Source organism: Nuphar pumila, chromosome 10, assembly GCF_984573655.1.
Source record: "Nuphar pumila chromosome 10, dmNupPumi1.hap1.1, whole genome shotgun sequence".
NCBI classification, from domain to species: Eukaryota; Viridiplantae; Streptophyta; class Magnoliopsida; order Nymphaeales; family Nymphaeaceae; genus Nuphar; species Nuphar pumila.
Window position 1 is genome coordinate 45464813 of NC_143258.1, and position 144179 is coordinate 45608991.

Here is a 144179-nt window from a genome sequence, read left to right on the forward strand (position 1 = left end):
AACATTCGAGTATCAATATGCTTCTGCCTCTGCGAGAACTGACTGATGAATCGCTCTGGCTAGTAGTGGATGGAGAAGAACGGTCCAAGTAACTTGAGTCGCTTGCCATGCGCATAAGTGTATCAAGAGGGTGACTCTCGATGGTCGAAGTAATCCCACATAATTTCTTTTTCATGGAGGTTCTCGATCAAGAATTTGTACCAAGGAATAGGTAGTGGCTCCTTGCCATTATATCTAAAAGAACTTACTCAAGTTGGCACATGCCGAAAGAACCATGACTGCAATGCGTAGATGCACCCTTCTACTAAGATCAAATCTTTGAGCGTGAAGTTGGTTAATCCATGGTATAAGAAGGCAAGTGCGACTATAGTGATCAAGAGACAGTTGGTCTGCTGACTTCCCCATCTTTGCAAAAGCTACATTATTCTGTTGTCAACATAGTTCTGTCCGTCCTGGAAGAAGGCTAGTCCTACTGTGCACAAAATCATTGCAAGTTGAATCATTTATCTTGCTGCTCGGGATAAGGAGTCGACTTCTTCAAATACCCCATACTGTCGGTATAGCTTAAACAAATTGACACACTGACTCTCATATACTTCTATCAGGGGCCAAGATCCGCATCCAGTCATCCATGCTAAAGCATCTCGAGGGTCGAGTCTCTTGACGTTGATAAAAAATTGCTACTCTAATGGATCTTTTGGCTGACTAGCTGGCTCAGGTAGACCCATGATCTCTGAAAATTCATCCAGTAGTAGAGTCATCTCTCCCTACGGGAATGAGAAGGTACAAGTGTGCATATTACAACGCTCTGCCAGTGTTTGAATCAAATTGTCATTAATGATCTCCTTGCTGACTGTCGCTATCAGCTCTAAACCGCAGTCACTCAGATGATCTGAAAACATACGAGAAAAGTTTTTGAGCTAGCAATAATACCACCAAGGAAGAAAATGTCCGGTGTTGAGAATTCAATGATCAAGGAGACTTTGCTGCACCTCGTAAGAGATATGACTCTCAGAAAAGACGAAATCAAGTTGACTGAATGCCATCAAGACAGGCTGAAAAATACAAAAAGAATAAGAGCAAAACTTGGAAAAACACATGATTTTTTAAAGTTGCAGGCAAAATAAAAATAAGGTTGAAATTTGAGATCCAGATAAAAGAAAGGAAAAGAAAAATCGCCTGGAGTTTTTGAAGAAAAATAGGGGATTTGTAAAATCGTCTAGGATTTTCAGAAAAATTATTAGAAAAAATATAAGAAAATAAAGGAGAATAACTAAGATACATTCAATGATATTCTACACAAACAAGTACGCACATACAACATTCCCTAAAAGGCTGACTCTAAATGCATAAGTTTTGAAATAGTTGTAGGACCCTAACCTTAACTCTAAGACTCAGATCATCGGTGTCCAATCATGCTATGCCAATATACTTGAGTCGAAGCCCGATGTATATGGCATAAAAAGAATTTCTTTCGATTCTAGGCTCATATTTTTCAGCATCCTTGAGCGCCTGCCGATATACTTTGGACTATGACCCTCGGTACGTGATAGGGGGGTTAACCCAAATAGGCGGCCCAGTTGTGAGGCTTTGTCTCGAACTATGGTTCTAGAAGAAAGCCCAACAACATGGTGGCCAGGTAAAAGTATGTGGGGTTATTTTTGAAATATGATCAACATGCAAGAAAACAAAAGGCTCTAATGACCTAAAGAAATAGAGTTTTGAAAAATTATAAGAAGCAAACATTATTTTCAATCAAATCCTAGATTAAGGAGAATTGTATGGGGCCTGAGTCTATATGAGCATGAATAATACCTCCTTAATTGGTCCTACCAAACCATGCCTAAGTCTATATGCTTTCATGTCAATTAGGTTTGATTCTAGGCTCCTAAGTTCATAAGATATAAAGTTGATATTGTAGAACACGATTTTGACAAGTTGAATAGAGCAGAGTACAAGTTTGATTAGGCGAAGATAGGTCTCATCATAGTCGCCAAACCTGTTATCATTGCAAAATTCTACTTTTGCAAGTCAAACTGACATTTTAAAAAAGTTTTAAAAATAACTCGCCTCCATTTTAAAATACAAAAAAAAAAATCGAGGAATCATACTTAACTTTCGGTACGAGATTCAACCGTTCCTGGTGCCATAACTAGGGGTAATCGAACCAAGGATCGATCATGTGCTTTGCTTTGCTCAACTATCTAAATCGTTATTTTATTCCTAAATGCACGAAGAATGAGACATGTGCTACAAACTTTGGAAATTTTTATTGAAAACATGATGTATGCTTTGAATATTTGGAAATTCTTGAAAAATGTGACACTTTGAAAATCATGAACCACATTTGGGAAATATTTTTGAAGAAAGGAAAATCAATTTTTGAAGAAAGGAAAATCAATTTTTGAAGAAATCCTGATATTTTGAGAAAATTGATTTTGGATAAAAACTTTGGTAACTTTGAGAAAATTGATTTCTCTGAATTTAAACTCCAAAATTGGAAAATATTGAAGCTTGGAAAATCGTGAATTAGACTTAGAAAAATATTTGGAAATTTCTTGAAAACTTTAGAGAAAATTGATTTTGAGGAAAAAGACTTAGAGTGACTTCGAGAAAACTGATTTTTCTTAGATCGATTTATGAAAAAAATTCAACAGGGATGGGCGTATGGCCCTATAAAGCCATTTCATGATGCGATCTAAGCCTATATGATGTATGGATGCAATTTGTGAAAATATTTTTTTAAAAAAATTTGAGAGAAAAATTATTTGAAAAAGGGATTTTTGTGCCTTATAGAAATTAAATAAGATAGATCTACCACATATCCCTGACTATGGCCACGAATATGTATTGAATGAATCTCATTTAATTCTAAAAGGGAAAAAAACTTAGAAAACTTTTGAAAATATGTAATATTTTCTGAAGATAGCCTAAGAGTGTAGGTTGTTTGTAACTTAAAAGAAGATGATGAATTTGGGTATCATTCGTATTCTGATTATGGCAACAAATACGAACTCTACCGAGTTTATCAACTCCTTAGAAGCAAGTGCACATATCATTTGTGTTAACCATGGTGTATTTGAAATATGCGTGAATCACCATCCATCACACAATTAATATTAAAGGTAAACTATATGCAAATGCAACCATAATCTAAGCATTAAAAGAAATTCTTATTCCGATATAACAATTTAATTTATATCAATAATTAAAATAAAAAAAATAAAGACAAGAAAAAAGAAAAAAAATCTAGTCTTGAGTGTTCCTGCAAAATTAGCAAAATTGTTAGTGGACAAATGTCAGTTTTTGGGTATTTATCCAACAATATCTGGAATTGAGGGATTTATCTGGATATAAGCCTATTTCCATGTTTTTCTGAAATAAAACTCATTAAATAACATAATGGATGATGCATAACTGAATAAATAATAAAGACAAACAACTTTGAAATTCAGAATTTAGGGGGAAATGACTAAAATACCCTCAAAATTGAAATTTATTGCAAACAGGGTTAAAAACAGGGGTTTTTAGAAAATATTTTTATAATACACTTAATCTGGGGATCAAACGGATTCAAAACAATGCTAAATCGGATGAAGAGAACCCTAATATGATTATGAAGATGATCAAACTCAAAAATCATGAAAATAATGGATGAAAATAATGAAATATGCAAAAAGAATAAAATTTACATGTGTTTCTGTTGAATCAGAACTCTGCGAACATCCTATTTTTATGAAATAAGTAAATAACATATCAAATGAATTCAAAAAATCATAAAAATTGACATGGACACTTCTAATAACTCTAAAAATAAGAAAAATAAAAAAATATATTTTTGTGATTATTTTGGATATAAATATTAAATAAAGAGATGAAAATATGTTATTTTACCTGCAGTTCCATACCTATCACAGTGTCAGACCATAATAAGATATCAAACAATAATGGAAATTTATGAAATTTAACAAAGAGAAACTAGACAGATCAGTAAAGACAAATTTTTTTTACAAATTGGAAAAAACATCTTCGATTAGGGAGATACAATTCTGGCAACATGTGTTTGATTCAGGCCTATGCATAACTATGCAAGAAAGATAGACCCCAATTTTGGTTTAAATAAAGGTAGCAAAACAGAACAAAAAATTATAAAATTTTTATAGAAGACAACAAACATGTTGATGAAGACATGACTTTTTATGGATTAGGAAAAAGATCTTCGGTTAAGGAGATATGACCCGCGCAAGTTAATTTTGCCTATGAACTGCGACTAAGGGTTCAAGAAACACAAACTCTGGTTTCGAGCTTCAAGAAAATAAAAAACAATGGTGAAAATTTATAAAAATCACACCATGGAAAATAGACACACAAACAAAAATAATCCTTTTTACGGATCAAATAGAACATCTCTGGTTAGGGAGAACTTGCCCCGGCAAGAGGGACCAAGATTCGAATCGGCCTCACGATTCAAGAAACATAGGTTTTGATTTTGGGCTAAAAAAAATAGAAATCGACTGTAGAAATTTATAAAAATTTTACCAGATAAACTAGACACTCCGACAAATACAACACTTTTCACTGATTTGAAAAACAATATTCGATGAGGGAGATATGACGTCGACAAGATGCTCCTCGATTTATACAATGTTTAAACAATGCAGAAAACAAGTTTCGAATTTGATTTTTGAAAATGGGGTTACAAACCTCAAAAAAATCTGCTTTTTAATTAAAAATCATAGACATATGCATGATTTCAGCATAAAATTTTCAGATTTAATTAATGAATATAAACTGATAAAATAATTATATTAACAGACGGCTAGAAATTAAAATATGAAATCTAAAATCCTAGAACAAAATAAAACTAATTAAGCATGCTAAAATCACTAAAAATGTGTAACTAATGGTATGGATCATGATTTAATGCATGAACAACTGAAAATAAACATGAGTATGATGAAATAAAAATAAAAAAATCAGGGAAGCATGGTCATGAATTTGATTTAGCCATTAAAAGAGGGATTAAATCCCTATAAGGGTCAAATCTCATTCTTTTTTCAGGCTTTTAACGAAATAAACATCAATTCAAGCATATTTAGCGGATCAAAAACATGAAAATAACATTAGATGATATTTTTGAAGCTCTCCCATGGTTTCTCAAACGAAAAAGAAAGGAAAACACATATAGAAAGGGGGCGACAATGGTGGAAATAATAATAATAATAAAAAAAACTAAAGAGGGAGAAAAGGGGGAAGCTTACCTTGGGCTGAAATGGGGGCTGATGGAGGAGCTTGAGGGAGAGAAAAACAATGAGAGAAGGCTGAGAGAGGTTGAGAGGTCGAGCCCTAGAGTCTCCTATTTATAAATTTTTTCAAGAGCCTTTAGGTTAGAGAGTTTCGATTTTATTGAAACTCTCCTAATTGCTTTAGAGATAAGCCAATGGGGGATGCTTTTTTGAGGGAGTTCTAACCTAATAAAACTCTAATTAATTAACCTACTTGACTTATAATTAACTCTGAAAAATCTCAAATGTGGCACCACCTAATGTGGGCCCACATTTGGTTTTTAAAACCCTAACTAGAAGTTAAAAACCAAGGTTAAAATGCCAAAATAAAAGTGAAGTTTTAAAATCAATTAAACTTTAACTTTTCAAACTTCAAACTTAATTAAAATACTACTTAGACCTAAACTAACCTAAACACCTTTCAATGTGGCACCACCTATTGTGGGCCCCATTTGAATTTTCAAAAATGATTTTAAAAAGGAGAAAATAAAGGGGTTAAAAATAAGATTTTCAAAAAGCTTTAAAAAGGCACCTATATTTATGAAAATTTTATATATTTGAAATAGCTAAAACATGAAAATTAAATGACATTCAATAAAAATGGAAAAATTAGGGTCTGCACCCCTGTAGGGTGGGCCCCACTTGAAAAAGTTGTAAAAATTGAAAATTAAATTGAAAATCAGGTTTAAAACGAATCAAGATCATTTTTCTACATAAATGCTTCTGAAATAAAGGAATATAAAGCCTTGTGGTTGGCCAAATGAAAAATGTCGATTTAAAACTCAGGTTTTTGAAATTGATTTTAAAATAATGGTTTCAGAATCCAGTCTGAATTTGGTATTTTGAAAACAAGAGTGCTGAATCTCGAAAATGAAATGCAATGACATGAAATGTAATGAAATGATGTGAAATACGATAAAATGAAATGATTACAAAATATGAATCTTGGATGAGGGATTTAAAGTCCCAGACCCCTGGCAAAGACAAGAAATTGACAATTCGTGTTCGAGGATGAAAATTGAGTATTGAATATCAGATTCGATCTAAATATAAATTGGGTCTCGAATATAGCTAAAATTTTAGAAAAGAGATTGATCAGAGCCCACGTTGGCAACTGTACCAACTTGAAAAATGATAAAAATGATGCTTTTAATAAAAATGATTTGAGAAATGATTTTGCCCCTACAGGGCATGGAGTGACACTGGGGAATGAGATTTGAACGAGTTTTAACTGGTTTAAACTGAATCTTAGGGTTTCTAAACTCAGAGAAATTAAAAGAACACTGACTCAACTAAACTTTTAGACTGAATGATTGAGAAATGACATCATTGTAAGAGAAATGAACACTTGAGTGAAGTGAATAATGAGACAATACTGTGTTTGAGCTAAAATGAAGGTTAGAAATACCAAGATGAACTAAATCTGAAGCTCAAACACTAGCACAACTAACTGGATTTAGCTCAATTTCAGCTGAAATGGGCTAAAATAAACTCCGACACTATGAAAAATGGATTTGAGCTGAAACTGGATCACTTGAACTCTCAATGAGCTCAAGTTAGACTTAAGAGAACAAGATTAACCAGAATTGACAATCTCAAGAGCAATTGACTGAGATTCGAGCTAGAATTAAGCTCATTTCTTAAAAAAACAAACCAATTTTAGCTGAAATGATTAGAAATGAACAAGATTCACTCATCCTGAGCTCAGAAAATCTAGAAATGACAGACATTCTAATTGTTCTGAACCTAAAATGAACTTGATTGACTCTGAGTGACTGAGATATAAGGTATCCTAGGAGTAAAATGAGAATTTACTAACAAAAAGGGTGAAATAACACCCAAATGAGGACAAACTTAGGGTTAAACTCCTAAAGGGATTAACATCTGATGAAAGAGATGTCCGAGAATGAATGAGTAAAATTTAGAGTGTTTACATCTTTATATTTAGATTCTCCAATTCAGCAAGCTAATTGTACATTGATTGTGAGAGCACCACAAAACAAGATTGTAATCAACAAATACAATATACATTACAAGATGATCATCAAGACAGTCAGCCCAATCTGCATCTGAATAAGTGAACTATAAGAAAGAAGATCTGTCCATGATGAATCTGTACGGCTGCATTATCAGCCAAGCGCAAAGCTAATAGTCTGTATCCTCGAGAACGGATCTGGGTACGAACTATTTGTCCGATTTCACCTGGCCCCAGCCCCAGCATAGAACTCGGATCGGAGCTGCTTGTATTGGACCTCAGACCCAACCATAACGCCTATAAATACGGCACAGTCCAACAGACAGACAAGTCCCCTGGCGATCGCGCCAAACACAGCCGGTGAGAAAGTTGAACGAGCGACGAGCCGATAACTGAAGGTAAAAGAGGAGGGAGGGAGGGAGGGGGAAAGGGGAGTTCCCTTTCCCGGCAATGGCGGACGCAAAGGACATCCTAGGCATCCCTAAGATGGGATTCCCTGCGGTCCAGGAGAAGCGCCCCAGGCCTCCCAAGGATTCCCAGAGGAAGCCCGACGGCGTCTCCCGCGAGGTATCACTGTCATCTTCCACTGTTCTTCTTCTATCCCTCTCTCTTTAGGGTTCGATTGTTCTTCATAGTCGTCTTCGTTTTTATGTTTGTTGATCTGTGTTTTTTTGGGGAATTAGGTTTACGCTCTCACGGGAGGGTTGCCGCCTTTGATACCGACGCTCGACGTTTCTCATCTCAGACGACGAACTCCCTTGGATAATGAGAAGGTCAGTCTTTTGTTTGATTTTCTTGTTTTATGCCTTTTAGCCTGCAATTTTTGGCTGAATTGATTCTTTGTTGGTGTCTGATTGAAGAAATTTCGGGGGTTTGGTAGAATTGGCAATGAGAGCTTGTAGTTGCTCTTTCTTTCTTTCAGTTTTTTCTTCCACCTGTGGAATGCCACTGAATTAGGGTTTTCGGGATCACGGAGTTGGGTGGAATTCAAAACTGATGTAATTTCGGGAGTCTGGCATTGGAAGGAGCGTGAGGGGATTTGGTGGTTTTGTTATTTCTCTTTGAGTGTAGGAAATGGCCGGTGCGATGGCGACATTGTTAAATTTTACGAACGTAATGTGATTCGTAGTTTGTCATGGTTTGTAGAGAACCTATGCAGTTTAGTCTGTTACTGAATTCTATAAAAGAATTTTGAAATACATTCATAGCTTGAGATGCTGCTAGTTGAACCTACTCGGTTTAGTCTGTTAGAGAATGTCGCTGGACATTTTTTTTCATGTGAAGTTTCAAAGTTACTTATGGAAAGAAGTGGGTATTAAGAACAGTCTGATTATCTGCTTTAAACTTGAGTTTTTCTTTCTGTTTGTGGATACAGAACTTGGATGTATGGTACTCCTCCAACTTAGGGTGGACATCGGCCCGGACCGGACCGATAAAGACTTGACTGGCCCAAGCCCAGCCGGACACAATTATATTCGGGCTCGAGTTTGGTTTTGGATAGGGTTGGGCCGGGCCCTTTAGGCCTGACCCAGTTGCCGGGCCGGGCCTGTCGGGCCCTGTGCATTTTGCACATGGGCTCGACCTGATTATCTAACCGTGCCGGGCCTGGCTCGATATGGGCCAGGTGTTCGACAGCCCGTCATGCACCCGGCCGTCCACTGGTACTCCTACTCATGCTCAGGTTCCATTTTTGAAGTTTCCATTGCTGGTTGGAAGTTGGAGATGAAGAGGAGTCTTCTCCAAGATTAAGGGCATAGACTTTAGATTTGGCAAAATATGCATTTGGTTCTGAGTGAGTCTTGACAACTTTCAGGGACTGTACCCTAGAGCTTATTGGAGCGTAGGATGAATCTTCATGTCTGTAGAGACTGCATTAACACTATAGGGGTCATTGGAATGGTGGGTGTGTCCCGCCACCTACTGCATGCCCCATGTCCCTCATCCTGCCAAAGCAAGTCACACCCAAGTGTGAGACCAAGGTTACCAGAAGCTTCATAGATAGGTGGGAAGCACGCTTCCCAGAAACTTGCTTCGTAACTGCGATACCCCTCGCTTCCGAAACTTGATGAGAAGGTCGCTTTTCTCACGCTTCTCCTATGTTTCTTACATGTTTCTTCCTTGCTTTCCTACTTGTTTGCTATGCACTTTTCTCACACTTCTTTCATGTTTTATATGTGCTTCCTTTCACGCGTCTCACTCACTACCCATGTACTTTCTTTAAATTGGTAACCATCTTTTTCAGATTTTGAATTAATTCTTACACTACAAAATCATGAAATTTAAAAATAGTCATTTTATTTTAGTTTTTATTCCCTTCCTCTTTGATTAGTATTCACTTCCCATTTGATCCCATATCACTTAATTTTTTATTCTCATTTCACTTTTAAATTGATTCCTCGTTTCCCGCTTATGAATTTTAAAATACTTCACTTCTCGCTTCCGCTTCTCATTTCATTTCCCACTTTCGCTTCCTAATCTGGTAACCTTGGGTGAGACTCTGGTGTCCAGAACGCTGCCAGCCAGGATAACAACATCTGTCCGGCAACATCCTGTCATGAAATGCTGCCATAAATTACTTCTCGCTTATGTAGATAAGATTTGTTGTTTGAGATTGTAAGTCAATACTTTTACTATACACACACACACACTCATGGGAATATATTTGCTACAAATGTTTGTGTATACAATCTAGTTGGGATCTCATTCTGCAAGTTGTTTTTGAAAAAGGTGTATAGGCATTGGATCTGACCCGATCCATGTACCCGATATGTAACATGTAACTATTTTTACATTTATCGGGTCTGGATACACCAGACCCGGACCCATACTGTAATGTATCTTAAATACACAAGTTAGGTCACGATTTCTTTTTACAGAAATCGTGACAGCCGTAATTGTTTTCTCTCTCCCTCTCTCTCTCTCTCTCTTCTCTTTCTCAACGCAGGTGCAGAGGAAAACTTTCATGGTATGAGAGCGAAGATCCATCTAGGGGTTGCGGAGGATTCTAAAGGTGCGACAGATCAAAGGTTTGAGGTTTCTTTCTTCTCCCATCTTCTTTTCTTCTTCAGTTTTCTTCTCTCTACCTCCATTCTCAATCTCCATCTCTCGTTTTTCCCCTCTTCAGTCTTTTTTTTTCATTTAGTGGATTCACGCCTCACGTGAATTCTTAATCTGTTCACGAAGAGCTCACGTGAACCCTGGTTCACGGTGATCCTGTACATCAAGAAAGGGAAAAGCCTGTTTCGCGTGAATTCCTTTTCTGCGTATCCCTTTAAATTTTTTTTCTTCTCTTTCCTGCGTATCCCTTTTTATACTCGGCTTGGATATCGGGCAGGGCTGGATATCGACTCTCAGAACCCCTTTCTCGTATCATATTTCTTCTGACTGTTACGAGTGGGATCCACATTGAAAATACAATTTTTTTTCTTCCTTTCCTCATTGCTTTCACATTGAAAATCCAGTTTGATTTTCTTTCCATTGCTTAAATATCCGACCTTTCAAAAGTAGAAAAGAAAACTCAGTCTTGGAATACAACCTGAATTTCTTCTGACAGCCTCTGGTCACAGATTTTTGAATTTCTTAGCCGTAAAAAAAAAAAAAAGGGACGATCAACAAACATCTTTGGCTGCAGACTGAGCACTCTGTGGATATTCTGGTAACACAAAAAGGGTTCCTTTTCTTGTTAAAACTCTTCCTCATGGATATTCATTCCTCTTCATCCAATCTTTCTTCAAGTTTTCTCACTCAACTCGTTTATGAAAAGTTAACTACCTCAAACTTCTTGATCTGGAAGAGACAAATCATTCCTTTTATAAGGAGTCAAGGTCTCTTGGGTCACCTTGATGGAACCACTTCCGCTCCACTCGAATTTGTTACGAGAGAGGAAAAAGATGACAAAGGAGTAAGTTCAATTGTGTATGTCAAGAACGTAGAGTACCTCAACTAGGAAAGGAAAGATCAGTCGGTGGTTGCATATATCACTTCCACCCTGTCCCAAGAGGTCTTTGTTGCAATTCCCGACAATTGTACTGCTCTCCAACTTTGGGAAAAATTGGTTCAAACATATTCACAAGTTTCGCAGGCACGAATGATTTTTCTCAAGAGGGAATTTCAAATGCTGAGAAAAGATTCCATGACCATCATGGAATATCTGAACAAGATGAAGACTATCACAGACCAACTTGCAGTTATAGGGTGCGCGGTGAGTGACAGTGATATGGTACAACAGACTCTGAGTGGATTGAGATCCGACTACAATATGATCGTCACTTCAGTATTGTGTCTCCCTGCTCTTCCTACCTTTGATGAGTTGCGAGCAAAATTGATTCAGTATGAGATGACTCTGAAAGGGTTCTCTGAGGAATCTCACATTCACACAAATTCTCAGGAAGTTTTTTGCCACAGGAGTAACTTATGGTAGAGGACGAGGACGAGGAGGACAAGGGAGAAGTGGACACGGAGGGCGTGGTCTGCTTCCCACTCCAAATACGTTCGCTCATGCGCAGGGATCAAGATCCATTCCTACTTGCTTCCTTTGTAACAAAAAGGGGCATATCAAAGCGAATTGTTGGCATAATCCAAAGAATAAAGGAACGGTCCACAGACAGAAAACAAAAGGAAGTTCTCAAATAATGGAGAGATTAAAGATCTGCTGATATCTGCGTTGTAAGAGTTGAAATTGAAGCAGAGTGATGAAGGCACTTGGTTTGTCGACTCAGGGGCAGCCACTCATGTGACAGGTGATGCAGGTAAGATTTCTAATCCCATTCCTTATTTTGGAAAAAGTAAGATTGTCACTGGAGATGGATCCCACCATCCTGTTTCTCATGTTGGAAAAACTGTCATTCCCGTGTCATATTCCACTTTTACTCTTTCAGACGTTCTTCATGCCCCTGACATTAAGAAAAATATTGTCTCTGTTTCCAAACTTATTGATGATAATAATGCTTCAGTTGAATTCACTCCCTTCTCTGTGCAGGTCAAGGACCTACGCACGAGGGAAACATTCGCTGAAGGAAAGAGACGAGGCAATATGTATGTCTTTGAAGAAGCTCCTTGTCATGCTGTTCGCCCTGTCCACCTGAATTCAAAGCCCTCATTAGAGTCGTGTTCATCCTCTTCTGCTAATGTTTTTAGTATTTCTGAATGTAATAAGCCATTCTTATGGCATAGTCGGTTAGCCCATTGTGGGAGTCATTTTATTGAGAAACTTGTATCTAATAATCTCATTCCAAAAGAAAGTCTCAATAGGGATGAGAACAGTAACAAATGTTTCAGTTGTCTTTCCTGCAAGAGTCATGTATTGCCTTTTCATTCCATTAATAAGAGAGCTTCAAAACCTTTTGAGATAATCTGTTCTGATGTATGGGGACCCGCCCCAATTGCTTCTGGATCTGGAAGTAAATACTATCTAATATTTGTTGATAACTATTCTCGATACACTTGGATATATTTCATAAAAAATAAGTCGGAAGTCTTCTCTTTGTTTCAAAAATTTCTTTCCCTTGTCAAAAATCAATTTTCTGAGTCCATTCAATTTTTCCAATGTGATGGAGGTGGGGAATTCTCATCCCGTGATTTTATTTCTTTTCTTCAAAATAACGGAATAGGAAGAAGGGTGTCATGTCCTCACACCCCTCAACAAAATGGAATTGCTGAACGAAAACACAAACATATTGTTGAAAGTGCCATGAGTATGCTCCATGACAGCAATCTTTCCATCAACCTATGGACAAAAGCTTTCCATTCAGCCGTGCATGTGATAAATAGATTGCCTATGGTTGTTCTGGAAAATAAGTCTCCTTATCACTGTCTTTTTGAAACTCATCCTAGTTATTATGATCTACGTGTTTTTGGATGTGTCTGCTGTGTGCATATCGATCAGTCTCTGAGAAACAAGTTTCAAGACAAGGCTCAAAAGTGCAGATTTGTGGGATATGCAGATGATTACAAAGGATATAGGTGTTATGATCCCACCAACAAACGCATCAGAACCTCAAGAAACGTTGTCTTTGATGAACAAAATTTTGATCACGGAGCTGACACAACGAATATGCCAACTGAAATTTACTATCCTTGGCTGAGCTCAGAACTTTTTGCTGGCTCCAATGAAGCATGTGTCTCAGATTGTGTGCAACAAGGAGAGGTGTTTGAGAACATTGGGACGTCGGGGTCACAGAATGCAGAGGAAGTACTGGGCAGATACAAAGGCATTGTCTATTCTAGACAGAGACCGACAACATCAAGTCATCCAGATCATGTCTCAGTCGCCAATCCTGCGTTTTCTCATACTCTTGCAGCCAGAAAATCAAACCGCATACGACATCCTATTGATAGATGGGTTAGTTATAACAACTTCTCCTTGGATCTTCAACTATTTTTAACTGCCATCAATAAGGACAAATAGCCTATCATGTAATATCAGGCAGCCGCTTCTATGAAATGGGTAGAAACCATGAATGATGAAATGCAAGCCTTGCATGAATGTGGAACATGGGAAATTGTTCCCAGACCACCTGATAAAAATGTTGTCGGACGCAAATGGGTCTATAAAATCAAGTACAAACCAGATGAAACCATTGAACGATATAAGGCCAAGCTTGTAGCAAAAGGATTCACCCAAGAAGCAGGGCAAGACTATGATGAGACTTTTAGTCCGGTTGTAAGAATGGGAACAATTCGAATCATCATCTCCATGGCTGTTGAACATGGATGGAAGTTGAGTAAGCTTGATGTAAAAAATGCATTTTTACATGGGAATTTGAAGGAGGAAGTATACATGGAACAACCCCCTGGATATCAAGAACAAAATTGTAAAACCCATGTATGCAAGCTAAAAAGAGCCATCTACGGCCTGAAGCAAGCATCTCGCTCTTGGTTTGATAGCTTCTCGCTAGAGATTCAGAAGTATGGATTTTCACGTTCCATGCTGGACCACTCATTATTTATTTTTAAAAGTCCGCCTCTGACCACTCTACTATTAATTTATGTCGATGATATCATCATCACAGGAAACTCTGCGGACCATATCCAAGAAATAAAAGACTTATTAGGTCAAAGGTTCAAAATGAAAGATCTTGGAGTTCTATGCTATTTCCTTGGTGTAGAAGTTGATAACCAGGCTCATGGCTTGACACTCACTCAACACAAGTACACCGTAGACGTTCTCAGCAAGGCAGACATGAAAGACTGCAAACCTCTGGGAACACCGAGTGTACTTCATCAAAAACTTAGCGCTCATGATGGAGATCTGTGTGATGACCCCACCAGGTATCGTAGCATAATAGGAATGTTACAATACCTCACATTCACTAGACCTGATATTGTTTATTCAGTCAATCAAGTGTCTCAATTTATGCATGCGCCACGTATTGGACATATGAAAGCAGTCAAGAGGATCCTTCAATATCTGAAAGGGACTATTGGAGATGGATTGATATATTTACCATAGTCATATGGCCAAGACGAGCACGAAATTACTGTATATTGTGATGCAGACTGGACAGGAGATCCTGACGAATGAAGATCTACATCAGGATATTGTGCCTTCATTGGAAGAAATTTAGTCTCTTGGAGCAGTAGAAAACAAAAAGCTATCGCTAGATCAAGCACTGAGGCTGAATATAGATCCATGGCTGCTGCCACTGCCGAAGTCACATGGATCAGGCATCTTCTAACTGAAGTAGGAGAAAAGATCTCCCACACTACCTTGCTCTGTGACAATCAAAGTGCCATCAACATGTCTTTCAATCCGGTACATCACAGTCGTGCCAAGCACATTGAGATCGACCAACACTTTGTGAGACAGAAGGTTGAAGAAAAAGAGATTGAGCCTGAGTTTGTCAGCACTGAAAGACAGGTTGCAGACATATTTACCAAAGGGTTAACCAAGGACCGCTTTTGGATGCTTAAAAGCAAGTTGTTCATGGTTCAAAACCATAATCAACTTGAGGGGGGTTGAAAAAGGTGTATAGGCATTGGATCTGACCCGATCCATGTACCCGATATGTAACATGTAACTATTTTTACATTTATCGGGTCTGGATACACCAGACCCGGACCCATGTATCTTAAATACACAAGTTAGGTCACAATTTCTTTTTACAGAAATCATGACAGCCGTAATTGTTTTCTCTCTCCCTCTCTCTCTCTCTCTTCTCTTTCTCAACGCAGGTGCAGAGGAAAACTTTCAGTTTTTACTCAATCTGACATTGTGGAACTGTTCAACATGGTTGATTTGTTAAGTTTAGCTGTTGGATTGTATTTTTTTGATGGTAAAATATATTTTTATGAGTCAAGAAATTTTGAAGCGGTTATGGCCATTGATTACTTGATATTTGGATAGTCAGGAAAACCCTCACACACATCAGAATTAAACAATCTAAATGTCAATCCTCACAAAACAGACCATGTAGATCATATCTACAGGGCCAGACTTACCAAAAAAATCAGAAATTAAAGATCTAGGATTTGCTAAGACATTTGTACATACAAATGGTTGTTTAAAAATGGCAACCTACAATACAATATGGTTGTTATTTATATACATCATATCTATATAAATTGTTATGTTTCTAACCTACAATACAATATGGTTGTACACACGGCTGCCATCAAATATTGGATCTAATCACATAGATGTGTTCATCACAATTTTACTTACCATTTGAGTAGGTTTGATCTCCAATATATCATGTGATCCAATTTTCAAGGTAGTGGAAATTCATGAAGATGAGGGTTGTTTAAAAATGGCAACATCATGTTAGAGTCAACTTTAGCACGTGAAAATAGTAAATAGATCATTCTAAACATCCTCCAAAGGTTAGCTTTTGGATTTTTAGATTAGATCTATGTAAGTTGAGTGTATCATCGTAATTTATTTTGGTTCAATGACAACATAGATGCACCCCATGTATACAGATGTGTGTGTGTGTATTTTCTACATATAGGTGCCAGAAGTGCCTCTATCACTTGGGAAGCGGGTTTCTGAAGTATGAAACATGGTGCTTTCTAAAAAATGAGGGAATTGCCAAGAAACACGGTTCCATAATATGGGAAGTGTATTTCCATGAAAAGGGAAGCTCACCTCTTTAAGATGGAGAAACACAGTTCTAGAAAGAGAGGACCACATTTTCCTATGCTCGAGTCAAGTAGGGAACACATTTCTTGAATGTGGGAAGCATATTTCCCTCATATTTTCCTACCTTATTTCTCACTATATCCCTTTTACCCTACTTCCTTCTTCCCCGGTTAGATTTCATTGAAATTATATCACTCACGCCTTACCTTGAATCACCCAAGAGTTCGGCGATGCCTTTGTGTAGGTATCCTTCATTCATCAGACTCTCTCTCTCTCTCTTGGTGTTTTGTTCATGTGTTTTTTTGTATGAACTTATGGTTGAGAGGCTTCACATGTTAGTGTGTAAAAGGGATGTGTCAATGTGCCTGGTGTAGAGAGAGGAGCTTAGGAGACTGGGGTGGGGAAGCATGAGTGTGTGGCAGCTGATGGACTTAATTAGATGGGCTGCATATATGTGGGTTTTGACTCCTGATAATGCACAAAGAGCGCCCTCTCATGGGCCTTGTGGATTAGAATATGGGTCTGTTTTGGGTTAAATTTTCTTTCATTAATGTGCATGTCTCTCTTTTTTTTTTTTTTTCTCATAAGTTTTGCTTCAATAATTGGTAGGCTTAGGAAATTGTGTCTCAAGCATTCTTTTGTCACTCTTTGCCATTTATATTTATATGCTTATTTTCTTTTTTAATTTCTTTTTATTCCCCTCCACCTTTAGTTTAGCTTCTTTTGAAGTGATGTTTTATTGGTGTCTTGGTGATTGAATATATCAGCTAGTAATTTGGTTTTGGCACGTTGATTAAGAGTTCACAGCTATATCACATAGGTGTGGGTGCGATGCGGCACTTTAAAAAGTTTGGGTGCGGGGTATGGAGAGTATATATATATATAATTTTTTTAACAGTTTTAAGTTAACACTGTGTATGTGTGTGCATTTATGTATTTGTATATATAATATAGATAAAACTGGACTTGGTTAGGGTTAACTGAATCTACTTTTTGACAGAAATGGACCTCAGTGTGGTTGACTTCACCTGACAAAAAGGAAGCCATGTCCAAATGTCGCACCCGCATGGGTGCAGTGCCCTGTTAGAAGTCTGTGTTACATAGGTTCACGGTGGTTCTTGTTTTATTAGGTACTTTTTTATTTTTTTATAAATTTATTCATTTCAATGTTGCTTCCTTGCTTCCATGATTGCATTCTTGTTGCTTTCATTTTCACTTCACATAATGCTTTCATTCTCGCTTGGTAACCATTTCCTTAACCTTCTTAAACGATTCACACTAAACACTCCACACATTTTTAAACTGCTCACTTTTATGCTTCCGCTTCAGGCATGGCTTCTCACATCCATTTTATGTCATGGTAACTATGTTTCTACATGCATAAATGTATGCACTATACACATTACACATACATATTCATGCCAGTATGTATCTAGTTTAACATTTTAATGCGCCAATCTTACAGGACGCTGAGCTTTTGTTTAGAGGCTCTGCCTGTTTCACCCTTAGATCATCAAAATGAAGTCTGTGGGCTAGTGACACTGCACTCACGTAAATTTAACTTTTCATCTAGCCTAGCTGAGAGGATGCTAAGTTCATATTTAGAGGCAGCTTTAAATTTTACCCTCTGTTAAATTCATCATTGGGTTGCTGGAATAAAATCCGTTAGTTGTGGACTGGGTCTAAATTGTAATAAGTTGATTTTCATGTGCTTGCATGTGTTTTTGGTATTAAGATCTACATGAGATTTATTGTTGGTATAGGGTGTCTCTCACTTCTGCAAGAAAGATTGATATATTTCATATCTTATACTCAAAATGTCTGCCACCTTCTTTTTATGCAACAATTTTGGCATTTTCACTGTGTTTTTTTTCTTTGTTTTTGATAGGCAAGCTTGGGATTAACACCCATGGGATTCAAACCTAAGGCCCTCAGTTATGATAGATACCATCCATGCTATGTTACCGGGACCCGGCTGATCCGGCCACGTACCCGTGTCGACACGGCCCGACACGCGTACGGGTGCTGGTGTGGCACAGGTTCTTGGGCCTGTGGTTTGGGTTGGGTCCAACTAAAACCCAACCCAAAACGGACACTTGCTTTTTTTTTGTTTTTTTTTCCTGTGAAACCTCTTCCTTCCCACCCTCGTCAGGAGAGAGAGAGAGAGAGAGAGAGAGAGAGAGAGAGAGAGAGAGAGAGAGAGAGAGAGAGAGAGAGAGAGAGAGAGAGGTTATGAGGAACCTTCCCCATTCCTCATAAATAAAACCTCCCCCATCCCTCTTAAACAAAAGGTAAACGAGTGGGGCAGGGGGTTCTCAATTATACCCTTATCTTTCTCTTTTAAAAGGAAAAAAAGAGGGGTATTTTCCCCCTCATAAATGAAAACTTTTCATTTTCCCTCATCATTTTTTTTTAAAAATTACACATACAAAAACTATGGTTTTTTAAATTTTCATTCACCTCTTTTTTTTTGAAAATTACATATAGATCTTAATATGGATTCACATATGATCCAGACCTAAGCCTTATATATATAGCCGTGTCCCCGTACCCTCATTTTTTGAAATTGCCGTGTCATACCTTCCATTATCCGTACCCTCACCCGTACCCGTACCCGTACCCAGCTGACATAGCATCCATGGAATTCAGACTCAAGGCCCTCAGTTATGAGTGTGATCCAACCATCCAGCTATGTCATTTGACTCCATTTTAAACTGTAGTTGTTAACATGCCTACAAACCTACAAACTGCATATCCTAGCCTTTAGGGGTTATTCTTTTGCCCAAAGAGGGTACATGTCACTTGCATTAATTAACAACCATGTGCAATGAAGTTCATGGTTTATCGGACATTTAATAAGCATTTCAGGAAGGGAAAGAACTTCTGTTGAACTTGCTTGGAAGAAATGGCAAAGTTGCATTATAACTTGCATTTTTACATTAACTTTCAACAAACCTTTCTTTTTAAAGTTTAACAATGGATATATATATATATATATATTCATGTTTGAAAATGTAGAGTTATAGTTTTAAAAACTGAAATGAAGATGGAATTGGGTCATTGACATGAAGAGTGAATTAATTTTAATCATATTAACAATTCTGGTAACAGATATGTCATATATTTCGTCATCATTGTTTCAATTTGATTTCGGGGTTCCAGCGTCCTAGAAGTTTGCATTGCCTTGTGAGCTAGGCATTTCAGGCCAGTTGGTTTTATGGTCAATTTACTGGTGCATTGATTATTATTTTTGATGGATTTTTGAATGCCAATTACCTGTTATGTGATGTATTAAAGTTGCAAGTTTGTAATTCCTGTGTTGTGGTCATTATTGTGGCTGAAAATATATATTGTCTTTTTCGGTGCAATTAATGTTTTCTTTTTTTCTGCTGATGTTTTACACTTTTGTTTTCCTTGGTCAGTTGAACAAAAATAATCATGAAGCACTGAGAATTGTGGTCATTTACTTCTTAATTTCACAAGTTTTCTGTACACTACTTTCTTGGGCAGATATCCTGGCAGTGGCTTCCATTTACTTCTTCTGCACGGAAAGACAACTTGCAACTTTTCCATTGGGTAATTTTAACTAATTATGATGCATTCAAAATCTTGATATTTTTTTAGTTGTGCTGAAGTTGGTATTACAATTTCTTCATAATCATTGCACTTTCTTTTAATATAACTTTGTTTTTCCAGCAAATGAGTTCTGATAGATGTTCTAAGCATCTTTTCAGGTCAAAGTTGTAAATGGTGTTCCTCCAACTGGTGACTATGCTTTTGCTAAGTACAATAAGGTATATCCAAGATTTATCTTTATGTTTTTTTGTTAAAGATGGTGACATATATTGTGGCCTATTGTAGTTACTGTACAGTCACATTTTCGTGCTGTTTCTTAAGATTGTCTACTTGTGTAAACTGCAGCATGTTGACATTGTCAGATACACTGATGAAGAGTACGAGAAGTATTTGACTGACCCTGTAGGTACAAATTGGAATGATTAGTGTGTCTGTATCGTTGGTTTACTGAAAAACCACATCTAATGAAGTCATCTTGCATATCTGTTTGTTTCTTCATGAAAAAAACCTGCTTGTTTAGTATTTATGAAGTTTTTAATTTGTAATCCATTTGAGTTGTCTATTCATTGGTGCTCTTCTTAATGAAATTGTTAATTGTAAGGAAATCAAGAAGTCTTCACACACCTCACTCAAGTGGCACAAATCACACCCACAAATGGTCCAAAGCACAAAAACCATTAAAGGCTTATAAAGAACATCATCACAAAGTGCACATGCAAAAGTCCGCTATGGGACTGTAAAAAAAATTCTAAGGTTTACACAAGCACAAGAGTGCACACAATATCAAAAGAGAGACAGCACTTAAAAAATAATTGAATTTATTTGTCAATGAGCTTCAAAGAAGCTTACTGATACAAGGGGGTCTGGAGCCCTTATTTATAGACAAGAAGAGGCCAAGAGGGAGCCTCCAAAATAGACATTGGGAGGCTCCCAACCGTCATATTTATGACCGTCTATGGTGGCATATTACAATAATGCCCTTACACAAAGAGATAAAATACTAAAAATTAAAAAGAAGAAAATAAATAAAAACCTATTTTCTAACTGGTACAAAATAACCAAATGCCCCTGGTGGGCAACCTAAATTACATTATTAATTATAGTTATACATACATATCTCTTGAATATATATAACTATATATGGAATTATACATATAACTTAACACCCCCCTCAAACTTACGGTGATGTAACGGTAAGTTTGCAAATACAAAATATCCCATGTCTTTAAAAGTCTTCATTAGTCTTCATCATGTTTCTTCATTAGTTCCTTTTATTGAAGGGTGTACAGAGTATTCAATATTTCTGTCAATCATTTGCTCTAATCGGCTCTTCATTATTTGGAAACCTGTAAATAGAGTAAGCCAAATATCCCAACTATACAAAAGAACATATATATCATAAAAACAAAGAATCATTTTAAAATATTATTTGTTCAAAATATATTGATATTATAGAAGAAGACATGCTCATAAATCACTAATCACTTTAAACATTCATGAAAAACAGTCATGGAAGCATGCATAATATCCAATACTTCAAAATGAAAAGTAAAACCTACAAAGAAAACTTCAAAATCATGCACAAGATGTGAAAAACTCAAAAAGCAGCCAACAATAAAAGAGAGTTAACTTCATGTATTTGGGATAATTAACACATATTTATCAAGAAAACACACATTAATGCATAAAAGACATGCAATACGGTTTGTCGAGTAACATTAATACCATGAATAAATGACTCACAAAACTGTTTAAATCATAAAATCCCACATAGGAGTATTTTACTCATAAATAGATTTCTTTTTAAGAATTAAGTCATTTTTACACAACAAACAAGAAATGATTCGAATCATTCAATAAAGGTTAAGATAAGACAAATATGACAAACATGGATCAATCAAACATTATGTTTTAGAAGTAATATTAATTATACTACTAATGCATATATGAATGAATCATGCAATAGTTTAGAGCCAATGAAAGAGTCACCTATGGACCAATTACAATAAAAACTTTTTCAAGAGAGAACAACTTATAAGAGATTTAAAATTTCACAAATATCAAGAAATGATATTTTGCAAATAGTAATATATATGCAAAACACACAAGGCTTAATCATGAAACAAATTTAAAGTGTCCTTAATCATGCAATTTAAGCATATTCATGAAAATATTTTATAATCAGATTTCATATAAGGATAAATGAGTAGTAAAAATTCAAAAAATTTGTGGAGAGATTAAAAAATCTCATATAACACAATAAATGATGTTTGCAAATCGCAACAATAGTTCGACCATCACAAGCAATCACCTCACTAGACTTCTAAACCTCAAAATTTAAGTGAATCGACTATTAGAATAAGAGCACAATTACGAATGTCGGCAACTCATCTCTGTGACCATGCACAAGCAATACAAGGCTCCCTGACAGTACAAATTAAGTGATCAATCACAAATGTCAGCAACAATCATCTCTGTGACCATGCACATGCAATATAGGGCTACCTGACAATACAAATCATGTAACGCCCCAAAATTTCAAACTTGCGAACCTTTCAGAAAACAAGCAAGAGACTAGAAGAAAATCTCTTTTCTTTCAGAGTTTATTTATGTAATCAGCGGAAGATAATTTTTTTGTTGAATTTAGAAAGGCAAGCTGACAACTTTGGGCACATTAGCTAAATGAACCAAAACTCACTACACATGTTACTTGCAAAACACTTGGAAAAGCCATTTTCATTTAAAGAAGTTTTCAAATAGTACAAAATTCGGATATCCAAAGGAAAATCCGTGACAAAACCCAAAAACGTCCAGAACGCGAGCTAAGAGAAGGAAAATGAAATCTTGAAGCCATCTTACAATCACGCCATCGCCCGTGGTGTACCTAATCATCACCTGTACCCATAGAATGAGTTAGTTTCCTGAAAAACTAATAGGTGCACAAGAGAGACTACAAGAAACTGGATTAAGAACATTTAATTCAGCATGTTAAACAATTTAAAGCAGGTAAACAGTTCCAAACTCAATTGAACAAACCGTATGTATGATTAAACTTTTGTCTTCACAAGAGTTTATACAGAGCCATAAAAAGGGTTTAGCAGAAGACTATAAGAATGTTATCTTCTACTTGATTCAACACGGATGAAGAGACACAATAAGACATTGTTCTAGCTTGTTTTCGTTTCTTGAACGAGGTCTCTCTATTTAATCATTATCAGGTCATCGTTTGTCGCTCTCACTATTTCTAACAAACTCTTTGTCCCGAACAATCTTAATTTATTCCCATCTCTTAAGGACTTACAGGGTCAACTGTCACCTATTATGACTCACTTAAGGCGTCATACTTTCTTAGAAAAACCCACCATTCCATAGAAGGTCCAAAACATGATCTAAAATCAATAAAGATCTAATTCTCATATCTGGGTTCAACATATAATCATGCTAAAACAGAAAGCCAAATCTATAGATTCATAACTGGCTATTTCAATCAATTTCAAAAGATCATCATAGCTTACCATAACTTTTTATGGTAATCAAAATTCACAAGTTCCACGTCGGATCGCCTAGTCTAGGAAATGTACGACCTCACAAGAAATTACCGCCCTAGATGGTATACCTGGTCTTGGACAATACTGGTTTTAAGTTTAAGTCTTTTTTATATTAGAGGTTTTTTGATATTTTGTTTTCATAATGGGCTTAGATGTAATTATTCTTTTTAGCCTCTCTCTATTTAATATAGAGAGAAGCCCTAATCCAAGTTAATGAGTTTTTCTATTGTGCAACCGACTCTCTCTCTTTCTTTCTCTCTCTCTCTCTACACAGGTGGCTGTGCATTGATCTTCCTTCTACATGGTATCAGAGCCCTCGATCTCGGGAGCGTGATCACAAGAGGACTGATCTTCACCAACGAAAAAAAACCCCGACTGCTTGAAATCAGGTTTGCTGTTGCACGTTGTGGAAGATCTGGTAACAGATCTGGGATGTTACCCAGATTTGTCGTCAGATCTAAGGATGGAGCTCCCAGCGAGGATTTCCTGGAGCCGTAACCCTTGAGCTCCTCAGTTTGGAGTTTTTTTTGTTTTCGTGATCTCCTATCGTGATTTCCTGGATTTCCTGCCGTGATCTTTGGTTGCTGAGTTCTGTTCCTGCCGTGGCATGATTTTTTGTTTGTTGCCGAGTTGTGTTCCTGCTGTTTGGGAGCAACAGAAAGTTTTTGTGCTGTTGCGTGCCTACCGTGATTTCATTTCCTGTGCTATTGCGTGCCTACCGTGATTTCCTGTTGTTTGAGAGCAACTTTTATTTCCTGTGCTGATTGCGTGTGTTCAAGATTTATTTAATGGGTTGTTGCGTGTGATCGAGATATGATTGATCTGCTTAACTGTGCCCTGAAGACTTATTGGCTGTCGTGCCTTATATGTTTGGAGAACAACAGTTGTCGTGATTATTTTTTTGCGACTGCATATTATCGTTGCTCGTGGTGTGTTTGGGCGCAGCAATGGTCGTGATTCCGTGCTGTGTCGAGTTTTGTTTAGTGCTGTGAAGCATGGTAGTTTAAGTTATCCTTCTGTCGTGAAAACAGCAGGAGTGATTCCCTGCTGTTTGTGGGCTGTTTTTTTTTTTGTGGAAACAGTAGGTCTGATTCCCTGCTGTGTTGGAAAATTCTACTTGAGCACTTGCTGTTCAAGTGAGCAGTATGGCTGAAACTTCGAAATGCGATTCTAAAATGGAACATATTGGGGAGTATAAGGCTTTTGCCAACCCCTTCTCGTACGGCTCTTCCGTAAGGTTGAATGAAACCAACTATGCCAGGTGGTCCAGAACTTTTATGATGTCGGTATTTGGACATCGTCGAAAACATATTCTGTTGGAAGACGAACCCATTGAAAAATTGAGAAAATATGTTACGTGGGATGAAGATAATGACATAGTTATGTCATGGATCATGAATAGTGTCGAACCCCATATTGCAGATGGATTGATCTACTATAATACAACCAAACTGATGTGGGACAATCTTCGTGATACATACTCACAAGAAACTAATGTGAGTCGTATCCTGCAAGTCGAACAAGAAATATATAATTTGCAGCAGGGAGATCAGACCTTCGCCCAATACTATGCCTCTGTCAAAGCTGCGTTTGAAAGACTTAATGCTCACATGCCTCTTTGTTGTTCGAATCAAAAGGATCATCAACAACAAACCATGGTTGCTCGCTTTCTTACAGGTTTCTCTTCAGAATTTTCTGTTACAAAAGTTCAAATGTTGATTGGATCAAATGTTCCTACTCTTGCTGATGCATACAATCGTCTGAGTAGACTTGCGATCTCTCTTCCACAATTTCAGCCTGTGACTCAGTCATCTGCTCTTGTTGTCTCATCTAGTTATGGGCATGGAAATATTCAGAATATCAGAGGACGATGCCGTGGACGTGGTATGGGAGGCAGAGGAAAGCTTCAATGTACATTCTGTGGAAAATCTGGACATTTAGAAGATCGTTGCTGGGATAAGCATGGTCGGCCAACCTCTTCTTCATCAAAGTCATATGCTCCTAAAGCAAATGTTACTACTATCGAGGCAACAAATGTACAGGAGAATATCTCTGCAAGTGACCGTAGTATCATTCTCAGTCGTGCTGAATATGATGAGTTGATAGCTCTTCGTCCTTTGAGTTCCACTCCTCCTGTAGCTGGTTTGAGTTCCATTCCTCCTGTAGCTGGTGTTGCCTATTCAACCGGAAATCATCTTCATCCGACTGACAGTAAGTGGATTATTGACTCTGGTGCATCCAGACATTTGTGTGGAAATTAACTTGTTTTCTCAAATATAAAAGATATTAATGCTCATCGAGGAGTCTCATTAGCCGATGGGAGTTCCTCCTCGGTCGTTGGTCAGGGAAATATTTCTATATCCTCCTCATTACAGTTGCAAAATGTTCTTCATGCTCCAAACTTTCCTCAAAGTTTACTCTCTGTTAGTTGCCTTATAAGAGAACAAAACTGTAGAGTAATATTTGATCCAATGGGTTGTCATTTTCAGGATTTGCTGACGGGGAAGATGATTGGTGGAGGCTATGAAGAAAATGAAGTTTACTACCTACATCATCCAATGGGTAATGTTCATGCTGCAATGGAACACTCATTCAGTCCTGTTCAGTGTCATCGTCGTCTTGGTCATCCTTCATTGTCAAAGCTTCGTTCGGTCTTTCCTCAAATTCCTTCCACCACATCATTTCAGTGTGAAGCATGTCAGTTGGGAAAGCATCATCGAAGTTCGTTCCCTTCGAGTCAGAGTCAGTCTAGTAATAAAGTTTTTGAACTTCTTCATGCAGATGTATGAGGTCCTAGTAAGATTCCTACTAGGACTCAGTGTCGTTACTATCTTGTTATTGTTGATGATTTCTCTAAGTTGTCATGGGTGTTTTTAATAAAAGAACGATCTGAAGTTCCAAGTATTATCAAATCCTTAATTCTTGAAATAAAAACTCAGTTTGAATCTATTGTCAAGATTGTTCGCACTGATAATGCTCTAGAGTTTAAATCAAAAGGTCTGTTACAATTTTACCAAGATCATGGCATCCAACCCCAAACTTCCTGTGCCTATTCATCTCAACAAAATGGGGTGGCTGAGCGAAAACATCGGCACCTGCTTGGTGTTGCCAGGACCATTATGATTCAATCCAATGTTCCTGCGTTATACTGGGGTGATGCGATTACCACTGCTTGCTATCTGATCAACCACATGCCTTCGTCTTCTGTGGGTGATCAAATTCCATTACATATCCTAAAACCGAATGCCCCACTCTTTTCTTTCTCACAAAAAATATTTGGATGTGTTTGTTTTGTACACAAACTTGGCCTTGACAGTGATAAATTAGCTGCTCAAGCTAAAAAATGCATATTTATAGGTTATCCCAAAAATCAAAAGGGATATCGATGTTATGATCCTATTTCTCGCCGAGAGTATGTCAGTGCGGATGTATTTTTCTTGGAATCCACTCCATATTACTCCATTTTCGGTTCCCCGCTGCAGGTTGATCCAGCTGAGTCTTTTCCATTACCTATACCTCCTTTTCCTTCGAAATCTGTACCCTCATTACCGAACCAAACTTCATCCTCTTCCAGATTTAATAATCCTCCATTGGTATATGTGCGTAGAGCTCCACCTCCGCAAGATCCTTCATCTTCTTCTTCTCCTGAGGTAAGTTCTACTGACAATAGTGATCTTTATGATGATGATAACAGGTCTATTGCTCTACGAAAGGGGACACGACAATGTACCTTATATCCCATATCTCATTTTGTCTCCGATGTCAGAATTGAAAATCAGATGAAATCTTTTATTTCAGCCTTATTTGCTGAAACTATTCCTCTGAACTATCACCAGGCAGAGCTTGATAATCGCTGGAAGCTGGCTATGCAAGAAGAAATGAATGCTTTAGTATCTCAGCATACATGGGATCTAGTTGATTCCCCAGCAGATGCTGACATTGTTGGATGTAAATGGGTATATACAACAAAGTAGAAATCTGATGGTTCTATTGAAAGGTACAAGGCCAGATTAGTAGCGAAAGGGTATACTCAGACATATGGTATTGACTTCTTTGAAACCTTTTCTCATGTTGCACAGATGGGTACCATTCGTCTTGTTCTCTCAGTAGCTGTTCAGCATGGTTGGAGCTTGTGTCAATTAGATGTGAAAAATGCATTTCTATATGGGGATCTATCTGAGACCGTTTACATGCAACAACCTCCAGGATTCAAGGTTGAGGGGGATTGTCAGAAGGTGTGTAGATTGAGAAAGGCGATTTATGGCTTGAAACAAAGTCCTCGTGCATGGTTTCAAAAGTTGTTTGAAGTGATGTCACGCTTTGGCTTTAATAGGTCAGCAGCAGATAATACACTATTTATAAAGAAAACTAGCTCTGGCATAGCTGTTATGGTGATATATGTGGATGACATCATTCTTACAGGAGATGATGTGAAAGCTATTGAAGCCACAAAGACTCATCTTCAAAAACACTTTGTTACAAAAGACCTTGGTTCACTCAGGTATTTTCTGGGTATAGAAGTTGCCAGGAGCCACGAAAGGATGGTTTCGTCTCAACGGAAGTATGTTCTTGACTTATTAAAGGAAACATGCATGTTGGGAGCTAAACCAACAAATATTCCCATGGACCATAAAGTTCAGTTGTTTGAAGAAGGGTCAAAACCAGTTGATAGCAAAAGCTATCGCTCCCTAGTAGGGAAGCTATTATATGTAACTGTGACCAGGCCAAATATTGCTTTAGCAGTAAGCAAAGTTAGCCAGTTTATGGACAAACCAACTGAGGTATACTGGAATGCAGCCATAATGATTCTCAGATATCTAAAATCTTCTCCTGGAAAGGGGTTATTGTTCAGGAAAGGTGGAACTCTTGAGATAGTAGCCTATTCTGATGCTGACTATGCTGGATCTGTAGTAGATAGAAAATCTACCACAGGATTCTGTGTGTTTTTGGGAGACAACTTGATTTCGTGGAGAAGTAAGAAACAAAATGTGGTTTCCAGGTCGAGTGCAGAATCAGAATATCGGGCTATGGCCCAAACAACTGCTGAATTGATGTGGGTTCGTACGGTTCTTCATGATCTTCAGGTGAAGGTTTCCTCTCCCATGACCATGATGTGCGATAACAAAGCGACAACATATATAGCGAACAATCCTCTCTTTCATGATAGAACAAAGCAAATTGAGGTTGATTGCCACTATGTAAGAGATATGATTCAAGCTGGTCATATCACTACCAAATATCTAAAGTCGGAAGACCAAGTTGCAGATATGTTTATAAAGCCTCTTGCTAGGCCAAATTTCTCAAAATGTTGTGACAAGCTGAGCATGATTGATATCTATGCTCCGGCTTGAGGGAGAGTGTTGAGAATAGGTGGTTTTAAGTTTAAGTCTTTTTTATATTAGAAGTTTTTTGATATTTTGTTTTCATAATGGGCTTAGATGTAATTATTCTTTTTAGCCTCTCTCTATTTAATATAGAGAGAAGCCCTAATCCAAGTTAACAAATTTTTCTATTGTGCAACCGACTCTCTCGCTTTCTCTCTACACAAGTGGCTGTGCATCGATCTTCTTTATACACTCAACAAATGCTATATTCAATAAAAATTATTGTTATACACGCATCAACACAAATGAACGCTCTTAGGGTCGATAGCCACTATTATATTTAACAAAATCAACGCCGGATCACCTAGTCTGAGAAATGTACAACATCACAAGAAATTACCACCCTAGATGGTATACCTGGTCTTGGACCATACAATTCCTCACAGGAGTTTGCCGTCTTTGCGGCTACCCACTCTTGGACAGTGTATATCCTTACAGAGATCTACCACTCTAGCCGAGTCACCTGATCTTGATCATACACACCCTCGCAAATAATCCTTTGGAGATCAGGTCCTCAATAGATACCATACTCAGTGATATATGTATTAATACAATCGACTACTCTGAACAATTGACCGCTCTTAAGGTCAGTAGCCACTAATATGAGCACAAACATATATACCAGTAATATGCATCGTATCACTTCACATGGTAAATCAAAACACAAGATCACACATTCCTTCAATAAGGTTCCATGAACCATGAACATTTATCGCATGCTTTCAACATTTCTTATCTCACGTGGCATTTCAATCACATCATACAGAAGCATATTACACCATGCATCGCATCATTGCCACAAGGAACATTGCATTCCTCAAATAAGACCTCAAAGCATGCAAAATCAAAGCATGAGTTCTATACATATGAGAACACGCATATAATATATTATGAATCAACTAAACTTCAACATACGTAACTCCTACGTAGTTTAATAAATTCACATAGGATTCAAGTTATATGTGCAAATATTCAGATCATTGCATCATCATATGCATTCACAATTCTTATCTCAAAGCACATCACATTCGACCTTTCTAGCGTGTAACTCACGCGTATATCTTCAACGTCATCCACCTAATAAGTCAGAACTAATCATTTATTGGCGTGGCATGTCATTTACCTGCATAAGCATCATAATCATAAGAATCTCGGAGATACCAAAGTCATACATAATTTCATCGATAAGCTTTTACTTGACAAAAAATACGTACAAAACACACACGAAAGTCTTATGACCTATCAACCAGTATGAACAGACTTATGTTTCGATATTACTGGCCTGCGGGTACGCGCAGACGAATCGTAGAAACAACTGAGATTAGTTCGGGCGTCTGTTATTCTATGCATCTTCAATAACCCGAATAGCTAGTTGAGTTCTCTCCTAAGGGGACGACTTTCAACCGAGAGAGGATTCCTCAAAGGCAGTTACTTGGCAACTGATGCATCCAACTTCTGCAGAAGTCCATGGGATCTACCACCTAGGATAATGTCTGGTAGTTCTTCCCTTAACTCAAATGACTGGGGAGGCCGAATCTTTGCCCGTGGGGTGGTTGTTAACAACCTGTCCAATGGAGTTTTTGTACCGATCCATCATCTCCCTTGACAGAAACCAAATGACGAATGGGTGCGTTAGGCGTTGCTTAACTAACGACCCATTCTATATGCTCTGGTCTTTCAACCACTCGAACATCTTGTAATGAAATGGTAGGCTCCACGAATGCACTTGAATCTACTCGAAAGGAAGTATCTAAAAGATACTTTAGACAAGACCCATAAAAGGGTATAAATGGAAAAACATAAAAATAAATAACACTTTATTTATGAGAGCAAAATGCTTAAAAAGCATTTAGAGGAATGATTTACACAAGGGGATGCACCCCTATTTATACAAAAGTATTAAGGAGAGCTCATAAGGAGCTCTCCCTTTCTAGCCGTTGGAACTTCCAACAGCTAGAATTCTAGCCGTTGGACTAGTTCCAACCGCTAGAAAGTTGGTCAAGTTCCAACTGGAACTTGACTAAACTCGATGTCTAGTTCTAATAGAACTAGACACCAAAAACAAAAAGAAAAATTACAAAAAAAATTAAAAAGTATAAATACAAAAATATATAATAATAATATTATTATATATGTGTTGTTTATATTTTAACACTCCCCCTCAAACTTACGGTACAATGAGGGAAAGTTTGTCTAAGAGGAAGTGAAATCTGGGAGCTGCGAGAAGCTTGGTGAAAAGTCTGCTAATTGGTATTCTGACGTCACATATGGCAGATCAATGGTTCCATGCAAGTACTCCTCTCTCACATAGTGACAATCCATCTCAATGTATTTGGTGCGCTCATGAAAAGTCCGGTTGCTTGCGATGTAGATTGCACTCTTGTTGTCACAACACATTCGTGAGGCCTGTGTTGCTTCAGTTCCCATATCAGCGAGCAATCGCTGACCCAAACAACTTCCATTGTGGTGGTTGCCATGACTTTATATTCAGTTTCAATGGAGGAAAGAGAAACCTTCTGCTGCTTCTTGCACCTCCATGATATTAGAGATTCACCTAAAAATACACAAAAACCGGTGGTTGAGTGTCTATTATTAGGATCACCTCCCCAGTCAGCATCAGTATAAACAATTAAATCTAATGATAACGATGCAAACAAGAAGAGTGCTCGTGAGAGAGAACTCTTTAAATGTCTAATAATACGTAAAACCACTCTCATGTGAACAGAAGTGGGGGCATGTTAAAACTGGATAGCTGCATGTACAACATGTGTTATGTCTGGCCGAGTGATGGAGAGATAAGAAAGTGCTCTAACAAGTTGTCTGAACATAGCGGGATCATCAAGGTGCTCTCCATCATCAATTTTCATTTTAACATTGACCACTTCTGGAGTATCCACCTTCTTATCATCTGTAATGCCAGACCTGGAAACAATATCAAAAGCAAATTTAGATTGAGATATCAAATACCCACGAGGGGAATAAGCAACTTCTATTCCTAAAAAGTATCTCAATAATCCTAAATCAGACATTTTAAAATGAGTTTTAAGAAGAATTTTGATATTGGTAATTTCCTGTTTGTCGTCTCCAGTGATGATCATATCACCCACATAAAGAAGAAGGATGATGATACATGTATCAGATTGCTTAATAAACAAGGCAGTGTCAGTCAAACAAGAATGAAATCCAATATCAGTCATAACATGACTAAATCTGTCATACCAGACTTTTGGTGCTTGTTTGAGGCCATAAAGGGCCTTCTCAAGACGAAGTGTTTTTGTAACGACCCCAACTAATACCCTTTGAAAAATGCGGATATTTTTTTTCATGTGCGGAAAACATTCCAGAGACCTGGGGTCCTCACAATTCCAATTCTATCTAGATAGCCCAACACTATAAAGTCAAACCAGACCTCTTTATTTATGAATAAGAGTGAATTTCAAAGACAAGGTTTTACTCAAATGAAAATAAAGCAACAATTGACTAAGCAAGAATGAAGAGAACAATAAAACTAAAAGATAAAAGAAAGAGCCACTCTGTCCACAGCTGAAGCTGTTAAGAACCAAGTGTGACTCTCGTACCCTCCCAAGAGCTAGTCAAACCTCACTGATCTCCGGTTCATGTGAAAAACCAACAAAGTAGGGTGTTAGAACCGAAATTTTGAGCATGGTTACTTCTAAAGAAACCAGGTGAGATAAAGAACATAAATAAAATTTCATGTAATAATTTGAGTAAGTGCATATATAACAATTTGCAGTGTTTAAAAAATCACACATACAACAAACTTCATATATTCACTAGGAATGAACAATAAAGCAATAGCATATAGCAAAAACTAAGTAACCAAGTCTTTCAACATGCATTTAGGAAGTAAATAACATACACCCACCATCATATCATGATTTAGAGAACAATTCAAATATGCATGATCTAGTGCATAACAGAAAAATGCATGATTTCGTTTCAATGCATGAATCCTTTTATTATCTTACCTTTAAGTTTCATTTTTCCTTTCCATATGCATGCCTTATTAAATGCATACAACTTTAAGTTCCTCTTTTTAATTACCATTGCCGGCGGATACACCAAACAGGTACAATCCTCAAGGTTAAGTTAGGTTCCTAGGGTAGCTTAACACACTATTTATATTTTATTACTGAGTTCCAACTTATCCCTCGACCGAATCACCTTTAGAACATTAGACCTTCACATCTAATGTCGGGGACACAAGGGACACCCCACGCCCACATGTGCCACTTTCTTGGTACCAAAACAATCACAGCTGCGACAAACACACCACCCCCAAGTAAAGTGGCAGACTCTTCCTAAAACCGTGGCCAGGAGAAGGAACTTCAATATCGAGATTAGGAGACAAAATAAAGCACACAGAGTTTTCGTATCCTCACAGTCTCCCCAAGACCAGAACTCTAAGATCCTTATTCTCCAGATGAGAGATCCCATAACATATATTACACTGTTCTTAATTATTATCTTTTGTTAAGAGTCAATTCTTTAAGTTTTGCAACATTATATGCAAAAATAAAGATAAAAGCTCGCATCCACCCCTGCGAGGATCCTCTTGGGACTTCAACCCGCGAGGACAACTAGAACAGTGTAGTAGTATGCCATACCAACTTGTGTGGTTTAAGTGATACAAATCAAAATATACATGCAAATAAGTCAAACCTACAACTCTCGAGGCCGATGATGGTCCATTTAGGCCATCGATGCATCACATAACCAAAACCAAAGTAGTGTTTTATTCATAACGCTAGGCTAAAGTGCCAAATGCATGTGCACTCATGCAAAAATAAACCCAATCATAAGCATATCATTTCTCAATCCTATGCATCCTTACTATGTGTGTTACCTACATCACATACGTATGTTCACCAATGCATACCTCTTTTGAGTGTGTGAGTGTGCACAAAAATTACACATTCTCATCGAGCATCCATGCTCACAAAATATCAATAACCAACACATGATCACATTTATGATTGCATAACCAGGACAATGCAATACTAAGATAACATTTTACATCTCCACCTGTCAGAAGTGTAAGTTTCTGCATATGCTAGAGAAGCTGGTCGGGCTTATCAATCCCGGACCCGACATCCTCCTTGCTAAATAGTCAATTCAGTCTAGCCGACTCGATCAACTGGAGTTGGCCGTCCCGCAAATTCACCGATTATGCTGAAAATGCATAAGCTTTCATAAAAAAATTGGTTCACATATTGCTAAGGATCTATACCAAAAAGGAAAACATGTGAGAAACACATAAGAACCAACTCATGAGCAGATCTGTTTAACAAAACCAATCATATATATATATATATATATATACTACAGGAACAAAACCAAATAAATTTCACACCTAAACACATCTATCAACCTATCATGAATGAACAATGCTATGCATTAGAACATGCATATGATATCTGTTCTCATAATTGTTACATGTTGATGGGTGCATGATGTTTAATTTTTAATGCATGATAAAAGTTCTGTTTACTAAAATTGTGCATCATGGTATTGATTAATGTTATTTTATGCCTAATAGATGCACCATATTGCATGAATGCTTACCTGAATTATATAATTGTCATAATTGCATTCTTCTGAATTACTGCATGAATTCGTATCTGTGGTTGTGAGATATTTAAATGTTGTTATTAATGTTACTTACCAGTTAGCTTTTGATAAATTGTTGACTGTCGTAGCGTAAATCTTTACTTATTCTTGTATATGCTGAAAATCACACTTGACACCCACATCACATACTAGATTCATGATATATATGTATTTAAAGTTACAATGATTTCTACTTAGACAGTTGTAGTCTAATTCCTATAAATATATCATTTTTCAAGTGAAGAGTAGAGTTTGTGAGCGACTGCAGGATGAGGCATCAGATCGAGATTTTAGATTTACTGTTCTAGGGATAGTTTGAGAAACTCTGATGTTATTATTCATTGATAATGAAATGAAATAAATGTTTTGGTCTTTCTCCCCACTGTAATGTTCCAGAATACTTAACCTTATAGTATTACTTGTTTTCACTGTTTCAAAAAAAAATCCTCAAAATTTGGGTTAAGATTTCGAGGCGTTACAGTTTTATCCTTAGGAATACTAATACCCGAAAGAGCTTCCATGTAGACTTTTTCAACAAGACTCCCATTTAAGAAAGCATTTTTGACATCCATTTGAAATATATGCCATATTTTGATAGAAGCCAAAGCAATTAAAGTTCTAACAGTGGTCATACGGGCCACAGGGGCAAAGGTTTCTTCGTAGTCAATGCCATACTCTTGAGCATAACCTTTGGCTACGAGTCGTGCCTTATATCTTTCTAGGGTCCCATCACTTTTGGTTTTGACTTTATAGACCCATCTACAACCTATAGGTTTCTTTCCGAGAGGAAGGTCTTGAATGAATCAAGTTTTGGCCTTCTCTAATGCATCCAATTCTATTTTCATAGCTTCAACCCATTCTTCATGGTTTTTGGCTTCAGAATAGGAGGAAGGTTCAACATAGGATTGGATTAATGCAAGCGCTGCCCTATACGAGGGTGAAAAATATTCGTAAGTGACAAATTTTTTGGGAGGTCGAGAAATTCTAGAAGTCCTACGAGGGAGAACTTCAGAAAACCTTTCTAATGCACATGGTAGGTGTTGCTCTCCAACTCTTAGTCTTGAATATTGCAGACCAACATCCCTACTGGTTTGGTCTTCGCTATCATTTTAAAAAATAATAGGACTTTGATCATTGTCAAAGTTATATTCAAATTCCTCTTCATTGAATTTTGAAGTTAAATCGATTAAAAAAGAATATTCAGTAATATCATTGGATTTTTCACTTTCAAAAGAACTTTCTGTTTCTAGAAAGGACACATTTCTTGATACATATAATTTGTCATTTTGAAGATCATAGCACCTGTATCCTTTTTGATTTTCAACATATCCTAAAAAGACACATGGGATTGCACGAGGGGAGAATTTATCATTTTTGTTTGTAAATACAAAACATTTGCAACAAAAAACTCTTAATCTAGAGTAGCCTGGAGCTAAATCATAAAGTTTTTCAATTGAAGATATATTTTTTAATAAAGAAGATGGCATTCTATTGATGAGATAGGTGGCAGTTAGAGCGGCTTAAGCCCAAAAACCTTTTGGAACTTGACTTGCAATTAGCAAAGTCCGAGTGGTTCCCATAATGTATTGATGCTTGCGTTCCGCAAGATCATTTTGTTGAGGGGTGTGTGGGCATGATTGTTGATGAGTAATGCCATATAAGTTAAGATAATTTTTAAATTCTCCAGACATAAATTCTCCCCCTGAATCGGTGCGAAAAACTGAAAATATTACTTTGAAATTTGTTTGTGACCATTTTATGAAATATTTGAAAGTGAGCAAAAACTTCAGATTTATGTTTAAGAAAATAAATCCAAGTGTGTCTAGAAAAGTCATCAACAAAGATGACATAATACACATAACCACCTTTAGAGATAACTGGTGCGGGTCCCCAAACGTCCGAATGTATTAACTCAAGAGGTTTTGTAGAGACAAAGGTTCTACTAGAAAAAGGTAATCTTTTCATTTTACCAAGAATGCAGTCTTTACAAGCAAAATTTTCAGATTTACAAAATTTTCCCAAACTTGGGAGGTATTGGATTTTTGACATATGAGGATGGCCAAGTCTTTTGTGCCATAATTCTGTTTCTAATTTCTGAACATTTAAACAAAATATATTCTTTGGTAGTTCCAAAAAGTCCATGTAATATAGTCCTCCTTCTCTATGGCCTTCCCCAATCAGCTTCCCTGATTGGTGATCCTGTATCCAGCAACCATTAGAAGAGAAAAATATATTATATCCATAATCAGAAATTTGTGAAACAGATAAAAGGTTCAAATTTAATTTTGGGATATATCTAACTTCTCGAATACAAAAAGTTTTGGATTTTTGAAAACTTTTAAAATATCCCATTCCTTTTATTTCAAGAGATGTTCCATATGCTCTAAAGACTTTTGATATACTTGAGTTATTTTTAAGACATTCAGATAAACATTTAGCATTTGGGGTCATATGAAATGAAGCACCAGAGTCTAAGCGCCAAAAAACGTTACCTGGACCGGATACAGATGCAATTGCCGCTCCAGTTGAGGCTTCAGCCGAAAAGGATACCCATTTGAGAAGAGGTTGAAGAATCTCCATCAGTTGAGCCATGGAAACAGGTGCATCTTGATCTTTTGGCTCGGTTTCAACAGATGTTACCCTCTTTTTGTCTCTCTTTTTTACCTTCGGACATTGAGGCTTATAGTGCCCCAGTTCATGACAGTGGTGACAAATAACCTTTCTTTTGTCAAACTCACCACTTTGTCTCCCAAAATGAGGTGATCTATAAGTGCGAGTATGATTCACTGGTCTAGACACAGCTAGAACTGAATCATCATCAACTTTTGGAGTACTCTTTCTAAGACGATTTTCTTCCATAGTTAGTTCTTCAATAGTATCCACAATAGTAGGGATTTTACCACAATGAAGTAGAGCCGATTTGGTGGATTCAAATTCTGGCCTTAATCCATTCACAAATTGGTAAAAGTGTTTCATATAGAGTTGTTTTTGACAAAGCTCGATATCTTCGGCGCAATGCCATTTTGGCTCTAGAATAGCCAACTCTTCCCAAAGTTCGGACAACTCATTATAATATTCACGAATAGTTTTCTTATTGTGAGTTAATGTCCAAACTTTTTCTTGAAGATTGCACACATGGGCAATATCTTTACGGGAATACTTATTTTTGAGGTATTCCCATGCCTTATTGGCATGTTCAAATTTAGCGAGGCTAGAACATTTTTTAATGTCTATGCTATTAATAAGCCATGACATTATCTTTGCATGCCCCATCCTCCACTCTTTTCATTTCTTTTCATAAGAGGCTAGAGCCTTAGTCTTCTCTTCTTTCGTTAGAGGGACTTTCTTATCACCCTCTTTTTTGGTGAGAAATAGTTTAAGTTCCGAATAAGAACCATCCACTGTTCCCCATAAGCCTTTTCCCCATATGTGGTGCTTCATAATTGAAGCCCACATCACATAATTAGTATCATTCAACTTCATGGGTATGATGGTGACCTTATCATTGTCATCCATCATTTACAAGGGTGTGAAGAAGATAGTAAGGAGAAGAAAAAAAAGGAAAATAGAGAAAAAAGGAGAAAGGGATACAATACAATGTTGTTGCTCAAGTCCTTTTCTCCAAATGGATCCTCTTGTAGTTGATAGAAGAATGATATAACACTCTTTTGGCAAGTGATGAAACACTCCTTTGCAAGTGACGAAACACTTTTTGTAAGAACAAGGTAATAACACACCTTTACACATAAGGCATGAAAATCGAGGCAAAAGTTTTTCAAGATCTAAGAGTTTCGTAGCTCTGATACCATGTAATGAAATGGTAGGCTCTACGAATGCACTTGAATCTACTCGAAAGGAAGTATCTAAAATATACTTTAGACAAGACCCATAAAAGGGTATAAACGAAAAAGCATAAAAATAAATAACACTTTATTTATGAGAGCAAAATGCTTAAAAAGCATTTAGAGGAATGATTTACACAAGGGGATGCACCCCTATTTATACAAGAGTATTGAGAGCTCATAAGGAGCTCTTCCTTTCTAGCTGTTGGAACTTCTAACTGCTAGAATTCTAGCCGTTGGACTAGTTCCAACAGCTAGAAAGTTGGTCAAGTTCCAACTGGAACTTGGCCAAACTAGATGTATCTAGTTCTAATAGAACTAGATACCAAAAACAAAAAGAAAAATTACAAAAAAAATAAAAAGTATAAATACAAAAACATATAATATTATAATAATAATAATATTATTATTATATATGTGTTGCTTACATTTTAACACATTTTACCTGTGAAGGCGATCCCGTTTTTGTGTTTACAACATTGTGCATTCAACACTGTTCGAGGTCGCATGACCGTCTCATCCGATCATCGCAGTACTAGCGTGTAGTGCACGACTACAAGTACTTTAGGATGAAAGAGATATAGTTCCTCAATAGGAGCCTCAACAAAAGTGTTTCTCAAAGATGTAATGTTTCTCAAACTTTACTTTTGACATTATTTATCTTTTGAAATAGCCAGCAACTTGTGCCCACATTTGGCATGCAATTTTCTAGAATCTCATCCGCTATCGTGGTATCTACATGCCTCACATGACTTGATACTGGCCTCGATAAACGGGACACAGGTTTCTCAACAGAACCCCCGCTAAGAAGTTCGCTTAAGCCTCAATTCGGGGTTACCAAAGATATATCAGATAGACGAACAGAACCAGCCAATCATATCCTTCCAAATACTTCGATTTGGGCAGTCTTTGATGCTTTTGCGTAGCTCACTAAATTCTCAAGTCTACTTTGCAGGACTGCTCACTCGAAAAGCCAGGATCCTTTCTAGGTATCCCTCTCCTTAGACGAAGATGTATCGTTAAGCCCCCGACTCAACTCTAATCACAAGAGGGAGAGCGATAAATGACCCTTGCATCCTCCAAGAGGATGCCTTTATAGCACATGCAATGAGCGAAAACTTGAGCGTCATCTGCAATGGCAAGGCAGTAACGAAACATTTGCAAAAGCAGAAACCTGGGTGCAAAGCGCAACGACAAAGTAAAGACTGAACGCAAGAATGCGTAAGCGAAGCCTAGGCGCAAAGCACGACGACAAACGAAAGACATGACAGAAAGTAAAGAACAAGGATCGTGAAACCGCGTCCTTGAGTTAAATGCGTACTCGTATATATATATATATGCATATATATTTATTTAATTGTCCTTTTTAGTTAATTGAACTCAATTTAAAATTCCAAGTTCTCTGTGCAATCTTCCCCTACCTTGGGGAGTTGTGAGATTACTGGTGTCTGCGGGTGTAAGCGATTAACGGTTCAGGTCGCAGGGCGCGAGCGGGATCCGTCGTACGAGCTGCAAAAAGCGAGACGTCAACATGCTATCTCAATCAGAAAGGTAGAGAGGACAGGGGTGTTGCCGTTGTCCTGACGTGAAAGAAGCAGAGGCAGGGGCCGCGTGCCCCCGACGAACCTGCTTTACGTGCTAGAAACAGGGTCAGGGGTTGCGAGCCCCTGCTGACCCCTTGTCAATAAGAACAGGGAGGCAGGGTGTTGCACCCCTGCCTGACGAAGCAAGGAGAGAGGCAGGGGCTTCACCCTTGCCTGTTGGAAAGTACAGAGGCAGGGAGCTTCGCTCCTGCTTGTCAAAAACGGGCGAAGGCAGGGGCAATGCCCCTGCCCTAAAGAAGAGGGTGCAGGGAGGGTGCTCAATCCCTCCCCTGCCCAAACCAAGGGAGGAAGGGGTCTCAGACCCTCCCCAGTGAAACAGGGAAGCAGGGAGGGAGCCGACCCCTTCCCTGCGCAATAGACAAGCAGGGAGGGGCTCAACCCCTCCCCTAATAAAAGGGACCGAGGAGGGGGCCTCCTCCAGCGTACTACGAGGGCAGGGAGGGTCGAACCCTCCCCTACGTAGCTCGAAGGCAGGGAGGGCTCGAGCCCTTCCACACAACAAACAAAGGTAGGGAGGGTCGAACCCTCCCCTGCGCAACAAAAAGGAGACAAGGAGGGCTCGACCCTCCCTGTGGAAAAGAAGAGGTAGGGAGGAGTCTTGACCCTCCATGGTGAAAAACAAAAGGGAAGACAGGGGCCCCAAAACCCCTTGCCAGAACCCTTCTCACAGGCGGCTGCCGACTTGTCGGCAAAGTGGCAGGGGCTAAAGCCTCTACCGAACGACCATTTGCTGCTGTAAAAAACCGACATGTAGGGGCTTTTGCCCCTGTCGGTCGACGGAAGGAAGAAGAAAAGAAAAGAAAAAGGGAAGAGGAGGCGGCAGAGGGGTGCACACCTGGGCTGTCGACCTTGGGTTTCCGAAAGGGAGCTCGGGTCAGGGTCACCTGTGCCAATCCCGTCAATAGGAGAGGTGAGGGGTGGTCATCTGAGGGCTGCCAGACAGGCCGGCGTTGGCAGACGAGCGAGAGAGAGCGAGAAGCAGAGAGGGAAAGAGGCGATGGGTTGTCGGGGGAGAGAAAGTGCAGAGAGAGAGAGAGAGAGAGAGAGAGAGAGAGAGAGAGAGAGAGAGAGAGAGAGAGAGAGAGGAAGGAGGTTTCGAGAGACCTCCCCCCCCTTGCCGCTGCATGCTTTTATAAGCACGCAACCGACTAACCACCGGATTTGGGTCGGGTTCGGATTCGGCCCGAGTCCATTTTATTTTTATTTTTTTGTGGGTTTTACAAATCAACTACAATCCACAAGAGGTGCACATAACTCACCTTACGAATGATTGTAAAATTGTAAACAACATCAATTTCAACGGGTGCACATAACTCACCACACTGATAATCTAAAATCTTTCATAAACAACATCAGTTTCTAGGGCTGTACATACTTCACTATACTGCTAAATAATGTCTCGTCTACGTAAAGTGACACATAAATAAAAGGCATAAAAAAGGAAACTCACACGAGGTAAGAGAACTTGAAATGAAAACAAACTAATGTCACCAAGAAGAAGAATAAGGATATCAATTTTACTAATCTTTAAAATCACTATGGTTTAAAAAAAAGGAACGCCATCATAGATAAACATAATTATAAGCATCCAACATGATAATGATGGCCAAAACAAATGAGTGATTCAACACACTCACAAAACCAGAGATCAAACCACAGTCAATTAGACCCAAACTATAAGTTAACAATCTAAACTGCCATAACTAAGGTGCACACAACTCACCCCAACAAGCAACTCTGGTTCAACAATAACAAGCCAAATTCTGTGATGAACAAAGCTAATGCCACAAAAAGGCAATAAATACTCACAAACATTAATTTTCCAAATAAGTGAGTTCATATAGAAGAACCAATTTGAAAAACAAAGTTTCAAATCAAAACCAATAAAGATAGATGGGATATAGTTCAATCGTATGCAAACAAGATATCAATTGATAATTTTTCATAAACCTTGTAAATAAAGACAATCAATGTTACATCAATAACAATGAAGAATGCGCATGTCCAATATAAGCAAGCTATATAGAGAGATATCTCAATCTAGATTCTAAGTCTATTATGAAACAACAATGGCATATAACATTAAAGGGGCCAAAACATACCAAAATTCTCAAAGAACCATACACAAGGCCAAGAACTTACCCAAATACATTCAATCATGGATACTCACAAAGGGATTATAATTCATATATATCCAATAATCTAATAACTTTAAGGCAACTATGAGTACTTAAAATCCACTATAGTATTTAAAAATTAATAATTTATAAATGACAAGAGACGTTAATCAAGAAAGTTAATGTCCACTAAAGATCCAAGTGGACAAGCACAACAAGTGTCCATTAGGAGCATACCAACAAAGCCCACGAAAGAGCATCCATAAAAAGGCTCAAAATGAAAATTTCATTTGTTCAATAAAAAGAAGAGGCATGGAAAACATATAATCATAGTAATTGGGGTCCTTAAGAAACCACTTATAACATAATTGTAATAAAATTACGAACCACAAAGTACACCAATCTTTAACATTAGGGATGGCAGTGGACCGGGGGAAAGCGGGGCCCCGCCTCGCCCCGTTTGGACCGGGGATGAAGGATATGAAACGGGGATGGAGGCGGGGGTGGAGGATTAAATCCATCCCCGCCGCGGAGGCGGGGCGGGGGTGGACGTGCACTTTTCCCCGCCCCGCCCCGCCCCGTCCCCGCCACGATCCTCGCCTAATCCCCGCCCCAACCCCGCTCCGACCACTTTTCCCCGCAATATCCCCGCCCCGCCCCGCCTCATCCCCGTTTGGACCGGGGATGAAGAGTATGAAACGGGGATGGAGGCGGGGCGGGGGTGGAAACCTTGTCCCCCTCCCCGCCCCGCCCCACTGCCATCCCTATTTAACATGAGTAGATAACAAAAATGTTCTCTAAGGAACACACAACACCCACAAAGAGAATCACAAAAAGTGTTCTAAAAGAACACACTCACAAATCCCACAAAGGGAATACACAAAGAGGCACAATATAAAAAATATATTTTATTCAAAGGAGTGAGTGTCTAAAAGAATATAATTTTAATATATTATAGGAGTATACACAATTAATCATAAAGATACTAACATACCCAAAATATACTTTAAACTAACATGCTTACGCAAGAAACAATAACTCATTTAAAAATCCCACATGGATTTCAAAGAACATGCTTTGACATATGCATGAAATTACCAATAATTATAAAAGTGTTAATTTTTTTTAAAAACAAATATATATACTTTGAATAAACACATACACAAATTTACTAATGGATATACATGAGAGCATAGAAAATATATATTTTTGTAAAAAAGTAAAAAATGGAAGACTTATCATAAAGAGCTCAACAATAGGCTACTTATGAGTTAATATCAAAACACAAACTCTAATTCCAATTAATTTTTAAAGAAAACACATTTTACACAATTAAAAAATAATCAAAACAAATTTTTCAAAAATATATATTATGAATACCTTTTTAAAGATAGAGAACTAAAAAATAGTCATATATATAAGGATTTTAGAATATATACCGAAGCCCACATCATCTAGCTCCATTTAACTTAAAAGAATATAAGAGAGAGAAATATGTCAACAACACAATCTCTTGGGTACCACAATCACCATGATTACATGAGTATCTTCCCACTATGGCTCTGATACCATGTAAGGAGATCAATAGGTCTTCACACGCCTCACTCAAGAGAGACAGATCACACTCACAAATCGTCCAAAGCACAAAAATCACTAAGGGCTTATAAAGAACACAATCACAAAGTGCACATACAAAAGTCCACCGTGAGACAATCCAAAAAGCACTAAGGTTTACACAAGCACAATAGTGCATACAATATCAAAAGGGAGGCAACACTTAAAAAATAATGAATTTATTCATCAAGGAGCATCGAAGAAGCTTACTAATACAAGGGGCCTTGAGCCCTTGTTTATAGACAAGAAGAGGCCAAGAGGGAGCCTCCAAAATAAACGTTGGGAGGCTCCCAAATGGTCATATTTATGCTCGTTCTCAATGACCATATGAGGCATATTACAATAATGCCCTTACACAGAGTTAAAATACAAAAAATTGAAAAGAAGAATAAAGAAAAACCTATTTTTTAACATGTAAAAATGACCAAAATGCCCCCAGAGGGCAACCTAAATTACATTATTAATTATTGTTATATATACATATCTCTTGAATATATATAACTATATATTAAATTATACATATAACTTAACATTAACTTCATTTAATGTAACAAATCAATCAACTTACTCGAGCTGGCTCAAGATGTAAGTAGGGATGCACACCAAACCGAGCTGGTTCGAGCTTGGCTCTGTTAAAGCTCTGCTCGGGCTCGTTCGCTTCGTAAATGAGCCAAGCTTGAACCGGTGTATGAAGCTCAGACGAGCTATCAATCCAAGCTTGAACGGCCTGTTGAGCCTTATATCAGGCTCGATAAGGCTCGGTTCATTGCAAACCCCATATATATAATATCTTTGCAAAAAAATTTAGAACTGTATTGTTACTATAATGGGTAAGGGGTTAGTCTTTATTAAGAACGTGTTGGGTTCGAATCCCGCCTTTTGCGACTTTTTTTCGCTGAGAATTTTTAGTATATATAGAATTTTCTCAATAATAATAATTAAGACATGTTTTGGCTTAATGGTAGGTCCCTTGGTTAATGTTAAGGAGGTCAGGGGATCAAATCCCTCCTCCACAATTTTTTTTAATAAATCTTGTTTAAGCTCGATCTCGGAACCAAGCTGAGTTCGAACAACGCCTTACAAGCTCGGCTTCGAGCTTGAGCCAAGCTTAGACAAAGTGATTTTGAACCGAGCCGAGTTCGAACAGCCCAGGGCTTTGCTCATGTGCATCCCTACAAGTAAGCATGAGGACCATTAGAGACCTATTGCATTCTTATTTGTTTTTTCACTTAATTATGACAACGATTAGGTTTGCTATTTAGTATTTACTCTATGTCACACGGACTCGGCTAAAGGGTTGCCGCACCCGCGTCGACACGCACGGACTCGGGTGCGGCTTTGGACTCGGCCCGGACTCGGTCAACTCCGAGTCGGACTTGGTCAACGAGTCCGGGCCGAGTCCGACCACATTTTGGACTCGGTCAACTTTGACCGAGTCCAAAATTGTCCAGTTCGAGTTTTAAATTTTGTTTTGGATCTGGGTCGGGTCCAAACCCGACCTAGATCCAATTTTTTTTGGCAGCCGAACCCTAAAAGGGGTTTATCGACAGGGAGAGGGGCTTACCCTCTCGATTTTGCCTCTCCCCCTCAGCCCCTGCAGCTTTCTCCTGCAACCACGCCGGCGATCCGAACTCCGGCGACAGGCAGCCACCGGTTCCCCCTCCGTCAGGTATGTCGACCCTGCTCGTAGCCTCCCTCCCTGCACCCTCTGCTCGCAGAGGAGGGGCTCGGCCCCCCTCCCTGCACCCTCTACTCGCAGGGGAGGGGCTCGGCCCCTCCCTGCACCCTCTGCTCGCAGAGGAAGGGCTCGGCCCCCCTCCCTGCACCCTTTGCACGCAGAAGAGGGGCTCGGCCCCCCTCCCTGCACCCTTTGCACGCAGGGGAGGGGCTCGCCCCCCCTCCCTGCACCCTCTGCTCGCAGGGGAGGGGCTCGGCCCCTCCCTGCACCCTCTGCTCGCAGGGGAGGGGCTCGGCCCCTCCCTGCACCCTCTGCTCGCAGGGGAGGGGCTCGGCCCCCCTCCCTGCACCCTCGGTTCGCAGGGGAGGGGCTCGGCCCCCCTCCCTGCACCCTCTGCTCGCAGAGGAGGGGCTTGGCCCCCCTCCCTGCACCCTCTGCTCGCAGAGGAGGGGCTTGGCCCCCCTCCCTGCACCCTCTGCTCGCAGAGGAGGGGCTTGGCCCCCCTCTCTGCACCCTCTGCTCGCAGGGGAGGGGCTCGGCCCCTCCTGCACCATCTGCTCGCAGAGGAGGGGCTCGGCCCCCCTCCCTGCACCCTTTGCACGCAGAAGAGGGGCTCGGCCCCCCTCCCTGCACCCTCTGCTCGCAGAAGAGGGGCTCGGCCCCTCCAATATTCCCTGTTTTATTAACATTATTGTATTTACTTATTTAATTATTTTCTTTTCAGTTTTCACTTTTCAGATATAATGGCGAGTTCTAGCGGTAGTGTCAATACATTTGGTTCAAGTTCTAACCCTGAATTAGATGTTTCTCAACCACTTTGGAGGCTTGTGACAAAAGGGATAAAAGCTAGTAGTGGTGGTGGTGGGAATGTGCAGTTTCATTGTAATCTATGTAAGACTGTTTTCACAGGTTCTTATACGCGTGTGAAAGCACATCTTTTGCATATTCGTGGTCAAGGAATTAGGGCATGTTCTGGGGTTGACAAAGACATGTTAAAGCAATTAAAAAAAGAACAAGAGGAAGCTGAAAAGAAGAAAATTGCAGAGATGAAAAGCGATTCGATTAATTTGTCTTTTCCTACTGCTAGTGATACACAAGAAGAGCTTTTAAAGAAAAGAAAGATGGAAAGCAATAAAACAATACAAGCGTCATTCAAAAACATGGCAAGAGCAGAAATTGATAAAAAGATGGTCGATTCTTTTACTCAAGCTCAATTCCTTTTAATGTAGCTAGAAGTCCATACTGGAAAGATATGATTACATCTTTGGCTAATTGCAATTTGAGTGGTTATGTGCCTCCTAGTTCAGAAAAACTAAGAACAGTCATTCTTGCAGAGGAAAAAAATAGAATTGAAGACTTGCTAGAGACCCAAAAATTTGCTTGGAAACGACATGGAGTGTCGATTGTTTCTGATGGGTGGACTGATATACAAAGGCGACCACTGATAAACTTCATTGCTTACTCACTAAATGGGCCAATCTTTTTGAAGACTGTTGATGCATCTGGAGAGTATAAAGATGCTGAATATTTAAAGAGATTATTTGTTGAAGTGATAAAAGAAGTGGGTGAAGAAAGTGTGGTGCAAATCATTACTGACAATGCTCCAGTTTGCAGTCGTGCAGGAATGAATTTGGCAAGTGAAGATACATATTCACATATTTTTTGGACTCCTTGTGCAGCACACAGTTTAAATTTGGCACTTAGGAGTATATGCAATCCATCAAAAGATGATGCACATGCACATGAAATGTGCTTATGGATTGAGGAAATAGAGCATGATGTTCGAAATATTAGAAATTTTGTTGTAAACCATCATCATGCCCTTTCTATATTTAATAGGCATTCTGATCTAAAGTTACTGAAAGTTGCTGAAACTCGTTTTGCTTCTCTAATTGTTATGATAAAAAGAATTAAGCAACTCAAGAATGCATTGATGATGATGGTGGCTGATCAAGATTGGGATTTTTATCGTACTGAAGATGATGTCAAGGCTCAAGCTATCAAAAAATGCATCTGTGATGATTTTTGGTGGGATAAAATTACATATTTTGTTGAATTTACAGAGCCTATTTGGGAAATGCTGAGAGAAGTTGACAGAGATGTACCCATGCTTCATAGAATTTATGAAATGTGGGACAATATGATTGAAAAAGTTCAAAGTATCATTTTTAAACATGAGAAGAAAGATATTGCACTTGATGATTCAGAATTTTACAATCATGTACATTCAGTTTTAGTGAGAAGATGGGATAAAAGCAATACACCTTTGCATTGCATGGCACACTCTCTCAATCCAAAATACTATGCAAAAAAATGGTTGACAGCAGGTGTTGGTCGTGTTTCTCCAAATGAAGATCCTGAGATATCAAGAAATAGAATGATATATTTGGGAAGAGTTTTTAATGATCCTCACATGTTTAAGGTTGTAAATAGTGAGTTTGGCAAGTTTTCTACTGGAAGATTTGATTCTTTAGCAGCACTTGTGGCAAGGGACGAGGAAGATCCCCTTAATTGGTGGGCAACATATGGATCAGAGACACCAAATCTGCAACGTCTTGCAATGAAGTTGTTATCCCAACCTGCTACATCATCTTGTTGTGAAAGAAATTGGAGTACATATGCTCAAATTCACAACATTAAAAGAAACAAACTCACTAGTAAAAGAGCAGAGGATTTGGTATATGTTCACTCAAATCTACGATTAATTTCTCGCCGCACCAAAGAAGAGTATAGGTACTTTTTTTTCTTTGTATTCAAAGTTTGTATTTAAATATTTCATATTTGTATTCAAAGTTTTAAGTTAGATACTAATATAGTGATTTTTTGATGCAGTTGTGGACCATCCAAGAATTGGGATGTAAATCCAGAAGATTTTGACTTGGAGGGAGAACATAATTTACATACTCTCAACATGGACTACCTCGATCCTGTTCTTCCTTCTAATTCAGACGATGAGGCAGATTTATGATAAGTTTTGTTGTTTATCACACTCACAAGCTTCTTTATGTGTTATATTTTGGTAAGTTTGTGTTGTTAAGAATTGCTTTTTTTTTGCTTTAAAATTTACAATCTTTATGTGTTAATTTATTGTTATATATATAATTATAATATTTAAAATATATATATTTATAATATATATTTTTTATATATATATATATATATATATATATATATATATATATATATATATATATATATATATATATATATATATATATATATATATATATATATATATATAGCCGAGTCCCCGTGTCCAAATTTTTTGGAATTGCGCCGCACCCGTGTCGCACCCGCACCCGCACCCGCACCCATGTGACATAGTATTTACTATGAATGATATGGCGACGCGAGAGTGGTGAGGGTTGGAACTTATATATTTAACCTTTGTGTTGAACACCTTCTCTTGACATATATATGCAATAGGATTACAAGGTGGACTTATCCAATTTGATTGTTCTCTTTGTTAGCTGCACCTCATGTCCCTATTGTGGTTTTCAGTTATCTACCATGATGATCATGTGTTCTTAACCTACATCCCATTGCAACAACTTTTCTTAGTTTAATGGTGGTGCTTCAAAGTGCTTGCTGTGTTGATGTTGGTACTACAGGTCAAGGTTGTAAATAGTGAATCGTTACCCATATCGGTCGGGCCAATAGTAACACCATATCGTATCGTATCGTAAAATTTTAATCATAAATTTTTAATAAAAAAATTTCAAAAAATTCATAAAAAAATAAAAATTTAATAAAAATTATAAAAAATCATATCACATGAAATAATGATGAATTGTATAAAATTACATATAAAACATTTATGTCTCTATGAGCCTACATAAGACCTCATCAAACTATAGAATCATAGATAATATTGCATGAATATCTCACAAGAACAATGCAAAATATTAAATATCTTTCAATTAAGAATGTGCCACAAGACTCATACTATTATATTACATAAACAAAAACAAAATAATCAAGTTTATGAACAATTAAGTGTTAAATAAGCAAGTTTTTTAATAAAACATGATACATCAATATCTTCTTCTCCTTCTCCTTCGACATCCACGTTGTCTCTAAGATACGTGGGTTCTTCATCATCTACCTCTTGTGCTCCTTCCATATTAATTCACTGAATATCCTCTTCATTCAAAAGAGTATTTGCTTCTTCAACCATGTATCTAATTCATCAAAATGTTCCAAACTGCTGGGATCAAATTGCTATTTGTGTTTCCTTGCTGGTAAGTTTTCGGTTTGCCTAAAAAGATGACATGAAAAATTAACATTAGTTGGGTTTTGAATGAAAATAGCAAATAAACTTTATAATTTTATATACCTCTGCATCAGTTGTAAGTTATAGTGAACATAGACGAGGTCATTGAGCTTTTGTACTCCAATCTATTTTTTCTTATAGTATAAAATTTTTCTCAAAGACTCCAATTTCTCTTGTATCCACTTGCACTACATGTTTGGCTAAGAATGCGAATGCTAAAAGCTCTCAAATTTGGAATATCGCTTCCAAACCTGGCCCACCACATGTCTAAAAAGAACAAAAAACTGAGAAATGAATAGTACAATAACCGATAGAATCATACAAAACATTATAACTAAATAACAATATAAAATTAAAATTGAAATAAACAAAATAAATTACCTGGATGCATCATGGCACGGTTTCAAATTGCTGCAGGTCTCTCCGTATCGTACAATGCATTATCATAACTTTTCATTTCTTTATGAATTTGATCTTGAATGTTATAATCAGGTTTCAACCTTTTAATACAATTCAAAAGTCCCTTGTTGACTTCCCTATCCATTTTAAACATAAGGGAGTATCTAAATACAAGATTTAAATAATATGATGCAGCATGAAGAGGTTGATCAAGTTGCCCAGTCCACCTATGATCATTGATGTTCCATATAGGTATGAACAATTCTTTTCCTCCTTCAAATTATTTCTAATGACCTCTTTTGCCTTATCTATGGCCTCATAGAGATAATCCATAGCTGGTATGCCTTCATTATCAATCAATCGAAGCACCTTCACCAAAGGTATAATTATTCTCAACAACTTGACGCAAGAATCCCATAATTCACTTCTAAATACAATATCTACAATTTCTCTGGCTTTTTTTTTTCATGTATGGTGATATGCATTCTACTAATCTGAAGAAAACATTTTTTTAGTGCAGCTTTATTCTTTACTAGACTTTGCACTATCAAGAAATTCATAGCAGATCTAGTAACTGGACTACAAATCAACTCAGCACCACCAGTGTACTTTCTCATTAGACTCAAAACCCATGCATGATTGTAAATAAATTTAGTAATTTCTTTGCAACATTCAACAATCTGATGTACCTCATCCAGTGTTGTAAGTATCGTACGGTACAATACATATTGTTACTTTAGGGGAAAACGATACGATACACACCCGTATCTCGATACAGGTGTGTATCGTACCTGTATCGGGTGTGTACCTGTATCGGGTGTATCATACGATACACTTTCTATATTCTACCGTATTGTACGATGCAGTACGATGCATATCAATTTTTTTTTAAATTGTATTTCATAAATTTGGTTATTTTGTTTTTGTTTATATAATATGAAAGTATGAGTCTTATGGCATTGTTCTTGTGAGATATGCATGCAATATTAAATATGATTCTATATTAGTTGATGTTTGATAATGTCTTATGTAGCTCATAGAGACATAAATGTGATTTTATGGTCTTATTTTGTGCAATTAATCATTGTTTTATGTTTATGATTTTTTATTAATTTTTTTTTGATTTTTTAGAATTTAAAAAAAATTTACAATATGTTTGTGATACGATACAATGTTACTTTGGGCTCGACCGATATAGATAACGATACGATACTTACAGCCTTGACCTCATCCATGTTGTCGTGTTCTCAAGCAGCAGGTCTGTGCAATGGGCAACACACGGGGTTCAAAAGAATGATCCAAATTTTTTTGTCAATTCTTTACCTGTTGCCGTATAATTTGCTACATTATTAGTAATGAACTGTATATTGTTTTGAAGCTGAACCTCTTCCACAACCTGGTAAAAAACCCTTAGCAATACTTCTGCTGTCTTGGACATATTAGACAAATCAATTGATTTAAAAAACATGGTTCTTTTAGGCCAACCGACAAGAAAATTTATCAAGGTCTTTGACTTTCTATTTGTCTACCCATCTGTCATGATACTACATCTGAAAAGAAGACGTCATTTGTATATGTCTGACCCGATCCATTTATATAATGGATCGGGTCCAGACCCAATAAGTGTAGAATGTATATTAACTCTCTTTTAAAGGGTATTTTCGTACCCTAGTTTATACACTAATTGTATTAATAGAATGAGAGGGCAGTCACGATTGACTGCCCCCCTTTTCTCTGGATCTCTCTTTCTCTCTCTCTCTCTCTCTCTCTCTCTCTCCTCTCTCTGTCGATGATAGGTCTATGCAGGGAATAACGAGCGTTCTTTCTCACATGGTATCAAAGCAAGAATCTGGGAACGTAAGGCATCAGCGTGAATCTGGGAACGTAAGGCACAGGTTCCCTCTTTCCTGTTTCTGAAAAACTCGACTAAGGCATCAACGTGAATCAGGGAACGTAAGGCACAAGTGAGTGGATCTGTGTGGATCTAAACGAGGCTGGTTGATCTCGGTTTCACGATAACAGGTTCCCTCTTTCCTATTTCTGAAACTCGATACCCTTTTTTCCTTTGTGATTCCTTTTCTTTGTGTGATTCTACTTTTGTGAAACTCGATCCTTTTCCTTTTTCTTTGAGATTCTACCATCGTGATTCTGTTTTTCATTTCAGATCACTGTGTTTTCCTTTTCTGTTAATCTGTGATTTTCCTTTGTTAATCCCTGCTGCTTTCTGTTTTCGTTGGTTCTGAAAATAAGTGCCTGCTGCTTTCTGTTTTCGTTGGTTCTGAAAAGAAGTGCCTGCTGTTTTCTGTTTTCGTTGGCTCTGAAAAGAAGTGTCTGCTAATCACTGTTGCTCTCTCTGTTGACATCTGTCAGCCGAGTATTCTCACTGGTCGAGTGCTCAAAGCAATGTTTTGTTTTTCATACCTAAGTGTCAGTTCAAACAAATGGATTTTACTCATGGGAATTCATGCCTGTCCTCAAGTTTTCTCGGCCAACTAGTCTCTGAAAAACTGAATAACTGTAACTTCTTAACCTGGAAAAGACAGATCATCCCGTTTATAAAGAGTCAGGACCTCTCTGGTCATCTGGATGGATCGATTCCACCACCTCCAGAATTCCTTTCGCAAGAAAAAGCCAATGATAAAGGAGAACAATCTGTTGTTCTTCACAAGAATCCAGAATATGTTGCTTGGATGAAGAGGGACCAATCGCTAGTGGCATACATCACTTCCACTCTCTCACAGGAGGTCCTTATTGCTCTTCCTGATGATTGTTCGGCAAAAGAGCTATGGGATACGTTAGTTCAAACATATTCTCAAGTTTCTGAGGCAAGAATTATGTTTCTTAAGCGAGAGTTTCAAATGCTAAAGAAAGATTCCATGTCTATTATGGAATACCTGAACAAAATGAAAGGCATCACAGATCAGTTGGCCGTTGTTGGGTGTCTTGTCAGTGAAAAAGATAAAGTACAACAAACCTTGAGTGGATTGGGGCCAGACTACCATGTCATGACGACAACTTTACTATGTTTACTAGAACTTCCAAAGTTTGAAGATCTTCGTGCAAAATTATTGCAATATGAGATGACTCTGAAAGGATCTCCTGAAGACTCTCATAGAAATTCAGGAACCCAAGATGTGCTGGCTATGGGAATGAGTTATGGTCGAGGACGAGGAAGTTCTTTTCAAGGAAAAGGAGGTCAAGGAAGAAATAACTATGGAGGTCGTGGCATACTTCCAACACCCAATACGCAGGGACAAAGACCTATTCCCACCTGCTTCCTATGCAACAAGAAAGGGCACATTAAAGCAAATTGCTGGTTTAATCCTCAAAACAAAGGGAAAGCTCCACAAGCAGAGGCTAGGAAGGATGGAGAAGTAAAAGAGTTGCTGTTGGCGGCCTTGGTAGGATTGAATATGAAGCAAAATGACAAAGGAATTTGGTATGTCGACTCCGGAGCAGCTACTCATGTTACGGGTGATGTAGGTAAACTCTTGACTCTTACACCTTATGTTGGAAAGAATAGCATAGTCACAGGAGATGGATCCCATCATGCAATCTCACATACTGGAAATGCCATTATACACATGTTAAAGTCCTCTCTTAAACTTCAAAGTGTCATCCATGCACCTAATATTCAAAAGAACATTGTTTCTGTCTCAAAACTTGTTGATGATGCTAATGTTTCCGTTGAATTTACTCCCTCTTCTGTTTATGTCAAGGATCTTCGCACGAGGAAGACATTCGCTGAAGGAAAACGATGGGGCAACATGTACATCTTTCAAGAAGATCCTTCCTCCATTCATTCCAACTATTCATCCTTGAAGCCTCACCAACATCAAGTTTTAGATTCTGATTTTATATTTACTATTTCTGAAAGTAATAAGCCAAGACTTTGACATAGTCGTCTTGGTCATTGTGGTCGCCATTTCATTGAAAAACTTGTCTTGAATAATCTTATTCCTAAGTCCAGTCTGAGTTCAGAAGTCGTTGATACAAAGTGTTCTAGTTGTCATTTATGTAAGAGTCATGCTTTACCTTTTGCTTCTATTAATAAAAGAGCTTCAAGGCCATTTGAGGTCATTTGTTCGGATGTCTGGGGTCTTGCTCTGATTACTTCTTTTTCTGGCAGTAAATACTATCTTATTTTCATTGATAGTTACTCACTTTATACCTGGATATTTTTTATGAAGCACAAATCAGAAGTCTTTGGATTGTTCCAGAAATTTCACTCTTTTGTTCAAAATCATTTCTCTACCAACATTCTTAATTTCCAGTGTGATGGAGGAGGTGAATTCTCCTTGAGTGACTTTGTTAATTTCCTTCAACATAACGGGATAAAGAGAAGAGTGTCTTGCCCTCATACACCTCAACAAAATGAGATTGCTGAGAGGAAGCATCGATATATTGTTGAGACTGCAATGAGCATGATGCACAGGAGCAATCTCTTTGTATCATTATGGACTGAGGCCTTCCACTCCACAGTTCATGTGATAAATCGATTGCCCATGAGTATCTTAGAAAATAAATCACCATACTTCTCTCTTTTTGGCATACAACCTGATTACCATGAATTACGTGTGTTTGGGTCTATTTGCTATGTTCATATTGACAGCTCACTCAGGCACAAGTTCCAAGATAAGGCCTTAAAATGCAGGTTTGTAGGATATGCAGAAGATTACAAAGGGTACAGGTGTTACGATCCCCTGAGTAAGCGTGTCAAAATATCAAGGAATGTAATTTTCGATGAAATGAACTTTGCTGATCAGGATACTAATTCAACTATGCTGGATACTGATAACTTAAGCTCCAGCCTTGAGGTCTACTACTCATGGTTAAATTCAAAACTCTTCGCCAATTGTAAAGTAGACTGTCTAGAAAATTGCAGTCAGAAGGAGCCACATGAGGATTCAGCCAATGAGACTCAAACGGAGGAGACTGTTACATATGACTTGGAGCCAACAAGGTATAAGGGTATTGTGTACACCCGGCGAGAGAAAGAGCCTTCATTCATTTCTTGTACGAATACGGATCCATCTGGATCATCCACTTCGCAGCAAATAGATATCAGAAGATCCTCACGAATTCGACATCCACTTGACAGGTGGGTAAGTTATAAAAATTTTTCATTGGATTTTCAGTTATTCTTGACATCCATAAGTAAAGAGGAAGAGCCTCTCATGTTCTATCAAGCTGCGAGCTCTAGAAGATGGGTAAAAGCAATGAATGAAGAAATGAAGGCCTTACATGAATGTGGGACATGGGCGATTGTACCTAGACCACTGAACAGAAATGTTGTTGGGTCAAAATGGGTGTACAAAATAAAGTATAAACCAGACGGGAGCATCGAAAGGTACAAGGCTCGACTTGTAGCCAAGGGATTCACACAAGAGGAAGGCCAAGACTTTGATGAAACCTTTAGTCCTGTGGTTAAAATGCGGACCATTCGCATTGTGTTGAGTCTATCCATTAAACATGGATGAACATTAAGCCAGTTGGATGTAAAAAATGCTTTTCTGCACGGGGATTTAAAAGAAGAGGTCTACATGGAACAACCCACTGGATATGCAGAACAAGACGCAAAAAAATATGTATTCAAGTTAAAGAGAGCACTCTATGGTTTGAAACAAGCTTCTCGTTCTTGGTTTGACAGTTTTTCTCTAGAAATACAACGGCATGGCTTCTCTCGGTCTCTTTTGGATCACTCATTATTTATTCACAATGAACAAAGAGTCACTACTCTTCTGTTGATATATGTTGATGACATCATCATCACAGGGAACTGTAAAAGTCACATTGAGCAGGTGAAGAAGTTATTAAATCAGAGATTTAAGATGAAAGATTTGGGAGAGCTGCGATATTTCCTTGGGGTAGAAGTTGATAACAGAAATAATACCCTTACCCTTACTCAACACAAATATACGTTGGACATTCTCGGCAGAGCATGCATGACAGATTGTAAGCCGTTAACAACTCCAAGTGTCATTCATCAGAAATTGAGGTCACAGGAAGGGGATATATATGGAGACCCCACTAAGTATCGCAGCTTAGTTGGCATGTTGCAATACCTGACCTTTACTAGACTTGACATAGTATATTCGGTTAATCAAGTATCCCAGTTTATGCATGAACCTCATATGTCACATATGGAGGCAGTCAAATGTATACTTCGCTACCTGAAGGGTACAATTGGTGATGGGTTGGTATACAAGAAAAGAGAATTAGATTCAGGCGGGGGCCATGAGGGCCATGAGATCGTCACTTATGTTGATGCTGATTGGTCTGGTGATCCAGACGAACGACGATCAGTATCCGGTTATTGCAGCTTCATTGGGCCAAACTTGGTATCCTGGAGCAGTAGAAAACAAAAGGCGGTTGCTAGATCAAGCACCGAGGTTGAATACAGATCGATGGCCACTGCCACGGCCGAGGGCACATGGATTAGACATCTCCTGACAGAAATGGGAGAACCGATTGCTCAGTCACTGTTGTTGTGTGACAATCAAAGTGCCATCAACATGTCATTCAATCCCATCCACCATAGTCGAGCAAAGCACATTGAAATAGATCAACATTTTATTAGGAAAAAGGTTGAAGACAAGGAGATTGAGCCTATGTATGTGCCAACTGAAGAACAGGTTGCTGACATCCTCACTAAAGGCTTGACAAAGGATAAATTTTGGTTTCTGAAGAACAAGTTGTTCATGGTCCAACACCATGCACAACTTGAGGGATGCTGAAAAGAAGACGTCATTTGTATATGTCTGACCCGATCCATTTATATAATGGATCGGGTCCAGACCCAATAAGTGTAGAATGTATATTAACTCTCTTTTAAAGGGTATTTTCGTACCCTAGTTTATACACTAATTGTATTAATAGAATGAGAGGGCAGTCACGATTGACTGCCCCCCTTTTCTCTGGATCTCTTTTTCTCTCTCTCTCTCTCTCTCTCCTCTCTCTGCCGATGACAGGTCTATGCAGGGAATAAAGAGCGTTCTTTCTCACAACATCCACTCTCTCTCCATGTCTGGCTCATCTCATCACAATAAGCCTTCAATTCATTCATATTAGCATCTAAAATCTTTCCTCCTAAAGCATGATATGAATGCATCTTGTATTCAGGCCCGACACTGGTTATGACATCTGCCATGACCTGCAAATGAAAGAAATTTACTGCATTGAAAGAAATACAGACATCATAGAACCATTTCCCAACTGTGACATCTGCTTGCTAGACTAAATGCTGAGTCATAGCAGTACGAATGTCAGGCTACGCTCCAAGGGCAATCTTAGGAGGAAAATAGCTCTTAATAGAGCCTCTAGCTCTACCTCCTGGTCCTCCTATCGAAGAACTTCCTCTTCCTCTTCTTTTTGGGTCCGTGTCAACAACCACAACATTACTATTGGCACCAACCACACATTTTCCCTTCGCTGCAGAACTTTCTATTTCTGATCCAATGATATGGGTTGTAAGATCAGAAGTAGGGAACTCATCTTCATAATACACATCCTCTCAGGGCTCTGCATACCCTATTTCTGTCTCATTCATCTCTTTCTTATCTTTTTTCTTTTTGATCATCAAGTAATTATTGGCATTTTCATTTTACGACATCAAACAATTTCTTTGACGTGCACACTTACACATTATGATGTGTCCCAGCTAAATGATGCTTCAACCGAGAGATATCACCCAAAAAAGAACTTTGAAAATAGTTGTCCTTGATTTTTAATCGGTTTTCACTTACTACTTGAGTGCCCCATTGCCATGCCAAATCCTCTAATTACATCTTCCCCCAAAAACACTCAATAAGAAACAAAAATTAAGGATTTTTTACCTTAACCTACTTCTTTGAGTGGAAAAATAGTAGAAATGCACTCTTACTTGAGAAAATCGCAAAAGCCCTCTCCCTTGCACACGAATCGGCCCCCAAATCGATCTCACGGAACCTAGAGTGTGTGGGTTCTCTTCTAACAACCTCTAGACATATGAAGAACTTGGCCCTCAAGAGGCCTTTTAAACCCAAAACAAAAAAATCGAGTTTCGGGTCATTTTTAAATGCACCATACTCGTATCGTATGATACGCCTTGTATCGTACGACACGACACGATACAAGCTATGTCACACAGACTCTTCTAACAGGGCACCACACCCGCGTCGCACCTGCACCCAGGCAGGTGCGACACTTGGACACAACTTCCTTTGTGTTAGGTGAAGTTAACCACAATGAGGTCCATTTCTATCCAAAAGTAGATTTAGCTAACCTTAATCAAGTCCATTTTTATCTATATTATATATATAAATACATAAATGCACATAAATATACGTAGTGTTAACTTAAAACTGTTAAAAATTATATATATATATATATATCCTCCCCGCACCCCCGCATCCAAGTTTTTTTCAAGTGCCGCATCGCCGCACCGCACCCGCACCCGCACCTATGCGACATAGGATACAAGAGTGTATCGTATGATACATGTACGTTACACACTCGTATTGCGATACGAGTGTGTATCGTATCGTAAACCCCAAAAGTAACAATAGGTATTGTACCGTATCGTACGATATGACACAATACGGACAACCTTGCTGCAGGTTGCTGGTGCAGGGTGCTTTTGATGCTGCCAACTATCCATACATTATACTTTGTGTTACATATTTTGTGTTGTGTGTTTATGTTTTGGTGGGGTTGCTTATCTGCAAGGTTTTTAAAGCAGTGAGGCATGACGAGGTGTTTTCGGTAGACTTTTTTTTAAAGGGTTTTTCAGTAGTGTTGATTTGAATTAAAGATCTTTAAAAAGGGTTTGCCCTTGTAATGATATCAGTCTTGAGTAAATAAGAAAAATAAGGGAGAGCAAAGTCTACCAGTATTATATTACAAAGCTTCTAGTTGTGGCTTTGTGATTAAGAATTCAAGAAAAACTTAAATTGAAAAGAAATGTTAAATTAAAATCACCTTTATTTAAAGGAAAAAGTTTGACTAAATTATATTCGAACAAAAATAAATAATTTAAAGGAACAGTAATTAACTTCATTAATCTTTTAATGGTCTTCCTTTTTTTTCTTTTCTCTTTTTTTCATAGGAACCATGTTTTGATTTTCTTCCTTTAAATATCTTTTACCTTTATTATTTTTATTATTTAATATTTTACACTGTAAATAAATGATAAGTTTTTTTCTTTTTATAATTAAATACCAATAAAAAGATGTACTAAAAAGTGTTTCTACAATAAGCTGACTGCATGGAAGCCCACGCCTCTCATATGAGGCTTGAGGCTTAGTCCTTTTTGGGGAAGAGGCGTGGGCCTCACTTTCCCTTTAAGAGGCCTAAGCTTCAAGGCTTATTGAGGCAAGAAACATTAAAGGTGTAGTACACCTTTAACACCTCATAAAACTCCCTTTAAAACAATGGTTACATGTGTGATATAATAAAATATAATATAAAAAGAGTTACTAACCTGTGTCGTCATTCATGGACATTAAAAGGCCCGGTACAAATTTATAGCTCCAAAAAATTGTAAAATAACATTGTGGTTTTGATGCAGGAAGACATTGTACCTTTCTACAGTGCAACTAATAAATATGTCATTTACTCTATAAATCATCCCAGTACCCTTGATGTTGACAATTAATGCTTTATAAAATTTGTGGTGAAGCATGTTGTCTAGAAAAGGTCATGAAAAAAGAAATATCATCTCTGATGTTCATACACACACAGATGTGTGTGTGTGTGTGTGGGTGGGTGGGTCAGGGGGGGGGCATATTCTCTTTGTTTTTAATAATTTTGGTTCCTTCTAAAAGAATTACTTTTGGATATGTCTTTCATATAATTGCTAATATGCACCTCAAAGTCCATTTTGGATGATGGGAGATGCCAGAGCTTTTATTCCTTCACCTGGATAAAGTGCAATTTGCCATGATATAGAAACAAAATTTTATCTTTTTATGCGTGCAAGCTGTTTAAGTATGAATTGCATTATTTATTTTTGTTACTCTATTTTTTTCTAGAGTTGGACCAAGGAAGAGACAGACCAGCTATTTGACTTATGTGAACAGTTTGACCTCCGCTTCATAGTTATAGCTGATAGATTTCCAACATCGCGAAGTGTTGAGGAATTGAAGAGTCGTTATTATGCTGGTATGATGCCCGGTTATTTAATTCATCTCAAAATAGTGCACCCTGTGCTGTTAGAATTCTCATGTTTTTGGGTTTGGTTCATTTGACTTCTTTGTAATGCTTTGATAATGTTCTATGTCTCTTCTATGTTTGTTGAGTTATTGTAGGCAACATATGAACTTTGAGCACATTTTTCATTCTTATATTGTAGTTTTTCATTGTCATGTTACAAGAAACATGAAAATCAAGCCTGTTTAGATAAATTTTATATGGATCGCATCTTGGCCAGAGATAAACACAAATGTGGATCTCTTTCCTTTGTTGGGATTTTTTTTTTGTTACGTATTGTGAATAAGCCTGGGAACCTCCACTTATTTGGGATTTGAAGAACAATCAATTAACTGATGGGAAAATAGATTGATATTTGTATTTTATGAAGCGGTGTTCTCTAAGAATAGCTAGTTTATCTGGTTTTATTGTTCAATCTGCCTGAGTGCATTTTTGTATAACTTGCCTATTGTTAGATATGAAATAGAATTGATCAACTTTGTCATGTAAAATGAAAGTGTTGAGAAGTGTAATGCTATGTATCTCGGTCTTGGGTAACACCTATTCTTTTATTATTATGTATGTTTGAGGGCACTTATGTAATTTAGCATTCAATGTATGGTAGTCCGTGTAAGAGGGCCAATTTGGTCCTAAATAGTCAAAATAGTGTTGTAAAGGGGTCGACCCCTATATGTTGTAACTCATCTCTTCTTTTCATTCTAATAAAACTCTAGTTCTTCGTTTCCTGCTGCTTCATTCACGGTTGTGCTTCAATCTCTTAGAGCCGAATAAAAAGGTAGAGAATTCCACACCGTGTTTATGTTTCTAAAGGTTTAAACCAAAACTATGTACTATGGTTTGTATGACATCAGTTCAAAAATATGGGTACAATGATGCTACCTAGCATATTCATTGTAAAGTTTACACATTGGAATAATCAACACCTACCGAACTTGTTTTAACATTTATTAAACCTAGTTTGGTGTAATAACATAATTTTCAATAGCTGAAAAAAGCAGTGGTTAATATTGAATGAACCCGCATTTCAAAAAAATATTGAATGAACCATATATGTCCATGCTTCTTTCTATGTAAACTATGCAAACTATATAAACTATAGGAAAGCTTATTAGCAAGTGCAGTCTAATTGTCCTATGTTGTTTCCAACAAATTCATGCATGAGCATGGGAGGAAAGATGGGGGATCCACTTGATGTGAGCTGGTAATTGCCATAAATGAATGCTAAGAAAGAGAATGCTTAGGGAAGTGCTCTGTGATTTGCTGGTAAATTTTCAATAGCTGATCTCTTGAAGGATTAATTGGTAGAATCTTTTTATTTTCACTTGTTTTTTTCTAAAAAGGATTGAGAAGAATAACTGGAGAAGAACATCCTACTCATAAATCATCTTGAAAAGAGCATCCAAACTCAAAGCATATTATAAATGTTCATCTTTTCCATTAATAACTTAGATGCCTTTTCTCTTTAATATTGCATTACTCTTCATTATTCCATGGATATGCAAAAATGAAAAGATGCAAGTGCATATAGTCTTTTGATTTCATTATATGTACAGTTGTATATACTGTTATATATGTGTGCATATATATACTAGTTAGTATGTATCATACTATTTAACTAGTATATGTATTATATATAATAATGTATATAACACTTTTAGGTGTTTGTATTTTCTTTTTTTATTTAATGTACTATGTGGCTGTTAAACTCGCCGTTGGGAGTGTCCAACGGCTAGTTGGAATAGCAGTTGGGCATTCCCAATGGCTAGATCTAGCCGTTTGAAAGTGTATATAAGAGGATGAATCTCCACTGTAAATCTCACTCCTTGTGTGCTTAATAGTGAATGAAATATTAATTTTTATATTCTTATCGTGCTCTCCTTTGGGCGTTGGTGCCTTACATTGCCCATAATGGCCTTTGTACTGCCTATGTTGGCTCTTGTGTTTCTCTTAGTGGCTTGTGTTCTTGTCATATTGCCTTTTTGTACTTGTGTTTTATATTTTTTATCATTTCATTTCATGGTATCAGAGCCACAAGCTCTTGTGACTTAAGGTTGTATTGTTTGAAGCTCTCTTGTTGGTGGCTATCATATTCAAGCCATTCCTCCTACATTGTTTGTGATCATGGTCAAGGGGGAGTATTCCATCGTATCCTTTAAACTTAATGATTCTAACTATTTGATGTGAACAACAACAATGAAAAACCACATCAAAGGGAAAGGGAAGAAACTATGGGGATACTCGTAGTTTCTTGGGATTACCTGGGGTATTATCGCCGGTTTATCCAGGATTTCGCAAGGATTGCAACTCTAATTACTAAACTGTTGAAAAAGGGAGCCAAGTTTGTGTAGAAACCCCAGGTTCGAGGAGGGCTTCCCAAATATTAGAGTTATTTCAAAATTAAACTTAAATCTTTTTCCAGTTTCTCAAATTTTTTATTATGGGTGTGAAGTTTTCTTCTCACCTAAGGCTTGTTGGATGTAGAATCTCCAGTCAAGGAAGCTAATTGGACAAGTCCATAGAATAGGAGACCTCTATTATATAGATTCTCTTTGTCTTCCAAAAGAATCTTTTTGTAACTATGCCCAAGAAATTGACTTAGCTCGTTGGCATAGAAGACTAGGACACCCAAGTACATCAAATTTGTCTCTTTTTCTGTTTTTAGAAAACTATTGTAAGGAAAAATGTTTTGTTTGTATATGTGAAAAAATGAAGATACTTCCTTTCGGATCTAGAACTTTCTTGTCATAAACCTTTTGAATTGGTGCATTCGGATGTGTGGGGACTGTCTCCCATCATGTCAAAAGGTGGATTCTCATATTATGTTACGTGTATAGATGATTATAGTAGACATACTTGGAACTACTTCTTTAGATTTAAATTCGATGTGTTTGCATGTTTTAGAGATTTTCATAATCTTGTTAAAAACATAAAATCCAATTTAAAACCAACATTAAAACCTTTTCCTCCAATTTATAGAGAAAATTTCTTTCAAATGAATTTCAAATTTATTTAAAGACTCATGGGATTCTCCATAAAAAATCTTGTGCTTAAACCTTAGTTGTCATAGGCGCTAGGCGGAGCCTAGGCGGTGAGCCCCTAGGCGACCTAGGTTGTACCCAACATAAAAAACATAAAAAATATAATAAAAAACATTCATATAACATAAAATCAATCAATAATAAGCAATAGACAAATAATATGTTGTTGAACACTGTAAAGCAATTATATTAGATAACTTTAATCTGCTCAAACAAATTAAGAATAAATTAACAATTGAATAAACAAACCATACAACTAACAATGTGAATGAACAATACAAAATAAAATAAAATCATGTATACAAAAAAATTAACAACAATAGACATAATGCAAATAATAGACAAATAATGTCTTTTTCTTCTTTTCAACAATAGACATAATACAAGCAACAAACAAATAATATGTATTCTTCTTAGTCTTCTCAACAATATGCATAATACAAGCAATAGACAAATAACATGCCTTTTCTTTCTTCTTCTTCTCTTCATCGAAAAAGAAAGCAAATGATATGTCTTAAAAAAAACTTTGAAAAAAAAACTTAGGTAGTGACAACCTAGGCGACAATATAGGGCCCCACCGCCCACACCTGGTCACTCAGGCTGTGGGGCTGCACCTAGGTCACCTAGGCGCCACCTTCGACAACTAAGCCTATGACGCCTCAACAAAATGGAGTTTGTCGAAAGAAAGCATTGACATATTGTTGTAACAACTATAACTTTTTTTATTTCAAAAGTAGTTCCAAAAAAGTTTTGGGTCGAAGTCGCTCTTACCGCGGTGTATTTGATAAATAGAATGATTCACAAATTTTAGAAAACAAATCTTTAATTGAAAAACTTTTTAAAATTAGTCTTGATTTGAAAAAATTAAGGTTTATCTGATGAAAATGTTGTCTTCTTGAAAAGCATGATAAACTCTCCTGCAAAGCCATAGAATGTGTGTTTCTTGGATATGCCGATAATAAAAAAGTTATTAGTGTTATGATTTGAAAAATGATAAGCTATATGTATCTAAGAATGTTACTTTTCTTGAAAAAGAAAAAGGATTTGATTTTCAACAATCTAAGGAAGATCTCGACTATGCTTTCTTGCTTGACTTGTACCTAAGCAAAATGATAACATTGAGAATTATGATTCTAGTGAAAATGTTGTTGATGATTCATCTAATGATACTTATGAAAATATGGAACCGATTAATGAGCCAAGTGTTGATAGAGAACCTATCCGTGATAGTCAACGTTCTTCTAGACAAGATGGTAGTCAACCTAAGTTACAGGGATTCAGCTAGCAGGGTGCCGCACCCACGTTGACGTGACTCGACACGGGTGCGGTCAACCTGACCCTGGGTGCGTTGACCGCACCCAGGGTCATTTCGGTCCATTTTGACTCGTAAAGAGACTAGAATTAATGACACAAGTAAAGACAACGAGAGAGAGAGAGAGAGAGAGAGAGAGAGAGAGAGAGAGAGAGAGAGAGAGAGAAGCCGTACCTCGAAGACGAGTCTTCTCTCTCCCAAAACGAATCTCCTTGCGCAAAGACGAACGAAGAAGTGGGGAAGAAATACTTGACTCGTATTTATAGGCGGTCCATGCCCGTTATGGGTCTTCCTCCGATCTGGATGCTGTGAGATTCAAACCGATGGTTGAGATTGAATATTGGGTGTGCTTCTGCACTCCCACACTGGCGGCCAGGATTCGCTCGGATTGTGCTTTCTCTTCCCCATAATCCACCGTCGGATCTCGCTTCCGATGGACGGGTCAACAATAGCGACGACTTATTCCACCGCCCTTTTTCTGCTTACCTAATCATGTAATCATGCTGAAACGAGCAAAAACACAGAAAACCCCCAAAATTACTATATATTCTTGTAAACCCTGCCAAAATTTTCGGTTATTACATTTACCCGACCTTCCCTTTTTTCTTCTTTTGGATTTATGTGTTACTGTTCCTAAAACAGAGCACTTTACATATGACGTTTAACATATGAAAATTTTACAATTGACCATCTCAGTTCTCAAAATATTTGAGATAAATGGTTGACTTTTTCAGAATTTGTTTAAATGGCTGATTGAGTTACTTTTTATATCACTCAAATCAGGTTAACTTTCGAAAATCACATTTTTAACCATTCACTTTCTTTAAATGGTTTAATGTCATCTTGCTACAGCTAAGTTTAAATGAGTAATTTCAATGGATAAAAGTAACTCAAGCAGTTATATGAGAGGTTTTTTAAAAAGGTAATGTTAACCTTAAATATTTCAAAACTCAGGCCACTAACCATAAATTTATCAAGCCTTAAATGCTTATAGGTAAATTACCTTTTCAAATCGAAAAATGAACGTAGTGTATGGCAAAAATGAACCCCTTGACCCCCCTTATATATATTTACATTTTTGCCCCTGCCACACCCCCGCACCCCCACACCCAAGGTTTTTGAAAGTGCCACACCCCCACACCCGCACTCGCACCTGCACCCGCACTCGCACCCGCACCCATGTGACATAGCAGTCAACGTTCTTCTAGACAAGATGGTAGGGATCATCCATGTGTGCCTATGTCACATGACTATATATATATAAAAGGAGAGATTGAGAGAGTTTGGGCCTAGGTATGGATTATATATGGATCCATATATAACATATCTTATAAAAGGGGGAAGGGCCCTCCCCCCCTTTTTGCTCTCTCTCGGATTGTTGCATGAGGAAGAAGAAGAAAGAAGAGGAAGAAGAAGGAGGTGGAGGAGGAGGTACACTCCCTCTCTCTTTCTCTCTCTCCCTGTCGGTATCCTACTCTCTCTCCAGTCATTGACGAGGGAAATCGAGAGAGGCAAACCGAGAGAGAGAGAGAACGAGAAGGAGAAGAAGAGGAGGAGAGGCCCAACCCTAACGGTACACCCTCTCTCTCTATTTCTTCCTCTTTCTTTTTTTTTCTTCTTCCTCCTCCTCTTCCTTTTATTTCTTCTTCTTCATCCTCTTCCTTTTTCTTCTTCTTTGTCCCTGTCTTTCGCTTGAGAAACCAAAAAAAAAGTTGGGCTGGGTCAGGGTTGGACCCGGCTTTATCCGGACCAACACGTACCCATGTTGCATCCAGTACTAGCACCCATGTCGACACAGATACGGCTGCCAAACAGCCGTGTCTATGTAACATAGATGTGTGTTTGATAAATATAGTCAATCACTTGAAATAGAAGGACCTAGTCTTAGAAATTCATAATGTATTTCTAGAACACCAATTAGGTTTGCTTCTTATGAATCTTTTTCACCCAATTATAGATCTTGCCTTGTAGCTATACATTCATACCATAAACCGTCAAATTATAGGAAAGCCAATGACATAAAATAATGTGTTGATGCCATGAATTTAGAACTAGATGCGTTACATAAAGCTTCGTGAATTTAGAATTAGATGCCTTACATAAAGCTAATACTTGAAAAATACAACCACTACCAAAGAAAAAAAGACTATACGATGTAGGTGGGTGTTTAAAATCAAGACAAAGAGTGATGGTTCATTATAAAGATACAAAGCTAGGTTAGTTGTAAAAGGATACTCCCAAGAATATGTTATAGACTACGAAGAAACCTTTGCTTCAGTAGCCCGAATAACCACCGTTAAGACTTTAGTTACAGTAGCATCCATTAGGAATTTGCCCATATACCAATTAGATGTTAAAATTGCTTTTTTAAATGGTAATTTGAATTAAAAGGATTACATGGATCTTCCCCCTAGTCTGAGTATTGACAAGGGTATGGTCTCCGTCTTCGCAAAGCATTGTATGAGCTTAAACAAGCCTCGAAAGCATGGTATGATAGGTTCAATAAAACTATGTTGGATCTCAGATTTAGATCATGTTATACTAATACTGCTCTTTTTGTAAGATTTACAGGTTCCACGATTGTTATTATACTCCTGGATGTTCATGATATGATTATCGCTGGGAGTGATAAGAAAGGAGTCGAGGAAATTCAATTTATGTTGAAAGAAACTTTTGATATGACTGATCTTGTTTTTTTGAGATATTTCTTAGGTATTGAAGTTGCTTATTCACCAGGATAATACATTTTATCTCCGATGAAATTTGCAGCTGATATAGTTGTGCGTTTGGGAATCACAAATGATAATCATGATGACACACCAAAAGTAATTAATGCCAAGATGGGATCTTATTGGATAATCCAATACCATACAAACAATTTATTCGATTATTAACTTATTTGTCCATCACTATACCAGATATTGTGCATGCAATGCATACTGCAAGTCAATTTCAGCATCCCCCAACTTCTGTTCACATGAGTATTGTATTGCGGATAGTCCGATATATAAAGAATACCATATCCAAAGGGATTTTCTTGTGTTCCTCCTTTTTAAATCTTATTGCATATATTGACTTTGATTGTGGAGAAAATCCTAATAACCGACATTCAACTACTGGTTTTTGTGTGTTCTTAGTTTGTTCTCTTATATCTTGGCAGTGTAAAAAGCAACAAAAGGTATCATTATCCTCCACGAAAATTGAATATAGAGTGATGACTATGACAATAACTGAGGTCATGTGGTTGCAATATTTACTTAAAGATATGGGAGTTGATGTCTCAGAACCTTCAAACTTGTGTTGTGATAACAAGAGCGTCGTTTACATTGCCAGTAATCATACATTCCACAAACATTCCAAGCATATCGAGATGAATTGCCATTACGTTTGGGAGGAACACTTGAAGGAAACTATTGATTTGCCATATGTACCGTATGAATTTCAGATCACAGATTTCTTCACTAAAGCTCTTCCTTTACCGTGATTTCTCTTCTTCTTAGCAGATTTTCGGTTTTGAGGGGAGTGTTAAATTATATGTACTGTTATATATATATATGTATATAACACTTTTAATTTTTTTATTTTCTTCTTTTTTATTTAATGTACTATGTGGCTGTTGAACTAGCCGTTGGGCACTCCCAACAGCTAGATCTAGCCATTTGAAAGTGTATGTAAGAGGATGAATTCCCATTGTAAATTTCACTCTTTGTGAGCTTAATAGTGAATGAAATATTAATTTTTATATTCTTATTGTGCTCTCTTTTGGGCCTTGGTGCCTTGCATTGCCCATAATGGCCTTTGTATTGCCTATATTGACTCTTGTGTTTCCCTTAGTTGTTTGTGTTCTTGCCATATTGCCTTTTTGTACTTGTGTTATATATTTTTTGTCATTTCATTTCACATATATCTCAACCATCACAATATTTACATGTCATTTGACTCATTTCTTTCGCATTGATTTTTGTCTTATTGAATGTTGGCAGCGTCTCGGGCCCTTGTCATTGCCAAAGTTCCAACCTCTGGTGATGTATCTGGGCATCCTCTTGTTAAGGTTGTGTGATATTCTTTTAAACTTTGAAATGTTCTACCTTTTTGTACCTGGTGATTCGACAACTGTTGCTCCGTTTCTTACTTTTTTGTTCATTGTAGGATCCCTATAATGTTAACCAGGAAGTTGAGCGCAAGCGTGCATTATCTACAGTTCTAACTCAATCGAAGCAACAGGATCGTAAGAATGCTGAGGTATCACCTCATCTTCAGATATCTGAATATCAAATTGTCATTCTTTATGATTTAATTACTGTATTCATGTTCTGAATTGTACTCTTTATCCACAAAGATTGAGCTGTAAAATAAGTTTTTCATGTGGCAGGTGTTGGCTGAAGCAAGGCGGATATCAGAGTCACGGACCAATGACAAGGTGTGATTCAATCATTACTGGGTTTCTGCCCATTCTTGTGTTCATTATGGATTTGCTTTATGATTTTCAAGTCATTACTGTATCTTTTGTTCAAAGGTTTCTGATTTCTTATGAATAACAAAGTTTGGCACCTTAATCTGTCTGTATATTTTGTTTTTTTTTTTAATAAAACTATTCTTTCATGCCAAGTATATGATATTGATTTTCTGCTTGGGTATGACCGTATGATACAAAATTTCCTCCTCTGCAAAAGAATCTTTTAAAGTGTGAGTTCAAGTTTTGGAGGATCTGACTTAAGCTTACTCTAACACATGATTGCTACATTTACTTTTTACTTGATTATTTGCACAGGGTGTAGAAGAGTCAGGTGTGCCTGCTAACTCCTCAGCCATTGGTCTAGATGGATCTGTTGAAAAGGTTGCCACGACAGCTGATTCTATATCACCTAGTTCTAATCTTCAGCCGATTATTACAACTGCAGCAGATTCTAATGCCTCGATTCCTGCATCACTTCGGATGGTAGACCAGATTTTTGGTTTCACATTTTTTGTCTAACTTCGCCGATAATTGTTTTCATTTTCACAGTTAATTTGGTTTTGCATTCATAGTTGGTCATGTCTATTATCCACATGATACTTATTGCTTGAATCAGATACTTCCCTTTCTATTTTTTCTTTTTAGTTTAATATGCACGAGAAGCTTTCATAAAGGCCTGGTCATGGCCAAAGCTTTATTCCTATTTAGTTTGGTTGTCAGTGCTGTAATCAAATACAAGAAATATGAAGAAATGCCTCTTAGGGGCTTGCAAACTACATAAGTAATAACATCACCGAGGACCACTTATGGGTCAAGATACAAACACAATCACAATCACAATGCTACTAATGGGCAACACAAGGGCATAAAAAATATGTATTTGTATTTCAAAGAGAGCTTGAAATAAGCATACCGCAAGTACGGTGACAAGAAGGGGATTACTCTCTTTTATATAGAGAAGAGAGGCCATATAGAGCCCTTGGGAACCACCCCATCAGCTATAAATATAGCTGTTGGGGAGGTCCCAACAACTCTAATGGCTAAGGATAATTATGTCCTTAGCTAGAAATAAAAAACAAACAGAAAAATAAAAAGGAAAAGAATAAAAAAATGCTAAAGTGCCCCTAATGGGCACAACCTATTACACAAAGTGAAATGACAACAATACCCTTAATGGGTATTATATGTTCATATATAACCATATTATACACCTATACATGTACAATTTAATACCCCCTTCAAACTTACAATGTAATCACCAAAAGTTTGTCAAGTAAGAAATGAAACCGGAAAGAAGGAAGCGCCTTTATGAAGAAGTCGATTAATTGAAATTCTGAAGCTACATGTGGTAGGATGGTAGTCTTTTTAAGGTATTCTTCACGAACATAGTAGCAGTCTATTTCAATATGCTTAGTTCTTTCATGAAATGTGATTGCCAGCTATATAAATGACGCTCTTGTTACCACAACATAACTGCGAGGGTGACTTCATCAACACTCTCATGTCTTTTAGTAATCGTCTGAACCATACAGTCTCGAACATCATGGTAGCCATGGCGTAATATTCAGCTTCGGTTGATGATAAAAAACGTTTCTGCTGCTTTTTGCACTTCCAAGACACCAACGAGTCACCTATAAAGACACTAAAACTAGTGGTTGAGTGTCTATCATTGGGATCTCCTCTCTAATCAGAGTCAAGAAATTAATTCAAGTGAAGAGGAAGAAGCTAATAAAAGTCCTTTGGATACATAATTATGTAAATATCTAATGATACGCATAACGACACTCATGTGCACGGTAGTAGAATTGTGCTGAAATTGACTGGATGTGTACACTGCATGTGAAATATTAGGTTTGGTGATGATTAAGGACCCCAATCATCTCTGGATAAGGAGTGGGGTCATTTAAAGAGGTGCCATCATTTATCTTCATTTTGACATTGATCACTTCAGGGTGTCCACCCTCTTTGCATTTGTAATTCCAGACCTGATGATAATATCAATATCAAACTTGGATTGAGTTAGAAAATAGCTATGTGCAAAATAAGCAACCTCAATTCCTAGAAAATATCTCAAAAAACCTAAATCAGTCATTTTTAAACTTTTTTTAAAACATTTTTAATAAAACTAACTCCTCATGTGTCTTTTCCTGTAATAATCTTGTCATCAATATAGAGAAGGAGAATAAAAATTCCTGCATCAAATTTCTTAACAAACATAGCAGGGTCAATATAGTAGGATACAAAACCAAGTTTAACCATAACAAAACTGAACCTATCATACCAAGCCTTAGGAGCATATTTAAGGCCATAGAGGGCTTTACGTAAACGAAAAACCTTTTCTACTGGAATCTCTTCCTTTAGTTCACCGTTTAAAAAAGCATTTTTGACGTATATTTGATAGATGTGCCAATTCCTAATGGTAGCAACAACTATAAGGGTTCCGACTGAAGTCATCCTAGCTATTGGAGCAAAGGCCCCATAATAGTTTATATCGTATTTTTGACAATAACCTTTGGTTACTAACCTAGCATTGCTCAAGGGAGCCATCACTCTTGGTTTTGACATTATATACCCACCTGCTTTATATTGAGTAGAAAACGATTCATAGGACACAAATGTATCTAGAGGTCTAGAATCCCTAGTGGATCTTCTAATGAAGCTAGATTCCTGGGACTCGTGGTTAAAATATTTTTCTAAAGCACTAAGCCCATTATCAATGCCTCTTCTTTTATAGTTAGAACAATTTTGAATATCACCTTTATTCTTATATATGGGAACTACATACTCTTTCTCCACTCTTCTGGCATTTTTCTTGTAGACAAAATATTATTAAACAATATATTTCCTCTTTGCAAAATACGCACCTGCTTGGAGTTGATATCCTAGTATTTGTAGTCTACTTTGGGTAAGCAATTTGCCTCCCACAACAAACCTCATCGTGGTGATAGCTCTTGGGGGGGGGGTGCTTGTTGTTCCACAACTTCTTAAATATCAGATTCTGCTGGCCTTTCTCTCAGACAAGCTCTCATACACCTCTCATCGAGAACCCAACCGTCGGGGTCCATTGAAGCACATCTTCCTTCCCTTGTTGCTATACATGCCTTCCAACCTCCCTACTAATTTTTGGGGCAAGACACATCCTTACATCAATGAGTTTTATAATGGGGAGATTATCTTTATTTATCACATCTGCGACTTGAATATTCCGAATGGTGTTGTACAATACTAGTTGTGAATTAAGAGGCAACTCTTGTATAAGAGGACCCCTTGGCATCCAAGGGTCAAACCAAAACTCGATACAATTACCTTCCCCTACCACCCATATGATCCCTTCTATCAATGCTTCTGACTCCCTTCCACCCATAAGATGTCAGTTGTCCCGTTTTTGGCACCCGTAAGAACTCTTTCTGCAAATATTTGGCTTTGACTAGAGAGGTCCATGGAGTATACTATTGCTGACAAAGCAACCATGCTAATTTATAAAGTGTATCTCTGTTGGTTTCCTCTAAGCTGTTTAGGTCCAAACCTCCTTCTAATCAGGGCTTGCAAGCTTGGGTCCAATTAAGAAGGTAAGGGTGTTTGTGGGAGTCTTCATTCATAAGAACTATTTTGGCTGCCATGGATATCAACTTCGCATAGAAGCTATGGTGCCACTTGAAGCTTGTCAGTGTAACTAGAGTAATTTTGCCTTCCCGCTCCTCATGGTTTAATAATCTAGAAAGCCTTTCCATCACCATAAGGAACATATACTGTAACACGCGTGATTTAAAAAAAAAGAAGAACGGATCCAACCCGGATCCGGGTCCACACAGACCTCCACCCCCTTGCCCAACTCCTCCCCTGCACGACCCGAAGCCCCCTCTTGCCGGTGCACGACCCCCGTTGGGATCCCCTCCCGCAACACACCCCCGAGCTCCTCCCCTGCGCTCATCTCTCTCTCTCTCTCTCTCTCTCTCTCTCTCCCTCCTCGTCTCGCAACTCACCCTTGAGCCCCCCTGCGCAAACCCAAAACCCCCCTCATCGTCTTCCCCCTCTCGCTTGCCAGTGGTTTGCCGGGAGCGGCCTCATCTTCTTCCCCCTCTCGCTCGTCGGAGGGGCCACCTCCCTTAGGTATGCGACTCTCTCTCTCTCTCTTTCTCCCTGTTAAATCGGGGCAGAGGAGGGGCGCTACCCCTCCTCCCTTCTCCCCCGTCTCCCTGGTAACCCAACGGAGGAGGGGCGCCGCCACTCTTGCTGCCCCCTTCCCTTCTTTCTGATTAACGCCTCAAGAGGGCGTCGACCCTCCTGCCCTCTCTCTGTCTTCTTGTAAACCAAGGCAGAGGAGGGGCGCCACCCCTACTGCCTTCTTCTCTCTGTTAGCCACTGGCAGGAGGGCGACACCCCTCTTGCCCTCTCTCTCTTCTCTCCGAACCCCAGGCAAGAGGGCGCCGCCCCTCCTGCCCTCTCTCGTTCCCTGCTAAGGTCCTCCTGTCTCTTTTCCCCTTCTCTTTCTCTTTTAACAACAGGCAGGAGGGACGATCCTCCTGCCCTCCCTCATCTCCCTGTTTCTAGCAGGAAGGAGGGGCGACCCTCCTTCCCTCACTTGTCCCCCTGTTGCCTTTAGCTGCAACTGATGCGTGATACTGAGCTAGGCTCGGTCTGAACCCAGCCCAACCGGGTTCTTTCAGCTGGAGGATCGAGCCTAGGCTCGGTCCCTTCCAGGATAGGGGCCAGACCAGGCTCGGCCTGACCGCCAAGCACACCCTCCTTTGTTTCCCCGTTGCACGGGAATTAAGCCTGGCTCGGCTGTGGCCCAACCATGCTGGGAAGGCCCGACTGAGTTGGGCTCGGTCTTTATCGAGCCTAGCATGGTCCCTGCCTTCTGCTAGTCAGACGCAACCGAACTGAGCCCGACTAGCACCGACCCCTAGCTCGGTTCACTTTGGTACCGAACCTGGCTCGGTCTGGTCAGCTCGAACTAGGTTCGGGTTCAACCCTTGCGATGCAAGCGTTGCCTACTTCAATAAAATAAAAAAGTTTCATCGTTTCTTTTTCAGCACAATAAAATACCTTTTAGTGCATTCCATCGGCGCAACGGACACGACACACGTACCAAGGCACGAGCCCTTGAAAACCTATGCTTGTAATCGGCTGTGAGTTTGATCATCTCTGAGGTAAGGGAAAGTTGCATACGAGGACAAATGGCAGAATACTTCTAACTTATACGTATAACATATATATATATATATATATATATATATATATATATATATATATATATATATATATATATATATATATATATATATATATATATATATATATATGCTTTTAAACTCAAGGACAGTTTTACGTATTCTTGTCTATTTAAAATTTATGTCATTTACTTTACCGCTGCGCTGTTACGTGCATAGGCTACTGCTTACGCAATTTACTTAGCCAATGTACGGTTTTGTACATCGTGCAATGCTTATGCAATTTATTTAGCCGATGTATGGTTTCGTACATCGTGCATCACTTCTGCAGTTTATTTAGCTCGATGTGTGGTTTCACACATCGAGTTTGGTTTATGTCATTTACTTTGCTGCCGCGCTGTTACGTGCACAGGCTACTGCTTACGCAATTTACTTAGCCAATGTACGGTTTCGTATATCGTGCATGGCTTACACAATTTATTTAGCTCGATGTTAGGTTTCACACATCGAGTCTGACTTTATGTTATTTACATTGTCGTCGCGCTGAAATGTGCACAGGCTTATGCCCTGGTATATATGTATTATATATACATATATATAACTTTGTAAGGTACACAATTTTGCGTACTCCTGCCTACTTTGTATTACACTTGCATTTAAAGACGTAGATTTGTGCATACTCGCCAAGTCTTTAAAGAAAAAGGGAATTTCATGCGAGATTCCAATGTTTGTAATATTTGTTGTTTCGAAAAACAAAAACGAATATCTGGCGGTTGCTTATTCGCAACCAAGTCTTACCCTCAACCTTACGTAGCCCTAAGAAGTATGTACGGTCTTTTGTTTTCATATCCAAAAATGACTCAGATATCCCCGACCTAGAGCACGGGATGCTGAGATTTTCTAAACAAAGTTGAGGTTTCTTTATGAGAAACCGATACCCCTCTCATCGTAGCGGTATTATCAGACATTCACGACAAATTAGTACTACGATGATTGGATAAGAGGTTTATGGTAACCTCGTAGCGTGCAAATGCACGATGATAAAATGAAATCACATAAATGATGATAATCAGGACTTTGAGATTTCAAAAAGAATGTTGGAGTTTCTTTCTGAGAAACCGATACCCTTCTCATCGTAGTAGTACTATCGGACATGCACGACATGTTACTACTATGATGATTTGATGAGAGGTTTATGGTAATCTTGTAGCGTGCAAATGCACAATGATAAAAAGGAAATCATATAAATGATGATAATCGCCTTCAGAGGCAACATGTTCGAGTTGGTTTGAAAGACCAGATCATGTAGAATAGGTCGTCAGTTAAAATAGAACCTAACACACCCATTCGTTTTTATGGTTCCGTCAAAAGAGAGGATGATATGGTACAAAAACTCCGATGGACATGTTAACAATTACGCTCTTCGAGTAGCAATTGAACTCGGTGTTCTCGGTCATCGGAGTTACGGGACTGGGCTACCAAAAATTATCCTAAGTGGTAGGTCCCAATGACTTTTACAGAAGTATGGCTGCATCCCTTTGAACAAGTGGCCTCTAGAGAATTCTCTCTCGGTCATTGGCCGTCCCCTTAGCAGCAGACGCAGCTAGTTGTTCGGTGTACCAAAATACATAGAATAACAAACCCCCATGCAGTCTCAGTTGTTTAGACGCTTCTCCTGTGCGTACCCTCGGGACATTTAATATCGAAACAAGATTATTATGTTCATGTCACTTATTTTGACTTGCACGTCACGAAAGAAACAACGTATCTGTTAGACTTGTTATGGATTCTTATATCTATGCATCTATCAGATTTTTATCAATCTGACCCATTTCATGGGTACATGTGACGATTAGGTTGGTACGACAAACGATGACACCATGACATGATGATATTAAGATGAGACTCTTTCCCTGACGTTTTGCACCTGAGGACATTTTTTGTAATTTGGTATAAGGGTTTCTTTGAAATTTCACTTTTCATGTAAATTTCAAAACCTCATTTTGAATCTATTTGGTTTCAATGAATGTATGGAGTTACAAATCCGTTGTGTAATGAAAAAGGTTCACCCGTAATGTGCCCAAGGTTCGTTGACTTGTTATTTCAAAGACCATTTTCCGCTGAAATGCTATTTAAAAACTCTAATAAAGGAATAATTATAAGGCTTTCAAAGTTTTTCTAAAAAGTTACAAGTTCGAGATTTTGGGGGCGTTACATGTACGGTGACATAAAAATTGGAAGCATACCAATTAACGATAACAAAAAAAGAGGGGTTTTCACACATTGCATGATGATTTGAACCCAATTTTCAGAAAATCCAAAAAATTTTAAGGCGTCTTCTAGGAATGACCACCCTACTCAGTCATAGGCTTTATCTAGGTCAGTTTTGAACATAACGCTCTTTTTCTTCCCATCTGCCATCAAATTAATCATCTCATGCCTAAGTAGTATACTGTCTTGGATGGACATGTCTCTAAAGAAAGCCCTATGATTGCCACTGATTATTTTTCCCTTTCTTTTGAAAAAATGTGTTTGCTATCGCAAGATCATAAGCAACTGCAAAATCCAAAATCTTTTTGCCTTCCTCATTCTTATCCCCAAATCCATATCCTCCATGAATTCTCTCAAATCCATTCTTTGTTTTTCCTACGTGTCTATTCAAATCTCCACCTATAAATATGCTTTCATTTTTTAGTATATGTTGAATTGTTTTCTATCAAATCTCAAAAATCTTGTTTAACACTTTCACTTAATCATGATTGAGATGCGTAGGCACTAACATTAAAGATCTTTCTATCCAAAATAATCTTAAACCTAATGATCCAATTTCTTGTTTGTTGTACCTCAACAACTTAGTCTTGTGCAACTAGGGATGGCAGTGGACCGGGGCGGGGCGGGGGACAAGGTCTCCACCCCTGCCCTGTCTCTAAAATGTAACCTTCATCCCCTGTCCACCCCCGTGGCGGGGGAGACTTTGGACCTCCACCCCGTCTCAAAATTCTAATCCCCGTCCCCGTCCACCTCCATCTTCACGACCACCGCCATCATACTCTCCCTGGAAGCTCTTGACATACTCGACGACATAAGCATCAACGACAAATGGGTCTTAACCGGGCATCTCTTGGCCTCTCCCCCACCTGGGGTCCCTGAAAATATTGACATTGCCCAATAGGTGAGTCCCGCCTGACCCACGTTGTACATCGCTCTCGCTTCCCCCCCAATTGACTTAGCGATTAGATTACACTTCAAAGGGTTCTGTTGAAGGAGGTCGTTGGCGGAAGCGATGGCGCCACCGAAATCGACGCAGGGGCCGTCGATGGCGACCACCATTGTAAGGCGGGGCTGCCGAGCCTTGGGACGGAACACACATTGTTGGAGAGCTACTGGATCTTCTTAGGGAGGGTGAGGAGGGAGACGAGAGACCGAGCTCGAGTTGCAGAAGGGGTAGGAGTGGTGGTGCGGAGGCTGGCAGGGGAAGTCGGGAAGTGGGTGTTGATGGGTGAAGACGAAGGGGAGGAAGACGATAATGGTGGTGGGAGGCAGAGAGATGGCACCGCAGACGAGGCTCACGACAGCGACACAGGACCGCGACAGAGATGGAGTGAGGGAAGAAGATTGGAAGGAGGGAGAGATGGCGTCGGCCAACGGTGGTCGGCGACAACCCGACTCCAGCGATAATGCAGATGGGGAAAGGAAAGAGGCGACGACTCCAGGGTTAGGAACTTAGGGTTAGTAAATAGTAAGAGAAAATATAAAGGGGATGGGCGTGGTGGGGGAAAGTGCCAGTCCATCCCCGTACGGGGATGAATTTTAATCTTCATCCCCGCCTCCATCCCTGTTTCATGCCCTCCATCCCTGGTCTAAAACGGGGCGAGGCGGGGCGGGGCGGGGCGGGGCCCCGCTTTCCCCCGGTCCACTGCCATCCCTATGTGCAACACCATCAACCAAAATTCCTGCTCCATTTGTAGATTTGTTCTTTCTTATATACCATAGCTTAAATCCATCTCTCAGGGCTATTTTTTCTCCTTTCTTTTCTGTCTTTTGTAAGCACAATGTTTATATTCCTTCTCCTCATAGTATCCACTAATTCAACACCCTTTCCTATTAGTGTTCCTACATTCCATGATGCCATTCTAATCCTTCGACTAACCTCTTTTTGCCTACACCTATGTCTATTTTCTACTACTATTGGGTCACGTCTTAGTTTGTCCTTATGAGGTATCAACTTATCCGCTTGCTTGTCACTATAATCGGATTCTGTTGTAACGTGTCGCTTGCGGTCAATTACTTGCACCCTTGCTCACTATTCAATACAACTGGGTTTTGCCGTAGTGCATCTCTTGTGGGCCTTGCCAACTTCTCACTATAATCGGTGTAAAAACCCTAAAAAAAGGTTTCAGACTTGTGTCGGGGCCGGACCCGACCCGGGCCTGTTAGGGTTGTAAAACCCGACGCAGGGGTGAGGGTTTTTGAAAAACCCTCTCCACTGTGCGCCGCACCCCGCCTGTGCCGCTTTTCGTCTCCCTCCCTCTCCTGAAAAGGGAAACCCCTTTGGGGTTTCCCGAATCGACTCCCACGCTCCCTTTATATAACGCAAGGGTGAGGGGGAAGCCCTCACTCTTGCGCATCTCCTCCACTTCTACTACTCCCTCCCTCTCGCTCCCTGCGTTCTATCGTCGTTGTCGTCGCCGACCACATTCTAGGTACGTCCCCCCCCCCGCCCCCCCCCCCCCTTCTTTTTTCTTCTTCTCCTCCCTCTCTCTCCTCTCTCTGTTGGCTTGGCAGGAGGTCGACGACCTCTGTCGCGCCCTTCTTCTCCCCCTGTCTTCTTTCTCCTCTCTTGCCGGAGGGTCGACAAGAGTCCGACAACCCCTGCCATGCCCTCCCACTCTCTCTGTGCCTACCGAAAGGTCGGCAGGGGACCGATGACCCCTGCTGCACCTTCCCCCTCTTCCTGGCTTTGCCGAAAGGCCGACAGGAGGCTGACGACCCCTTGTCGCGCCTTCTCCCTATTTTCTCTGCGCTGTCGGGAGGTTGGCAGGAGGCCAACGGCCCGTGCCATGCTCTCTCTCCCTCTTCTTCGTTGTTTTTATCACGCCCTGCCATTCAAAGTCTGTCACGCACGAGCCATCAAATAGCTCTATCATATAGGGGCTTGGCCCCTATCGTTCGATTAGCTCTGTCAGGCAGGGGTCGAGGCCCCTGCTGTTTGTCATATTGTCCTGTAGGTGCCTTGGCCCCTGCCGTTTGTTTAGTTCTGTCAGGCAGGGGCCTCAACGCCTGCCATTCGAGGTTCGTCAGGCAGGGGCGAGGCCCCTGCCATTTGATGTTTTGTCTGATATTTTTCGTCAGACAAGGGGCCTTGGCCCCTGCCACTCATCAGATTCCGTACGACAAAGGTCTCAACCCCTGCCGCTCATGCTTTCCGGGCAGACCCTACCACTGCTCTTTTTGTTCTTTATACAACTATGGCATAACGGTTTTCACACTTTTGCAGATTTACGCAACGGGTCACACTCGTGCCCCGCAGCCCGAGTCCTACATCACCTACACTCTTAGGCGCACACAACGATGCAACATTCCGAGGTAGGAAAAAGTCGCACGAGGGTTTTGGATGAATTAAATAAATTATAAGGATTCTGAGATAGAATAATTGATATTTCATACATGCGTACATGTAGAGCAATATAACTTGTGATTGCCACTTTTGTATTTTCCCGTTCTTACTCTTCTAAAATTCCATGCTTGATGTATTCTATATGGGTAGGCTCATTTTTACAGTGATTCCTATTACTGCGTTTTTGTACTTGCTCGTTGTGATTGCATTGTAGATGCTTTGTTTGTTATTACATGTTGGATCTTGATGCCGCCCTCAGGCAAACCTCGTAGGGTGTGCAAGTGCGCATACTATATTTCGTGCCTTTTGAAAATGTGCGAAATCGGGTACATGCGAATATTCCATCTGTGCGCTGCTAGATTCAACTAAATGTACCCCGAGTCAGTTACTCAGAGGAAATGATTGGATCCACAGTGATTCCAAGACTGGTGTGAGATTTCTTGTTTTGTAGTGATTACGCATGCCAAGTATATTACTGATTTTAGAAAATACTATGTTGGGTTATCCTTCGAGAAACCCATAACCTACTATCGTAGTCGTACCTTTAGACAGGTATGGTATATACATTACGATAAGTAGTGAGAGGTCATTGAGTACCTCGAAGTGTTCAATGAGCACTCTGTTGAAATAAATGAAAATAATGATGTTCGCCTCCACAGTGCAAATGGTCAAAGAGCAATGCATGTCATGTATGAACTAAATGAATTGCAAGATATTAAATGATTGCCCTCTCATCGTAGTCGTGCCTTTAGGTAGATACGACAATACTTTTGGACAAGTACGTCACGTTGGTGTTACGATATTTGAATGATGAGGTTGTGGCAACCTCGAAGCGTGCATATAGAACAATGCTGAGATCACATAAATGGTGACAATTCGCCTTCACAGGCAAGATGCTCGAGTGAGTCTAACAGACCAGAGCATGCAGAATGAGACGACGGTTAAGAAACCCCCGTCATGCCCATTCGACCTTCATGGTTCATCAAGGGAGAGGATGAATGATACAAAAACTCCGATGGACAGGTTGTTAACAATCACCCACGAACAAAATTCCTCAGTCATCGGAGTTAGGGAAATTGGGATTTTCATAAATTATCCTAGGTGGTAACTCCCAAGTACTTCTGCAGAAGTTGGATGCATCCATGGGCCACGAATGCCTTTGGGGATTTACTCTCTTGGTCACTGACTGTCCTCTTAGGAGCAGACTCAGTCAACCATTCGGGTTAATGAAAAACACTTGGCATAATAAACCCCCGGATCAGTCTCGACTGTTTCTACGTTTTGCGTCTGTGCGTACCCATAAGCCAGTTAATATCAGAACTTAAAGAATATGCTGTTCTCCATAATTGTAGAGTAACTGAGATTCATACTACTTACAATGCTGTTTGTATCTTGTGAAGAACATCTGTTTCAGGATAGTAGATCTTTGTATATATTGTGCCTGCTAGAGTAGATTATACATTTTAATTATTGTTTGTAATGAAATAAACTGCTTATCTCATGAATATCCTATTTTATTTTATTCTATATTGTCTATTCATGTACCTACTAGTTTGTTATGAAACTGACCCATTTCATGGGCAGATGACGAATAGGACATTACAAGCGGTCGATGGCGCGATGCAACATGACTCAAGATTTTTTCTTCTTTTTACTGACATCTTGGCTCTGAGTTTTGAGTTTTTTTTTTAGATTTTTGGATAGCGAAAAAAATGCGTATTTTTGTAATAAACTGAAAATTATATTAATAAGTTATGATTTTGTTCTTTTCTTACTCTGAGTAATGGTTTCATGGATGATGATTTTATAGCTAACGTGCCCAGAATTTGTTGTGCTCTTTTCTAAATTGCTTTTGTTGTCGATTTTAAAGTAAAAACTCTAATCTTTGAAAGTTTTTTCATCAATGTTTTCGAAATCACAAGTTGAAATTTTGGGGCGTTACAACTCGGTATCAGAGCCAGTTCAGAAAGAGGTGAACCTTGACCATTGAACATCCCATCGCGTTGTAAGACTTTGATATTTTATAGCATGTTTAGATTAAATTTGTATTCTTGTTTCTATTTGTAGTACGATCCAAAAGATGGATTCATTTGCTGGTCCTAGTGGTAATCACGGTAGGGGCGCCCGTAGGTTGTGTGGCCGTTCTGAAAGGGAGAGGGGCTCTTTCATGGAAAGGGGTGAACATTGGATGTTCAGGGCTGGTTACTGAGCTAACCGCCTACCTCTACCCAGCTTTATGGATGAACAGGGTTTTCCACTACCGGCCGCCTACCATATCCCGTTCGCAACGACGTGGGCTGAAGTTTATGCCCGAGAAGGTGGATTCGCGCTTTCGCATGTTCTGATGTTCTAGCAGGCACCACAAGACTCATCAGGAGAATACATTCTCCCTGTTGTAGCAAAAAAGTGTGTATTTTGCGGGAACTCAGGGACACCATGGATGTCTGTCTTTTCAAGGCAGAGCACGGCCACGAGATCGTAATTTCGGTTGCAGGCGAGCAACCACTACCTCTAATAGACCCAGCGGGCAGTGTATCACCCACATAAACGCCTGCAACTGATTCGTCAAGTTATAGTCTCTGCTCATTGGAATATACACCGGCGATGCCCCTCTACGGGCAGGAGACCTCCTATGAGGAGTCACCTCCCTTCACCCCTAAGCGCAGATTTAGGCGCACATGCAATAAAATGGATTATCTTAGGCAGTATTCTAGCCATCCCTAAGGGGAAGTAGCACCTGCCAAGTTTTGATGGAGTTTGCGAACTCTTTTATCGCTGCTGAATAAAACATTTCTGCTTATGTACCAACACTGTTGGATTGGAAATAAACGAATTTCTTAATAAAGACTTATGTTTTTCTTGTGTTTGCACGGTATACAGACCCTTACTCTTGATTATTTTTCAAAGATGGCGGGAAGCACGAGTAACAATGTGGCTAATGAGTGGTGCGAGAAGAGAGGATTCGTGATGGATACTCTCAACACCCTGGCGGAGGCGATTCGGAGCCAGGTTCACACACAGCGAGACAAGGCTCCTCTTACTGAGACTATACCGACAACTACCTATGAAAAATTCCTGAAGCTTGACCCTCCTATCTTCTCTGGCAAGGTTGACCCTGACATGGTGGAGAGTTGGGTCAAGGAGGTGGAACGAGTGTTCTAAGTTTTGTCTGTCCTCGACGATAAGAAAACGATGTTCGGGTCCTTTTGACTAAAGGACGATCCATGCGAATGGTGGGACACGACTCAGGAGTACAGTTCTCGGGTGCTGAGGTGATTCCTTGGGAGGCCTTCCGGAGGGTTTTCCTACGAAACTACTTCTCTCCTCATGCGAGGTAAAAGAAGGTGAAATTTCTAGAGCTTTGTCAAGGCAACTTGAGTATGGGCGAGTATATCGCCAAATTCCAGCGGTTAGAGCGCTACTGTCCCAACCTGTTCGGGGATGACCACGAGCGGGCTGAGAAATTCATTCGTGGGTTGAAGGAAGGACTCAGGCACCAAGTCCTCACAAGCATGCCTGCGACTTTTTCTGCGGCTGTAGCGGCAGCCACCCTACTGAATGAGGATTGTGAGCGTTCGAAGAACGCTCAAGCGAAGAAGCCACCTGCGACAGGTGGTGATCAGAAGAGGACCTACTCTGGTGGCCCAGGACAACTGCCACTATTACCTGTGAAGACCGAAGGAGGAAATAATCAGTTTCCTCCAGCGAAGCGTCGACAACAAGGCCACCCACCGCCCAGGCAACCTTCTAGAAATAGCTGCCCCAAGTGCAAAAGGCCCTTTGGTGGACAACCCTGTTCGTGGGAGACTGGCAGATGTCTGTATTGTGGCAAGATGGGCCACTTCATACGTGACTGTCGCAAGAAAGCAGCGGATGACCTCAAGCGAACCGGCGGCGTACCTCAGCCTCCTCTACCACCTCAGCAACAACAACAACAACGGATGCAGTCAAGCAATGTCAAGAAGGAGCCGGGTTGAGTTTACACAGCCACGGTTGAGCAATTGACCAAAGAGGATCTCGTACAAGGTACAATTCTAGTTGTTGGTCAAGCAACTTTTGCACTCTTTGATTGTGGTGCCACACACTCGCTTGTTTCAGTAAAATTCGTAGAACAATTGTATATAACTGTAAAACCACTTGACAATGCTCTAGACGTGTATTACCCTATTGGGAAGAACACAGTTTACGCCACTTACATACTAGATTTGGACGTAGTTGTGGCAGAGCGACACTTGCCTGCTTGTGCCATTCTGCTTGAGATGACAAAATTTGACGTCATCCTAGGCATGGATTGGTTGCACAAGTATCATGCCAAGATCTTTTGCCGTGATGGCAAGATCGTTTTATCCCCGCCCGACTTTCAAAGAGTAGAATTCAGAATTCCTAGACCTGTGCGAGCAAGTCGGATGATCTCAACATTGAAGGCGCAAAACTACTTGCGGAAGGGATGCACTGCTTTCCTGCTTAGTGTTATCCAATCGGATCCGATGCCTATTCCCATCAGTGAGTTGGATGTGGTTCGCGACTATCCCGACGTGTTTCCCAAGGAACTACCTGGACTTTCGCCGCCTCGTGAGGTAAAATTCAACATTGAATTGCTACCAGGTACAACGTCAATCTTTAAAGCACCATACAGGATGGCGCCAACCGAGCTCAAGAAACTCAAAAATCAGTTGCAGAAGCTATTGGATCAGGGGTTCATTCACCCCAGCGTATCTCCGTGGGGAGCCCCTGTACTATTCGTGAAGAAGAAGAACAAATCCTTGCGATTGTGCATCGACTATCGAATGCTCAACCAGGCCATAATAAAGAACAAGTACCCATTGCCATGTATCGAGGACCTGTTCGATCAGTTACAAAAGGCTAAAGTTTTCTCGAAAATCGACCTTAGGTTTGGATACCATCAACTAAGAATTATGAGTAATGATATTCTTAAGACGACCTTTCGGATCAGATACAGGCATTATGAGTTCACAATCATGCCTTTCGGACTTACCAATGCCCCCACAACTTTCATGGACTTAATGAATAGGGTCTTCAAGCCATTTTTGGACACTTTTGTGATCGTGTTCATCGACGACATCTTGGTGTACTCAAAAAGTTGGGAGCAACATCGAGAACACCTAATCATCGTGTTGGAGACCCTGCAAAAAGAATGTTTGTATGCCAAATTCTCTAAATGTGAATTCTGGCTCGAAGAAATTATGCTTTTGGGACACGTTATTTCTAAGAAAGGAGTGTCCGTGGACGCTGCAAAGGTAGAGGCTGTACTCAGTTGGTAGCAACCGAAGAACGCACGTGATATCAAGAGTTTCCTCGGATTAGCTGGATACTACAAAAGATTTATCAAGGATTTTTCTAGGATTGCCTTACCTCTGACGAAGTTGTTGAAGAAAGACACTAGATTCGCGTGGGACGAGAAGTGCGAGGCGATTTTTCGGTTATTGAAGGAGCGACTTACCAATGCTTCTATTTTGGCCTTACCTTTTGGTAAAGGCGGATTCATGATTTATACAGACGCTTCTGGGTCAGGCTTAGGGGCCGTGCTGATGCAGAATGAGAAAGTGATCGTTTATGCCTCTCGACAACTTAAAATTCATTAGAAGAACTATCAACTCATGATTTAGAGTTATTCGCGGTTGTGTTCGCATTGAAGATATGGCGACACTACTTGTATGGGGAGCAGTTCGAGGCATTCATCTATCATAAGAGCCTTAAATATTTATTTTTGCAGAAGGAATTGAACATGAGACAACGACATTGACTCAAATTCTTCAAGGATTATGACTTCACCCTCTCTTACCACCCAGGAAAGGCAAATGTCGTGGCTGACGCTCTCAGCCGCAAGGCACTCGAAGTTTCGATTAACGCCTTATTTGCTGGATGGAAGTTGGTCGAAGACCTAGCCTCTTAGGAACCTTTCGCGATCATGCAAGGTTCAATCGGTTTATCCAATCTAGTAGCCCAACTTGAGCTACTAGCTAGGATCATTAGTGGACAAAAGATGGATGCGCGCTACGAGAAGCTGAAGGCTCAAGCGTTGCTGGTCGATACTCCTTTTCATCTGAAGGAGGATGGAAGTATATGGCTCAAGGAGTGCCTTTGGGTTCCTGATGACCCAATTTTGAGAGACGAAATCCTTGTAGAAGCCCACAAATCTAGGTATACTATTCATCTAGGTGACACGAAAATGTTCGAGGACCTACAACGGAGTTATTGGTGGAACGGTATGAAGCGAGACGTGGCTGAGTACATCTCGAAATGTTTGACGTGCCAGCAGATCAAGATCGAGCACCAGAGACCCGGTGGGGTCATGCAGCAGTTGGAGATCCCACTATGAAAGTGAGAGGATGTCACCATGGACTTCATAGTCGGTCTACCAAAGACGTGGAGGAAGCATGACGCGATTTGGGTGATTGTCGATAGACTCACCAAGTCTGCTCACTTCTTACATATCCGTCTCAACCAATCGTTGGATAGTCTGGCAGATCTCTATGTTAGAGAGATTCTGAGATTGCATAGTGTTCCGGTCTCGATTATCTCCGATCGTGATGCAAGATTCACTTCGAGGTTTTGGGGACAACTTCAGCTAGCTTTGGGCACAAAGCTAAAGTTCAGTACCGCTTTTCACCCCCAGACTGACAGGCAGTCTAAGCGTACGATTTAGACCCTGGAAGACATGCTCTGAGCCTGTATGATGGACTGGAAGGGAGAATGAAATTCTCACATCAGTCTGGCAGAGTTCGCGTATAACAACAGTTACCACGCTAGCATCGGGATGGCTCCATACAGGGCTTTGTACGGGAGGCCTTGTCGATCACCTCTCTATTAGGACGAGGTCGATGAACGAAGGTTGGAGGTACCTATAGTTCTGCAACACTATACTCGGCAGGTGCAAATGATTCGAGAACGACTCCGTACCGCTAAGAGTCGGCAGAAGAGCTATGCAGATAGACGCCGAAGAGAGCTTACCTTTGCGATTGGTGAGAGGGTTTCATTAAGGTATCCCCGACAAAGAGCGTATTCCGGTTCGGGAAAAAGGGAAAGCTAAGTCCTAGATATGTTGGACCGTTTGAGATCTTGCAACGAATTGGAGAAACAACCTATCGTGTGGCGTTACCTCCTCAGTACACTCAAATTCATAATGTTTTTCACGTGTCCATGCTGAGGAAGTACGTTCACGACCCGTCGCACATCATTCACTACGATGATGTGGACATTCGAGGGGACTTGGCATTCGAAGAAAGACCAATAGAGATTGTTGATCGTAGTGACCAAGTGCTAAGATCAAAGACCATTTCTTTTGTAAAGGTTCGATGGCAACATCATGAGATTGACGAATGTACTTGAGAACCTGAGAATGATATCAGAGAAAAATACCCTGACTTGTACTTTGAGCCTTGAATACAATAAAATTTCGTTGACGAAATTCTTTTAAGACGGGTATGATGTAGAAACCCTAAAAAAAAGGTTTCGGACCCGGGTCGGGTCCGGACCCAACCCGAGCCTGTTAGGGTTGTAAAACCTGACGCAGGGGTGAGGGTTTTTAAAAAACCCTCTCCCCTGTGCGCCGCACCCCGCTCGTGCCGCTTTCCCTCTCCCTCCCTCTACTGAAAAGGGAAAGCCCTTTGGGGTTTCCCGAATTAACACCCCCGCTCCCTTTATATCATGCAAGGGTGAGGGGGAAGCCCTCACCCGTACGTATCTCCTCCACCTCTCCTACTCCCTCCCTCTCGCTCCCTGTGTTCTACCGCTGACGTCGCCGATGACCTTCCAGATACGCCCCCCTTTTCTCTTTTCTTCTCCTCCTCCCTCTCTCCCCTCTCTCTGTTGGCTCGTCGGGAGGCCGACAGGAGGCTGACGGCCCCTACCGTGCCCTTCCTCTCTCTGTTGGCTCGACAGGAGGCCGACGGCCCCTGCCGCGGCCTCCCTCTCTCTCCTCTCTCTGTTGGCTCGCCGGGAGGCTGGCAGGAGGTCGACGACCCTGCCGCGCCCTCCCTCTCTCTCTCCTCTCTATGTTGGCTCATTGGGAGGTCGGCAGGAGGCCGACGGCCCCCTCCCGCGCCCTTCTTCTCCCTGTCTTCTTTCTCCTCTATTGAAGGATGGATGAGAGGCACCGAACCTTGGGTAGAGGAAGAGAGAGAGAGAGAGAGAGAGAGAGAGAGAGAGAGAGAGAGAGAGAGAGAGAGAGCTGCACAGAAAGTAAACTTCGTATCTCATTAGGGCAGCTACTCTCTATGTTAAATAGAGAGAAGCCAAAAAGAAGAAATTACATCTAAGTCCAAACTTCAAATAAAATTTCAAATAACCTCTAATTTAATAAGGCTTAAACTTAAAACCACCTATTCTCAACACTCCCCCTCAAGCTGGAGCATAGATATCGATCATGCTCAGCTTGTCACAACAATGGAAGAAACTAGGCCTCGCAAGGGCCTTGGTAAAGACATCAGCAACTTGATCTTCGGAAGATACATGATATGTGCAAATATAACCAGCTTGAATCAAGTCACGTACATAGTGACAGTCAACTTCAATATGTTTAGTCCTTTCATGAAACACTAGGTTGTTGGCAATATATGTAGCAGCCCTATTGTCACACATCATCAACATAGATAGGGATACTTTCTCTTGAAGCTCGGTCAAGACTGATTTTACCCACATAATCTCAGTTGCAGTCTGGGCCATTGCTCGGTATTCAGATTCAGCACTCGACCTGGCTACAATGGTTTGTTTCTTACTTCTCCAGGTAACAAGATTTCCTCCCACAAACACACATAATCCAGATGTTGACTTCCTATCTTCAACCGATCCTGCATAATCGACGTCAGTGTAAGCAACAACGTCCAAAGATGGATTTCGTTTAAACAACAGACCTTTACCAGGAGATGCTTTTAAGTACCGAAGAACCATCATAGCTGCATCCCAGTGAACTTTTGTAGGTTTGTCCATGAACTGACTGATTTTACTCACAGCTAATGAAATGTCAGGTCTAGTAACAGTCACATATAGCAACTTACCCACCAAGGATCTAAAGCTGGCACTGTCCACATACTCAGACTTCTCATTGAACATGTGAGTTTTGGGATCCATTGGAATATTAGCTGGCTTAGCTTCTAGCATTCCAGTCTCTTTTAATAAGTCCAACACATACTTTCTTTGAGACAACACTAAGCCCTCTTTGTTTCTTGCAGCTTCGATACCCAGAAAATATCGAAGGTGACCAAGATCTTTAGTAACAAAGTGTTTCTGAAGATCTTTTGTGGCAGAAATATCTTGGGCACTGCTCCCTGTTAATATGATGTCATCGACATACACCACCATAACAAGAATTCCAGTAGTGGTTTTCTTGATAAACAAGGAGTGATCTGAAGCTGACCTGACAAAGCCAAAACTCGACATTACCTCAAATAATTTGTGAAACCATGCCCTTGGACTCTGCTTCAGACCATAAATGGCCTTCTTCAACTTGCACACCTTCTTACACTCCCCCTGAACCTCGAAGCCTGGGGGTTGTTGCATGTAGACAGTTTCATGCAAATCCCCATACAAAAAGGCATTCTTGACATCCAACTGAAACAAGGGCCATCCATGGTGCACATCAACAAAAAGAACAAGACGAATAGTGCCAATACGAGCAACTGGGGAGAAAGTTTCAAAAAAGTCAACACCATAAGTCTGAGTATATCCTTTTGCAACCAACCGGGCTTTGTACCGTTCAATTGACCCATTTGAGTTATATTTAATGGTATATACCCATTTGCAGCCAACAATATCCTCATCAGTAGGAGGATCAACCAAGTCCCAAGTGCCCCTAGAACATAGGGCATCCATCTCATCCTACATAGCCTGCATCCATTTGGGGTCAAATAGAGCCTGACTGTGATGAAGCGGAACAGTGGAGGCAGACAAAGCCGAGATAAAATTCTTCATAGAAGCCCCAAGATTAACTTCAGAAACAAACTGAGAAATGGGATGAAGGGTGCACTGTCTTTTCCTTTTTCGCAGAGCAATAGGAAGATCCTCATCAAGAGCAGAAACTTCATTATGCTCAGAGATACTTGCCTCAGGAGAAGGAGATAATGGGGGCATGGGGGTAGGTGGTAACCTGTGAGTATACACTATAGAAGGGTTTCTGTATCGAGACTCCCCAGAGGATGGAGCCACTGGCTTTGGAGTGAACGACTCTAAAGGAAAAGGGGGAATTGGCTGAGGAAGGCCATCACCCTGAGTCTTCTGTAACCTTGGAGTAGTACTCGAAAAATAAGGAATAGACTCAAAGAAGGTGACGTCCGCACTGACATACTCTTTATGAGATATAGGGTCATAGCAACGATATCCTTTTTGGTTCTTAGGATACCCAAGGAAAACACATTTAATAGACTGCGCAACAAGTTTATCTCGATCAGGACCCAGCTTATGCACAAAACACACACATCCAAAAACTTTAGGGGGGATAGGAAAGAGAGGAGCCTCTGGATGGAGAATTTGAATTGGGATCTGGTCTTCTATAGAACTTGACGGCATGCGATTTATAAGAAACCCGACTGTCAAAACCGCATCGCCCCAGTATGTAGCAGGCATATTGGATTGAATCATAAGGCACCGAGCAACATTAAGGATTTATCTATGTTTCCTCTCAGCCACCCCATTTTGCTGGGAGGTATGGGGACATGTAAATTGAGGTTGAATCCCATTAACAGAGTAAAATTGAAGTAAGTCTTTGGATTTGAACTCAAGAGCATTATCAGTGCGAACAATTTTAACACATATATCAAATTGAGTTTTTATCTCTGAAATTAAAGATTTAAGAATGACAGGACCTTGAGACCGATCTTTTAACAGGAACACCCACGATAGTCTCGAGAAGTCATCAACAATAACTAGATAATAACAACACTGAGATCTATTCGGAATCCTACTCGGACCCCACACATCTACATGAAGAAGATCAAACAATCCTTGACTTGATGGACTCTGACTGGAGGGAAAAGAGCTTCGACAATGTTTTCCCAATTGACATGTTTCACACTGAAAAGAAACTGAGGGAGGTATATGAGGAATGACACGACGAAGTTTTGTCACTGGAAGGTGATCCAAACGATGATGCCACAATAGAGGACTTGAGGATGATGTAACAGCAGAATAGGCCGAAATCTCTGGTTGGTGCAGGTAATACATACCACCTTTCTCATAGCCGCTACCAATCCTTCTCCCCGTCAGCAAGTCCTGAAAGGTGCATCCCATAGGATAAAAAATCACTCTACAATTCAACTCTTTTGTCATTCGACTGACGGATAATAAATTCTGTAGAAACGAAGGAGCATGAAGAACATGCGACAATTGAAGAGTAGGGGTAATAAACATGTTTCTCTGCCCTACAATTGGGGAAGAGCTACCATCAGCAAGACGTACCCCTTTTTGACCTGTCACAGGTTTTAAACTCAAAAAATTGCTCGAATTTCCGCACAAGTGACCAGAGGCTCCAGAATCAATGATCCACCTACCACCGTGACCAGATAAGCCATCACCTGCCGAGCACACAACCTCCGCAACAGAAGACTTCGAATTGGATGATCGTAAAGCAAGGAGCTCGTCATATTCAGCACTGCTAAGAGTTACATAATCATTGGAGGAATCTGCATCTGATTTAACCACTTGAGCCATAATATAAACTAATGGGCTTGATTCACACAATGCAGGAGCAACCACACGCGCATACCCACAATCAACCACGAGCCCGACTATATCAAGTTTTGACTTCACCAATGAAATCTGAGAAACACAACCTTCGACTGTTCAGATCCAAACTTCAAATATAATTTTAAAGAAACTTGACCAAAACCTACCACCTCACCCATGGATGGCTATAGGTTGCAAATCAAGATCACACATCCACCACAACTTAGCGTGTGTTACCATCACACATCCGCCACTACGACAACCAGTAGCATTACTCAACTCAGAATCCCACGTCAAAAGACAAGGATCCCACAAACTGAATATTTTTCAACACCGCAGGGAATCACGCCTGCTGATTCCAAAAAAAAAATATATTAACATGCTGCTTTCGTGTTGGATGTGAAATCAGTCAGATCTGATTCTTTCTCCCCACGCTTGCTGCTTCCACGACATGAGCACAATCGAAACTAACATGTTTCTTTCACAAAAAAAACTTACGACAGCATGGTTGGTAGGAGCTGTCAATGCAGTCTCCTTGTGGTGATACATAGCAGGTTCAAAACTCAGTGGTACGTTGAATACAAAACTGGTGAGGGTCTGCCTAACTTAGCTTTCAAAAAAAATCACGAAAAAAAATCACGACCCAGCAGGTAATCACGACAAGTGCTGAAATCACCACGAAAGCTGAATTTACGACAACTGTAAATCATGACAGTTGCTGCTGAAATCATATAGGTAGATGTTGTAACTCACGACAGCATGAAAAAAATTTTCATGACCCTGCAGAAATCACGGTAGATGCTGAAATCACGACAGATGAAGAAGGAAGATCATTTCTTCAAGGGACACGATACAAAATCACGACAGCAGCACATACAATCTGTTATAAGCTGCCAAACCCAAAAATCACGGCATGGCTCAAGGGTTACGGCTGCCAGATCTGAAGCCACACTCCCACGATGCTCCCTTAGATCTGATGACACATTTTAAAAGAAAACTGACCTGATTTGAATATAGATCAATCGTAGATTGTTCACGATCGATCACGCTCCCACGATCGACTGCTTTGATACCAAGTTGAAGGATGGATGAGAAGCACCGAACCTTGGGTAGAGAGAGAGAGAGAGAGAGAGAGAGAGAGAGAGAGAGAGAGAGAGAGAGAGAGAGAGAGAGAGAGAGAGAGAGAGACGGCTGCACAGAAAGTAAACTTCGTATCTCATTAGGGCAGCTACTCTCTATGTTAAATAGAGAGAAGCCAAAAAGAAGAAATTACATCTAAGTCCAAACTTCAAATAAAATTTCAAATAACCTCTAATTTAATAAGGCTTAAACTTAAAACCACCTATTCTCAACATCCTCTATTGCCGGAGGGCCGACAACCCCTGCCGTGCCCTTCCGCTCCCTCTGTGCCTACCGGAAGGTCGGCAGGGGACTAATGGCCCCTGCTGCACCTTCCCCCTCTTCCTAGCTTTGCCGGAAGGCCGTCAGGAGTCTGGCGGCCCCCTGCCGCACCTTCCCCCTCTTTTCTCTACGCTGTCAGGAGGCTGGAAGGAGGCCAACGGCCCCTACCATGCTCTCCCTCCCTCTTCTTCGTTGTTTTTATCAGGCAGGGGCCTCAACCCCTGCCATTTGATGTTCATCGGCAAGGGCCTTGGCCCCTGCCGTTCGTTTTATTCAGGCAGGCAGGGGCCTCGACCCCTGTTGATCGAGTTATTGTCAAGCAGGGACCGAGACCCCTAACATTCGAAGTCTGTCAGGCAGGGGCCTTGGCCCCTGCCGTTAGAATAGCTCTGTCAGGCAGGGGCCTCAGCCCCTGCTGTTCGCCATATTGTCGGGTAGGGGTCTTTGCCCTTGTCGTGCGTTAAGTTTCGTCAGGCAGGGGCCTCATCCCCTGCCATTTGAGGTTTATCAGGCAGGGGCGAGGCCCCTGTCATTTGATGTTTTATTCGATATTTTTCCTCAGACAGGGGCCTTGGCCCCTGCCACTCATCAGATTTCGTATGACAGTGGTCTCAACCCCTGCCGCTCATGCTTTCCGCTGACAGGGCAGGCCCTACTACTGTCGTTTCTGTTCTTTATACAACTATGGCATAATAGTTTTCACATTTTTGCAGATTTACGCAACAGGTCCTGCTTGTGCCCGGCGGCCTGAGTCCTACATTACCTACACTCGTAGGCACACACAACGACACAACATCTCGAGGTAGGGAAAAGTCGCACGAGAATTTTGTATAAATTAAATAAAGTATAAGGATTCTGAGATAGAATAATTGATATTTCATACATGCGTACACGTAGAGCAATATAACTTGTGATTGCCTCTTTTGTATTTCCCCGTTCTTACTTTTCTAAAATTTCATGCTTGATGTATTCTATATGGGTAGGCTCATTTCTACAGTGATTCTTATTAATGTGTTTACAGTGATTCTTATTACTGCGTTTCTGTACTTGCTCGTTGTTGTGATTGCACTGCAGATGCTTTGTTTGTTATTACATGTTGGATCTTGATGCTCCTTCAGGAAAACCTCGTAGGGTGTGCAGGTGCACATACCCTATTTCGTGCCTTTCGAAAAGGTGCGAAATTGGGTACGGCCAAAATCTCGAGAAGAGGATCTTCCTGGTGCAAGGCCCGACTTCTCGAGCACAAAATCTTGCTTTCAAAGCGACTATTCCATTTGTGCGCTGCTAGATGCAACTAAATATATCCCAAGTCGGTTACTCGAAGGAAATGATTGGAGATTTCCTGTTTCGTAGTGATTAAGGATGCCAAGTATATTACTGATTTTAGAAAATACTGTGTTGGGTTATCTTTCGAGAAACCCATAACCTATTATCGTAGTCGTACCTTTAGACATGTACGGTATATACATTACGATAAGTAGTGAGAGGTCATTGAGTACCTCGAAGTGTGCAATGAGCATTGTTGAAATAAATGAAAATAATGATGTTCGCCTCCACAGTGCAAATGGTCAAAGAGCAATGCATGTCATGTATGAACTAAATGAATTGCAAGATATTAAATGATTGCCCTCTCATCGTAGTCGTGCCTTTAGGTAGATACAACCGTACTTTTGGACAAGTACGTCACGTTGGTGTTACAATATTTGAATGATGAGGTTGTGGCAACCTCAAAGCATGCATATAGAACAATGCTGAGATCACATAAATGGTGACAATTCGCCTTCACATGCAAGATGCTCGAGTGAGTCTGGCAGACCAGAGCATGCAGAATGAGACGACGGTTAAGAAACCCCCGTCATGCCCATTCGACCTTCACGGTTCATCAAGGGAGAGGATGAATGATACAAAAACTCCGATGGACAGGTTGTTAACAATCACCCCACGAGCAAAATTCCTCAGTCATCAGAGTTAGGGAAATTAGGATTTTCATAAATTATCCTAGGTGGTAACTCCCAGGTACTGCAGAAGTTGGATGCATCCATGGGCCACGAATGCCTTTGGGGATTTACTCTCTTGGTCACTGACCGTCTTCTTAGGAGCAGACTCAGTCAACCATCCGGGTTAATGAAAAACACTTGGCATAATAAACCCCCGGATCAGTCTCGACTGTTTCTACGTTTTGCGTCTGTGCGTACCCATAAGCCAGTTAATATTAGAACTTAAAGAATATCCTGTTCTCCATAATTGTAGAGTAATTGAGATTCATGCTACTTACAATGTTGTTTGTATCTTGTGAAGAATATCTGTTTCAGGATAGTAGATCTTTGCATATGTTGCGCCTGCTAGAGTAGATTATACATTTTAATTATTGTTTGTAATGAAATAAACTGCTTATCTCATGAATGTCCTATTTTATTTTATTCTATATTGTCTATTCGTGTACCTACTAGTTTGTTATGAAACTGACCCATTTCATAGGCATGTGACGAGTAAGACATTACAGGCGGCCGATGACGCGATACAACATGACTTGATATTTTTTCTTCTTTCTGCTGACATCTTGGTTTTGAGTTTTGAGTTTTCTTTAGATTTTTGGATAGCGGGAAAAAATGCTTATTTTTGTAATAAACTGAAAATTCTATTAATAAGCTATGATTTTGTTCTGCACTTACTCTGAGTAATGGTTTCATGGATGATGATTATTTTTGTAATGAAAAGAGGCGGAAGCACCAATAGAGCAAAAGGTCACTCTTTAAGAGTGACTACTAGAGCCAAGAACACAAACACCAAATGTGCACACACAACTCACAAATATAGAAAATGACTTAAAGTCATAAGTTGGATTTATTGAAGAAAGGAAGAGAAGGGTGTAAAAACCCATACATTCAAGAGGGGAACACCTCCTCTATTTATAGAGGAGGAGAGCACAAGAAGGGACCACAAGGGGGCTCCCTTGTAGTCGTTGGGAGCCCCCAACGGTCAGAAATCTGACCGTTGGGGCCCCAACGACTACAAGAGTGGGGCCCCTTGTGGTTCAAACAAAAAGCAAAAAAGAAAAAGAAAAAAAGGAAAAAAGGAAAAAGAAAAAGAAAAAGAAAAAGAAAAAGCAAAAATATAAAAAGTACATTTTGCAGTTTTACAAGAATACCCCTATCGGGTATTTTACTAAAAGGAATATATATATATATATATATATATATATATATATACATATATGTATATATATACTTATATATATACGAATGTATATATATAAGTATATATATATATTTTAACACGCCCCCTCAAACTTTACGGGGAGAAGACCGAAAGTTTGCTAAGGAGGAACATAAATCGTGGAGTTGGGAGTGCTTTGGTGAAGAAGTGAGCTAGTTGATATTCTGAAGTAACATATGGTAATGAGATAGTCCCTCTGAGGGATTCGTCTCGAACATAATGGCAATCCATTTCGATATGCTTTGTCCGCTCATGAAAGGTGTGATTGCTGGCAATGTATATCGCACTTTTGTTATCACAGCAGAGCTTGGTAGGAGTGGAAATGAGGACGCCCATGTCAGCAAGGAGACTTTTGAGCCATACGATTTCCATAGTTGTCATCGCCATAGCTCGATACTCAGCTTCAGTAGATGATAAGGAGACCTTCTGCTGCTTCTTGCATCTTCACGAGATGAGAGATTCACCTAAAAAAATACAAAGACCCGTAATTGAGATACGATCATTGGGATTTCCTCCCCAGTCAGCATCAGTAAAAGCAGTCAATTCAAGAGATGAGGAAGAGGATAAGGAAAGTCCCATGGAGATGGTATTTTTGATATATCGCACAATTCTCATTACGGCCGCCATATGAACCGTGGTAGGTGCGTGCTGGAACTGGCTCGCTGCATGAACCACATGAGCTATGTTAGGACGGGTGATGGATAGATAGGTGAGGGATCCAATTAATTGACGGTAGGGAGTTGGATCTTCAAGAAGAACACCATCTTCAAGTCTTAGTTTCGCATTGATAACTTCAGGAGTCTCAACTTTCTTTTCATCAGATATTCTTGATTTGGTACAAATTTCAGCAGCTAACTTCATTTGAGATAAGATGTATCCACGTTCGGAATAAGCCACTTCAATTCCTAAAAAATATCGCAAATAACCAAGGTCAGACATATCAAAGGTATCTTTTAGCATAGACTTAACATCATTTACTCCCTTTTTGTCATTCCCAGTGATGATCATATCATCAACATACAGCAGAAGCATGATAATGGAGTCACCTGTCCTTTTAACAAAAAGAGCAGTGTCAGTATAACAAGAAGAAAAACCTAAATTGATTAATACATTACTAAACCTGTCATACCAAGCTTTAGGAGCTTGCTTAAGTCCATATAAAGCCTTTTTTAATTTCAAAATTTTTCCATTTAAATTCATACCTGGAGGTGGTTTCATATAAACTTCTTCATTTAAATTGCCATTCAAGAAGGCATTTTTAACATCAAGTTGAAAGATAGGCCATTTTTTAACAGAAGCTATAGCAATAAGGGCTCGAACACTAGTCATTCGAGCAACTGGGGCAAAAGTTTCATCATAGTCTACCCCATACTCTTGGGCATATCCTTTGGCAACCAACCTAGCCTTATATCTTTCTAATGAACCATCACTCTTAGTTTTTACTTTAAACACCCATCTACATTCAATGGGTTTCTTGCCATTGGGAGGATCAATGATTTCCCAAGTTTGCGCCCTTTTAAGGGCATTAAGTTCAAGTTCCATAGCTTCATTCCAATGAGCATATTGTTTGGCATCATTGTAATGAGATGGTTCGTGAAAGGAGTGAAGAACAAGAAGACATGCTCGATAATTAGGAGAAAAAAAGTCATAAGAAACAAATCTATTTGGTATCTTGGGAATGCGATTTGATCTTATTTGAGAGGTTTCTTCTATCGACTCACTTTGAGAAAATCTTTCAAGAGCACACAGAGGATTTCTTTCATTCCTTCTAGAGTAGACTTGTATTTGTCTAGACGCATTTTCTTCTAAGTTTTGATCATTATTTGGATGTTCAACAAGATCTTCATTAAGAGATTCACTAGGATCAACATGATCATCTATGATGTTTTCTTGAGGTAACAAATCAAATAAAAAGGAATAGTCAATATTCTCATTTGGTTGATGCGAAAAACCATTTTCTTCTTCGAGGAATGTGACATCTTTTGAGATATAAAGCTTATTCTTAAGAATGTCAAAACATCGATATCCTTTTTGTTTTTCGCCATATCCCAAGAAAATACATTCAATAGCCCTAGGAGAAAGTTTATCATTTTTGCGAGTTAAAACAAAGCATTTACATCCAAAAATTCTTAATCTTTTATAGTCAGGAGACATATTGTAAAGTTTTTCAAATAGAGAAAGATTTTTCAAAGAGGATGAAGGGATTCTATTGATGAGATATGTTGAGGTTAGAACCGCTTCGGCCCAAAAGGATTTTGGGATATTTTTTGAAATCAATAATGTTCTTGTAGTTTCTATTATGTGCCTATGCTTTTTTTCCGCAAGACCATTTTGTTGCGGAGTGTTGGGACAAGAACGTTGATGACAAATTCCATTTTCTTTTAAGTAATTTTGAAAATCATTAGACATATATTTACCTCCCGAATTGGTCCTAAGAATAGATAGATTTCTCAAAAAATTGATTTTTAACCATTGCATGAAATTCTTTAAAAAAGGAGAAGACTTCGGATTTGCGACTTAGGAAGTATATCCATGTAAATCTAGTGAAGTCATCAATAAAAACCACATAATACGAAAAACCTCCTTTAGACAAGATTGGGGAGGGTCCCCACACATCGGAATGAACAAGTTCAAATGGCCGAGTGGTAAAGTAACTCCTTTGAGGAAACGGAATAGCTTTAGATTTCCCAAAAATGCAATCTTTACAAGTCATGTGATTGTCTTTACAAGTACTGTTCAAAAAAGGGAAAAGAGACACTTTTACAAAATTTGGATGACCAAGTCTCTCATGCCAAATTCCAATACTTTTGTCTTTAACAAGATTGCAAGATGACTTAGATGGAAGCGTCAAAAAATCCATAAAATAGAGATCACCCCTTCTATGGCCTTGCCCAATCAGCTTCCCTGACTGGAGATCCTGCACGGTGCAATCTTTAGGTGAGAAAGAGACTTGGCATCCATGGTCGGTGATTTGAGAAACGGAAAAGAGATTTAAATTAATTTTTGGGACGACTCTTACTTTAGGAACAAAAAAGTTTTGAGATTTTTTGAAGTCAAGAGTTCCAATACTTTCAATTTTCAATGACGTTCCATCGGCCGTTGAAACATAGGAGGACATGGGTTCGGAAAAAACATTTGAAAGAGAGGTTTTATGAGATGTCATATGAAAAGAAGCACCAGAGTCTAGTATCCACATACCTGGAGGTGATGAAGAGTAGGCGATGGCGGCACCGGATGTTGAAGGAGAAGACTTGAGAAGATGTTGGAGAACTTCGGAGATATGATTAAGAGTTTCTTTGATATCTCCTTCTTTGGTACTTTCTTCCTTCTTTGGAGAACTTTCTCCAACCGCGGCAACCTTTCCTCTAAGCTTTGGACAAACCGGTCTAATATGCCACGGTTCATTACAATAGTGGCATATAATTCCCTTTCTAGGCCCATTACTATTTTTGTTAAAATGGGGAGGTCTATAAGCTTTAACATTCGATCCGGGCCTATTAACGGCCAAAACTTCATCACCCCTAATGCTCAAGCCAAGTCGAGTTTCTTATTAACATATCTCGGCAAGGGCATCTTCAATAGGTAGGGCTTTGCTTCTATGGAGAAGAGATGCCCTTACTTGTTCGAATTCCGGGCGAAGACCATGAAGGAATTGGAAAAAGTGCTCCTTTTCAATTTGTTCCCTTCTTAGTACAATATCTTGTGGAGCAACCCATTTGGGTTCAAGAAGGGCAAGCTCATCCCAAAGAGGGGTTAGAGAGCTAAAATAGTCCCGGACACTCATATCCATTTGTTTGGTGGAACAAATTTTTTCTTGACAAAAAAATTGCCGAGCAAGATCCTTTTGGGTATACATACCCTTAAGGAAAAACCAAGCCTCATTGGCCCTTCTAAATTTGGCAATATTGGCACAATTTTTAAGGTCTACATTGTTCATAAACCATGCCAAAATTTTGGCATGGTTACTTTCCCAATCCTTAATTTTGGATTGATGTTCATTAATGGCTTTGATGCGCTCATCGCCACCTAAAGCCTTTTCAACTTCATTTTCAATTTTGGTAAGAACAAGAGAGGGTTCGGGAGTAGTTCCCATAACAAAGCCCCAAAGTTTCTTACCTCTTAGATGATTTTCCATAGCGGAGGCCCACATGAGATAGTTGGACCCATTTAGCTTGAAAGAAAGCTCCACTTTAGAGTCACGTTCCATCGGCACCAAATATTCTTCCTTTCTTCAAAACTTTGAGAGGCACGCGTTCCAAGATGTCAAAGAAAAAAGCCCAATCACCAACCGAGCTCTGATACCATGTAATGAAAAGAGGCAGAAGCACCAATAGAGCAAAAGGTCACTCTTTAAGAGTGACTACTAGAGCCAAGAACACAAACACCAAATGTGCACACACACAACTCACAAATATAGAAAATGACTTAAAGTCATAAGTTGGATTTATTGAAGAAAGGAAGAGAAGGGTGTAAAAACCCATACATTCAAGAGGGGAACACCTCCTCTATTTATAGAGGAGGAGAGCACAAGAAGGGACCACAAGGGGGCTCCCTTGTAGTCGTTGGGAGCCCCCAACGGTCAGAAATCTGACCGTTGGGGCCCCAACGACTACAAGAGTGGGGCCCCTTGTGGTTCAAACAAAAAGCAAAAAAGAAAAAGAAAAAAAGGAAAAAGAAAAAGAAAAAGAAAAAGAAAAAGCAAAAATATAAAAAGTACATTTTGCAGTTTTACAAGAATACCCCTATCGGGTATTTTACTAAAAGGAATATGTATATATATACATATATGTATATATATACTTATATATATACGAATGTGTATATATATATATATATATATATATATATATATTAACAGATTTTATAGCTAACGTGCTCATAATTTGTTAACTTGTGCTCCTTTCTAAATTGCTTTCGTTGTCGATTTTAAAAGTAAAAACTCTAATCTTTGAAAGGTTTTTCATCAATGTTTTCAAAATCACGCGTTACAATCGGGCTCCGTCGTAGCGCATCACTTGCGGTGAACACACTGCAACCTTGCTCATTTCTCACTATGACCGAGTTTCGCTGAAGCGCGTCGCGTGCAGGGAATGCCTTAGCATGAAATAAAATTCTCTTAGGACTCATTTTCAAAGGATATGGCTAGAGTTCTACGGTCGTTTAACACTGATGCCAACCCTCCTTTATCCAGGCTTGGGATTGCACTAGTCGGGTCGAAAACCCCCTAATCTGCAGCTATTGTTAAAATACTGGAGCTAAATAGGTTTAGCTGCAGCGGAGAGCCTGCTTTCGTATTATTTAGATTTGTTATTAGTAATATTCCATAAATAGTGATAATCCAAGTATATCGGAGCTCTTTTAAGTACTTTATTTGACATAAAGGCTTCCTCAGGGCAGCGAGTATGCTAGTTGAAAAGGACCACTGTTTTTTGAGGTAATCTTGACTCCAGTCTGGATGGACTTTGCTCCATTACTCAGCTGGAAAATAGCCCTTGATAGTTTAATGCACTAAACTGGTGGTAAATCTATTTGCTGGCACTTGTTTAAGCAGGTTAATCTGCCTGCTATGTTTTATGAAGTTTTTCCAAGGTTGGATGTTCTGGTATCATTTTTCAAGTATGGAAATCTTTGTTCAGACATGACATATCTGGACCCAGATACCCATATCCATTCCTGTTTATGATTGGCATTGTATATTGTTCTGTTTTAATATTTTTGTTGATTCCTTGTTTGTGTACATTAATGATTGAGATATTTCTGTAATCTCTCTTGTAATAAAAAGAAGCATAAATACAAAACAATATCACACAGCTTCTTTCATTGGCAATATGCTCTCTTTCAGCCCTAAGGCTGCTGTGTCTTCTATTCCTCTTGCTCAAGTATTTTGGTGCTCCCTTCCAGCCCTAAGGCTGGTGGATCTTCTATTACTCGTGCTCTCAAGTATTTTGGTGCCAATCTTTCAATCTTTACAAATCTTGGGGCTGTGGGGGGAGGGGAGGGGGTTGGGATTAGCAAAATATCATACCCTAAATTATATCATTTTAGCTTTGTCTGGGGAAGATCCTCTAAAATAAATGAGATTACTCAAGTAATTGTCTTTGATTAGCTGCAGCATCATATCCTAAATATTATAAATACAGAAGCAGGGGTAATGGGTGCCAAAATTTTGACTCCCTAGCACAAGCTAGGTTACCTTTTCATTATGCAGTGAATAGATGCCACCATTGTGGTTTTCCCTTGTACAGCCTCTCATTTATTTCCAGGTATATAAACCGCCATGCTGATAGAAGCCACCTTTTCCACACATATTTCCATTTAGTACTTCTAACAATCTTTTATTTTGGCTTTCTAAATCTTATTTGTGTCTATCGTTAATATCTCATGTGTGACAACCGAGGTAATCTATCTTGTTTATGTCGTTAATGAATATTGAAGTTTGTCTGTCTTGAACCGGCTGCACCTGTGTCCTTTTAGAGGGTGTAATTGCATACTGTTGCTCAATAAATAGCTCGTAAATTCTCTTTTTGCTGCACCCAATCTATGAGATCAGAGCCAAGGAGACATGTACTATATAGGACTTTGGAGGTAAACAATTTCCATAAATCTGGGGATGGGCATCATGGATAAGTGGTTGATCACTTGATTTTAGTATTCTTAACGATTGATTGGGTACATGACCCCATTGTTTTCTGAGCATCATAATATTTCTTTTTTAATGTTTATGTTGTAGATTATTTATCTTGTAATGTCTGTCTCTACCTATGTTCCATACAATTTTCAGTATAGAAGTCACTGGTTCTAACTTTTTCAAAAATTTTCAGCTTCGTGTATATCTTCGAAGTTATGCACTTGAACAAATGGTGCAAGCTGCAAGTTCATCTGCTGGATTGCGAACTCTCAAGAGGGTGGAACAGACTCTTCAAGATTTAGGGGTGCGTTTTACTTAATTAAAACATCTGTTAGGTTGTTTGCTGTGTTTGAATTTGGCATTTTTATGAGGTGCCACACATAAATATTGATATGCCGCCTACTATTCCATATGCAAATATTATTTTTGAGAATGTAAAGATATTCAGGTGGGGCTTTTATTTTTCTCTCTTTTTCTTTTAGACACTTTGCAATGTGGTATTGGAAAACAAATCACATGCCATTCACAATATGTTCAGGTCTCCAGAGATTATGTGATCTTGGCACCTTTTCATCATTGTGTGATTGTTGTCATGCTTGCCATGATACTGTAATGTAACTTAATAGGAGTACTGCTTCATGCTAATAATGTGACACTGAACAGAATGCATGCAATGCTTGGTGCTTGTATAGTATTTTTAAGTTTAGTTGTGATAGATTCATATCATGTGTTTGCCACTAGACTATTTGCACAAATATCATGAATTGGTAAACCTATTGCAGTGCTGATCTTGGTTTATCCTCTTACATCATGTCATGCTTTCTATGGAAATAAAATAAAATAAAATAAAAAACTTGATCGAAATGAATAATTTAGGTATAGCCATCAATAAACTAGGTCATCCAAGTGTTTTTTATGGCTTGTTTTCGCCAATTAAAGCCATAACATCAACTTGGTTTCTGCTAGTGAACTCTTTGAAATTTCAGGCTCTATCTTACGTTTGTTTTTGCTACTCTTTTAAGGTTTCTGTTTTTTCTTACAGTTACTATCACTATGAGAATTGCTGGTGAGTAATATTACACTGCTTTTTCTTTCATTTTTCTGACTTGAACAAAAATGTTTCCTTTTGTTTATGTAGAAGACCTAAATGGATGGTAGAGATGTTGAAAGAAGTGCTAAGAAGGAAGGCTTTAAGCCCTCCTTTTGTTCTGATGAATGAAAAGTGAAACCATTTGAGCCCTTGAAAGAAGTGCTTAAAAGGAAGGCTTCCAAAATTTTGATGTTTACTGAAAATATTGTATTGTCCTGGTTGTTTTCTTGGATGATTGTTTTGTTGTTGGTACATTTTATTAATATCAACTTTGATAGCAGTGCCATGTTGAAGTTTGCTTCAAGTAGGGCTGTCAATTGTTGGATCAGGGCTCGGTAAGGTTCAATTCAACCCTAATCAGCCCATTTTAGTAGTAACCGGGTTTGAGTTTGGGTTGGATAGTTGTTGGGCCAGACATGAAAAGCCTTTTACCCCACCAAATATATATATATATATATATATATATATATATATATATATATATATATATATATATTTCAAACATTCAAACCTGAATTACCAGACAGGCAAGTCGAGTCTCATTAAGAATTCGGTTAAGAACGGTACTTGTGGTTTTCTTTTCACTTCATTACCAAAAACATGTTGGTGCAGTGGTTGTGTCATTTCTTTCAAATAAGAGAGCAAATCGCATGCCTCATTATTTTTTTTCTAGTATCTGCATGTACTTACCTTGTATGCATATCCAGATTGGGTATCTGGCCTGGTCATTATTTTTCTGGGTTGTATTTCGGACCCGATTTCGTAATGCCATTTTCAAATCCAAACCCGTGCTCTGTCGGCTTTGAAAATATAGCCTCATAACTGGACATATTTTTAGTTGGTTCATATTTGTGACCACACTCTAAATCTGTATCCAGGATGCTCATGTACCTGGCCTTAGATCTGTCTCATTTGTCTGCCCTAGCTTCAAGCCTTGGTCGTGCAACTTAGATTGGTCTTCTAGAGCATAAGCATTGCCATGTTTTTGTTTAGCTTATTATGAGATTACATATAATGGTTCTAAGTTCTTATTTTGGTACATGCTTCTTGTGGTGCTCGTATTATCAATTGTCTGCCCATGGATTTGGAATAAGTATTCAGTAATTAACTTGCTGCCTATGTTTTCTTCTTTTGATAGGATTTTGAAACTACTGTTTAAATCCAGAATAAGTAATTCTTTAGAATCAATAAGTAGAATTATTCATAAAAAAATTCTTGCACTTTTGTTTTCAATCAAACAAATTGGTGATTTTCTAGCATGAATGCTAGAAACTACCTGCACAGCCTGTGCTTTTTAATTTCTTGATTCATATTGCTTGATAAAACATTGTTTCCTATAATCAACACTTGAGTGCTTTCCCATTCATTTTCTGTTTCATTAATCTCTTGCTTCTGGTTCTATATCATCATGTATGTCCTTTTGTGCTTTGTAAGTTGATTCTTCCTTGACGTGATACTGTTGAATACCTCCTTGTTTCTCTTCCATCCACCATTAATGATCCTTCGGATCTATCGTACATTCTTTTTGTCTATGCTGCAGTCACTTGAAAAAATAATGTATGATTTCTGAACTTGTAAATGATCTTTGGCACTAAATGTGGAAAACCTGTAGGTTTGCTGTAACAATTTCCCTTTGTGACAATTTTGGACATGTATACTGTATATGCTTGTATCCATTGCTGCAGATGCATGCATTTGTGAGCATATGAGTGGCTTAATACTCTTTTCATTTTTGATGTGAAAGTAGTTCCTTTATTATATTCTGAAGAAACATTTCCTTGTACCTGCTAACCGATCCAGTTTTGCTTCAAAATCTCCCCTTGTGCTTGCTATTTCTTGAAAACATAGTTGTGTTCATATTATGCTTGGGTTGCTTACTTTCTATCAAACAATGCACACAAGTTTGCAACCCTCAATCTTATTTTACTCTGGCAAATATGTTTCTTGTTGCTATGACTAAGTTTTGCCAGGGCTGTCATCTTGCCCTAGGGTTTAAAAATATCCACCAATTATGTCCAAGTATGCAGTTACATTGTTGATTTTAACCTTGTCGTGTGCCTTATTTTTTTTATGTAGGTTAATATTAAACCAAAAGTTCCTACAAAATCCATTTGTGCCGAACACCTAGAATTGAAGAAGGAAATTCTGATGCTCCTCAACCTTCAGAAGCAGGTCGGTTTTTTAAGTCTTAACTTTAGCATCCTTCTGCACATGATTTCACGTGACAGACTTGTTTTATTTTGTTTTATTTAATTTTCTGATATTGCATGTTGGAGTCCTAAAATGCTGTACTTTTAACTAGGGTTCTGTACTGGATTTGCATATTTAGTAATGTTTTCCATGTATTGGGCCTCTAAAATATACAGACTCTATGTCTCTTATTTAAACTCTCACCTTTTATTCATGTCTGTCTTGGTTAAAGGTGCAAATGGGCTGGTTAGACATGGCCAAGGTCTCACAAAGCCTGGCTCATTATATAAGTTGATGAAAAACTAGGCCTGTTCCTATGGCAAATAGTTGGGCCTAGAATTGGATGCACCTGTGAGGTCCGTTATGCTAAGTGGAACAGTCTTTCTTGTAGCCTAAGAATAGGTTCAGGCCTGGTCAAATTATTTTGCACACCTGAAACATTAAGTTCTCTGCCTATAGCCTACTGGGCCTAAATATTGGACCCTAACCCAGCAATTCTGGGTGGATGTAATTTATTTGCATGTATAGTTGATCCATTAAAAAATGTTGTATCATTATGAGGCTTATCATTCTTAGTCCTGTTAACTGTTAAGGAACTTGTTTGGACTCATTCTTACTTTCTTAGTATGTTGTAGCACTTGTTTGTGCTTGTTCTTAGTATATTGTAGCACCTGTTTGCACTCATTCTTGGTATTGTGTGGCACTTGTTTGGAATCATCAACTTCGTGGCACTTCTGAATGTCCTGTGAATCCAAAATTGCTTTCATATAGAGGGAGACCATCTAGCATTTACTGATGATAGTTCCAAAGATATCTAATCTAATAAAAAATGTTAAAAATATGATGGTAATGCCATGCAAGAGATACAAATGTCCATGTAGAGAAAGCCTAACCCATGAATTAGTAAAAAAGCAACAATGAATAATTGCGACTTAAGAAGGATGAATGCTTAAACAAAATCCATTAAATTAAAACCCTTTACCTCCATTGGACCTTTACATTCCCCCGTTAATTCTCTCTCATTTGCATCAATCAGAAAGAGAACAAGAAGTGAAATTGAACCCTAAAAGTGCTCTGGAGAACTCATGCAATCCCTAATTTGGTGGTTTAGATTAGAGAAAGCCAAGACTCCAATTCAGAAACTAATATATCTAAAAAAGACAAGAATTGAAAAACCAATTTCATAACCCCTAATCTTGGTTGGTTTGAACTATAGAAAGCACATATTCCAGTAAAAACAAAAAATATGAAAATCTGATATCAAATTCTAGCAAACTTGACTAAAAGAAAGCCACCACTCCAATTCCGGAGAAATAGATCACAAATGACATAAAAAGAGAAGACAGAGAATGTAAAAATCATCATCATAAACCCCGCACCAACTTCCATAAGAGAAACCTGAGACTTCGGTTCAAATCAAATGGATTCAAGTAGGAAGAAGAAAAGAAAAACAGGGTGATAAAAAATCCAATTCAGTCAGCAACTTTGAACCACAGAAAGCCGATGAGAGATTGAGAGAGAGGTTGGAATGGGGTTCCCATGTTTTTAGGATAAATGATTCTGGAAAATTTTCCAATTGGTGTAAGTCCAACTATTTGTTGGAGTCAATTTTCCATGGTTTTTTAAGTTATCCGAATTTTATTATCTAATTTCAATAACCAAACATCAAAGAAATTTCCTGAACATTAATTTTCTTATATCTTGTTTATCCAGATACTTTGGTTTATCCAAACAGGGCCTAGGTTTTTCTCTAGTGCAAAAGTCTAGCTGTACTAAAACATCTTTAAGGAGCTTATTGATGGTTGACTGTTTCCAAACAGTTGTTTCTTTTTCATTTTTATTTGGTGTATGCATGGAAGTAAAAGTTCCAGTTCGAAAACAACTGTAGTTGTATATGACTATAACAGCTGGGTGTGTAGAAGTCTTACTTGGGTGTGAAACAAATCTACTGCACCAAATATTGCTGGGAAAGACCTTTGGAGAACATGACAATGACCTTCAGCGGAACAGTGCAACTCTTCCTGAACTTACTGTAGCTTGTGACCAACATCCACCCATAGTCCTTCCTGCATAAAGACATGATGTTGACTTTGTCAGCATTTAGCAAACTAGTGCTTCAAAGGATATTTACCAAGCTGTCATGTACTTGGTGGCAGGCTTTATTGGTAGAGGGTGTAGAAGTTCTCTCCATTTGTTTGTTTCCTTATCAAAATGAAAATATTTACCATGAATTCATGCATCCAATACGAGACCAGGATTGGTACAATGCTAATAAATGTTTAAGGCTCAAATTCATTTATTAGCTAAGGGTTTTAGACTTTGCTATCTGTATATCATGAACAAAATTAAGGTACATTGGATTCAACGATTTAAATTGGCTGCCAATGATCATGTATTATTATTATAGTTATTTTGATAAGCAGTAGGTGGGTTTTGCCTATACATGGTGTACATCAATAATCAAGAAAAGTGGGGTGAGAACCTCAACAGTGGGAAGAATTAAAAAAAAAAACCTTACAAGAGCACCTTCTCTTCTGTTTTTCCTTTTTTTAATCTAACAAAATGATGCATGAAATTGATCCAGACCTAATTTGTTATGCAATACATTCATCACGCGAGGTGGCTGGGGCTTCCTAGGGCAGGAGGGTGTTCCAGCAATCTCATGAACAATGAGAATGATCCTAAGGATATTCCTGGAGGTGGCTGGGTGGTGTTAACATATGTGAGCCAATAGGCTAGCTTTTTTTAGAAGATGCATAGGGATAATCTGGCTTCTGATTCTAGAAAGCCATCTGTCACCATTTTGAGTTATGATAAATCTTTTGAGTTGAACAATAATCCACCTAACCTGGAGATGGTTGATGGGAAGATGATCATATATCTCCACCAGAAGTCCTTTAGGAAACTGGGAACAAAACTATGGAATTCTCCTTGGTTTATAGGTGGAACCTACAATCTACAAAAGGAGTTTCTATTTGGTGGAACTGACTACAAATTGAAATAATATCAATTTCATTATATGCTCTTTCCTTGGAGAAGAGTTCATGGCTAGATTTTCCTCTAAAGTCTTCACAGGGTTACCGGAAATGCGATAAGTGGGTTGGAAACACATTTCCCGAGAAACCGTTTCCGAAATGTTTGGGAAATGCCAAAAAATCATGGGAAACGCTATAGAAAATGTGTTTCCCACGCTATAGGAAACATGTTTCCCACACTATGGGAAACACGTTTCCCACACTATTGGCAACTAGGGTGGGCATTAGGCCGAGTGTAATGTCCAAGCTCGACCCGAACCGGGCTTTTGGCCCGGGCTGGGCCGTGGGCTGAATGGGCTGGCCCGCGGCCTGGCTCGGCCCGTGTGTATATATATATTATATATTATATATATAACATAATATACATTATAATACATTATATATATTATATATGATATAAGAGTTTTTTCCAAGCGCATGTGAAACGGGAAACGATTGGGAAGGCATGGAAATCGTTTAAGAAAAAATAATGTAATAAATTAATGAAACAAAAAAAATGAAAAACATGTATCCCACGAAAGGGAAATGTTTGGGAAACATGTTTCCCATATTTGGGAAACGTGTTGCCAGTAGGGGTGGGCATCGGGCCGGTCCAGCCCAACTCAGTTTGAGCTGGCCCATTTGGAAAACCCTGACCCACAGCCCACCCATTAGGCCCATGGGTCTAATCGAGTCAGGTCGGGCCTATTGGCAACCTTGGCCTAGCATATATGACGAGTAGAGGACCACGAGTGGTAGCAGGGTGAATGCTTTTAACGGGGAGAGAGAGAGAGTTGAAAAGGTTGTTAATTAGTGTAAGAAAGTGAAAAAACACCACAAAGATATCTCTCAACAAGCTCTCACAAATGCACCATAAGAACCACTAAGGTTCACAAAGAGAACTCTCAAATATAAACTACCCGAAAAGGGTATAAAAACATAAAATAAATGACTTTAATGAATAGGGATAAAATCCCATACAAGTATACAAGGGGGAATAGGGGGGATATATATAGGGAAGAGGAAAGGAGCCTCAAGGGAGTCATTGGACTCCCAACGACTCTATTAGAGCCTTTGGGAGTCCAACGACTCCATTTGGGGCAACACCTTTTTGACTTGGTCAAAAAGGTTCCAAAAAAGAGGATTTAAGTTAGTTCTAGTTGGGTTTAAACTAGAACTAATCAATCTAAAAACTAACTAGAAAAAAAAGAAAAATATTATAAGGAAATACATGAGCTGCCTATGAGATTACATATGAGATATGAGATTTCATATTTTAACACTCCCCCTCAAACTTACGGTTGGATAACCAAAAGTTTGCCTAAGAGAAAGTGAAATCTAGGAGCAGTGAGAGGCTTGGTGAATAAATCAGCCAACTGAAATTCTGAAGCAACATATGGAAGATTGATTGTGTCACACAAAAATTCCTCTCGAACATAATGACAGTCCATTTCTATATGCTTGGTGCGTTTGTGGAATGTCTGATTGCTTGCAATATAGATAGAACTCTTGTTGTCACAACACAGATTTGAAGCTTTTAAAATTTCAACTCCTATATCAGAAAGGAGACGTCGAAGCCAAACTAATTCCATAGTGATTGTGACCATTGCCTTATATTCAACTTCTATTGATGAGAGGGAGAACTTTTGTTGCTTCTTGCATCACTATGACACCAAGGATTCTCTCAAGAAGACACAGAAACCTGTAGTTGAGTGGCGGTCTTTTGGATCACCACCCCAATCTACATCAGTATAGGCAAGCAATTCTAAATTAGAAGAAGCAGATAAAAATAAACCTCGAGAAATAGAATTTTTAATGTATCTAATAATGCATAATACTGCGCCCATATGAACAAAAGTTGGGGCATGCTGAAATTGACTGGCTGTATGAACAACATGTGCAATGTCAGGTCTTGTGATAGATAGGTACGATAGAGCCCCGACAAGTTGTCTATATGGAGTTGGATTCTCGAGTAGTTCTCCATCATCAATCTTCATCTTGACATTCACAATTTCAGGAGTATCAATGTGTCTTTCATCTGAAATACCTGACCTGTCAACAATATCCAATGCAAACTTAGATTGAGTTAGCAAGTATCCCCTAGGTGAGTATGCAACTTCTATACCAAGAAAGTATTTCAAGAAACCCAAATCACTCATTTCAAAATGTGTTTTGAGAATTTTTTTAATGTCATATACTCCTTGTTTATCACTTCCGGTGATGATCATGTCGTCAACATAGAGTAGAAGGATAATAATACTGCATTAGAATTCTTAACAAATAAAGCTGTGTCAGTAAGACAAAAATGAAAACCAAAATCAAACATAACCTTACTAAACCTGTCATACCAAGCTTTTGAAGCTTGTTTGAGACCATACAAGGCCTTGTTTAGAGGGAAAATTTTCTCTTTAGGGACATTCATTCCTGGTGGTGGGTCCATATATACTTCTTTAGCTAAATTTTCATTAAAAAAAGCATTTTTGACATCCATTTGAAAAATATGCCATCCTTTTATTGATGCAATCACTATTAAAATTCTAACAATGGTCATTCTAGCTACTAGAGCAAAGGTCTCTTCATAGTCTATTCCATACTCTTGGGACTAGGCTTTTGCCACCAATCGGGCCTTGAATATTTCAAAAGTGCCATCACTCTTAGTTTTTACCTTGTACACCCAGCGACACCCAATAGGTTTTTTCTTGTTTGGAGGATGGTCTTGAATGAACCAAGTATTTGCTTTTTCTAAGGTTTCTAATTCGACTTCCATAGCCTTGACCCATTCAGGTTTATTCTTTGCTATCTCATAACTAGAAGGTTCTTCATAAGAATGAATTAAGGCAATAAAAACCTGATATTTTGGTGAAAAGGACTCGTATGATACAAATTTTTCAGGAGCCCTCGAAATCCTAGTAGATTTTCTAGATGAAGTCCTAGATTCTTGTTCCCTTGTGTATTTATCCAGAGCGCACTGTCTTTCTAGGTTTTCTCGTCTAGAGTATTGAATGCAATCCTGACTGTTGCTAATAGGATCAGAACCAGTCACATCGGTCTGATCATCCAGATCAATTTCTCTTTCACTATCTCTTGGGACTAGATCCAACAAGAAAAAATATTCATCTATTTTAGTAGAGTTTTGTTTTAAGAAAAACTTTCATTTTCTAGAAAGGATACATTCTTTGAGACATATAACTTATTATTTTTAGGATCAAAACACCTGTATCCTTTTTGATGATTTGCATATCCTAAAAATGCACATGGGATAGCTTGGGGAGAGAATTTATCATTTCTATCTGTAAAAACAAAGCATTTGCACCCAAATACCCTCAATATAGAATAATCAGGAGCTTGTTTGAAAAGCTTTTCAGTGGGAGAAATATTGTTAATCGAGGATGAGGGCATTCTGTTGATAAGATAAACCGCAGTCAAAATGGCTTCAGCCCAAAAAATCTTAGGGACTTGATGTGTGATGAGTAATGTTCTAGTTGTCTCTATAATATGTCTATGTTTTCTCTCAGCTAACCCATTTTGTTGCGGGGTATAGAGACATGATTTTTGGTGTGAAATTCCATGAGTTCAAATATTCTTTAAATTCAGTAGACAAAAATTCTCTGCTTGAATCAGTGCGAAACATAGAAATATCATTTTTAAATTGATTTTTGACCATATTATGAAATATTTGAAAAAATAAGAACACTTCAAACTTGTGTTTGAGAAAGTAAATCCAGGTATACCGTGTAAAGTACAACAACAACAACAACTACGCCTTTATCCCAAAACAATTGGGGTCGGCGATATGAACCAAAAAAGAAAATCATTCTGGGTCTTCCACATGAATCCTTCTCCTCCAATCATTTCTATCCAATGCCATGTTCTCGGTGAGGTTCAAAGCATTCATATCCTTTCCTATCATCTCCATCCATGTCTTTCGAGGCCTACCCCGACCTTTTTTAACTAATATATTTTCCCATTTCTCCATCCTTCTAACTAGAGCATCATTAGGCCTTCGCTGAATATGTCCAAACCACCGTAAACGATTCTCTCTCATCTTATTTTCAATGGGTGCAATGCCTACCTTCTTACGTATCTCCTCGTTCTAAATCTTATCTTTTATTGTATTTCCACACATCCATCTAAGCATACACATCTCAGCTACACTCATTTTTTGAATATGATGTCTCTTGGCAGCCCAACATTCCGTACCATATACTAAAGCGGGCCTAATAGTCGTCCTATAAAACTTTCTCTTCAACCACAATGGCATTCTACGATCGCACAACACTCCAGCCACACTTTTCCATTTCATCCACCCAACCTTTATCCTATGATTTACATCTCCATCAATTTCTCTATGCTTTTGAATGACAAATCCCAAATATTTGAAACAATCATCCACCGGTATTTCTTGCTTACCAAGCTTCACTACCCTCCCATCACTACTTCGTTGCTTACTAAATCGACATTTCATATATTCTGTCTTACTCTTGCTCAACTTAAAACCTCTATCTTCCAATGTCTGTCTCAGGTATACCGTGTAAAGTCATCTACAAAAATTACATAATATAGAAAGCCGCATTTTGATATAACCGGTGCAGGACCCCAAACATCAGAATGTATTAATTCGGGTGGTCAAGTAGAAACAAAAGTTCTTTCTTGAAATGGTAGACGTTTCATTTTTTCAAGAATACATTTTTCACAAGTAAAAGTTTCAAAATTACAATTTTTTTTCATGTTTGGAAAATACTGAAGTTTGGATATACAGGGATGTCCAAATCTTTGGTGTAAAAGATCCAAGCCCAATTTTTGAACATTGCAGCATAATATTTTCTTGGGTAATTCCAAAAAGTCCATGTAATACAGTCCTCCTTCTCTATGGTCTTCCCCAATCAGCTTTCCTGACTGGTGATCCTGTACTTGACAATCATGAGAAGAGAAGGAAACATTACGCCCATGATCAGTTAATTGAGAGACATATAAGAGGTTTAGATTACGCTTAGGGATATATCTAATTTTTGGAACACAAAAGGCTTTTGAGTTTTGAGAGCTATTTTCAAAATTTCCTGTTCCTTTTATCTCAAGGGATGATCCATCCGCAGTCAAAACATTCGATCCACTTGAGATATAACAATGTGACAGTAATTTTAAATTTGGTGTCATGTGAAAGGAAGCACCAGAGTCAAGAAGCCATTGGGGTTTACCTGGATCGGAGATGCCAACAGAAGAAACAACAGCTCCAGCAGAGGAATAAGTTCCTTTAAGAAGAGGTTGTAGGGCCTCCACCAGCTGAGTCAGGGACATGTTTCCAATGGGTGGGTACCTCATTGGATTCTTTCGTTGATTCCAGAGTAGCTACCTTCTTCTCATAAGTTTTCTTTAACTTTGGACAGTAAGTTTTAACGTGTCCCGGTTCATGACAGTAATAACAAATAATCTTTCTTCTTTCAAAATTGCTTCCTTGCCTTTCATTATTCGTCTTTCCAATATATGGTGGTTTGTATATGCGAATGTGATACAACTAGAACTGTGTCATCATCACTCTTGGCGACTCGTTTCTTGAGTCTATTTTTTTCCATACTTAGTTCCTCAATTGTATCTTTAATAGAGAAAACCTTTCCCCGATATAGAAGAGCGGACTTGGTGGTTTCAAATTCGGGTCTCAATCCATTGATAAATTGAAAGAAATGCTCCACATTTATTTAATTTTGGCGAAGCTCAATATCTTGTGGGCAATGCCACTTTGGTTCAAGAAGGGCCAACTCTTCCCATAGCTCGGATAAGCTATTATAGTATTTCCTAATACTCTTCTTTCCTTGAACCATATTCCGAACCTTTTCTTGCATATTACAAATGTGAGCAATATCTTTAAGAGAATACATTCTCTTAAGATACTCCCATGCATCATTGGCGTGTTCAAATTTTGCGACACTTGAACACTTCTTTATATCCACACTAGAGATAAGCCAATACATGATCTTGGCGTGACCCATTCTTCATTCTTTTCAATTTTTCTCATACGTGGAAATAGCCTTAATTTTTTCCATCTCCGAAAGAGGTACTTCTTTTCCTCCTTCTTTAGTGAGAGTTAGTTGAGGTTCCTCATCGGTTTCATCAACTAAGCCCCATAGACCTTTTCCCCATATGAGATGCTTCATGATAGAAGCCCATGTAACATAATCTGAATCGTTGAGTTTTATGGGCTTAACGGTGACATTATCATTGTCATCCATTTTACAATCTTGAGAAAGAGAGGGGAAGAAGAAAAACAAGAAAGGGAATATTTTTACCACAAGGAGCACGAATGGGTAGCCTTCCAAACTTTTCACGGCCACACACAATCAATTCTTCAAAGAGATCTCACTTTCTTGAAAAACCTTAAGTGACATGCTTCCCAATGCACGCCCACCAACCTTGCTCCACTGAGGTTCACAAAGAGAACTCTCAAATATAAACTACTGGAAAAGGGTATAAAAACATAAAATAAATGACTTTAATGAATAGGGATAAAATCCCATACAAGAAGAAGTATACAAGGGGGAATAGTGAGAATATATATAGGGAAGAGGAGAGGAGCCTCAAGGGAGTCATTGGACTCCCAACGGCTCCCTTTGGGGCAGCACCTTTTTGACCTGGTCAAAAAGACCTTTTTGACTAGTCAAAAAGGTTCCAAAAAAGCGGATTTAAGTTAGTTCTAGTTTGGGTTTAAACTAGAACTAATCAAACTAAAAACTAACTAGAAAAAAAAGAAAAAATATTACTAGGAAATACATGAGCCACCTATGAGATTACATATGAGATATGATATTTCATATTTTAACAATTAGTTCTTGTTTGGGCTAGGATTTATCGGCTTCCTCCTGGGGCCGGTGCAGAACAGATTATAGAAAGTCTAACGACAAACTGGTGTTCATGGTTGATAAACCAATGCATATGGATAGACTACACAGATTTTTGTGTTTATGTTTGTATTTTCTCCTTTCCATTCAATTTCCGATCTATTCATACATGTTTGTATTCTTCCATGTACCAGCTTCAGTATAAGGAGGCTGAAGCTTCAGCTTCTCGTGACAGCCAGTATGGTGACTTAGGCCCAACACCAAGCACTCCTAAGGTAGTAGAACATAGTAAATGGTTCTCAAATTCGTTTCATGCAGGTTGTGTGAATCCTTTTTTAACATTTCAAATTTGTGCAACAGCGTTCCCATCGTGGAGGTGATCAACCATTTCAGCAAGACTCTGTTGGGTTTACAGGTAAACTGATCAGCTTACACTGCAACTGATTGGTTTACGTTACACTACTACCTGTGTGTTTTTCCTACAGTAAGTTCATTTCGTATTTATGTGATTGTTGTTTGCATTTCCTATTTTTAGGTGAAAGAGTCAGTAAAAGAGAGCATAAACGGAAGGTATCTCATTAGCAACCGATGCATTTTTTCTCCATCCTTTTTGTGGTGACTTGAATTCAGTCTTATTTGAGTGTTTGTTTCTGCTGTATTAAGGCTCTTGGAAGGTATTCTGATGGTCCACCTTCACCCCCTCAGACAAAGAGGGCTCGCAAGTTGAAGGCATCTGATGGGTGATTTAAGAGGTGCACATTGACTCTATAATACATGCCATCCTAATACGTTATCTAATTTTGTATTTTTGTTGCTTGATACATTCCATGATGTCATATGCCCTACTTGATAACATTAGTTCCAATCTTTGTTCTTAGGCTATTCCTAGTCTTTTCATCTTGGAATGTACTTGTAAATTTTTTGAAGTGCAGAAGCTTTCAGCAGGCACTATTACTTCCAGGTCTGGCTGATAAACCAGACAAAGTGATGATCCCTTGCACAATCTCAAAACAATCTCTTGAAAAGTTTGCTGTCCAAGGACAGCACTCACCTGGTTGGGTCACTTCCCGTGGTTGGCTGTATGATATATCACAAGGATTCGCGGAGGACGATGCTTGCTGCCACACAAAGTAGTCCAGTGGCTCCTACCCATGAAAATGCCTAATTTGTATCATGTTTCTGAGAATTGCATGTTAAGATTGTGAATGTTATCATGCATCATTGAAGGCCTTTTGTAATGTTTGATGTGTAATAGAGTTATCACTGAACAAAAAGCAGTATTTTCTGAAAATTCTCTCTGCGGTAGTGTGTTTTTCTTGATTGGTTAGAGAAAGTTTGATTATGGCATTTTGTTGCCTGTTGTATTTCAAGTTCTTGCGAACATGACAAAATTCTGTTAGAGGGCGTTTGATGGGGCATGGTGAAACAGTCAGCAAGGACTTTTGCATGCCAAATCACGTGGACTCCACTGCGCCCATCAAACGCTAAAAAATTCTATCCTGCTAAAATGGGACGCAACAGTCCATTGCAACCCATTTTGTCCTGGACACACTCGTCTAGGATAAGTGTGCAGCCATCAAATATAGTGATATTTTGTATTCCATGTATCTCCATGCGTTATCCAGTTGCTAAGAACTAGTTGAACGCCAAGCTGCATTCAGGTACCTTTGGTTCGTATGCACATCACTCTCTCCCATCCTCTCAAACGTCGTTCCACGTGCATGTTTTAGCCTAAACATTTTTTTTATAACCTTAAGAAACCGCACCCATCCCTAAGACTTGGTCATGCTGGCCCAGCCTGCCATACATACGGTTGTTGTGCTGGCAGCGTAGAACTTCGAGGCGAGGACCCTGCTGTATCATAAACTTAAGATTGGAGATTGTAACCACACTATGATGAGATTGATATTCCATCACTCCTATAAACAATCTGTCCAAACTCGGCATCACCAAGGACTCTGCAGGCACTAGGTACTGCTTCCCATACTGTATATTGTAACATCAGGCTCCTCAGACATGCTATGGATGACATCATATTGCTTCTTGCTACATACCGACTTGATGATAGAGATCAACCATGCATGTAATGCTTAACATCAAGCATGGCACTGTGCACCTTATCAGATCAAGGCACTTGGTTCCCTCTGCCACTAGAGCTGCATGGCTGCACGCTGAAAACAATCCTCTTGGCAAGTATGTTGCAAATCAGACTATGGACACATAGCTCACAATTGCCTACCGAGCAAGAGCCACAGCTTCAGCCATAGGAAAACACATGCGTGAGGTGCAGGGCACATGTGCGTGGTGCACAAGTGCTGGGCACACACGCGCGTGATCAGCCGGCTGATTGCTGGAGTCTGCTGAGCCAAGCAGAGATCAGCTGCGCATGTGTGTGCTCAGCACTTGTGCACCACGCACGCTGATTGCTCAGAAATCACTGCTGGAGTCTGCAAAAGGCCTCAGACGCATCGCCTGAGCTTTCCAAAGCTCATGACATACAATGGACAAACACACTTGCTCTGTGGTTCCTATGATGTGATTGACCCAGCTGAAGTGAATCTCATATAGGACGAGCCTTATTGCGATCTACTTGCTACTTTAATTGCCTCCGATGATTTATTGAGCTCCAATAACTCACGTTGTTTCCTCTAATCGAGCTAAGTCAATAGGCAAATGCTTGTGATTGAATTCATTTCTGTAATTTTCCTGCAAGTGATTTACTGCATTTTTGAAATGCCGAAACCTTATATGTACGCTGGACTCTGATGGAAGATGCACCTGTGTAAGAATGAAACACATGCATTCATCTGTGGCTGAGCTTAATTGGCTCACATCCCTCATCATCTTAGGAGTCAGAATATTGCATCAAGATCCGATCAAGTTCACCTAGTTTCTACTGAAAATCAGGCTTCTTGAACATCTTTTCTGTTCTGAAAATAATTTCTGCCAGTTGATAGCTCATCAGTCAATAAAAATTGAGTATTCCGATTCCTCAGGTCGAGGGCTATCAAATTGAGTATTTTCACATCAAAATCGGAGGTGAATTCACTTTCGAAAGTGACTTCGATGTTCAGCTTATCTTTGACGCGTGCATATCGCTTGGACAGATTCTTGAAGCTATTTCCCAGTTAATCATACATGCATTTTTGGCAAACATTTAGTTTCTACCGGCAACTCATATATGATGAAGCTCGTGAGGCTTGCACTTGGCCAATTGACGACTTTCAATTTTAAGGACTATCCACACACACGCTGTGCAGGTACTGTTTAGGTTTGCACAGTAGCTAGCTGCACGTCAACTGCTCGTGCACAAGCATTTAAGGCATAACTCGACATATATCTTGGGAGTTGTGAGGTCAGTCCACAACATTTGGTATCAGAGCGGTTTGCTGCATGAGTGATTAATTGCCATGGTGACAGCGTTGAAACAAGCGGCGAAGCTCTACAAATCCTTGTGGAAATTGAGTGTTTGGCTGTGAAAATACGTGCCTGGTGCATTCAAGAACTAGAGTGAAGATTCAATCTATGTTGCTAAAAATATGAAATTGCAAATTCGAGGTAGTTGCAAACAAATTGAGCATCGTCTTGTAGAAGAAATTCTTCGTGTAGAAGCTGTTTATTTGAAGCACATAAAGGCAATTATAAACCTAATTCAAGAGGTGCTAGAATCACATTTAGTACTAACTGTGATTCCTTGGAAATGTGGAGATCCTGTGCAACAATGGAAATGGAGCTAATGAACCACACGTCAAGGGTTTTATCAATGTATGAGCGTAAGGAAATGGACCTAATTCTATTAGAATCCATGCAGTTGCGAATGTGCGAGGTTCAGGAAAAAAATACAACTGATTCCTTGTCATTTCTACAAAATGACAGTCAGCCAAAAATCCTTGTACATGATGTGAGTGCAGACCATACACACACAGGACCAGACCTTTGGGAGCCTCAGCTGAAAGCGAGCACTGCTATGCACAACAGTGAAGTGTCCATGTGCGCAACCCAGTACTTGAAATTGCAGATGGCAAGAAGCTCAGAATTTCAAGCTATGCTGAATGACCAATGCGAACAAGTTGTTCAGACTGCCCAGCTGTGAGAGGTAGTTGTAGACATGCAGAACTTAGCTGCAGTTTCGTGTATTGAAGAGAATCAGTCTCTATTATGTGCAGACATAGATCGAGTCCTTAAGACCATCGATTTTACATCTTTCTTTGGTCAACCATGCAAGGTAAGCAATCACATTTTAATAGACACAAACTTGGCATCTCTATTCGCTGAAGCTAATGTTGAATCAAGGGTGAATCATGATGACACTATAGCTACCAAGCTTGCCAAGATAAAGCACTGCTTTATTGAGGAATATTATGCAATCATGGAAATGATAGTATGTTCGCTAATTTTTGAGAAAAAAGATAACTATATAGCTCATGTCATTGAGATGTGAAGGCTCTTCGTCATGCTCGTTAAGATGCTGCTAGCATGTGCAAGCACTGTTACAGGGAGCTGCATAAACATAAGATTTGGTGTCAAACTTTGATTTTGACTGCAGCAAGCTGTAACTGGTTGATGGGGCTGCATATAGACAAGAGCAGCTACTTATGATTTCAAAATGTGTCAAGCTGGTGCGAGGTGATAATTTTGCAGAATTGCTAGCATATGCTAAGCAGTGTGAAAGCTTTGCGCTTGTTGCAAAATTCTGCAAAAATATGGCAGAACTTGGAGCGTTGGGTGATCAACTCATGTGGGACTTTATATACATTGGTAAGATTGCTAACAATGAAGTGAAGTGGCGTGGGTGGAAGCGAAGCCACAGACTTCGGTTGAATCAGGGAAGACCCATCCAGCTAGCTCAATACTGCAGCATTTACATCATGCAGACTGCGGTCCAGAATTTCTCTTAAGCTGCCATTTAATTCATCATTGTGCTGTTGACAACGTTATCAAGCTATTCCACATAGCAATGCAATTGCTGCAGATGCATGCGAACTACATCAACAAAATGCTGACCAAAGCCACATGCAGCGACAAACGATTTACATTAGCGTGCCACGAAAGTGTTCGAGATCTGGCACAGTGCTTCAAAAACAAATTGCAGAAATCAAGGGGCTTTTATACACAGCTGAGACAAGCATATCAGCTGTATGCATATGGCCGATGTACACGACTCACTACCGAAGTTTGTAATGACATGAAATGCACATACCTGCTGCCCGAAAAACTTATCATGTCAAACACAAAATCGGTTGCTGCAGAATTGATACTTGTGTTCGCTGCATTAGAAAGAATCACTGTCCAAACACTATACCAACTTAGAAACAACAAACAGAAGCTGGATGGAGCAATAAAGGCTAGAAAGGTGATTGCTTACAATTCAGTTTATCAGGATATAAAGAAAATCAGGCAAATTGGGAGACTGAACCAGCTGTATAGAGGGAAGTGTGATGTACCCGAATTGCAAGGAAAGTATATTGCAGTCTACAGGCAAAGTGAGCGATTGGTCGAATGTGCGTTACCAAACCAGGAGCTGCAAAAGAGTATATCGGTTTGTTCGTGTAGCAATGAGGCAGTATGCATGCCTCAGTTATCGATACCTCCAGCAGGTTATGCACAATGCCTAGATTCTAGTTCTAACAGGTGCAAAATGATTTAGCCCACTTCAGCGAGGAAATATCATGCTTTGTGCCAAGCACTATCTTATAGTCATTCCTCGCAGCTCAGCGGTGACTTTGCACTACGGATGGTGTGCACCAACAAGAATAAACCAAGGTTCGTCTTGAAAGCTCGTATGCAAAAAGTTTGTTATACATTATTGCGCTGAACATACCAAGCAGCCATATTTCCGCTGCTTGATATTCCAGAATTTCAAGGTGTGGATGGCTTAGCGTGGAACATAGAACAACTGCAAGGAATACGGCTGAATCAGCTTAAGTTGGCCAAGGTGATAATGGACCTACGCAGCAGATGGGGCCAGTCACGAGCAGAAATTCATAAGGGGCAATATGCTGTCATATCTACGAAGAACCTCAGCCCACCAATGCGTTTGCAAAGTCAAAGCAGGAAAAGAACGCATGAAAGGGAACAATTCACTGTGTTCAATCCAGGAGGATGGGATTAGATATGGGCAATGAGTTTGACATTACTTCTGAAAATTTTGAGCATAATCCATCTTTGCCAACTCAACTCGAAATTCGTTGTTTTTATAGATAACAGGAATAAGCATAGAGGTGAAGAGCCCATAACCCACATACGTCGAAGGAGTCTTGAGGGCAAGATTATGCGGAGCGAGGTGGAATGTTGCAAATCAGATTACGGACGGATAGCCCCCAATTGCCTACCAAGCACGAGCAAGCACCATGGCTTCAGCTGTAGGAAAACACATGCACCTGGCACACACACAGGGCCGCACACGCATGGTGCACAAGTGCTGGGCACACACGTGCACAATGAGTGAGTACAGGCCGCACACGCACATGATGCACGAGCACATGCCACACATGCACGCGATGCGTGAGTGTAGGGCACACATGTGCGCGATGGCACATGCACGGTGCACAAGCAACACACACAAACACACACACACACGTGCGCAGCACATGAGCGAGAAATTGAGAGATAAATTAGGTGTTGTTATAGTCTAGCTTAAGAGGGGCTGTTGGAATTATAAGCTAGACTCTTCGTATTCCTCCATCATTTTTGGGAAACTCATTTTACTTTAAGGCTATTTACAGTTTTCTATGCAACTCTTTGGGTTCCTCTCCCATTTATTTCTTTTCCTTGAAAATGTAATAGTCTTTTAGTTTTTCTATGGTAAGCATTTATTATGTAATTAAATTCTGGTTAGGCTTGAATGCTATATATATAGCAGCCATGTATCTTCATTTTGACAAGTCATTGGAATGTATTGAAGCCTTTTGTAGCCTTCTCCTTCTCTTGCACCATTTCTGTGTGTTTTTCATTCTAGAGAACAATCTTCTTCTCTAGTTAGTTGTTTTATTTCCAACATAGTGGTATCAGAGCTAGAATGACTTCCAATAATATGGTGCAACCACAAGTTCCTTGCTTTGCTGGAAAAAATTACAAGTGGAGTATTCAAATGAAGGCATTCTTTGGTTCTCAAGATTTATGGGACATCGTTGAAAGTGACTTCGATGAGATGAACAATGTGGAGGGCATCACTCAACGACAACAAACTGAGTTGAAGAAAAACCGGAAGAAGAACAATAAGGCTTTGTTCTATATTTATCAAGCTGTTGATGAAGCCATTTTCGAAAGGATATCCTCGGCGGAGTCGACAAAGGTAGCATGGGATACTCTCTATACAACATACAAAGGAGAAGACAAGGTAAAAATGGTGAGACTCCAAACTCTAAGAAGTGAATTTGATTCTTTAAGAATGAAAGAATCTGAAACGATTGAAGCTTTTTTCAATCGAGTCTTCTCCATTGTTAATCAAATGCGAGTAAATGGTGAAAAACTTGAAGATCAAAGAGTTGTTGAAAAAATATTGAGGAGCTTAACTCACAAGTTTGAACATATTGTTGTTGCTATAGAAGAATCCAAAGACTTATCCACCTTGTCCATTGATAGTTTAATGGGATCACTTCAATCTCATGAACTTCGTATAAAGCAATTTGATTCTCCTCCAATCGAACAAGCTTTTCAGACACAACTCTCTATTCGTGGTGGTGCTCGAGGACGAAGAGGAAGAGGATATGGAGGTGGTAGAAATCAAGAAACTAAAGAAGATGCTTGTGATTCATCTTATTCTATGCAAGGAAGAGGTCAAGGTAGAGGTCGAGGTCGTGGTCGCTCTCTCTCACAAGTTCAATGCTTTCATTGCCAGAAGTATGGTCACACCATAAAGTTCTGTAGAAAGAGATTGGCAGAAGAAAACCAAAAGGAGGTAACTTTCATGCATGAGAAAAATGAAATTCTTGATGATGATATTCTCTTTCTTGCTTGTGATACCAAAGAAGAAACACATGATGAAGTATGGTATATTGATAGTGGTTGTAGTAACCACATGACTGGAAACAAAAAATTATTTGTGGACTTAAATGAAATGGTTCAAACTGAAGTTAGAACAGGTGATGATAATAGGCTTGCTGTCAAGGGACATGGTGATATTCTTGTTAAAACTAACCATGGCAGGAAGCACGTCACCGATGTTTTCTATGTTCCAGGCCTCAAACACAATCTTTTGAGTGTTGGGCAACTTATTCTAAAAGGATATGATCTTCATTTCAAAGGAGAATTATGTGAAATTAAGGGCAAGAAGAATGCTCTCATAGCCGAGGTGAAAATGACTCGAAACAAAATGTTTTCATTTATATTTCAAAATGTTGCTCTTCCTTGCTTCAATACTATTATTAAAGATCCATCATGGTTGTGGCATCTTCGATATGGACATTTGAACTTTAGTTCATTATCTCTTATGTGCAAAAAACATATGGTCAGAGGCATGCCTAACATTCATCAACAAGACAAAATTTGTGAAGGTTGTGTTCTTGGAAAACATCACAGAGACTCTTTTCCTGGTAGCAAATCTTGGCGAGCATCAAAACCACTTGAGTTGGTTCATTCTGATCTATGCGGCCCTATGCGCACCACTTCTATTGGAGGTAATCGTTATTTTTTAACATTCATTGATGACTTCAGTCGAAAGACATGGGTTTATTTTCTAAAAGAAAAATCTGAGGTGTTCAAATATTTTAAGCAATTTATGACATTTGTTGAAAAGCAAAGTGATCTTTCTATTAAAACCTTGCGTATTGATCGTGGGGCTGAATATATGTCCATTGAGTTCGAGAAATTCTTGAAAAAGAAGGGCATCCGTCATCAGTTGACTACTCGGTACACACCTCAACAAAACGGCGTTGCGGAAAGGAAGAATCACACGATCATGGAGATGGCAAGAAGTATGTTGAAATCTAAAGGTATGCCTAACATATTTTGGGCTGAATCAGTGGCATGTGCTATCTATCTTCTTAATCGTGCCCCCACTAAAAGTGTTCAAGACCTAACTCCTCAAGAAGCTTGGAGTGGGCAAAAACCATGTGTTGCTCACTTGAAAGTATTTGGCAGCATATGTTATTCTCATATTCCTGATGAACGAAGGAGCAAGCTTGAAGATAAATCTGAAAAATGTATCCTCGTTGGGTACAGTGAATGCTCAAAGGCTTATAAGCTTTACAATCCAATCACCAAGAAAATTATCATAACCAGAGATGTAAAATTCAATGAAGAAGAATCTTGGAATTGGGATGGAGAGAATGAAAATAAAAATTCACATTTCATTAATAAGGAGGAGAGTCATGAACCAAGTAGTGATGGAGATACTTCACTCTTCTTTCCATCTACGCATTTATCATCATCTTCCTCATCTTCAAGGAGTTCTGAATCTCCCCCTATGAAGACAAGAAGTCTTCAAGAAATTTATGAAACAGCAAGAAGAAATCTTGAGGAAGACTTGGTGAATTTTGCTTTATTTGCGGACGCCGATCCAATTACTTATGAAGAAGCATCTCAAGAAGAGAAGTGGAGAATTGCTATGAATCAAGAAATGGACTCCATTGAAAGAAATCATACTTGAGAGTTGACTGAGATCCCAAATGGACACAAATCTATTGGCGTCAAGTGGGTATATAAAACAAAATTCAACTCAAATGGAGAAGTTGAAAAATGCAAAGCTCGGCTGGTGGTAAAAGGTTACAAGCAAAGGTATGGCATTGATTTTAATGAAGTCTTTGCTCCTGTGGCTCGCCTTGAAACAATTCGCATTGTGTTAGCTTTGGCTGCTCAAAGAAAATGGAAGGTCTTTCAAATGGACGTAAAATCAACATTCTTGAATGGTCTCCTTGAAGAAGAAGTGTATATTGATCAACCTCCGGGTTATGTAAAGAAGGGTGAAGAAAACAAAGTGTGTCGATTGAAGAAGGCTTTATATGGGCTGAAACAAGCGCCAAGGGATTGGTATAGTCGCATTGATGGATACTTCTTGAGGAATGGTTTCAAATGCTGTCCTTTTGAGCATACTTTGTTCATCAAAGAAGGCAATCAAGGAGAGTTCTTAGTCATATGCTTATATGTTGATGATTTAATAATTACCGGCACTAGTGCAAGCATGTGTGAAAATTTCAAGAAGGATATGATGCACGAATTCGAAATGATTGACATGGGGCTTCTCCATTTTTTTCTGGGCATTGAAGTAAAGCAAGCCGAAGATGGAATATTCATATCTCAAAAAAGGTATGCTAAAAATATATTAAAGAAGTTCAGAATGGAGGGTGCTACACCTCTTAATACTCTTATGGAAGTGGGACTGAAACTTAGCAAAAATGATGGTGAGAGAAAGATCGATGCAACTCTCTATAGAAGCCTTGTTGGTAGTCTTATGTACTTGACTGCTACAAGACCTGATCTTATGTTTGCTGTCAGCATGATTAGCAGATTCATGGAATCTCCTTCTAATACTCATTGGGACATAGGCAAAAGAATTTTGAGATATGTGCGTGGCACTATCAATTATGGAATTCATTATAAATGTGTCGAAGATTCAAAATTGGTGGGTTTTTGTGATAGTGATTGGGGTGAAAATAGAGATGATAGTAAAAGCACTTCAGGTTTCGTTTTTCACATTGGCTCAGGTGCAATCTCGTGGGCATCGAAGAAGCAAGCTGTTGTTGCTCTCTCCACAACCGAAGCTGAGTATATTTCATTGGCTCTTTCTAGTTGTCAAGCTCTTTGGCTAAGGTGGATTCTTCATGAGCTGAAGCATCCTCAATGGGAGAGCACTCCTTTGTTTTGTGACAATAGTTCAGCCATAGCACTCACCAAAAATCCAGTTTTTCATGGCAAAAGCAAGCATATTCGAATCAAGTATCATTTCCTTAGAGACTTGGTCAAAGATGGAGATGTCAATGTCAAGTTTTGCAAGACCCAAGACCAAGTGGCTGATATCTTTACAAAAGCATTGAAGAATGAAACTTTCAATAAATTGAGAGAGAAATTAGGTGTCGTTATAGTCTAGCTTAAGAAGGCCTGTTGGAATTATAAGCTAGACTCTTTGTATTCCTCCCTTATTTTTGGGAAACTCATTTTACTTTAAGGCTATTTGCAGTTTTCTATGCAACTCTTTGGGTTCCTCTCCCATTTATTTCTTTTCCTTGAAAATGTAATAGTCTTTTAGTTTTTCTATGGTAGGAATTTATTATGTAATTAAATTCTGGTTAGGCTTGAATGCTATATATATAGCAGCCATGTATCCTCATTTTGACAAGTCATTGGAATGTATTGAAGCCTTTTGTAGCCTTCTCCTTCTCTTGCACCATTTCTGTGTGTTTTTCATTCTAGAGAACAATCTTCTTCTCTAGTTAGTTGTTTTATTTCCAACAAACACATGCACCTGGCACACACACACAGGGCCGCACACGCGTGGTGCACAAGTGCTGGGCACACACGTGCACGATGAGTGAGTACAGGCTGCACACGCACATGATGCACGAGCACATGCCACACATGCACGCGATGCGTGAGCGCAGGGCACACATGTGTGCGATGGCACATGCACGGTGCACAAGCAACACACACAAACACACACACACATGCACAGCACATGAGCGCTCAACGCACATGAGCACGGTGGCACGCGACGCGCACCGCTGGCGACTATACGTGCAGGGCGTGACTCATTGCGAGTGAAGTGGCAACAGAGATGGCACACTCTGATTGGAGGGCCAACAGGAGCCAACTTTGATCGGCCACCTCTTTGTAACTGGGCTAGGCCTATAAATAGGGCCACAAGCCTCGCGTTTGGTATCTTTTAGAATATCATACATCATTGGAATCTCTTAAGAGATTTGGGCCTCATGAAGCGAAGCATGTTATATGTTCCCTCCCGAAGACGCAGGTGCGAGTTCGGGGGTTCGAATGAGCACCACGTATATAAGCACATGGGGCTCGTATCTCCATGTGTGTTGGCATCACTTAGCATGGGAGTCCGGTGCAGTTGCAAAGACTTAAGTACTCATTCTCGTAAAAAACAATGGTTCAAGAAAATGACAAAAATGCCCTCCATCTAGAAAAGTGAAACGTCGGTTCGAGAAAAGGACAAAAATATTTGCATCCAAAAAATGGAGGATGATATTAACTCTTCAAAGTACAAACATTCCGTTTTTGCCCTAAGCAGCTAACATTTGCACCATCTGCTGTAACAAGAGCTTCCTTTGACGACGTACCCTTTGCCATCGTCTGCTGCCATACGAGCACCCTTTGCCATCGTTTGCTGCCGCCAGAGCACCCTTTGCCATCGTCTGCTACCGTCGGAGCACCCTTTGCCGTCGTCTGCTACTGTCGCCAGAGCATCCTTTGTCGTCATCTGCGCAGTAAGAGCATCGTTGCCATCATCGACTGCATCTACCTTTTGGGTGTTTCTCCTCCACTATCAGATTACCAAAACTCATGGCGTTTCATTGAGTTTCGTTTAAGGTTTTGTTATGTAAACAAATCGATTTGTAAATGTGAATGCTAAATCTTACAACTGGTTATACTATTCACGATAAATAACACCTATTTTCATATTGAAACAAATCGATTTGTACCTATCCACCTTCTGGGCATCGAAAAACAGTTAGCACGATTTGTTCTTATGAAGGCCAAACATTACAACAATATGTACTTATGAAGGCCAAACATTACAACAATATGTACTTATGAAGGCTAAATTTCTACAATGATTTGTATGTTGGAATACAACAATAATTTTTATATTTAATGCAGTAGCAATTTATACGTTCGATGCAGCAACGATTTATACATTTAAAGCAGTAGCGATGCGTATTTATGAAGTTACCTTGATTTATACTTAAGTTTGCTAAATCTTACAACGATGTTTACTTATGAAGCCAAATATTGCGATGATTTATAATGTTGGTGATTGTTTAACGAATATGATAATTTGTAATAATATATACTTGGGGAGGCAGTTGTAACATATAATGATGCAGTTAATTTTATGTGTTGTGCAGGTTAGTAATGATTAAACTTTGTAAGACAAGAAAGCCCCTGCCGTTCGATGGGATGTCTATTAGAGAAATTATCCGTCAGTCCCATATATATGAGCATTATGAAAGATACCAAAATATAATGAAGATTGAGAATGATAAATATAGAGATAAAGCATTGGAATTGTATAATGCGGAGCATTATCCATAAGATATTGAGGCTGAAGAGAAAAAGAAGAAGGACGAAGAAGAACTAAAGATAATGATGAAGAAGAAGGATGACAAAGAGAAGGAAAAACAAAGGAAGAAGGAGGAGGAGGAGGAGAGGAAAAGGCAAAAGAAGAAGGAGGAAAATGAAAAGCAAAGGAAGAAAAGGAAAATGAAGGAGGAAGAGGAGAGGGAAGAATAAGGAGAAGGAAAGACATTTGAAGAAGAAGGAGAATGAGAAGGAGGAAGAGAAGGAAAGGCAAATGATGAAGATGGAAGAGGAAAGGCAAAGAAAAAAGCATCAGGATGAGAAAGAGAAGAAAAGGCAAATGAAAAAGAAAAATGACGAAGAAGAGAAGGAAAGGCAAGGGAAGGAGGAGAAAGATAAGAAAAGAGAAAGAAAGAAGCAGGAGAAGGAACGAGAAAGGAAAAAGCAGGAGGAAGATAAGGAAAGAGAAATGAAGGAAGAAGTAGAAAAGCAGAGGAGGGAGGCGAAGGAGCAAAGGAAGAAAGAAGTAGAAAAGCAAAGGAGGGAGGCGGCGGGGCGAAGGAGCAACAAGAAAGGCAAAGGAGGAGACGAGGGCATGGGAAAGAGATGAGAGAAAAAGATAACTAACCTTGTTAATCCTCCTCATGAGGGTCTCTATTTATAGATGAGCTTAGACAAGAGTTTTATCTCTAATATAAGAAGTTAATATTTATTAATTTATTTTATTAATAAAATAAAATAATAAATTATAAGACCTAATTTAATAAATTTCAAAATTACTTAAGCTATAAAAGAAAAGTAGGTACTTTTTATCCTGTCTTGGGCGGTAGTGACAAGGTAACCTTTAGGGAGGCCTATAGACCCAAAGACTATTCATAATTGGATGTTTAAATAGTCGATTTGATAGACCTCAAAACGTAAATCATCATGGTGTTCTTAGATTTAATCGTATGTATACGGATTAGCAAGAAAATTTAATCGATATAAAAAAATGTTAATTTTTTATCTATAATTAGGCATGAACTTTGATCAATAATAAAATGCTCAAATCAACACCAATTTGGTTATGTAGATAGTCAATTTTGATGCCCTCAAAATGAAAAATGTCAAGGTCAACTACGATTTAATAGATGAGCCACTAATTGGCTAAAATTTCTATCAAAACAATAATGACATATGATACTATTGGTCCAATCCAATGATATTAGATCTAAATCTAAAATCTATAATATAAAATAATTTATTTTCTAGTTTAGTCCACATATTTTAGTTTTTTCAATTATTCTTGAAATAATCTTCATAACTTGAGACAAAGATTCATAATTATTCAAAATCAAGAAAATCAAGAATACCAAGAAAATCAAGAATTTATGATTATAGTCATGTATACACCAAGAATTCATCATTTATTCATTTTAATTATTAAGAAAAAATCTCGGGTTTTACATCTTACCCCCCCCTTAAAAAGAATTTTATCCCCAAAAAGCAATATAAGCATCAAACAAAAGAACTACCAAAATATAGTTTATCACGCTTCCAATGTGCACTATGATTAACTAATTTAACTTCAAAATTAAATTTTGTATGAGTTTCTAAGCCTTACTGTCAAGGTTGTTGTGTGATGTACCTAGCTCTTTATTTATAGGTTCTTAATTCTCATAATATAATTCAATTACTTATAGTGATATACCAGATTTTTGGGTGGTTGTGATATATTCGAATCAGACAATCATAATGCAATCATTTGCAGCAAAACTATATAGGTGTCATGTGTCATTCACCTAATAAGTCAACCTAGTCATTTGTAGGCATGATATGTCATTCACCTATATGCTAACATAAGCATCACAAATCATAATCATATATCAAGATCTAAAATCAATAAGATCTGATTATCATATCTAAGTTCAATATATAATTTTGCTATAACAGAAAAGTCAAATCTATAGATTTATAACTAGCTATCTCAATCATCTCAGAAGATCATCACAATTTATCACAACATTTTATTTATTCATAATAAAGATTTATAAGATCCATGCCGGATCACCTGGTTTGGGAAATATACTACCTCACAAGGAGTTACTACCCTAGACGGATGGCCTGTCTGGTCTTGGATAATGCACTTTCTTACAGGAATATATCATTTTCGTGGGCTACTCGCTCTAGCGTATTACCTGATCTGGTCATACATACCATCAAAACAATTGACCACTCTCAGGGTCTACAGCCACCAACACGGGCACAAACAAGCATCACATTATACATCACTTCATATGGTATTAAAATCATTAAATCACACATTTAACAAAATAAGGTTTCATAAACCATAGTTCACTATTGAACTTAAACATTTATCACATGCATTCATAATTTCACATTACCTGGCATTTAAATCATATCATATAGAAGAATATTATTATACACATCAATCATCACCACAAGAAATATTGTATTTTTGTAAATTAAACCTCGAAGCATGCGTAAACAAAATATGAGTTCTATGCATGCATACATGAACATGCACATTTCATAATACGAAGCAACTAAATTTCAACATATATAACTCTTACATTGTTCGAGTTATGCACACAGGATGAAAGTCATATATACATTATTTCACCATATAAATTAATATATCACCTTAGATATAATTGCATAAGAAAGGTACGTCAAATCTTATTGACCATCTTAGCATACATTATACACACATGTTTCTCAAGCAAACAAGACATACGAGTCCAAACAATTTATATCTCATTTAAATATGCCTTTTGAATCAATTAGAATAATATATTTATAGGACAATGAAAAAAGAGTCATATATTATATATATGATTCACATAAATATCATAATCAAATCTTATCATATGTCTAACTCATTAATCTTGGTGCAATATGTATATAATCACTGATAATATTCAATACATGTTAAAAATATTTTAAAATCATAAGTCTCTAGCACATTGCTAATTAAAAACAAGTATAAGTTGTTAAAGCAAATCCGGATCTCTGGTAACCCGACTGTCCGTGGACATGCCATGTTTTGTTCTGACTGTCACAGAGTCATGCTCAGTCCATGAACAAAGCCCAAAATTTTACAATAGATGTAAAATTTTGTTACCTTTCCAACGCAATAAACAGTTTGTCAAAACTTCTCTGGATGAGGGAGATACAAACATTTTACTGGTCGAAGGTCAGGCCAAAAACCTGAAATTTCGGATCTAAGCATTCGGGTTTGACCAAACCGAGTCACCCAAATCCCTACATCTGTGATTTTTCTTATATATTTTAAATAAAAACCAGAATAAAATACATAGTTAAATCTGATATATTTTATCTGAGATATATCATATTTTTTCTCAGTCCTTTGGCCAAAAAAATATACCCGATATGCATATGCTTTATTTTCTCAAGAATAATGTTAGCAAAATACACAATAAATTAACTAAAACATATAATATACATGAAATAAAAATTCAAAAAATCTACAAAAAATCATAGAATATCTACCTAATCATAATCTATCAAAAACCATCAAATATCTCATGAATCTAACCATGAAATCTATATTATTTCAAAATTTACCGATTTCTTTTTCAAGAAACCTGATATTGTTAAAATCGCAATATCTCAAGATTTTGTCCATAAGAATTCTTAAAAATTTTACACAATGTCTACAATAACACATTCTACAAATACAAATCGATACTTGCAAGAAAATCATGGCATAAATTGAATATTTATAAATTTTATAGATTTCTTTTCTAAGAAATTAGGTTTTGTAAAAAATCTGATTTCAAAAGGGGTTTTCCTTTGAAGAAAACATTCTTTCTCCATGGATCTTTAGATCTGAGTCAAACCCATGGTTAGAAAGGTCTGATCATGGTCTAAATTCATGAAAAAGTATTAAAATCCAGGCCAAGAACTCCGTTCTTGCAAGAAAAGCATAAAAACTCTACCTCTTGTCGAAAAAATGTTTTTGGTAGGATTCAATGGTTCTTTTTTCATAATCTGACCGATCGACAACTTCTACCGGCAAGAGGAGGGCCTTAGGCACCCTCTGGAATCACGTGAAGGTTGATCTTGAACCCAAGAAAGAAGAAGAAAAGCCCTAAGGGGCATGGGAAAGAGAGGACAGAAAAAGAGAACTAACCTTGTTAATCCTCCTCACGAGGGTCTCTATTTATAGATAGGCTTAGACAAGAGTTTCATCTCTAATATAAGAAGTTAATATTTATTAATTTATTTTATTAATAAAATAAAACAATAAATTATAAGACCTAATTCAATAAATTTCAAAATTACTTAAGCTATAAAAGAAAAGTAGGTACTTTTTACCCTGTCTTAGGCTCTAGTGACAAGGTAACCTTCTGGGAGACCTATAGAGCCAAAGTATAACGCCCCAGATTTCCAAAACAAAGCTAAGTTAAAATTTTCATGAATTTCTTTTTTTTTCTTTGCAGTGAAACTTAGAAAAGCTTTTAGCAGCGGAATCAGACGATAATGAGTTGTTAGTTTTAGAAAACTCTGGGCGAGTTATAGGTATGTGGCTAAGCTCTCCTTGACCACCAAAGTGTTTCATTTATCAAAACTATTTGTTTATTACAAACAACATTGCTTGAAAAAGCAGTACTTGGTTTAATAAAGAAAGTTGTACAACATTGTCTAGAGAAACCCTGAAACTCGATGCCGCCTTGCTTCGCATATCGCAACGCATGTCCAACACCTGAAATCCTTATTAAACGGAGTCAGAACTACTGATGGTCTGGTAAACAAGCAATCATACATCCATTCAACTCAAGTAAATGTGTTAACTACTCAGGGTCACAGTTCACAATAACGACGCTCAAGTCTTCACGACTTAGCGTATATCGCAAGTGCATCCTTAGGGCTATGAGTTGAACATTCGCTCAAGTCTTCATGACTTAGCGCAAGCCTCTCTAGTGCTGTGATTAGAATATCATTCTCGAGTCTCCATGACTTGGTGTTGACCTCTTCAGGGTCTAAATGGGATGTCGAACTCAAGTCTTCATACTTGGCACATCTGTATCCCACGAATCTAAGAGCAAGCTTCTTGAGTTTCGCTTAGTCGTGCGAATTCAATATGGGTCTTTGCTCAATCGGTCCAGTAGTATAGCGATCATGACACCTTCACTAAGGTTATGCAAGACTTGACACAACAATATCCATTCACTCTTACATTCAATACATCGTTGAACCTAGAGCTAATGCATTGTTTCGATATTAATATTTCACCCCCTTGGTACACGGGAGAACTCTTTGTCTAGGCATCAATGCGACATTCTGGGGGTTGATTATTCTATGTATTTTAGATACCCAGAGGCCTGATGACCCCATCCATGTTAGGGAGGTATTCTCGTACCGGGAGAACCCTAACAGGCCAATTCAGATGCATCCTCTACTTGCAGTAGTTGGGTTCAATCCTTAGATCTTAAGGATAACCACGACCTCAAACCCCTTGAGTGACTGAGGTCCCATTAAACTCTGTCAGGTTCAGTATTAAATATATGTCAGTTGGGTTGTACCATCACCAACTTCCATGATAAGCAAGTCTTGAAGGGGTCCGTCGGTCTAACCGTTACTTGTCGGATATGATCTTGTCATTCGGAAAAGCCAGTGCTTTCCACACTGAGGATATATGTACCCGACCCCATTCAGTAATCCCCCCTAACATGGACATTTAACCACAAGGTTCATGAGACATTTAAGTCTTATTCATATGCATGCTTAACTGAGCTCTCGGCTCTTTGGTCATCACGAGCATCTCACCTCTTCAGGTGGATAACATACTCTAGCACGACGACCTTTACGAGTTTAGTTGTATAACAGTATCCATGAGCATGCATATGACTCGATCTCTTTTGGATCGACTGCTTGACGTGTTTCACCACAATGAGCAGTAGGCCTAGTCAAGGTGCAACAACCACCACTACAAGAAAAACTCTAATTAGCGACGGAAATTTGTGACAAAATTTTTTCGTCACAAATTTGCTACGGATTAGTTAGAGAAAACTATCCATCACTAACATTCGAATTATTTGCAGAATTAGCGATGAAAAAAATTCCGTCAGGAATCCATCTCGAATTAGCGATGGATTCGCGACAGAAAAATTCTGTCTCAAACTCCATCGCAAAATCGTGATGACTCAACAACAAAATTTTTATGTCGCTACACCGTCACACATTTGTGACGGCGTTGTTATCATCGCAAAATTTTTCCCTCCCTCTGCGAGAGATAGAAATGATTCTGCAAGTCAAACTCGACAAAAGTTTTGAAAATTGGTTTTTGAAAATTGGTTTTTGAAAATTACTCGCCTTCAGTTTTGAAATTTATGAGAAAATTTTATAGAATGGGATCCGCCTGTCGGTACGAGGTTCAACCGTTCCTGGCGCCTTTACCAGGGGTAATTGAACCAAAGATCAAAAGTGTGCTTTCACTAAGTTCAATTTTCTAAATTATGCTCTATTTTTCTAAAATGCGCAGAGAAACAGGCATGTGCTATGAAGTTTTGAAAAGATGCATATTTTGAAAAGATGATGTTTGCTTCTGATGCTTTGGAAAATGCTTAGAAAAGAAATTTCTGGGAAAATCATGAGTTTCATTGGAAATCAGAAATTTGCATTGGAAAATAACTTTTGAAGGGAAAATTGATTCTCAGGAAAACTTGGACTTTGAGAAAATCGATTTTGGGATTTGGACTGCTTTTCTGAGAAAATCGATTTCTAAAATGGATTTTAGAATTCTGAGAAAACCAGTTTCAGAGATAATACGAAGATTTTGAGAAAATCGATTTCTGAAAACTTGAGATTTTGAAAGTTGAGAATGTTAAAACATTGGAAAATCATGATTTGAACTTGGAAAATATTTGAAATAACATTTAAAAACTCAGAATTTTTGAGAAAATCAATTCATGAGAAAGACTTAGAAAATCTTGAGAAAATCAATTTCTTTGAAATAGAATTGGAATTTGAGTTAGAAAATGATGTAAATTGAATGAAATGAATGAATATGGATTTGGAAGACATTTTCTGAGGAATTAAAAAAATCCTTTTATATTTTTTACAAATGCAGTGCATTTTTGAAGTTAGCCTAAGAGTGTAGCCTGAATTTGGCTAATACAAAGATCACAAATCTGGGTTTCATTCGTATTCTGACTATGGAAAAAAATATGAATTTCATCAAGTTTGTAAACTCCCTAAGAGCATGTGCACGTGCCATTTATGTTAACCATAGTGGATTTGTAAAAATGTGCATGAATTATGCATTTCATCAGATATTGAAATTTGCGAAATTAAACTATATGCAATGCATCCTATTCTAAGCAGAAAATGTAACTCTTATTCCAAATATTAGAACTTTGATATTTACATTTGAATTGAAATAAAGGAAAAATAAATAAAAGTTTTCTTCCTGGATATTCTTGCAAAACTAGAAAACAAGTTAGCACAAAAATGTAGGTTTATCTAGATTTATCCAAAAATATTGAGAAATTATCAGATATTATTCAGATGTAAACCCTAATTCATACCTCCCTGATATAAACATAAATGATAAAATTGGATTGGAAATATAAAAATGAGCTTTGGAAATTCAAAGTTGGGGGCAAAATGACCAAAATGCCCCTGATAGCAAGACTATATCCTTGAAATCAAGGTTTTTCAGAAAGATATTTTGTAAAAAATGCAAATTTTAAAATTCAAATGAGAATAAATCAAACACAGGATGATATGGTATCATGAAAATATGAAAATCAAAGATTAGAAATTCAAAATTGAGGTCAAATGACCAAAATGCTCTGATAGCAAGACTATGGCCTTGAAATCATGGTTTTCTGAAATAATTATTATAAAAATATAAATTTTGAAATTCAAATGAATGAAAATGATGTGGAAATCAACTATAATATGATGTGAGATGATGATAAACATATTAAAACCCTAAAAATATAAAAATATTGAATTTCGCCTGAGTTTCGCTTTTGATTTTTAAAATTAACTAACACAAAAGCCAAACGAGCTTGGAATTGGCTCAAATTTGGCATGGACACCTAGACTAACCCTAAAAACATAATGTAATCCGAAAATTAATATTTTTGGTATTTTTTAATATGAAAATTCAAGTAAAAACCCTAAATTACATGATTTTTGCCTAAAAATCCTAGATTTGCCCTAATGAAAACTGAATTTGAGGTTTTAACCTACCATAGAAATTCCCTATTTTTATGAGGTGACAAAGAACAATTAGGCAAGGATTTTTTTTTATTTAGATTTTGGATTTGACCTATGTTCAGAGCTTTACAGATCCGTCAAGTTCAGTTGGAATCCGGCGACTCTAGAATCTAGGGCAGACTGATAGGGATTTACAAAAATTCAGGAAAAATGGTAAATCAAGGACAAAACTTCTGAAAATTTACAGCAAGGTCTCTGACACATAGAGGAACAATTCCTATTTTGACAGCTTCTACATTGAACCTACGATTGGAAACACACAGAGGATTATCAGACCTCTAATTCTAATAAAATCAAATTAACAGAGAATTCAACAGGAACTTGTAAAATCTAGAAAAATAAGAATACGAACCCTAAAAATCCTAAAATTATGGGAAATGGTAGATAAGTTTATGAGGAACAACTCCTATTTTGATGCTTTTGGCATTGGACCCAAGTATTGAAGTACCACAGAGGATTAGGGTCGGTCTAGACCCTAACGAGCAGATGACAAGATTTCCACAGAGGTCTGAGAAATTTGATTTTTGGCTAAGACTAAATACTTTTAGAAAAATCCATAAAACTATTGGAAAATAATAAGTTTTACCAGGGATCTACAGTATTTTTTGGAGAAGGATTCGAATCTTCCCTAAGGGAGATCTCAGACCAACAACTCTGCTAAAGAGAGGTATGGAATTTCCAGAGGGTTGAAAACCCAATTTGGAATTCTATTTATTAAATGGGGTTTCAAAACTCAAATTAAACCAAACTTTTGGCAGTAAATCAAGAACATATAAATCTATCTACTATAAAAAATTTAAGATTTATTGATGAAAATGCTAACATGAAATAACAACTATATTCTAGGTATAAATGAAAACCTAAGTTAAAGACTTTAATGAAAGCAATATTAAACATTTGTGAAGTAACCAAACTACTCTAACATGCAATACTAAGAATGAAAAGCTGCACGAAAATGAACAAAATCAACAGGAGGTATGAATCATGCTTGTTTTTTTTGGCTCTCAAAAATAGGAGATCCGATCCAACCGGTGGATGAATCCTATAATCCATATAGCCTTAACGAACAAAATGAAGGTTTTATCATATTTGATTGACTTAAAACCAAGAAAGAGGCAATCATGCAACTGTAAATCAATCTTTGATTTGATCCCATCATATTCATACGAAAAATGAAGCCTAAGTCTCAAGTTCATGGGCAACAAAGGTGGGTATCATGGGGCTTTACCAAAAAAATGAAAGGCATGAAGTAAAAGAATGATCAAACTCAGCTTGGGGATTTGGCTGCAGACAGTGGAGTAGTAGCAGCAATGGGGAGTTGTGGGCTCCTTTGGAATAAGCTTGATGTGATGCTGAGCCGACCAAGAAGAAGGCTGTAACAGTGGTTGGAGCTGTGGGCTGAAGCAAGACTTGTGGCTTTAAGTGAAGAAGGTCTTAGTGTTGTTGCTGCTTGGAGAGGAGCTAAACCTTGGAGACCTTGCTGGGCGTGAAGGAGGTTGTCAAGGGTCAATGGAGGGTTGCACCTTGTGAACCGACTGGAATGGAGCAGGTGGCGTGGGGAAGGAGGTGATTGCTGCAATGGTGGATCGACTGAAGGTGGGTAGACCGGCTGAATGAGGAAGGTAGGTTGCACCTTGTGGAGCGACTCGAGCTATGAAGGTGGTGGTGTTGGAGGTCTGCAGCTGGATGAGGAGATGCCTTGGAAGAGGTGGCTGCAATCAAGGTGGGTCGGCTGCTGGAAGAGAAGTTAGGGTTGAGAAGGGGAGAGAAGTGAGAGATAGAGAGAGATGGTTGCCTGGGCGAGCCATATGGTTTTGCTTGAGAATGAGAGTGTGTGTGTGAGAGAGAGAGAGAGAGAGAGAGAGGGCTGAGAGGACGAGAGCTAATGGGGGAGGCTAGGCATGTTATCCTTGGGATTTGGAAAGGTCCACACCTTATGGTGTGGGCTGGACCAAAGAGGGAAAGGAAGGAAGGAGGGAAAGGAAGAAGGAAAGAAAGGGAAAAGAAGAAAGGAAAGAGGGAAGAAAAGGGAAAAGGAAAGAAAGAAGGAAGAAGAGGAAGAAGGAAGAAGAAAAGAAAAGAGGAGGGAAGTGTGTTGGTCGACCAAGGGGAGGAAGAAGGAAATAAGAAAAAGAAAGAAAGAAAGAAAGGAAAGAAAGAAGAAGAAGAAAAAAAAGAAAGAAAGAAAAGAAGAAAGAAGAAGAAAAGAAGAAGGGAAAGAAGAAGAGGAAGGGAAAAGGAGAAAGGAAAGAAAATGGGAAAAAAAGGAAAGAGAGGGGAGGGCTGGTCGAACCCCTTGTGGGTCCCACCACCTCTCAATGGGTGGAAATAAAAAATAAAAATAAAAACAACAAATAAAATAAAAAATAGAAAACAAAGAAGAGAAAAGAGATTTTTTTTCTTTTTGAAAACTCGAAGTGTGGCACCACCTTGGAAGTGGGTCCACATTCATTTTTTAAATTCATTTTGAAAATCATAGGGATAGAATGGTCTCTCAAAAAATTTCTAGACGAAATGAGCTATTTTTGGCAGTTTTTTAAATGAGCTCAAAATTCGAAGTTTCATACCCCGTTGCGAAGCAAATCCAGTTTAGAATTTGAAAAACCAAGTTTGAAAAGAATCCAGATTGTTTTCTTGAGAAAATATTTCTAAATTTAGAATCCTGAGGGTAAAAATGTTAATTTTGGAAACTCAGGGTTTAAAATTGATTTTTGAAAACTTTAAAACTCAAATCTGGATTGGAATTTTCAAAACTGAAATTCTGGATCTCGAAAATGAAATGAAATGTGATGAAATGTTATGAAATGATGAAAAATGATATGAAATGCCACGCAAAATGCTAACCCTGAATGAAAAAATTTGGATATTGTTGTACCAGTTCGAAAAGTGATAATTTTAACAAAAATAGGCAAAATGGTTCAAGAAATGATTTTTGTCTCTGTCGGGCCAGAGTGACACTGAAAATTGAGGTTTGAGCTGAATTGAACTGAAATAAACTGGATTGAGCTGGGTTTTAGGATTTCAAAACTCAAATGGACTGACAAGACACTGACTCAACTGAACTCCCAAACTGAATTTTCAAGAAAAGCTACCATTTTTAGAGAAATGGTACGAAATAGTCACTGGAGTGAAGTGAGTTACGAACATGATCTGGGTTTGAGTTGGAACAAAGATCAGTAATACTGAGATGAACAAAAATTTAAGCTCAAACACTAGCTCATCTGACTTGACTCAGCTCAATTTCAGCTGAATGAGCTGAAATGGGCTCCTAGACACTTTGAAGTGGTTTTAAACTAAAACTGGAACACTTGAACTCCTTGTGAGCTCAAGCTAGACTCAGGGGAACATGATTAATCAGGAATGACTGACTCAGAGATAATTGGCTTGGATTTGAGTGAGAAATGAGCTCATTTATGAAGAAATGATCCTATTTTGGGAGAAATGGTCAGAAATGAACATGGTCAGTTCATTGTGAGCTTAAGTGAGCTTGAAATGACTGACATTCTGACTGTTCTGAGCTTGAGAATAAGCTTGGTTGACTCTGACTGACGAGGGGTCTGGGATAACCTAGGGGTAAAATGGTAATTTTCTAGGTAAAAATGTATAAATGGTAATCTCCTAAGACAAACTTGGGGTTGGACTCCTATACTGACCTACCAGGGTTGACATCTACACGAGGGAGAATGTCTGAGAATGGATGAGGAAAATTTGAGGTGTTTATAAGCATTTGCGATAGAATATTGTCGTCGCTAATCCATTGCTAAATTTCTCGTAAATCCCTAATATGAGCCCATTTTCCCTTTCTATTTCATCAGTCGCCCGCCCGCCGTCCATTGGCCTCCTGACGACCTCTGTTCTTGTGATCATCGCAAAAATTTTCCTCTCTCGTGGTTTTCTCTCTCTTCCTTCTCTTTTCCTTTTCCAGCCTCTATTCTCCTCCTTTTTGAAGGGAGAGAAATAAAAGACAGAAAAGAAAGAGAGAGAAGAGAAAAGAAGAGAAAGAAAGAGAAGAGGAACTCTTTTGCGGGTTTTCACTTTACCTTTATTTAAAAAATATATAGAAAATTACTCGCCTCCGTTTTGAAAATGTTGCGGGAAAAATGGAGAGACGGGATTCGCTCGTCGGTACGAGGTTCGACCGTTCCTAGCGCCTTTACCAGGGGTAATCGAACCAAGGATCGAATCTATGCCTTTTGCTTTGCCTAAATATAATCTACGAATTTATCCTAACTCTAAATGCACAAAGAATCATGCTTGTGCGATGCGAAGGTGTATGCTCTTTTGAAAAAGAATGTTTTGGAAATTTCCAAGTATTCTGAGATGAATTTGATAAAGGAGTGAATAAATGATTAAATATACTTAGAACTTGAGATAGATCAGAGAAGTTCTAAGTCTTTGAAGTAAATCAGAGTTTAGAAGAATAAATCTTGATTTTGAGAAAAGAATGATTTGAAGGTGAGATAAAAGGAAAAAGAAAGGAAATTTTAAAGTCTGAAATAGACTTTGAATTTTGGACTTGGATTTAGGAGGGATAAATCTGTGGAAAGAGGAATTTAGAATTGAGACTTTCAAAGTCATAATGGACCTTTTGAATTTAGAATTGATTTTCAAGGGTCGATCTTGAATTCAATGCAGGAATTTGAATTTTGAATTCAGACTTGAGAAATAGAAGATGAATTTAGATTTTGAAATGGAATCTTGATCTGATATCTGAGATGGAACTGGATCTGGGATTTGAAATAGAATTTGGATGTAAAATTTGAGATCCAGGATGGAATTGAATTCTGGATCCTAAAGAGAATTTTGGATCTGAAGTTTGAGATCCATAGTAGAACTGGGTTCTGGATCCTAAAATGGATTTTGGATATGGAATCTGAGATCCAAAGTGGCATTGGATTCTGGATCCTGAAATAGAATTGGATCTAGATTCTGAGATCCAATGTAGAGTTGGGCTCTGGATCCTAAAAGTGGAATTGGATTTGGAGTCTAAGATCCAAATGTGAAATTGGATTCTGGATCCTATAAAGAAATTGGATCTGAAGTCTGAGATCCAATATGAGTGTTGAATTCTGGATCCTAAAAGTGGATTTGGAGTTAAATTCAGAAGGTGAATGAAGAGTTTCCAAATTTGAATAAAATGAATTTCCAAGTCAAATTGGACTTTGAATTTGGGACTTGAATTCGATTTTTAGAAGGTGAATCAAGGACCTCAAAGTTAAATTGAACTTTGAGTTGGATTGGAGTTGGAGTTTCAAAGTCAAATTGAACCTTGAAATCTGATTTGATTTTGAATATAAAATGAATTTGAAATCTCAAAGTTTAAATTGAACTTTGAGATTGAAAAGTGAAATAGAATTTTAAAAATTGAAAGGATGAATTGGATTTACAGAGATTGAAGATTGATTGAAGAAGATATTAATGCCACTTGGAGTTTTTGAGAAGGAATTTTGAAAATATGATGCAATTCTATCCTATATGATGGATGAATTTAAAATTTTGAAATTGGATTTTGAAAAGCTATCTTATTCTTGAAATGAATTAAAATAAGATTGAAGATATAATACATCCCTGACTATGGTCATTGAATGTATTATATAATAATCTATATTGAAACTCAGGTGAAGAATAAAATACATTTGGTGCTTTTATAGAATTTAAAATGAAATTAATTCTTAATATAGCCTGACTATGGCCATTGGTATATATTTTGAATTAATTTTAAGTTAAATTCTGATAAAAGAAGAAAATGATTAAGGAAAATATGATGAATTTTGAAAACGGGTCCAGTGTGGATCCAATGTTCTTTTGTAAAAGATAAAAATACTAAGTTTTTTCCACACCCTGACTATGGCCATTGATGTGGATCATCAACTTAGGATTAATTTACCTCTTACGAAATGGTGCACGTGCCATTCGTGTTTCACGAATATGAATTTTCATAAACAAAGGCCAAAAGCATGAAAATGAGCAATTTATGATATTTACATTGCTCATTCATTCTAATCTAAGCTGGAAATATAAAGTTCTCATTAGTATCTAACTATTACAGATTTTGAATGAAATTGAAATTACAAAATTTCTTAATCTCAAGGGAAAGCCATACCCTTTACATATTCCCTGCAAAAATCAAGTGTTAGTATACATTAGGAGCCATACATGGAAAAGAAAGATAACACTTTATACATAAGGTGAAGATGCAATGAGTTATGGATGCTAGGTAAAACATGTATGATAATGTGATAAATGGCATGAAGGTATCTATGAAGGCTTAAAATCACTTTGATCTTCCTTAGAAATATCAGAGCAATGGGTTTGCTCACTGTCAACACTAATGTTTACTATCATTCAGGGATCTGAATATGTTTGGAGTATAGTTTGCATAGCTTATGAATTCTCTAAAGAATCATCACATTTTAGGACAAAAGAAGCTCATCTTCGAAAACTCCTCTACAAAGCACTGACTAATGTTAGTCAGTTCAACAGTTTATGTAAAACTTTCAGGTAATTTAGCCGCAAGGGTTGAGAAGTGGGCTGGAAAAACTCACTCGGCCGATCCTCATTTAGGTCAACTAATCCTAGCTTATTATTATTATTTTTATTTTTATAGTAACAAACAACATTCTGATGGGATAGTCATTTGATAGATCAAGCAAGATACCATTTTCTGCAAGTAATGGAGGTTCCCTGGAAATGACATCTATTGACAGGCTGATGACTTGCAATGTGGCTGTTGAAGTAGCCATGTGTAACTGAGATTCATATGTTGATGCAGAGAATTGAAATGGATAATACAGGAAACAAAAAAAAAGGGGGTATGCTGTGTTGAATAGCAATTGACACAAGTGCCCAATATGAAGGCAAATGGGAGCTTGCCGTGAATAATGACACGATGCA

General features: G+C 38.7%; 1 protein-coding gene across 4 annotated transcripts; it reads left to right on the top strand.

Annotated features, from left to right (window-relative positions):
* The first annotated feature begins 7668 nt into the window (after nt 1-7668).
* LOC149826783 (SWR1-complex protein 4-like) lies at nt 7669-117129 on the top strand. Of its 4 annotated transcripts, none has more exons than XM_090018978.1 (17): nt 7669-7827; nt 7944-8033; nt 19850-19915; nt 20074-20133; nt 20261-20317; nt 60016-60145; nt 68527-68594; nt 68693-68785; nt 68916-68963; nt 69315-69482; nt 102908-103018; nt 105881-105976; nt 116033-116113; nt 116199-116253; nt 116374-116408; nt 116502-116590; nt 116766-117129. In XM_090018978.1, exons 1-16 carry the CDS (start codon nt 7711-7713, stop codon nt 116580-116582), a joined length of 1356 nt encoding a protein of 451 aa, XP_089875104.1. In that variant the 5' UTR covers nt 7669-7710; the 3' UTR covers nt 116583-116590; nt 116766-117129. The 4 variants fall into 4 exon arrangements, with proteins under 4 accessions (XP_089875104.1, XP_089875103.1, XP_089875107.1 ...); XM_090018977.1 differs by having other exon boundaries at nt 116771-117129; XM_090018981.1 differs by having other exon boundaries at nt 116781-116918.
* Nucleotides 117130-144179: the final 27050 nt, after the last annotated feature.

Excerpts from the sequence above, each read along its gene's own strand:
- LOC149826783 (XM_090018978.1), top strand. The coding sequence starts at position 7,711 with ATGGCGGACGCAAAGGACATCCTAGGCATCCCTAAGATGGGATTCCCT. Across the intron at positions 103,019-105,880 it reads AGACTCTTCAAGATTTAGGG|GTTAATATTAAACCAAAAGT; the intron begins GTGCGTTTTACT and ends TTTTTTATGTAG. Across the intron at positions 116,114-116,198 it reads CAACACCAAGCACTCCTAAG|CGTTCCCATCGTGGAGGTGA; the intron begins GTAGTAGAACAT and ends TTTGTGCAACAG.